The sequence below is a fragment of the Microplitis demolitor genome, chromosome 4, assembly GCF_026212275.2.
Source record: "Microplitis demolitor isolate Queensland-Clemson2020A chromosome 4, iyMicDemo2.1a, whole genome shotgun sequence".
NCBI classification, from domain to species: domain Eukaryota; kingdom Metazoa; phylum Arthropoda; class Insecta; order Hymenoptera; family Braconidae; genus Microplitis; species Microplitis demolitor.
The window spans coordinates 9,371,220-9,515,398 of NC_068548.1; the positions used below are offsets into that span (position 1 = coordinate 9,371,220).

Consider the following 144,179-nt stretch of genomic DNA (forward strand, 5'->3'; position numbering starts at 1 on the left):
GACTCGAAAAAATTTCAATATTTCTAGTAGTTACAAAAATCCAAAATAGAAACAAAGAATTTAAAAAACAAATCAATATTTAAGGCTCGGTTACAAGCAAACGGCTCGTTTTACGTCAATTGTCTAAGAGAGATTTTTTTTTAATTTTCAACAAAAATACCCTCTTTTTGATACACTGATTTGCTGATAAGTGGTAAAATTCCTAAGTTAAAAAAAAAATTTTCCCATGTTATTTAAACGGGAAATAGAAATTTGCTATGCTGAAGTTATGAATTTTGATATTAATAGCTCAAACTCTCACAGTATTTTTTTTTTCGTCATTTTCAACAATATTTTCAATATAATGAAGAAAAAAAATTAGTTGTATCTTTTTTCAAACAGTCATATATATATATAAATGGGCAGATCCATTACTTTTCGAAGAAAATGTGTGCGAGTGGATCACCGATTTGGACGCTGATTTTTTTCTTGAAAGTAGATCAGAAAAGAAGGTGAACCTAAAAATTTGAGCTCGGTACCCCTAAATCCGACCACTGGGGAATTTTTTGAAATTTAAAACAAGTTAATTTTTTAGTTATTTCTAAAAATTTGTATCTTAGCTTCTATATAACATACAGATTTTTCCGGTGGCGTTTTTTTTCTGTGTATACTCTACTTTCAAGAAAAAAATAGATATTTGCTCAACACTTTTATCCGGCTTATTTGGTAGCTTCTAACTGAACTACTGATTTAATAAAATTTCCCCCTTTTTTTAAATCCTCTCATATCTACAGTTATTCGAGTAGAGGGATAAATAAAAGCAAATATTTTTTGTGTAGGGGTCTCCGGTTGATATCTACCATAATTTGTTTCCTTAATCGCTTCGATTTCGTTTATATACGGCCATCCAATGCCGATCAACTTTTCGAAAATTGCAATTTTCAGATCGCTATTACTTTTTTCTCGGAACTTCGATTTGCTTAAAATTTTCAGAAAAGTTGCTTTGTTATATCCCTAAAAAGCTCTAAAAATTTCAACTTCGGTATCGAGCTTGTATCCGAGAATATAAATTTTCAAACATCATGAAAATTAGTTTGTTTAGATGAATTATTTATTTGTTTTTATGTTTGTTATCAATACCTGATTAATAGTATATTAACGCATTAAGTGGAAGGTGCTTTCGACAACGAATTTGATTTGTTCACGAGCCGTTAGGCGAGTGTTGTCAACACAAGAGTATCGAAAGCCCTTCTCACTAATGTATTTTTGCAACTCATGGTAAAAGAGCATGTCTCTGATTGGTTTAAAATGACATAACAAAGAAAAAATATCGCGAAAAATATCCACATTGTTCGTGAAAAAGTTGACACCTTATCTATACACCTTATCTATATATATTAAAATTACACCTTATCTATATATATATATTAGGATGCTTCATTTCGGAGCAACATTTTTTTTTTTAAGTGCATGTGGAAAAAATCATAGTTCAACACAAAAAAAAAAAATTTCGCGCAAGAAAAAAATTTCTGTCGATTACAGATCTAGCTCATTGAAAAATTCTATTTTCCCATTTAAATAACCCAGGAAAAAATTTTTTTTTAGCTTAAAGTATTGTTAACTCTTTAACAAAACAATATAGCAAATAGACTAATACATATTTTTCTAGGAAATTGAACGCTCTACAAAAAAGGTCTCTTATCATTTTTCGATAAATCTACTTGTTCAAAAGTTATTAGAGCTCGAAGTAAAGTTGGAGATCTTTTTACTTTTACGGCGAAACTATCAGACTTATCACAAAATGTTGTAAGATCTTTTTTGTTGACAATTTTATTTTCTACAAATTATTATGAGTAAAGTTTTTTCGAATTCCGCATTGTTTTCTATTTATTTTTATTTTAATTACAAGCTCTTAAAAAAGTGGTTTTGATCGATGTCAAGAGCTCGACATTAAAATGGTAATAACTAGAAAACAATGCGGAATTTGAAAAAACTTTACTGATATTAATTTGTAGAGAATAAAATTATCAACAAAAAAGATCCTACAACATTTTGTGATAAGTCTGATAGTTTCGCCGTAAAAGTAAAAAGATCTCCAACTTTACTTCGAGCTCTAATAACTTTTGAACAAGTGGATTTATCGAAAAATGATAAGAGACCTTTTTTGTAGAGCGTTCAATTTCCTAGAAAAATATGTATTAGTCTATTCGCTCTATTAATTTGTTAAAGAGTTAACAATACTTAAAGCTAAAAAAAAATTTTTTCCTGTGTTATTTAAATGGGAAAATGGAATTTTTCAATGAGCTAGGTCTGCAATCGACATAGAATTTTTTTTCTTGTGCGAAAATTGTTTTTTTGTTTCGGGTAATAAAGCCTAAATGACAGAAATGATATTTAAAATAACCGCCTCTGCTAAAGGCTACTCTAGAAAAAGGGTCTTACATATAGATATTACGACAAATTTATAAAATCCCGATACCACGTGCCCTGTCTTCTATATTTCATCATCCGTCATACGCTGTCGTAGCGCAGAAGAAATTATAAAAAATAATCTAGTCGTCTGACTCTTAAAAAGTATTGTTGCTAAATTTAAGTGATGATTCATCTCTGATACCAATTTTATTAAGTGTAATTAAACTATTCCAGTTTGTTAAACCCGTAGGCCTTATTACCCTACCATAGTAAAATAAGGCCTATTCGTATGGTTTTTGTAAAAGTATAATTTTTTGTTTGTTTATGGTAAAAATTACGATTACTCCATTATATTTCATAGCTAATGTATTGACATAAATATTAATGATAAATTTCGATAATTAAATGCAATATTTTCGATTCTATTCAAAATCTCCCTTAGTCAGGCCTTATTACTCGCCGGTACCTTATAGACATACTATTTATTAGTCATTGCCTTATTATGTTTGCCTTAGTTATGACTATTTTTTAAATTTTACAAATATTTTTATGGACTGCTTGATTTGTTTTCAATGATTAATTTAATACCGTGCTTATGTAATTGTGTTAGTTATACTTTATTTTTAAAATAATTACATTTCACAGGTTAACCAATAACAGAATAGACCAACAACGAACTGGATTCACGGATGAAAGTGGTAAGTATCTCTCTAAATTAATTACAAAAAATTATATATCAACAGAGGGTCCAAAAGTTGATTTATCGCATTTCATTAATGACGAAAAATCAACTATTCATTCACCGTTCTCATCTGTTAATGATGATAACAATGTCGCTGTAGTAGCTAAAGGGATCGAGACCATTGTATTCGATATTCATGACAATAATGCTGAAGCAACTAATTTTCAAACAATCTCTGATGAGGTATGTGAGGATAGCACTAATGACATTGATCTATTAGTTTCACTTGCAACAAATCTTTCTCAGCATAGAATAAACAACAATTCTACAGAAAATTCGAATTCAAATGAATTTCCTTCTCAGAAAGTTGAAGCAGAAAATTTTAAACACTGCCAGCTTTTAACAGAACCTGAACCATACGTATCAAATGTGGAAAAACCATTTAATATTATTCGAGGTAGTATAAACCAAGCAAATGACAAATTCGGAGAATCTGCTGGTAAACAGTGTACAGCGATGGCTGCTTCTGCCATAGCGTTGGCTACCTTCGTTCCTATTCAACATTGGAAGTCCCCAATTATTGACTCAGTTCTCGATATTGGAAATGGTCTTTATGAGACTAGCATGGCTCTTCGTCCAGATCCTCCTGTTGAAGGTGGAGCTAGTGATCAATATTACTTAGAAGTTTCTGAACTTCATGATGAAGTATGCATTGACCCGTCATTCAGTTGTCGTTTTAAGATTAAAGATATTTTTTACGGCAAATGTATTGATAGTATTAATACCGATTTTATGCAACTACAACAACGACTTGAGATATTTGTAGGAAATAATATTAGTGCAATATTAACGATGAATGGTATTTCTATATCTATTATTTCCCATGACGGTTTGTATTACTTATTTGATTCACATAGTAGAAATGAAGCAGGCTATGTAAGTAATGCAGAAGGTAAATCTTGTGTTTGCTGTTTCAATAATTTGCAACAATTATACCTCATGATAGTCAATAATATGTATATTGCTGATGGAAGTGCTGGTACGCAAAGAAACGTATTCCTTTTAGCTACAATTGAAGTGAATGTTGTTAAAATAAATGATCAAGCTTATCAAATGGAAGGATTACTTTTAGGAAGACCATTTGAAATTTTTGAGACATTTTTGAAAAACAAATATCCGGAAATAACAGAACAATCAGTCAGTAATAATTTATCAAGTTATGAATCAGGAAGTCCCGATGTTAATATCTTAGAAAACTCGGAACAAGGTGACTCTAACCTTAATAAATCTACAAATTCTGGACAAGACGACCCTAATCTTAAAAGACCATCATCTGCTGAAAAATCATCATCACAAAAAAAAAAAAAAAAAAAAAAGAGAACTCACCGCCCACGTAGTTCTTTTGTAAGTAATTCACATACTAAATTAATCATTGATGTTGGATACTTACAAAATCAGCTCAATACATCTTTTTATGAGCATCGCTTAAGCTCATATAATAATCAATGTCGTGATTTGAAATGTCAACTAAACTTCATTGGACCAATTATGAATGGCTTACAAAGTACATTATTATATGAATGTTCTGAGTGTAAATTTGAATTTATGATTCTTAGTGAGCCAGAAGCTGACGATATTGCACGAACTAATGATAGCATTGTATTAGGTTGTGTGTCTAGTGGAATTGGTTTTTATCAGCTGGAAGGGTTACTAACTGCTGCAGATTTGCCTTGTCACAACTATCAATCATATTGTGTAGCTGAGACAGTAGTAGGTTGTTATGTTGCTAAAACAGCATTGAAATCAATGTCTGAAGCTGCGGTAGAATCAGCGAACAGAGCTCGGGATGAAGGGCGTGTTACTGAAAATGATATTCCATATACAACAGTTATTACAGACGGCACTTATCAGAAAAGAAGTTATTCGTCAGGATTATTTAATTCTTCTTCTGGAGCCGCTGTTGTTATTGATAAATTCACTAACAAAGTTCTTGATGCTGGAGTAGCAAATAAAAGATGCTCACAGTGCCAATACGGACAACAAGCATATCATCTTTGTTGGCATAATTACTCAGCAAACCTGAGTTCTACACAAATGGAATCCTCTATTATTTTGGAACTATTCCAAAGTAGAGTTGAGAAGTATAATTTGATATACCAAACAATGTTAACTGATGGTGACAGCAGTATTCATCAAGCAATAGTTGATAATAATGTATATGGAGAATATAACATCACAGTTAATAGAATAAACTGTGTAAATCACTTGCTTCGAAGATTATCAAAAAATCTTTGTAACGCTGCAAAACTAAGTCAGCTGAGTAGACAAGTTAAGCTCAAAAAAGCTATTAATGAAGCTGGTATCCGAAGTTCTAAAGCTATACGAGCAGCAGCTCGTCATTGGAATTCTACGAAAGATTGCTATAAAACAAAAATAATAAAAATGCAAGAAGATTTAGAAAATATACCATTTCACGCTTTCGGACAACATCGCAATTGTTATCAACATTATTGCGATAAAAAACCTGATACTGATAACGTTCTGGCATTAATAAAACTTAATGTTTGGAATACAATATTAGGATATTATACTCGATGTATATCTGTCCCTGAAGACATATTGTTAAATTCAAGTAATAATCCGGCCGAGTGCGCAAATAATGTTATTACTTCGAAAATCGGTGGTAAACGAATTGATTTCTGTAAATTAGGTGGGTATACAATTCGTGTAGCATTTGCTGTGACTCAATTTAATAGTAAAACTGCTATGTGCGATACATTTTCTACCTGGGAAAAACATGTTCCTGAACGATTATCGATTTTAGAAAATAGAAGGCTTAAAAAAGTCGAAGATAATAATCGTCGTTATACTGAAAAGGGAAATCAAACTCGTTACACTAAAAATAACAATACTACAGAAGATTGTTATTATGGACCTAGTGCCGGTATTGCAATTACTCCTGATGAGTTTGAAAAACTACTCAGTCGTCATCGAAAAAAATTGATACAATTGCAAAATGAACGCGTTGAGATAGAACGTGAAACTGTTGACCAAGCTAAGTCTACAAAATGGCACACAACCCGACGTTTGCTTTTGACTGCATCAAAATTTAAAGATGTATGTAAATGTAGAACAGAAAATACAAGAAATAATGTTCTCAAATCAATCTTGTATCCAACGATTAACAATAATAGTCCTCCGTTGATTCACGGTAGGTGTAATGAAGCAAATGCACTCGACAGACTTGAAGAGCATTTGAATATTGTAGTTGAACCTTGTGGATTATTTATTGATGATACTATTCTTGGGTTTGGAGCTTCACCAGATGGCTTAGTTGGACAAAATGGAATAGTTGAAATTAAATGTCCTTACTCCATCAGAGAATCAGAACCCTCAGAAGCTATAAGAAAAGGTAGCAAATGGGGTAATGAACACTTTAAAGATAAGAATCCATCATTGTTAAGAACAAGCAGTTCTTATTACTATCAAATTCAAGGTCAACTACATATTACCAAAAGAAAATGGTGCATTTTATCAATATGGACACCAAGAGATTCACTGAATCTAAAAATCATTTATGATGGAAAATTTTGGACCGAACAAATGTTTCCTCTTCTAAATGATTTTTATTGGAAATATTTAGTGCCTGAATTGCTAAATCCAACTTTGCTCTACGATTCTACGAATTCTAAGAGAAAAGCTGAACAATCTCAGAAGATTCCGAAAGTTCATAAAGAATCAAATGAACCTTTACAGGAATTTTATTATGGTGAGAAGAAAATTCAGCAATGGTTTTCTTTAACTCCAATTGTTCGTAGTAGAGAAGCTCAAACAGGAAATCTTAACACGAACAACAATAATCAAAATAACGATAATGATTCTTGTAATATCAATGTTGATTGTAATATTGATGAAGAAATGACACAGTCAATGGAAAATTTACATGATTATTTTTCTAATGATGACTTCTTTGATTATATATGTCAAGAAGACGAATATTATTCGCTTAGTGACAATTAATACGTTGGCATTTAAAAGACGATGTATATTTTATAACAAAACTTAATAATTAGAAAACATCATGAACGTACCATTTGTAGTCTGCATTACTTTTGCGACTGATTACTTGCAAGTACCTTCTGCAGTCTGCATTACTTTTGCGACTGATTATATGCAAGTACTTTCTGCAGTCTGCATTACTTTTGCGACTGATTACTTGCAAGTACCTTCTGCAGTCTGCATTACTTTTGCGACTGATTACTTGCAAATACCTTCTGCAGTCTGCATTACTTTTGCGACTGATTACATGTAAATACCTTCTGGAGTCTGCATTGCTTTTGCGACTGATTACTTGCAAATACCTTCTGCAGTCTGCATTACTTTTGCGACTGATTACATGTAAATACCTTCTGGAGTCTGCATTGCTTTTGCGACTGATTACTTGCAAATACCTTCTGCAGTCTGCATTACTTTTGCGACTGATTACTTGCAAGTACCTTCTGCAGTCTGCATTGAATTTACGACTGGTAGTATCTGAATGCAATTGCAGTCTGCATTAATATTGCGACGGATAATAGAAGGTGTAACATAAAATTAATTCTGTTTCACCTATATCTCTCCATTAAAGTAAGTAAAAATTCGTTATAATAGTAAATAAATAATGTAAAATAATATAATAGAAGTAGATTTTGTATGAAATAATAAGTAAATAAACTTAAAGAACTAGTAAATTTATCATTAAATTTGTAATTTTGTTCAAGTAATATGGAAAGTCATGCAGATTTCATACAAAATCTGCTATAAGGATAAAAAAATTTTTGGGGCGTAAATTTTTTGGTAAAAATGAAATCTTTATTTCAATATTTATTGATTGGTATGTTTTATTATTTAATTGCAGTTTCTTTCATTTTTAAATAATACTTTCTTTTACAATAAAAAAAAAAAACATGCAAAATATTTGAATTTCTTTTTCTCAAAACCCGACATCCACCTCCTCGATTGGTACGCCCTGGAAACTGATACTTTGTATTGAACGTGAAAATCAAACACATGCGTATAAAATACAAACTGTCAGGCTAACGGATGCGGAAACAATGTATTATTTACTTAATATTCATTTATGCTTATGTCATTAATTTGTTTTCAAAAGATCGACTTGTTCCCTTATTAAAAGAATCGATTAAATACGATTGGAAAAAAAAAATTTTTAATACTTCTTAATGCTTTTCAATACTTTGAATACTTTTGAATCACCCTTCTTATGGGCATTTAACATTGCAAATCGTTTCGAATCATTTCTTTTAATCAGGGTTTCAAGATTTGATAATCAATACAGATATGAATGCAGCCCTATTATAGTAAATGTAAATTACCGTACAAATTACATGCTGTAGGATATTCTATAACAAAATTATTTTTGTTAAATATATTTATGTAAATTTTTTTAAAAAACTAATGTCTAAATTACGAGTACAACTATATGATGTTTATAGAGCTTCAGTTTACTGAATTTATAATTTAATTGTTGTGTTACTGAATAAAAAATTTAATCATAGTTGTTATAGTCTGTAACGTTTTGGAAAAATACCCCAAATTAATTGAAAATAAAAATAATTTTTAATTATTAAATTTAATCCAGGTTTAGCCTCGTTGGAGTGTCTATAGATCCCCGGTGGGCCCTGGTCGTCGATTATTTTATTAATTATTAATTTTATTTAATTCTCGCGATTTTAAAATATGTTTGCAACCCGGTCTTCATATTATTTAAGAGGATGCGAGATTTGGGGAATCCTGAACAGCTGGTGGCAGCGCCCAGGACTGGATAAATTATTGAGCAGCCAGTATCAGCGCTCAATATTTTATTGATGATTTTGGATTATTGGGCTGCCGGTAGCAGCGCTTAAAATAACCGTGAAGTCGTAGGGTATTGGGCTACATAATGGCAGCCCAAAATAAGGTTGAATTGATTTCAGAATTAATAGTGTTTATTAATTATAAGGAGAGCAGAGCAGAGGTTTGAGCTCTAGAAGCTCTCTCTGAAGACTGATTATTTAGTCATTATAAAAATATAATAAAGCAGCAAAGTTGGCAAAATGTTGACGCTGCATCTCAGGTTCCCTGTGAGAGAATCGTCGTGGCCCGGGTCTCATGCATCGTCATCTATTTTGAATACCCGCGAACCACGGCGACTCTCTTATCGTAACCGATTTCCGTTACATTGCGTAAAATTAATTTAATAAAAATAATTAATTTCATTTAAGCAATAAACTATTAGGGGAACGTAACAGTTCTAAATTTTATTGACATTTTGCTAGTTGTGACTTTGAAAAAATTAATTTTTTAATAAAATCCATACAAAATTTTGCTATGCATGTGGGTTTTTTTTTTTTTTTTTTTTACTATATCTTCAATGATGATTAACTCTTTTGGATACCCGGGAAAAAATGTTTTTATACAATGTTATGAAATTTTATTGAATTTAATAAGATTTTACACAATTATATAAATTTTTATACAATTTTATTAAATTGTATAGCGAAATTTTATAGAATTTCATATAATTTTATTAAGTTGTATATAAACTCAACAAATTAAGTAATTGTGTTTATTATGCCAAATTTTTAATTCCTATCATCTAAAATGATTGGAACGTTTTTCAATGGAAAAATAGTTAATGTTATAATTTTTTTTAATATAATTAATAATTATTGAATAATAACTTCTGCAATAAATTTCGTAACAATTACTATCAGGATGGTAACAATTTTAATTTCTGATGGTAACTGTTACCATCTGGATTATAAATATAACTATTTAGAATAATAATAATAAATAACTCTAGTTAACATATAGGGTTGTAGCAATTATCATAAATATAGTAATTATTACAATCTAGATGATTTATACAATCATCTAGATAATGTTTACTATTATCTGGTTATAGAAATTTTTACCATAACTAGATAGTAACTTCTATTATTTAATTTTCTGAGTGTAGTAAGATTTTAGTATTAAGGGACCTAATAATTAAATGAAATTTTATTTAATTGTATGAAATTTGATGAAATTTTATTAAGTTTTATACGATTTCATAAAATTATATTAAATTTCATACAATTTTATAAAGTTAGATCTTAGAAGGAAATTAAAAAGTAAATTTAATTTTATAAAATTGTATTCAATTTTATAACATTTCATAAAACTTTAGAGAATTTGATGTTATTATTGTATATAGTGTGAGGTAGCATTTACTAAAATTTCATGAAATTTCACATAATTTTGTAAAATTTTATCAAGTTCATCATTATAAAAATTGTTATATGACAACTATATACATACAGTTTTATCTGATTTTGCTACAAAATTTATTAAAATGTTATAGAAACATTGTCCCGGGAATCTTATTGAATTAGACCTGATCACGCTCAATTGATATGAAACCTATATATATATATATATATTAGGGTGCTTCGTTTCCGACGAAAGTATTTTTTTTGCTGCTCATGTAGCAAAACATTGTTTTTTATGCTAAAAAAAAAAAATTCCTGCCAAGTTTGAGCTCTTAATTCCAATCCTAAGTACTTTCCATTTGATTTCCAAGATTTCCCATTTAAAATACACGTAAATTAAATTACTTTTTTTGTAAGTTTCTAATACTCAGCTGCGTTTTATAATATCGACGCGGTTTTGATCGCAAATTGTAGGGTATTTGGTGTTCTTCAAAAGTGCCCGTAGTTACTTAGCTGTAATTCCAGCTGCTTCACTTGTGTCTGTTGCGGAAGTCATTTATCCTATGAAATTGACCTTTATTGGCTTGCAGAGCGTAAACCAGTGAAAGCACACTGAAAATGTTAATGGGAATTTTGTAGGAAATTTTATTCCTTTCAAAAAAAGTCCAATGAGTCAAGTCGCTAAAGTCTATAGTTTCCGAGTTATAGTGATTTTAATAATTTAAAAAATATAATATTAAAAAAAAAAAAAAAAAGACAATTAATATTTTTCAAAAAATTTTTCAGCCAAGAAATAAATTGCTTCAATGGAGCTAATAAATTTATCAAGCTAAAAAAATTTTATTTTCCTATTTTTTTATCTAATTAATTATTTTTCGGTTAAAATATTATTAGCACTGCCGTGAATCAGATGAATATTATTTATTTAGAAGCATTTAAATAAGGGATAAGAATGGTCGCCCGCATGAAAAAACTTTGTATGTGAAAAAATACATATTTTGAAATATATGGATATTGTAATGTGATATATTGTACAATATATAAAATAATATTTATATTTTTGCCGTATTAATATATGATAATATATTGAAAAAAAATACACTGCTACATTATATTAACTATGTATTTATTAATATAACTTTTGTTTATGTAAGTTTAACATTCATATCTTGGTATATCTTTTTTTCTATTGATATATTGTATTGAAAGTAGTATATTAATTGAGATATAGTATGATGTACATTTTTTATATATTTTTACCAGTATATTGCAAAATATACAATACTCTATATATTTTGCAATATACAACATCCAATATATTGAAAAATCTATAATACTATACATATTTTCTGTCATATAGTGAGCTTGAAGTCAAATTTATATAAAATTTCGAGATAATTTTACTTCTGGCGAAACTATCAGACTTCCCGGAAAAATGTTTTTGCCTAATAATATATAATTATATATAATCACATATATGATCAGATCCAAAAATTGGCCAGATCTGATTATATATAATCATGCATGAACGAATATAGTCATTTTTAAAAGATCATTGAAAATATCTTAAAATTATTAATTAAGTAATGTAATTAAGATTTATTGTCTTCATTAATATAAATTTCAGTTAAATTTAAATTGAAAAAAAAAAAAAAAAAAAAAAAAAATTACTTTCGCTTAACTATTATTGTTCTAAGGGGTCACCCATCCAATTAATGATCCACGTTGATGCTACTTAACTTTGGTAATCGCTGGATTGTAGTTGGGTCCTCTAGTCTGTTACACACTTATAATAATAGAATTTAATGGCATTACTTAACTCAAATAATCAAATTGATACATCTTACGTAAATAATGCACCTAATGATGAATTTGGTTTTGTACATAAATTACAATAGAATTCATTACATACATATAATCAAATCTATTTATCTATAAACTTATAAATATTCGCATATAAATCGATATCGATTTATACTTTTAAATTGCTGTCAAAACCTTTGAACATTTTTTTAAGTATCGGGGATTTAAGTTTGATTGATAGTTGACAAAATAAAAATTTAATAACATTGATATTAAATAAATATCATATTATGTAATATATATATATATATATATATATATATATATATATATATATATATATATGGGGCATTCCACGCCAAGTCGGACACCATTTAGCTTTTGCATCTCGGATTTTTTTGAAACTTTTTTATCTTTTAGTATAGGTTGAAAGAGGCCCTCATGATTTTTTTTTCAAATTTTTTCCTCCAACCGTTTTCGAAATATCAAATTTTGAAAAATATAGAAATTTTTTTTCAAATGCCTACAACTTCGCGAAAAGTGGTTTAAATAAAATTTCCATAGAGACAAAATATGTTTGTTTTTAGACATCTTTTCAGTAAAAAATAAAAAAAAATTTTTTAGAACCACGCTACTATTGAAATTAAAAATTTTAAGTATAAATTGTCGATTTACAAAAAACACGTACTGATCGATTTTTCTCATAAGTTTTTTTTAAAGAAAAATGTGTAAAAAAAAATATCATGCTCAGGATTTACTATTAATAATTATCTGACACACAATTATCATCAACATTTTCAAAATTTATTTCCACAGAAAAATTATTATTAATTCACATCTATTTCCTTACACGTTTAATAATTTTTCTGTGGAAATAAAATTTGAAAATTTTGATGATAATTGTGAGTCAGATAATTATTAATAGTAAATCCTAAGCATGATATTTTTTTTTACACATTTTCCTTTAAAAAAAACCGGAATGTGAAATTTAAAAAATCGAAAAAAAATCGATCCCATCGTTATCCCATTATGAGCATCGCTGAAAAAGTTGCAGAAAAGGTGAAAATTTGCTGTGAAAAATTATGAGGAAAATCGATCAGTACGTGTTTTTTGTAAATCGATAATTTATACTTAAAATTTTAAAGAGGCCCCTCTATCAACCTATACTAAAAGATAAAAAAGTTTCAAAAAAATCAGAGATGCAAAAGCTAATTGGTGTCCGATTTGGCGTGGAACGCCCCATATATATATATATATATATATATATATATATATATATATATATATATATATATGTATATTTATAGGTTTCATATCAATGAAGGCTGATCAGATCTAATTATATATAGGCCTATATCTAATTATAAATGAGTTTGAATCAGTCATGTCTGATCAGACCTAATTATGTATGTACCTATATCTGATTATATATAGGTCTATACATAATAAGATCTGATCAGACCTGAATTATATCTGCATATGCATGATTATATATATGCCTATATATGATCATACATAGGCAGATATAATTCAGGTCTGATCAGATCTAATTACATATAGCTTTATACATAGTTCGAGACATAATGTATTGGTCAGACATGATCAGATCAAATTATATATAATGTCATGCATAATTATATATGGAGGTAGATAAGATTATATATAATCATACATAAATTAATGTATAATTATATATAATCATGCATACTTATATATAATTAGGCAAAATCATTTTTTCCCGGGAATTATCATAAAATGGCATAGATTCTTTTTAGTAGACAATTTTGTTCCTTAAAAATGATCTCTGTTGAAGTATTTTGAAATTCCGCATTGTTTTCTAGTTTGTTGTTTTCTAGACTGTTTATACAATGAATATTCACTGATTTGCAACACTTTTTACTGGTTCATTTTAAGAGAGTGGTATTTTGATCAATTTCAAGAACTTGGTAACAATACCCAGTATTTAAAAATTAGAACACAATTACACGTTTATCAATTGATGTATTGGTAGCAGAGAAAGGGGAGGGGATACTTAAGGAAATACTATACTAAGAAAATTAAGTAATTATGTTTATTATGTTAAATTTTTAATTCCAGTCATCTAAAATGATTGGAACGTTTTTCAATGCAAAAACAGTTTTTTTTGTCTTTTTGGCTATCGTCCCAATTGGGCCACGTACCAGAATAGTTAGTGCTATAATTTTTTTTAATAGAATTAATATTTATTGGATGATAACTTCTGCAATAAATTTCGTAACACTTAATATCAGGATAGTAACAGTTACTATCAGGATGGTAATATTTACTATCAGGGTGATAATATTTACTTCTGCAATAAATTTCGTAACAGTTACTATCAAGATGGTAACAATTATAATTTCTAATGGTAACTGTTACCATCTGGATTATAAATATAACTATTTAAAATAATATAATAATTAACTCTAGTTAACATACAGGATTTCAAACAATTATCATAAATATATGGTGAATATTACAATCTACATGATTTATATACAATCATGTAGATAGTATTTATTACTATCTTATTGATGGTAGAAATTTTTACCATAGCTAGATAGTAACTCCTATTATTTATTTACTGAGTGTAAGTTTTCGAGGTCCCACCTACGCTAAATATTTTTTTTTAATAGATATCAAACTTTGGCCGATGATTGATTGCTACGATTAGCCAATGCTTGCGACTGCGATACTTGGCATACCGTTATCATCCGATATTTAACCGATCTTCGGCCGATTTTTGAAAATTGGCAGCTATTCACGACCCAATAATGGGCCGATTCTTTTTCTTTGTATGAGCAATTACTGTGCGACCATTAATTGCTGCAATATCAATAATCAAAGTCAAAAAGATCCTTTTTCATTCCAAGACCAAAATCTCAGCAACAAATAGTCATACAGAGACAACAAAAAAGCAAATTGTAGCTTAATAAATTTCATAACCGAACTGTGCATTAGTTTTTTAAAAAAAGATTTTTCCGGGCTCGTAGAGCCAAAAACCAAAACCAAAAAATTAATAGCATTTTTTTTTCGAGCTATTTTTTATCACGCAATAACCATGGCTCAAAAAATCGGTAAAAGATCTTCAAACTACAGAATTGAAGCTTCGAATTTCTTTTTTTTATTTTTCGATACGGCCAATTTTACAAAAATAAAGCATTCCAAAAATCACTAAAAAATTTATAAAATTTTATTATTCTTTTAATTTTTTCGATAAGAGTATTAAAGCTGTCTAATTTTATTTAATATATATTTAAAGGTATATAATATTATCAATGTCTCAAAACTAAGTATGCCAAAATTTTTTTTAAGTTGCGTCATGATAAGTGAAAAATTTATGTAAAAGGTTTTGATCATCAATAATTTCTTACCATCAGAACTTTTACAAATTAAAATATTTATTTATTTATTTTATTTTCAAATTTTCACATAAGGATTCGAACGAAATTTGATATTAAAATCAATTATGATTCATCAAATTAATAATCAATTATCAAACAACTACGGTACAAATCTTCTTTTAAAACTTTTTTAATGATACGAAATTCAATTAATTGATACCAATAAATAAAAAATCGCGTGACCTTGACAAGTCCGTTGTAAAGCACAACCTCTCCGCTTCGCGTTCGAGTCGTGCAAAATAAAATTTTATTATTACTATTTCTGAAAGAAATGAATTTTTAAAAAATTTAATTTTTCCCGCTACTATATTTGAGCGCCCTGCACGCGCCCACAAAATAGTACAGACCTGATGTTTACATCTGTCAAAATAAAAAGTTACTAAATGGCAAATATAATGCTGAAATTTATTAAAGAAACTACGCTCAACTGGGTATTTATAATTACTGTAAGTAATTTTTTTAATATTCTACGTGTCTTTAAAATTACTTGTACGTTGGCCTTTTTTGGATAAATATTATAATTATTTTTTAATTACTCATATAAAATAAATATGATATTGACAGTTCAAGGTCAATGAAAATATTATTTGCCAATCTCAGGTTTTAAATTTTTCTTAAACTAACTAATGATTTTAAAAAATAATCTTAATTTTTTTATTTATTATAAAATTTATATTTTTTGCATCTGCTTATTCTAAATAATTTTAATTTAATTATAAAGTTTTTCAGCTCTAGTACTTTTTTTAGTGTGGCTGCCGGCCACCAGGCGGCGCCACATTTTTTGGAAAAAAAGTGGGGGGCACCCTCGGAGAATGGCCTTAAGAACGGTTTTCAGATAATTTTGTCCCAGCTTTTCTCTGAAATAAAAGCTCTAAACGCAAAATAAAGACACAGACCCGATGCTTTACTCTATGAACTAGCGAAGTGCACTTGAATTTTTTGATAACTTCCATTTGTTTACGAGAAAAGCTTGGACAAAGTTCCTATTTAATGTACAAGTGCAACAGAGATAGTACCGTTTATCCAGTTGAGTGCGAATAGAGAAACAAATGAAAACGCGTCTTAACTGGCTGACTTAGTTACGATTTAAGTCGAAAAAGTTGAAGTCAAGTCGAAATAGACTTTTTCGCCTTATAATTTAAGTCGAATAAGTCTATAACTAAGTAAGTATAACGAGTTTGTCTTGTGAAAAACGGCTCCAAATTTCGACTTAATAAACCAAGTCTAAATCAAGTTTCAGGACCCTTTTTGTAGAGAATCAAATGTTCCTAAAAAACGTAATTTGCATCTTTACCGTAATTTCGTTACTTAGTCAATATTGACTCCAAACCCAAATTATTATTTACCAAATGCATTTCAGAACCAATACAGAAGAAACAATTAAAATCTGAGTAAAATTGTAAAATATACTTTTGAAGAGTATTTGACAAAAATTGAGATTTTTTCTATTGAACTGATGCCATTTGTTAATTTCCTATCGGAAACATGAAAAAGATTTTCCATACTTTCAAAATTAAATTTTCTATTTAATTTAAGAACACGGAAAGAAAAAAAATTTTAAATCGCAAAAAAAAATATTTTTTCTTCGGAATTTATACGGAAAATAAGTAAGATCTTAGAAATCTTTTAACAACACCTGACTGACTATACATAATTTATAGATTCACCGTGTAAAAGATATACACGCAATCAATTCTGAAAATTATCTTTAAAACCGTGTATACGTCGAGTAATTCAATTCACTATTGTTTCAAGCTTCATAACTTTTTTTCTGTTAGTTGTACGAAGAAAACACTTAGGAACTTTTTTTTTAGAGGATTTAATTTCCTATTAGATCAAATACTTAGAAAGAAGATTTTGCAATGATAATTAAATTTCTAAAGAACAAAAAAAAATTTTTTTTGCATATAATTCAAAAGAGAAAATGAATATTCACTGAACTTTGAGCAGAATTGAGTTTACGAGTTGTTCTTTTTGGAGGATTTTTTTTCACCAGAGACTAACTTTTAAAACCATAAGACTTGGAAAAAAACAAGGGATATTTATTATGGAACACCCTAATATTTATACCCATAAAATTAGTCAATATCACAAGCATTGATTTAAGAGTATAGACAGCGATTAATTTAATATTAATAAAAATATTAATTAATTAACAAAAATTTTAAAATATAATTCGAACGGTTTTACGTATAGCCATCAAGAGTCTGACTGTCCAGTAACACTAAAGGCTAGCTTGGATGAAAGAACAAGATCATTTGTTGTACGAAAATGGATCCATGATCATAATCACACATCAAACGAGGTAAAGTTAAAAAATTGATAAGATTATAATCCCGAGAAAAATTATTTTGCCAAATCATATATAATTGAATAAAATTATGTATGATTATCTATCTATATTATTAAGAGAATAAGGAAAATTTTGTTCCCGACATATCTATATAATAAAATAAGTTAATGCTATTAAATTTTGTATCATTAGAAAGGTCTTGACTTGAATTTGTGCCTTTTCATAGCTTAAACACTTTTTTATTGCTAAGTATCGAGATAAATCGATTCATCTACATCATTCAAAAAATATTTAAATTACGCGGGAAAAAATACGGATTTATTTCTTTTTAATAAATATTTAGATTATTGTGTCACTAAATATGTCTGAATATATGAAATTATTAAGTATATATAATTGAAAGAAAATAAAAAAAATTTGCTCTATGCCATGCCTTCTATGATTATGAAAATGAAACAGATTTAATTTGATTTGAGTGAAAAAGAAAATCATATTCAATTAATTTTGTAGTAATTCTTGGACAGTCATATAGTGACTGGAGGTTACTGGTATATAATAACTTATATATAAGTTGTGTATAATCGTGTAATATCATATATAATTATGCATGAACGGATGTAGTTATGCCTAAAATCTAATGTATATCTGTAAATTATTAATTAAGTAATTGAATTGGAACTTTTTGCCTTATTGTCTTAAAGTCAATATTAAATAAAATAAAATTACGTATAATTGAATATTTAATTATTTATATATACTCCATATATAACAATATATGATTGGACAAAAAAAATTTTCCCGGGGAATGAACACACTGTGAAAAATAAACACACACAAAGACATACAAACAGGCTTCGTGCGTGATTTTGAATTTACAATTTTCACAATAAATATGTGAAACCCCTGCTTAAAAAATTCGATAGATGCTTATAGCCGTATGTATAAGGCCCTATACTTAACTATAGCATTTCTCATAGAACTCATTCATTCTTATAAAATGTCTATGGGAATTTATGAGAATCTATTGGATTCTATAAGATTTTTTAAACAGGGAAGAAACCAATTTAAATTTTCAATTTTGAATAACCATTGACAGGAAAACACAAACGTATCAAGTTGGGTTGACAAATATGAAAAAAAAAGAAGAGAGAATCAGAAAAATTTAAAGAAGGAAAAAGCAGAAAAATGATTAAGAAAAACGTAAAAGACAATCCGGCTGGTATAAAAAAAATGCTTCTATTCGAAAATTTGACTAAAAAAATAAACAAAATAGATGAAGAAGATATTGAAGATGAAAAAAGTAGCGACGAAGAAGAAGACATGCATAGAGTGGAAGACAAAATAGGAAAAAATATTCAAATTACAGCCAGCATAGAGACGAGAGAGTTGTCAACAACTTCTCTTGATTCAAATATATATACTCCTCCAAGAGGATGTGTTGAAATTTTGGAGAGCTTGTATGTGAAAAAAGAATTGATAACGAAAATAAATACAAATGATTACAAATTTCACCACACTGACGTAGATTTAGAAAGACTTGTGACGGCAAAAACAGGCATAAAGCTTGAAGAATTATAGACCGTTAAACACTATTTTAAAGATGATGTACTGAAGAAAATAATTGATATTATATGTAAAAAAATTGTAACGTAATGAAGAAAAAAAAATAAAAGACTAGATTTATTCAAATATCTGTGCTCAAGTTTTTCGTCCGATAAAACATTGCTATTTACTCCAGAAACTTCTGTATATCCTCAGAAGATATGTCTGTTTATAATAAACAAACATTGCTGTTTAATTTGAACAGACACTCCTGTTTCGTCCAAACAAACACTCCTGTTTCGTCCAAACAGAAATCACTGTTTAGTCCAAACAGACATTTATGTATATCCCAAGCAGATATATCTGTTTATTAAAAACAGACAAGGCTGTTCAATCTAAACAGACACTTCTGGTTAGCCCAAACAGGCACTTCTGTTCAGTCCAAACAGACACTTCTGTGTAGTCCAAACAGACATGTATATCCTAAGCAAATATATCTGTTTATTAAAAACAGACAAGGCTGTTCAATCTAAACAGAAACTTCTGTTTAGTCCAAACAAACACTTCTGTTTAGTCGAAACAAACACTTCTGTTTAGTTTAAACAGACTGAATATTAGCGTCAACAGAGATATCAATTTAATCTCAGTGTCTCACTTAGGTTTTTTGTGCTTATTTACAAAGTAATTTTTTAAACGTCTGTTTATTTGCTTTTTATTTTTAAAATTTTGTTCTACATGTTTATTATAGCATTCGAATAATTTTTAGCTCTATTTAATATTTGAGTATTATTTAAACTATTCTCTAACCTTTTTTTTATACATGGCAATCATTTTGAATTCGTCAAACAATATTGCGCTTCTTTCAGCAATAAGGTATGTGAAGCCACCTATTGTCTAACTTGAGAACTTCTTTACCACATTTTCTGATGGTAAGAGTTTCATTCGGCATTTTGGCGATTCGGAATAATGCAACGCACCCACCCTGATAACACGAGTTGATCGTGAAAAAGTTGGTCATTCATTAGTTTCCGACCAACTTGACGACAAGTTATCGACAACTTCAGCTTTTGCAACTTTTGGCTACAAGTTACCGCCAACTTTCTCAGAAAGTTGGCGGCAGTATGGAGCCGCAACTGGAATGCAAGTTTCTGAGGAAATTGAAAGTAAACTTACCGTCAACTTATGATCACCAACTTTTGCAAGCAACTTTTGCCACCAACTTTCTCAGAAAGTGATCGTCAACTTTTTGGATATACAACTTTTGCCACCAACTTTCTCAGAAAATGTCCATCAACTATTGGAGGTACCAACTGTTGGCGATCAACTTGGTTCCAGTTGCGGCTGCAAGTTTCTCGTCAGTTTCTCGCCAACTTGGCTATCAGGGCAGCTTTGCTGTTTTTGGTGGGATAAAAATATTACCATTGGCTGCTTCTTATCTATCGCGCTTGGTTTTTACTTTCAATTACCTATAGATTACAGATCCAATCTCTGTAGAGTATTGAAAATTCATCCAAATGCTTCGGGAAAGCTGATTGGTAGACCAGCATTTATCCCTAGAAAGGGACCAGCGACAAAATTTAGCATAGAGATAATGGTTCACCCAACCTCCTTATTCTCGTCAAGGTTACTACTATTCTAGTAACCTTGCGACAGCCTAAGTTCGGACTCCTCTACTCTAGTCTCCATGGCTATGATCATAGTAAAATTTACAATGGTTACAGTAAGTTGTGATATAATAGTTGTCAATTTTACTATGGTCATAGTAATATTTGCGGGTAATTATGTCAGTTTCTGTAGGTGGCCAATATGGTCTGGTTTTACTATGACACCATAGTATTTCAATAAAGAATAATTTTTCCATGTAGTGTGCAACGATAGAAAATCTTACTACATAAATTATTCAGATAACAGCTAGTGAATAATTAACGTTGCTAAATCAAAGAATTATTTTATAGTATATTGTGTGACAAGGGATGAAACAAAACGAATTCCGACCAGGGTGAAGCTGCCCAACGCAAGCTAACAAGCGCAGTTTAAACTTGGTATTAAGAGGAGTCTGAACTTTTTTTTCTGTCACACTCAAGTCGACAAATGGTACTATCTTTGTTGCACCTGCGCAGTAAATGGAATAAAGACGGTTAAAATAATCAACAAATACACTGCTTGTAGATATACTGATGGTAGACCGTAATATTCCGAATAACTTCAAAATACCATTTTGTCAACACCGCGAGAGCTAGAAAAAATTTCTGGGCGCAAGAGATTTCTTCTCGCCTGAAGAAAGTTTTCGTTTTCAATCTAAGATGCAAAAAATTTCACAGGGCAAGTAAATGTTTCTTGAGGTCAGTAGTTTTTCTGTGTATGCTCGATATGAATTACGGCTAAATTTTAGCTTATTATCTTCCAACACATTTTTCGTAAAATTACAATAGATTTTTAACCGTATGAGTGAAAACCATCTGAAATATTAACAACGATGAACTTAAAATGTATATTATTTACGAGCAACAAATAAAATTATTTTACTTCTAATAAAAATATAATTGGACTGAATTTAATAGCTTCTTTTCACAAACAAAATTTATTTTGAGATCTACCATACATGACGTGATGAAAATTTTTCAGATACAAATTTTTAACGTATCTAAATTGAGGAATCAGACTAGTGGTAACCTTATAATTCACCCTTCTCAAAATTTAAATTTCTCAGACTTGTGATAATTAGATCTATCTAGATTTACTTCAATATACATAGACAATAAATTAAAAATTTTCTACTATTATCGACACTTGCATATTTTTGATATCTATACATTAGTTAAGTTTAAACAGTAATATATACTTTGATGTTTATTATATTCCAAATTAACTATCTATCGATATAGTTACAATACGAAAAAAAAAAAAAAAAGAATCAAACTTCATTACACAGAAAAACTTTCTCCACAGCCACAAGTCCCTTTAATATTTGGATTGTTAAATATAAACTCAGAACTTAATTTTCCTTCTATGTAGTCCATTTCTGTTCCTAATAACGAAAGTTGGGCTTTCCTATCAATAATAACTCTGACTCCATCTTGAACAACTTCTTCATCTAATTTACTCTTTTCAGTCGCATAATCTAAAACATAGCTAAGCCCGTTACAGCCTCTTTGACGAACGCTTATTTTCAAACCAATCTGAAAAGTCAAAAAATTAACTTTAATATCGAAACAAAATAATATAATTTTCAATAATAAAATAAGATACTGCCCTTATCAAAAATAGCGATTTGGAAAGGTTAAAAAAAATATTTTTACTATTTTTTAATTTTTTCATAAACTTTAAATCCTAATTTTCAATCATTAAATCCTTTTGAAAAGTTTCAAATGACCCGTTATTCAATAATTTGGGGAAATATCAAGTTATTTGATTTTCTGAATACTTCACAATAATTTTTAATCACTAAAAATAGTCGCATTGTCTAGTTATTAAAAGACTTGGGACGATTTGAAAGTATAACATTTTCTTAAATAGTTTTCAATCAGTTGATAATAATTGAATTGGAAAAGTTATTGAATACTTTTGAGTAACTTTTAATTACGATAAATGATGGTGAAATTTTGGTCCGTGGAACCATTTAGAGAATGATTCGAAAGTAAGGTAAGAGGCTCAATTATTGACACTGTCCCGGTTTCTGACACTTTTAACTTTATTTTAAATTAAGAAAAGAAAATAAAAAGCTGATTCGAATAGATACATAAATTTGTTTTTAATTTCAAAGAGCTGATCTTGTACCTAATTAATAGCAATAACAAAAATAAAATATCTTGATAAAAAAAAAATGGGTGCCACGATCTGTGCCTAACGAAGGTTACGTGTAAACACACATTTGCATTAAAAGTAATAGTGTGTAGCGACACGTATGAATAAACGAACGACAGATAAACGTTAGGTTTGAATAAATGTAGGAATGAATAACGTGATGGATGTATAATATCTGTTCTGATTAACGTAATTTCTGAATAAAAATCCCTTTAATAAACCGAAGGTTTAGTTAAAGTGAGATTTGTAAAAACAAAAGAACGGAAAATGAGCGATTTGTATAAACGGAGGAACGAATAACATGAGATGTACTCAACGTACGGAACGTTTAATGTGAGGTTTGTAGATACGGAGAAATGGATAATGAAACGTTTGTATAAACGCTGGTAATGGGAAACGAGACATTTGTATAAACGTAGGAACCCTCGCGGTTTTGATTCACCCTGGAAACACCCCGGAAACACGATGGAATCACGGTGGATCCACGGCGGTTACACGGTGGGTTTTTTGTTATTTTATCACCGTGATTCCACGGTGATGACACGGTGTATTCACCGTGATTCCACGATGATAACACGGTGTACCCACCGTGATTCCACGTACACCGCGTAATCACCGTGGATACACTGTGGAATCTCGGTGAATACACCGTGGAATCAGGGTGGGTACACCGTGGAATCAGGGTGGGTACACCGTGGTACCATCGTGGAAACACCATGTAACCACCGTGTATACACGGTGATAAAATGGCACAAACCCACCCTGTAACCACCCTGGATCCACCGTGATTCCACCGTGTTTCCACTCCCAGGGTGTTTCCAGGCTGATTCCAGGCTGATTTAAAACCGTCAGGGAACGGATAATGAGCCGTTTGAATAAACGCGGGTTACGGATAATGATAGGTTAGTATAAACGGAGGAAAGAATAACGTGAGATGTATACAACGTGCGGAACGGTTAACGTGAAGTTAGTTAAAAGTGACGTGTGTTTAAAAAATTATTTGGCAATACCGACCGTTAAATTGACTGAATTCAGTTGGTGTAGTAGATGCCCATTATAATAAAAAATTATGGAACTGGTTCTTAAGAGGATTTTAAAAATCTATCTAATCGTAATAAGGACATTTATTATATATTGGTTTAAATTAAAAATTTATAAATTTACTTATAATTCAAATGATGGTGATTTAATTTTTTGAATAGTTAAATGTTATTGTAATTTTATTGATAAAGCTTAAAGTTAAAAGAAATTATATTTAATATTAATTAAATAATAAAGTATTGACCGTATAAATTATTATGAAAAATTAGACTAAACATAAAAACTAATTAAAGTAATAGTAAAAATGTAAAAACAAAAAAAAAATTGTTTTCAATTTTTTCAACCTAAATATCCCCATGAAAAAAATTTATAAAAAAAAATATATTACAAATATATACAAAATTATAGAAAAAAAATATTTTAAATAACTAAATTTATTTTTTATATAATTTTTTAATATTTTTATAATTATATTTTTGACAGATTTAAAATATATTACTAATATATTTTTTTATATTACCATACCTATATTTTTTTTATATTTTAATACATGTTTTTTTTTATATATTCTAAGATATATTTCTTTAATATATTTAACATGCATAGAATATATACGAAAATCGGCCAAAAGTTAGTTATTTAAAATATATTTTTTTTATATAAAAAATGTTCTTTTTTTATAAATTTTTTTCATGGGGATATTTAGGTTGAAAAAATTGAAAACAATTTTTTTTTTGTTTTTGCATTTTTACTATTACATTAATTAGTTTTTATGTTTAGTCTAATTTTTCATAATAATTTATACGGTCAATACTTTATTATTTAATTAATATTAAATATAATTTCTTTTAACTTTAAGCTTTATCAATAAAATTACAATAAAATTTAACTATTTAAAAAATTAAATCACCATCATTTGAATTATAAGTAAATTTATAAATTTTTAATTTAAACCAATATATAATAAATGTCCTTATTACGATTAGATAGATTTTTAAAATCCTCTTAAGAACCAGTTCCATAATTTTTTATTATAATGGGCTTCTACTACACCAACTGAATTCAGTCAATTTAACGGTCGGTATTACCAAATAATTTTTTAAACACACGACACTTTTAACTAACTTCACGTTAACCGTTCCGCACGTTGTATACATCTCACGTTATTCGTTCCTCCGTTTATACTAATCTCTCAATATCCGTTACCCGCGCTTATACGACATGTATCATTGTCCGTTTCTCCGTTTATACAAATCGCTCATTTTCCGTTCTTTTGTTTTTACAAATCTCACTTTAACTAAACCTTCGGTTTATTAAAGGGATTTTTATTCAGAAATTACGTTAATCAGAACAGATATTATACATCCATCACGTTATTCATTCCTACATTTATTCAAACCTAACGTTTATCTGTCGTTCGTTTATTCATACGTGTCGCTACACACTATTACTTTTAATGCAAATGTGTGTTTACACGTAACCTTCGTTAGGCACAGGCCGTGGCACCCAAAAAAATTTTGAAGCCGAAAGTAGCTGTGGAAATCATTTTTGAGTTGTAATGTAAGCAGTTTAAAGAAGAGCATTCCAAAATTGAATAATAAAATAGGCTAAAAAAATCGACTATTTTTTTGTTCTTTTGATACTATGTCAATATTATTCCTGATGACCAAAAAAAATTATTGTGCAAGTTTGAGCCCTTAATATTGATATCTAAGAGGTGTATCGTTACGAATATTTGTTTTTTGACAGAAATTTCATTTTTTACCCAAAACTCGTAAATCATCTATTTGAAAAATATGAGCAATGTATATTTTTAAAGGAAATTGAATTCTCTACAAAAACCTCTCTTAGTAAATTAAGGGGTTTCGAGACCATTTATCTATTTAAAGGATCTGATAAAATTTGTATGTAAATCTTGCAAGCTTTCAACTTCTAAAAATTAAAAAATGAAGTGAAAAAATAAATATTTAGTTGTAATATGTTATCTCTAAGAGAAGATAAATTAATTGTGAATTACATAGTACAATATTTAAATAAAAAAAAAAAATTTTTTATAATTTTTTTGAAAATTAATGATGTGAATAAACTAATGAAATATGACAACGGTGCTTTATTTGGAGAAAAAATTTTTATTTTCTCAGATAATAACACTGACTATCACTAGGATTGATTATAGACAAGTCTTTACGTATATTATAGAGTGAAAATAGTTTTGTGTTTATTTACAAAATTAAAACTCAAGAGTTTCGTTTAAAAAAAGATGATAGATAGCTAATAGTTATTATAAAAATATTGTTGATTAATAGAAAAAATGCCCAAAGAAATGAAAAAATGGAAAGGCAAGTGAGTAACTGATGCAGTGTATAATTAACGATTACAGCAACGTAAAAACTTTTAAAAATAACCATCTGCTGTTTATACTGCTGTTAATTTCTTTATAAATATTAGTTACTGAGTAATTGATTTGTATTTATTTATTCATTAGGTGTCATAGATTGCAATGAGGATTTACAGATTTATATTTTTTTATCTTTGTGAACAATTAAAAATAATAAAATTATTGAATACTTCTAAATATCACTCTGTAAATTCTCATCCATGTTTTGCAAATAGTTGATAATAATTGTACACGTCTCCAAGTTTTATATTATTTAATATTAATAAATATGTCAAATGTAAGACATTAATAAATATGTCATATGTAAGACATTAACCTTAAAATTTTGAATTTCATTGTAAGTTCGCGCCATTCACTATGTGGGCGATGTTGTCAAGTTTACGAGTTTTAGCCTCCATTTGTTGTTTTCTTGCAGATTTTAAATTAAATAAAAAAAAAACCATACACAGAAAGTTCTTAATTTTAGTCTGATCATCAAGCTTAAGTGTTAAAGAATACGTATAAAAGTTTTTTAGACAAATCTTAACATTTCAAGATGCACTTATTGAATTAAAACCGACATCAATCATCGCTTCTCCATATACCAGCATGTAAAAACAAGTGACACTCATAATTAATTTCTCATTAACCGTACAGAGAATCGACTTGAAATTTTAAGACGACATACAACAACCTTATTGATTGATAAACGAAATTTCAAATTTTTCGTAATATCATGCGATATGTATCGAAACTCCTTAACGTAAAACGAGTCGTTTCCTTGCAACCGTGCCTTAAATATTGATTCGTTTTTTAAATTCTTTGTTTCTATTTTGGATTTTTGTAACTACTAGAAATATTAAAATTTTTCCTAGTCATGATTCGTACTTTTAGCGGAAATTTAATGCTCTACAAAAAAAAGGTCTCTCAACATTTTTTGCAAAATTCACTGCTTCGAAAGTTATTCAAGGTTGAAGTTGAGTCCAAATGACTTAAATAACCTGAATAACTTTTGAAGAAGTGAATTTAGCAAAAAATTTCAAGAGAACTTTGTTGTAGAGCATTAAATTTCCTTCACAAAAAATGGATCTTGACTAAAAAAAATTTTAATATTTCTAATAGTTACAAAAATCCAAAATAGAAACAAAGAATTTAAAAAACAAATCACTATTTAAGGCACGGTTACAAGTAAACGGCTCGTTTTATGTCAATTTACTAAGAGAGATTTTTTGTAGGGAATTCAATTTCCTTTAAGAATATGCATTGCTCAAATTTTTCATATAGATGATTTACGAGTTTTGGGTAAAAAAATGAAATTTCTGTCAAAAAATAAATAGTCGTAACGATTCACCTCTTAATAACAATATTAAGGGCTCAAAATTGCACAATAATTTTTTATGGTCATCAGGAATAATATTTTCACAGTATCAATAGAAAAAAAAAAATAGTCGATTTTTTTGGCCCGGTCTATTGAATATATTGTTACAATGTAACTATGAAAATATAAAAAATACATGAATAGGTAAATAATTAATTAACTATAATGTCACTTTTTAAAACATGAATTCAAATAATTATTTTACGCTAATGACCTTATCCAAAAATTCTCAACGTGCTTATTAAATAAAGTATTATTTATTTATATTGAATTTTATATTGGTCATTAAATAACCTCCGCTGTCTTAAAGTGTGAGAAACAGAGTTCTTCATGTTACTCAATTTGTTCGAATACTTCCAAATACTTTTCAATATCACTAATACTTTCAAATTTTTATAGACTTCAGAAAAATTAAAAAACATTCAAACTTTTTTTTATTTTTTTCTAATCACTTTTTTTAATCAGAACTGATATAAACACAAAAATTATTTGAAAATTAATATTTATATAACTATTGATAATCATAACTATCATTAAACGTGAAAGTATGTGAGGTTATTAATAAAAATACTTACACAATCTGTTTTATTATATAAAATTTTTTTAATTTTTTCAACAGCTTTTTGGGTCTAAACAAAAACAAAAATTTTTAATTGATTATTATAAAACTGTTTGAATAATTACGTTGTTATCATAAAAAACTGAACATTTTAACATCTCTATCATTATTGTATATTTATAATAAAAAAAAGTCTTACAAGCACCAGAGCTGCACGAGCTGGCAAACTTTTATTTTCTTTAACAGCTCGGACTGTAGCAGAAGCTGTGATGCGTGACGCCATTCTTAGAAACTTTGATTAAATAAAACTTTATAACAAAATCATTATGATCTCTATAAAAATAAAGCTAATGTTCAAAAGATCTTCTTCGGAATCGGAATTGTTACTAAAGTCCTCCCAGAGATAACAAGTCGCCACTAGAGATGTAGAATGACCGTCATTTTTATTTTCGGTCAAGAAACGGTCATAAGACCGTCTTGAGACCGTCACATAATTTTAAAAAAATTCTGTAACGCTGGACCGTTAAGCATTAAATATTAGTATTTTTATATTCCCTAGATAGCAGCATTGTCGCTTGCTTAATCCGCCATTTAACAAACGGTCATCGGACGGATCCGTGACGATTTGCACAAAACTAGATTTAATGTCCCTAGATCAAGGTTGCTATAGTAATGTTTCCAACCTACGAAATAGTAAAATAGTAAAAGAGACTACATTACAAGAAAAATAATACTGAGTGTTTTCATGAAGTGTCAAAAAGTTAGAAATCTGAAATAATTGTTATCATATGTTGAAATAAAATAGAGTTCTTATAACAATGTTACATTTTTTTTATAGATGGCGAGTAAATCTGTAAAATTGAATAAATAACAAAATACAAATATTTTCGTGGTTAAGTCTGATAATTAGGCAGTATGACAACTTTACTCAGGATTTCTTTACTCAGAGCCATCTGTACTCAAAAGCAGTTCTTGAACCACCAGTTTTGTTTTAAAACTGTACTCAATTCTCTCTTTATTCAAGGACGACTTTACTCAATGACAACTGTACTCAATGACTCAGCCAATAAGAGAGCAGGCGTCGGTAAGAAAGAAGTATGTAGGTCGGTCATTATCATGTGGCGCTGAGTGAAGATTCTAAAATTATCTCAGTATTTAATTAAGATAATGAGATATAATTCAAATATTATATAAAAAATAATTTATAAACAACGTTTATACAATAAAAATATGAAATGTACGGATGTTTTAATAGTTATATAATCATTATAATATTATAATTATGAATTTAAGTATATTTATGTTTTAATTGAAAAAATTTGTTTAAAAAACGTAAAATGTTTATACATTAAATTTTGAAATTTATAGGCAAGGTGTTTTAATAGCTAATTTAATAATTAAAAATAAAACTGCAAGAAATTAATGGATGTTTAAATTTATTATAAATAAAAATAAATATAAAATGAAATATTAAGGATCCTGCAAAATGAGGTTGAGATGTTCGATGTTGCCAAGATTTGGTAGTTCACCTGTTCACCTGCAAAAAAAAAAAGTAATAATTTCTATTAAAAATCTGGAAAGGTTCGAATATCTATAATTTTCAAACTGTCTATACGGAAAAAAAATTATGGGAATCATTCCTATAATAGTATGGGAACGATTCCCATAATGATATAGGAACCACTTCTATAATATTATGGGAATCGTTCTCATACTATTATGGAAACCATTCCTATAGTTAATGGGAATGGATCCTATAATTATCCTATAAGGAACTGCTCCCATAATTTATGGTCGTAATTCCTATGATGGTATAGGAAAAAAATTCAGAAAATAATGGGAACTGTTTCCATAATTTTCTTTCCGTGTACCAACTTTCATTTATATAATGTTAAGGTAGTTCACTCGCGACATTCGTAGTCAATAGTATAACATAATCGCAACTACAAAAAGTTAGAGATATTCAATGCCTGAATATTATTTTTTTTTGTGAGAGACTGTATCCAATTCATTTAAGTTTTAAATATACAGATGCACACTAATACAATCACACTGATGAGTATAATAAATGTGGCAATGCTGCAAACATTAATATTGAATAGTCTATAGATTAAACGAATAGGTATTAATCTTTATATCGTGTGAGTTTAATATAAATATAGTTTGTTATTATTGACAATTACAAAATTTGGATAGAATTAATTTTTGTGCATATTTCCATAATTTTTTTTTAAACTTACAAGAAAATTGCAGTTAAAAAGATAAAAATTATTCGATGTGTGCTACTACTTTCATTATCATAATTTTTAAAAATTCTAAAACTGTTAGAAAAGCTCGGCTGACCAATTTTAAAACACAGTAACTGACAAAAATATAATTTTTGAAATATATATAGAATTATGTTCACAAAACTTCATTGGAACTAAAAATACTAAAAAATCGATTTTGAAAAATTTGTCACTTACTGTGTTTTGGAATTGGACAGCCGAGTTATCATTAATATAAGTTAATAACAAAAAATAATTTTTTTGTTTGTTCCAAAAATTTTTTGACCTTCAATCTTTTCATGCTCAAAAATTAACTTAACTAAGTGACATTTGAATTTCCGCGGGTTAAGTATGACAACTGCAACGTTGCCGAGTTGTGATTGCTGTACCTCACCACACGTCAAGTATTTTAAAATTATTTATATTTTAAAAATCAATATTTTTTAAATAAATCGGTCAAGAAATTCAGACTTTTTTTCAAAAAATTTCTAATTTTTTCATTTAACAGTGGATAAGTTTTTAAAAAAAATGATAAGAACCGTTTCCAAGATATTCAGGAAACTACATGTTTTTCTTATACTTGGTAGATCTCCAGCATGTTAACTATGCACTTTTTGATTGTTAATTTCTCGTCTTACAATCATTGAAAAAATTTCGTTCTTTTTTTTTTTTTTCATTTACTATTAGACATTTTTATTAATTTCATGTTTTAATTTCATCGCATTCCGAAGAAAAGTCGTTTTACGAGTGGATTACCTTAATTAAATTAACAAAAACATAGTTTAAGACTCACGTTGATTATTATTTAAAATTAAAAATATAGAATCATGAAGATCCCGATTCACTGCAGCGTGTAGAAATTCTTGTAACGTATACCTGTATACAAAACATTTTTAGTTTAATTTCTAAGATACACAACTTAAAAAACTTAAATATGTTAAAGTAAATTATCATTTTTAGTTAATATTAATTTTATTTCATTAATTGGCTGAGTTGTTTTACCTTCCAGATCTCAAAGATGTTTGAAGATGCTGAATGCGGATATCATGATGACGCTGAATTGATCGACGTTGACGATTGATATCAATTCCGGCATCTAACCGTCCCCACTGGATTTCCATATCTCTAATAATATTTTGTAATTGTGCTATAAAAAAATAAAAACAAATTAATTATATATAATTCATGACCAAATTATAGTTTGAGGAGCTATAATTTAGAGGGGTACTTTTCTTCTTGTACTTATATCAATTTCCCGCTGAAAATATGGTAAATTTTCTAACATTCGGAAAGATATTCTTTTCTATTACAACTACATTGTTTTTTTTCTAAATTAATGCTTTAATTTTTTTTTTTTAACTCATAATAAAATTTTAATGCGATTATAATAGTTTGAAATCATTGGATAGATTTAAAAAAATGAAATTCCAGTAGTTTTTAATCACGATGGATGTTTTTTATTGCCGATATCTTTTGAACAAATCAATTGATTATAGTGTTTAAAGAGGCAGCTGGGGGAGTTTTCCAACCTCTTACACTACAAAAATTTTAGAATTAATCAGTGAAAAAAAAAAATTAAATAAAATAAAAAAACGATAATTTTTGCGAAGTTTCAGAACTCTTTTGTTTTTTTTTTTTTTTTTTCCTGTGCATGACAGTTTTTAATTAAGATGCGAACTTATAAAAAATAAAATAAATAAATTTTATGTTTATTTACAGACAGTACCAAGAACACCACGAGCAGCTCAATTGTTATTAATATTTATGAAAACTATGGATGTTGTAAGAGATTTATTCATTTTACGTTTATTGTAATTTATTATGATTATAATTAATTCGCTGTTTCGATTTTACAGGGAATCCCAGTTTTATTTGTTCTATGTAGCTCTCGAACTGCGGCTATGTATACTGCTGTTTGGGAATTTATTATTGAAAGTGCGGAAGGAATTCAAAATCACTTGCGCTGTGTTGTTACTGATTATAAAGCTGCCATTATTTCCTCTATAAGAAATTCTTTTCCCTTAGTGCAAATCAGAGGATGCTGGTTCCACTGCATAAGAGTAAATAGATTATTTAATTTATATGGTAAAAAAAAATTTAACACTAGAGGTTTTTATATAAGTTAATCTTTCCTCTTATTCAGGCTATGACACGCAAATGGAATTCTTTACGACTTCCTCGCGACAATGATCAAACACTCAAAGAGGCTTGGGCATTGCCTTTAATTCCACCTGAACTCTTTCAAACAGCTATTGAGCTTATCGCTGAGACAGCCGAGCAAATTGAAGGACAACATGAAAACGTTATAATGTTTATTTATTATTTAATTCGACAATGGTTACCTTAGGCAAACATTGTCTCAGTGTGGAATTCACCTTGGCGGACCAACAATTTCGCAGAAGCTTTTAATCGGCATCTTATATCGAGATTAAATGGAGAATATCCATCATTATTTACATTCTTAGGTAAGTAAAAAAAAATACTAATTTAAAATATGGTTTGGTTTTATTGATAAAACTTTTTCAATAATATACTTAAACTCAACACACCTATATATTATTGACAATAGAACAGCTAGTTAGCAAAATATATTTCAATTTCCCGCTAAGAAAATTGAAAATTTTTGAAAAAAGAAAGGTTTCAGTTCGATTTTCGAATTTTGAATAAGTCTTGACGTCCTAAAAAGCTATTCTAACTAATTTCACTAACAATGTCTGAGCATATGTTATCGTATGTAAATATTTTATTATTTTTTAATATGACATTAATTCCCACAATCTATTTTTAAAAACGCAGCTTGAACGGTACAGTACGTTTCGAACTATCTTGAAAATAAAATTTTTATAATATTTCTTCTTTTTTTTCGATAACTTTTAATTTATTCTATAAATTGATCCAAAAATCTAATCAGCTCTGAAACTCTATAAACCGCGTTAAATGTGGCCTCAACGATTGAAATCGGGTCCTTTTTTGCAAAAGAAACTATTGTCGGAAAAATTTTAATGAAGTGTGTGCGTGTGTTTTTTTTTTTAATACAATCAAAATCGTTTCACTGATTAATTCTAAAATTTTTGTAGTGTAAGAGGTTGGAAAACTCCCCCAGCTGCCTCTTTAAACACTATAATCAATTGATTTGTTCAAAAGATATCGGCAATAAAAAACATCCATCGTGATTAAAAACTACTGGAATTTCATTTTTTTAAATCTATCCAATGATTTCAAACTATTATAATCGCATTAAAATTTTATTATGAGTTAAAAAAAAAAATTAAAGCATTAATTTAGAAAAAAAACAATGTAGTTGTAATAGAAAAGAATATCTTTCCGAATGTTAGAAAATTTACCATATTTTCAGCGGGAAATTGATATAGGTACAAGAAGAAAAGTACCCCTCTAAATTATAGCTCCTCAAACTATAATTTGGTCATGAATTATATATAATTAATTTGTTTTTATTTTTTTATAGCACAATTACAAAATATTATTAGATATATGGAAATCCAGTGGGGACGGTTAGATGCCGGAATTGATATTAATCGTCAACGTCGATCAATTCAGCGTCATCATGATATCCGCATTCAGCATCTTCAAACATCTTTGAGATCTGGAAGGTAAAACAACTCAGCCAATTAATGAAATAAAATTAATATTAACTAAAAATGATAATTTACTTTAACATATTTAAGTTTTTTAAGTTGTGTATCTTAGAAATTAAACTAAAAATGTTTTGTATACAGGTATACGTTACAAGAATTTCTACACGCTGCAGTGAATCGGGATCTTCATGATTCTATATTTTTAATTTTAAATAATAATCAACGTGAGTCTTAAACTATGTTTTTGTTAATTTAATTAAGGTAATCCACTCGTAAAACGACTTTTCTTCGGAATGCGATGAAATTAAAACATGAAATTAATAAAAATGTCTAATAGTAAATGAAAAAAAAAAAAAAGAACGAAATTTTTTCAATGATTGTAAGACGAGAAATTAACAATCAAAAAGTGCATAGTTAACATGCTGGAGATCTACCAAGTATAAGAAAAACATGTAGTTTCCTGAATATCTTGGAAACGGTTCTTATCATTTTTTTTAAAAACTTATCCACTGTTAAATGAAAAAATTAGAAATTTTTTGAAAAAAAGTCTGAATTTCTTGACCGATTTATTTAAAAAATATTGATTTTTAAAATATAAATAATTTTAAAATACTTGACGTGTGGTGAGGTACAGCAATCACAACTCGGCAACGTTGCAGTTGTCATACTTAACCCGCGGAAATTCAAATGTCACTTAGTTAAGTTAATTTTTGAGCATGAAAAGATTGAAGGTCAAAAAATTTTTGGAACAAACAAAAAAATTATTTTTTGTTATTAACTTATATTAATGATAACTCGGCTGTCCAATTCCAAAACACAGTAAGTGACAAATTTTTCAAAATCGATTTTTTAGTATTTTTAGTTCCAATGAAGTTTTGTGAACATAATTCTATATATATTTCAAAAATTATATTTTTGTCAGTTACTGTGTTTTAAAATTGGTCAGCCGAGCTTTTCTAACAGTTTTAGAATTTTTAAAAATTATGATAATGAAAGTAGTAGCACACATCGAATAATTTTTATCTTTTTAACTGCAATTTTCTTGTAAGTTTAAAAAAAAATTATGGAAATATGCACAAAAATTAATTCTATCCAAATTTTGTAATTGTCAATAATAACAAACTATATTTATATTAAACTCACACGATATAAAGATTAATACCTATTCGTTTAATCTATAGACTATTCAATATTAATGTTTGCAGCATTGCCACATTTATTATACTCATCAGTGTGATTGTATTAGTGTGCATCTGTATATTTAAAACTTAAATGAATTGGATACAGTCTCTCACAAAAAAAAATAATATTCAGGCATTGAATATCTCTAACTTTTTGTAGTTGCGATTATGTTATACTATTGACTACGAATGTCGCGAGTGAACTACCTTAACATTATATAAATGAAAGTTGGTACACGGAAAGAAAATTATGGAAACAGTTCCCATTATTTTCTGAATTTTTTTCCTATACCATCATAGGAATTACGACCATAAATTATGGGAGCAGTTCCTTATAGGATAATTATAGGATCCATTCCCATTAACTATAGGAATGGTTTCCATAATAGTATGAGAACGATTCCCATAATATTATAGAAGTGGTTCCTATATCATTATGGGAATCGTTCCCATACTATTATAGGAATGATTCCCATAATTTTTTTTCCGTATAGACAGTTTGAAAATTATAGATATTCGAACCTTTCCAGATTTTTAATAGAAATTATTACTTTTTTTTTTTGCAGGTGAACAGGTGAACTACCAAATCTTGGCAACATCGAACATCTCAACCTCATTTTGCAGGATCCTTAATATTTCATTTTATATTTATTTTTATTTATAATAAATTTAAACATCCATTAATTTCTTGCAGTTTTATTTTTAATTATTAAATTAGCTATTAAAACACCTTGCCTATAAATTTCAAAATTTAATGTATAAACATTTTACGTTTTTTAAACAAATTTTTTCAATTAAAACATAAATATACTTAAATTCATAATTATAATATTATAATGATTATATAACTATTAAAACATCCGTACATTTCATATTTTTATTGTATAAACGTTGTTTATAAATTATTTTTTATATAATATTTGAATTATATCTCATTATCTTAATTAAATACTGAGATAATTTTAGAATCTTCACTCAGCGCCACATGATAATGACCGACCTACATACTTCTTTCTTACCGACGCCTGCTCTCTTATTGGCTGAGTCATTGAGTACAGTTGTCATTGAGTAAAGTCGTCCTTGAATAAAGAGAGAATTGAGTACAGTTTTAAAACAAAACTGGTGGTTCAAGAACTGCTTTTGAGTACAGATGGCTCTGAGTAAAGAAATCCTGAGTAAAGTTGTCATACTGCCAATTCAATTGCTATTCATTTATAATATAATTTAAGTGGGTAATTTCAATAATATTAAATAATGAAATAACATAATTATTTTGTAGTTGTTAAAGTGAAAAGTTTTTTATTAAAAAAATGACAAATAACTTCTAAACTAATACAATAAAAAATGTATTATAAATAAATAATGTCAAAGTCAGTTGATGAGAAATTTGTTACGAGTTAATTTTTTGTTGTAGTTGTATTGACGAGTAATTTTAATTGATACATACATTTTGTAGTTATCCTAATAAATAAAACATTATATATATAAATTGTTTATATGCCATAAAAGTGAACATAACTGTTTAAATAACTAATAATAGTATTATTATTATTTTTTTTTTCAAATTTATTCAAAAGAAGTATCAATTGATACTTAATGTAGTAGTATTTATAGTGGAAATTATAATCAAAGTAAATAACTTCAATGTTGGTAAAAAATAACATTATCGATAAATTATGTATTTTAACGTCTTTGGAATAAAAAATGAAATCTTTATTGACATATAAATTTCTTTAAATCGTAAAATATGTACATATATATATGTATATATAAATTATAACTAAATAATTGTATTATTTATACAGTCGTAAATATATTTTACTTTAATATATACATTAAGTTTGTGACTAATATTATGCATTTCTCAAAAATAAACAATTTGGTGATAGTTATAACGTGATATTTAATGCAACGAGCAAAATTATTGGAAATAATGTTTTAAGCAATATACATATATCAATTTATTAATTGTAGTTTTACCTCTTAGATTACTTTAATGGCTTTTGAAAATTTTGTAAACACCAATGGGGCAATTAAAATTTTCATATTTATTAAAAAATGTAAAAAATTATGAAATCCATAAAAAAACGATTGTTTATTAAAATAAAAAAAAATGATACATCATTTATTTTATCAACCATTTTTATTTTAAATTTTAAGTAAATATTTACAAATATTGTAATATTTTAATCGAATTTTCGTACATGTTTCACTCAAATGTTTTGTTAACTTCTTAAATTTGATTAAATTTCAAATTTTTATCTTACGGTAAATAATAATTTAAGCTAATAATATTTTTAATTCTTTTAATTTTAATTTTTGTTTCTTTAATTATTCAAAGATATTTTTTCTTTACTTCTTAAACGAGTTCAACACCAAGTGTACTGTTTAATTTAAAACGGGTATTGAATTTTTTTTTTTTTTTTTAATATGTATTCAAAAACATCTTTTCGAGCTCCAAAACCGTATGAAATTTTTAAGTTGGTTTGTACGGTTAACGGTTCATCGATTTTTTTCTTTTTTTTTTTTCAAGATGAATAAGTGTATTTTTATTCAGAAAATTTTGTTCTTTCAAATGTAAATTGAAAATAAACCTACAAAAAAATAGGTCATACAGTTGTGTAATTTTGGTCGGTTTTTGAGAGTTGTCCGAGATTGAAATTTTCTTTAAAATTTCAATTTTTAGTTTAAAATAAATATTGATATGAGTTTTTTTTCTAAGGTACGAAATTGATTTAAAAAAATAAGATTTAATCGTTGTTTTTTAACTTACCGCTATGAAAATTGATAATTAAAAAAAAAAGAAAATTATTGGTTTCGGTCCAATTTTCAAAAATAAAGTTTTCATCAGAGCCACGCGAGAAATGCATGTTTTTGACGGTCTAATAGTTTTTTGAGTTCAAAGAGCCGAAAAATTTTCAAGTAATTATGTTTTCGAGCTCAAGGAGCTCAAAAACAGTGGGAAGTTTTGGGGCTGGTCTGCAGGGTTTACCGGTACACAGATTTTTTTTTCTCTTTTCTTCACATTTACTGAGTAACCGACGTAAAAATATAAGAAAAGTCCAAAACAAATAATTTTTTTATTTTGATGATGATTACTTTTTTTAAGAAACAAAACTCGTTCCTTCAATTCTTTTGCAAAACTTTATTTAATCACCCCGAAAAAAACGGTTCGATACAACAATTGAAAAATTTACAGGGTTATTGGGGGTACATCAAGCTAAAAAAAGAAATTAGAAACATTAGTCTTTTCATTGATATTTACAAAATAACGTTTGATTTACGGAAAAACTCAAAAAAAGGTATTTTTTTTTTGTATTTACTTCTAATGAGTGTTAAAAATAAATAAAAAAATTTTTTTTTAAAAAATGATGAAAGGCTCTTGTAAGAAATTTATTCTAGTTTTTAACGCCGATCTTCAATTTACTGTGCGATCATTAGTACCTGAAATATTGACTGTCAAAACAAAAAGGATCATTTTTCGTTTGACGGCTGATGTCTTAGCGACAAGTTGTTGTACGAATCTCTAAAAAAATACAGATTGCAGCAAAATAAATTCGCTAACTGGCTCATGCATTGTTTTATCTGGAAATATTTTTCCACGGCCCATAGACTCTTTGGAAAATAAAATTTTAAAAACTTTTGTTTCGCGATATTTCTTATGTTTGCGCAATAGCTATAGCTCTAAAAAATTATTTATAAAAATGCACCAAAATAAGAGATTTTAAGCTACAAAATGTTATTTTTTTCAATTTTAATACGATCATTTTTCACGGAGTTACAGCTTTGCAAAAATGATTAAAAAATTTTAAGAATTTTTTGGTTTCTTCAATTTTTGGCAAGAGTATATTTAAAAGGGAAAATGTATTTTGGGTCCTGGTAAAATCAAGATATTTGTTTACATTTTTCAATATCAATGAATTTCTCGAATTAATTGAAGTATTCATTAGAGTATTGTTTTATTTTGTGGAAATATTTCAGGTCGTGTATGACGGTTACAGGATAAGTTTATCTTATTAAATTCTCATTTTTTTTTTTTTTTTTTTTTTTTTTTTCCTCCCAAATTATCAATCACTTAGTGATGATAGATTGTACTTGGCTGACACGGGCCAATTTAGTATAAGGAGAATCTATAATAGAAAAAAATTTATAAAATATTTTTATTTTGATATTGAATTTTTATTTTGTCAACTATCAATCAAACTTAAATCCCCATTATTTAAAAAATGTTCAAAAAATTTCATACATGCATATATATCTTGTGATATACATTAGTGTATAGTAATGATATAAAATTAGGCTCGTTTTCGAAGAGTGAGAGTAAAAAAAGAGAACGACTAATTTTTTATAGACAACTTCAGATAGTTGATTTGACTAAACATTATATAGGTAATGTACCAAACTAACTTTCACATAAGCAAAGTATAGAAAATTTAATTAGTATGAGATTATAATTGTAATTACTATTACGATGACAATATCAGATATAATTATCAGACGTACAGGTACGTACGAACCATTAAAAGTAATAAAATAAATACTTTTTAAATACATAATAGTTGTGAAATTTACAGGTTATTTTATGCACAATAAAATACAACTGACGAAACTAAATTATAATGGGACATGTATAAGTTATGTGAAATGAAAACCATATTTTCAACATTTTTTGATTTCATTAGAATTTTCAAGGCTATTAAATTATTGAAAGAAATGGTCAAAACATAAAGCTAAAGGTCATAAATTGAAGCATATCAAAACAAGCTTTAAGATAATTTTTACTGGAATCGTTTATCAGTTTTAGTTTTAATGTTATATGAACTTAAATAGTGAATAACAATTGATTTTTTCAAACAACCATAATTTCAAAACTAATCAATCGATTCAGCCCATCTTCGAATCTGATCAAGATAATCGCTTATAGAATAATTGTAGAAAATTTCATTAAGCTCCAATAAGAACTGTAAGTGCTATCGTAATGATAAGAACAGTGATAATCATCGGGATTAGAGGTACGTGACTGTTCATAACGATTGAGGTGTGCAAAAATTAGTTGAAAATAAAAAAACATTAACTATGGTGATAAAGTAACAGTTTATAATGCTCATGAAATATGATGATAAACATATCGCATAGCACCCAAGAAACCAGAGTATAAGCTCATAAATTATAATATTCTTTGCACTAATGCACAGAAAAAAATAATCGGTAGCAGCTACGCATTATTCCGGTAACAGTGACCGAAACAATCCGTAGCCGCTACCAATGCTTTCGATAGCAGTTACCAATTTTTTTAACGTCCCGCGATAGAGATCAATAAATATGAAATTTTTCGCTGGAATGAACAAAAAATCCTGATATTTTGGAAAATGTTCATGTTTGGAATAAATAGTATGCATTTATAGACGATTCCTACCACGGACAAACCGTGCAAATATAAAACTCCAACATATTTCGTTTTTGACCGCCAAATAAACTAGTAGATTACTGATGTCAATTTGGTAGTTTTTTTTCGGAATCTGTTCGGATTCTATTAAATTGTGAAATTTATGTCAATACGTGTGTTGTTCGTCAATTTGCTGTTGTTATTTTTCGACAGAGATCAATAAACATAAAATTTTTCGCTGGAATGAACAAGAAATCCTGATATTTTGAAAAATGTTCATGTTTGGAATAAAAAGTATGCATTTATAGACGATTCCTACCACGAACAAACTGTGCAAATTTAAAACTCCAATAAATTTCGTTTTTGACTGCCAAATAAACTGGTAGATTACTGAAGTCAATTTGGTAATTTTTTCTTGGAATCTGTTCGGATTCTATTAAATTGTGAAATTTACGTCAATACGTGTGTTGTTCGTCAATTTGCTGTTGTTATTTGTCGATAGAGATCAATAAACATGAAATTTTTCGCTGGAATGAACAAGAAATCCTGATATTTTGAAAAATGTTCATGTTTGGAATAAAAAGTATGCATTTATAGACGATTCCTACCACGAACAAACTGTGCAAATATAAAACTCCAACAAATTATATTTTTGACCGCCAAAAAAATTGTTAGACTACTGACGTCAATTTGATAGTTTTTTGTTAGAGTATCTGCGGGTTCCATCATTTGTAAATTTCAGTTCAATATATGTGTTGTTTATAAATTTTCCGTTGTTATTTTTCAATATACATTAATAACCACGGAATGGTCAACTTGAATGACTGAGAAATCCTATTATTTTGATACATATATAAATATAATAAATAAATTATATAGTTTTACAGGATTTGCATGACGGACAATCTCTGCAAAACTTTATTTCTGTCGTTGATCATTTTTGAATGCTAATTGGTGTACAAATTGTTTACAACTAATTTGAAAGTGTTAGAACGGACTTTGGTTTGTTTCAGCCTGAATGAGGATTTATAGTCTATTGATATTCTATTAACGCATTTACAGTTATTATTTTTCATTAATACATTTAATTTTCACTGCACAAAAACATTGTAGAATTTTTAAAAATATTGATATTTAATAAGATTATTATATACCTTGAAACTATTTTCATTACGAAGAAATCGTGCTAAGGAGTAAACTTTTAGCAGATAATTTTGAATCAATGGACTACATATGCGGTTTTGTTTTCTTATTTAACTTTAATCAGGATTTCTAGATATTTCACTAGCTTTTTTAGAATTCGCAGCTATTGCTAATCGATATATATCATTAATCATAAAATTCTCACTTCATAAAACCAAATTCACCGTATCATGGACATTGCATTCCAATACAGATATATACTTTCAAACGGTTTTCATTTCAAACAATTTGTGAAAATCTTTAATTTGCGCCGAGAACATTTCTATACCCCAACTCAGAAAATAACTTTTGCCAAGCAATTCTACAGTAACAGGGTAAACTTGTCTTTTCGTTTCGATTCGAATCAACTCAAGTTTTCCAGCCTACTTTTAGGCTGCTACTGAATTAACAATTTTTATGTTTCGATATAGATTATTATACAGTAAGTTTATTTGGTTAGAAGAAAAAAAATTTCAATAACTTTTACTCTATCATTTTATCCCAGACAAAATATAATGTATTTTTAAAGTATTCTCTACACCTACACACGATTTTAATTTCAAATGTGGCTAGATGAAAAATGAAATATACGTAATACAAAACAAAATCAAATTTACGACAAATTTCTCCTTTAAATATTCGCATCCAATTTACCATCTCATATTCCGAACATACATTCCAGTAAAATTGAATTTTTAACTTAACAATAATTAGCAGTCAAACTAACCATTAAAATGAGAACTATTTGAAATGAATTTTTCTATTAAAGTATTTTATGTATGGATAAGTGTAACTATTGCAGACTTCCAAAATCTTCTAAATTTCCAACAAATCAATTAATGAAAATAATGGAATTGGAAACAATGATTTTACAAGTCATACATTTATTTAAAGATGCATTTTTTAATATTACTATACTTACATTTTATTCATTCATCTCAAAATAAATAAATTCCGTATCATTAGCTACATCCACATTCACTTGTATTGTCATTTTTTAAATATAAATTTTTGCATAGAAATAGAGGATATATAATTTGCATAATTAATCGCATTAACCTTAAACATGTTTTTGTTAGTTTAAATTAGCCAAGAATGTCATTTCACTGTTTTTATTATAGCAGCTATATTTTAATTAACAAAATGATATTGTTCATCATCATGGCATCTGAAAAACTTTATTATTTTTCATTTGTCAAGATAACTACAAAATTTATTATTAATTGAAATTATATTCATTGATGTTTCTACCATCAAATACTTAAAAAAAATCATGCAATTCATTTAATTTATCTACTTACCTTCACATTATTTATCAATTTTAAAACTAAATTTTCCACATTAACGCCCACAAAATTGTTAAATTATAATTATCTTACTATTTAAGATTTATTAACTTGACTACTTATATTTAAAAAGGTAACCATTAAGTCATTATGTTAATTACTTAGAGAAAATTTGTTTTTTTATTAACACATCATTAACAATGTCTTCTCAACATATTTATTATTTATTTAATCAAATTTGACCATCAAATCGTTTTGTTGGCAGTATGACAACTTTACTCAGGATTTCTTTACTCGAGAGCCATCTGTACTCAAAAGCAGTTCTTGAACCACCACCCTGATAACAGAGTGAGCGAACTTCTACCTAAAAAAAAAATGCAAGTGAAATAAGGAATGATTGCGAACCACTGGGATCTCGGAAGAAAATATGTGGCGCCGTCACGACGAACTAATATCGATGTCGATAAAATAAAATAAGATTGGTACGAAATATAGTTCTGCAAAAACGAACATATGGCTGCAATTGCACATCCCAAATAAAATACAACAAAATTTTAATTATTTTATCACATGTAAAGCCTACAATAAATTCGAACATGTACATTTGATTCAATAAAAATCTCATGTCTAATTACCTAGTACTTTCTATTTAATAAGTAGTATACAATTAGTACGTACATGTTGATTGAACTTATATACAGCTCTTATATAATTACCGAGTAATTTTTATTATATAAATTGCTATCAATTAGTTCGTATAAATATACATATTTATATATATACATATATATGTACATATATATAAATATATATATATATAATTTATAGACAATTTAAGTCTAATTATACCTGGTAATTTTCTATCGGATAAATTGCTAAGAATTAGATCGTACATGCACATATATTCAATAGACAGCACTTGTCTAATCAACCGGTAATTACTATTGAATAAATTGCTATTATTCAGTTCGTACATGTACATTTATTTAATAGGCAGCTCCTGTCCAATCACCTGATGGTAATTTCTATTGTTCAATTCGTACATGCACATTCATTCAATAGATAACACTTGTCTAATCACCTGGTAATTGCTATTGAATAAATTGCTATTATTCAGTTCGTACATGTACATTTATTTAATAGACAGCTCTTGTCTAATTACCTGGTACTTTTTATTAAATACATTGCTATGAATTAGTTCAGATATTTAGATTTATCTGAAAGACAGCTCTCAACTAGTAACGAGGTCATATATTATTGAAATAATTAAAATCAAATAGTTCGTACATGTACATTTATTAAGCTCTTAACTAATAACTGGTAATTTTTCATTGCTTCAATTACTATTAATCAGTTCGTACATGGCCATTTTTTTTACAGATAGTACTAGTCTAATTGCCTCATACATGTACAACTATTCAACTAGTCAACTATAAGAGCTGCTTATCAAATAAATGCACATGTACGAACTAATTGATTGCAATTATTTTAATAACAAATTACCTAGTAATTAGTTAAGAGCTATTTGTTACAAGAGCTGTCTATCGAATAAATGTACATGTACGATTTGATAAATAGCTACTAATTTAAAAAAATCTACTACGTAATGAGACCAGAAACGCCAATTAAATAAGATATACAAGTAAGAACTTATTGATAGCTATTTGGTCAATTGAAAATGGTAGACTGGAGCCGTTTCTTAAGTCAAATGTACATGTACGAATTAATTGGGATCTATGTAGTAAAACAAAAATCGTAGATAAATAGATAAAAGCCGTCTATTAAGTCAAATGAATATGCATGAATTATTTGATAGCTAACTAGTCAATAGAAAATGGTGGACACTTAAACTAGAGCCGTCTATATAATTAAATGTACATGTACGAATTTCTTGATAGCTATTTAGTCAATGGAAAATGGTATTTAATTAGACTAGAGTCATTTATTAATTCAAATGTACATGTTCGAATTTATTAGCTGCTAATTAATTAATAGGAAATATCCGACAATTAGAGTTGGGCCGTCTCTTAAGCCGAATGTACATGCACGAATTGAATTCAAGCTTATTATGCAATAAAGATTCTCAGGTAATCAGACCCTAGTGCTGTTTAAATCAGATGTATATATGCGATTTAATTGCATGCTTTATATCTAACAACATTTATAAAATAATTACTAATTGTTTTAACTTCCCGCTAAGAAAATCGACGATTTTCGAAAATTTCGGGAAGTTATTGTTTTCATCCCGATTTTCGAAAATCGAGTTTTCATCAGATGTCGACGTTTTGAGGTCCTAGGAAGCTATTCTGACTATTTTCGGAATGATGTCCGAGTGTGTGTGTGTGTATGTATGTAAACTCTTTGTAACTTTTGAACTAATGAATCGATTTGGATGTTTAAGGCGGCAATTGAAAGAGTTTGTTGGCCATCAACTTTCCTGAAAATTCCAGGTCATATGATCAAATAGACTCAAAAATATTTGCGAATTACGAAAAAAAAAAAATTTTTTTTTAGTTTTTTATTAATTTCTCAGAAACGACTTATACGATCGACTTCAAAATTTAATCAGCTCTAGTACTCAATAAAACGCGTCGATTGCCACCTCAAACGTCGAAATCGATTTATTAGTTTGAAAGATATCGGCGTTGAAAAGTTAAAAAAATAACATTTTATGTTATTTTTCCCGGATAAATCATAATATAACCTACTGAAATGTGTCTGAAATCATACCAACTCATCCTTTATATGGTTACTTTCGATACATAATGTCATCGAACTTGGTTTTTAGTTTAAATTACACTACCAACAATAAAATCGATAAAACGTAGTTTTTAATATTTTTCTCGGATATTTCATATTTGATTGTTTCTCACATGAGTCAAAACTTATTTAAATCTTGATTTGAATCCCTGGCATTGATTTCTACCTCAATACACTTATTTTATTGAACATGAGCAGGGATTAAATTTTAAAAACCGCTTCATTAACGATTTTTGATTCTTAAATTTTCAAACTTCGGCATAACAGGTAACTTGTTAGAGCTTAAGAAGATCGTAAAAAAACAATCGCATGTGATAGCATTTTCGAGCTCGAAGAGCTCGAGAATATATCTACACTAATGTTTTCGAGCTCTTTGAGGTCGAAAACAGCGGGAAGTTTTGGGGCTGGCCTGCAGAGCCATCCAACGCCCAGATTTTTTTTTATTTATATGTAATTATTATTTTCTTTTTTTTTTTTATTATTTAAATTTACATGTTCGAATGAATATATAGCTAATTAATCAATAGAAAATGGTGGATACTTAAACTAGAGCCGTCTATATAATTAAATGTACATGTACGAATTGATAATTAGTAACTTAATCAATAAAAAATTACCAGTTAAAAGTCAAGAGCTTAATAAATGCACATGTACGAACTAATTGATTGTAATTAATTCAATAATATATGGCTTCGTTATTAGTTGAGAGCTGTTTTTCAGATGAATTTAAATCTTTGAACTAATTGATAGCAATGTATTCAATAAAAAGTACCAGGTAATTAGACAAGAACTGTCTATCGAATAGCTGTACATGTACGAGACAATTGATAGCAATTTATTCAATAAAAAAATACGAGCCAATGAGATCGGTGCTATCTGTAAAAAAAATGACCATGTACGAACTGATAAATAGTAACTTAATCAATAAAAAATTACCAGTTATTAGTTAAGAGCTTCATAAATGTACATGTACGAACTAATTGATTGTAATTAATTCAATAATATATGACCTCGTTATTAGTTGAGAGCTGTCTTTCAGATGAATCTAAATATCTGAGCTAATTGATAGCAATGTATTTAATAAAAAGTACCAGGTAATTAGGCAAGAGCTGTTTATAAATTCTATGTACATACTGGAACTAATTCAAGGCTACATTTCTAATAATAGTATCAGGTAATTAGACAAAAGCTGTTTATCGAATAGCTGTACACGACGAGCTGATTGATAGCAATTTATTCAATAAAAAATCACTAGGCAATTAGGCGAGGGCTGTCTATTGAATAAATGTACAAGTAAGAAGTAAATATAGAATACATATTCAAAAAAAAATCAACCGGTAATCAGACAAGAGCTTTTTATTAATTAAATGTACATGTACAAATCTATTGTAAACAATAAAATAATTAAATTTTTGGTGTTGTAATTTTTTTATAATATTTATATGTACAAATCGAGAGGTAGCTTATTGTTGCTTTTTAGGTCGTATATATATATGTATGTATGTATATATGTATATATTTATATATATAATTCATAGACAGCTCAAGTCTAATTACCTGGTAATTTTCTATCGAATAAATTGCTAAGAATTAGATCGAACATGTACATATTCAATAGACAGCACTTGTCTAATCACCTGGTAATTGCTATTGAAGAAATTGCTATTATTTAGTACGTACATGCACATTTATTTAATAGACAGCACTTGTCTGATTACCTGGTACTTTGTATTGGATTGAAGGCCACAATCGTGTAGTTTGCGCATACTTTTTACTATGGGACACTTGTAAATTTTGTACTATCTTTCTTATAGTCCGTTAATACTATACACCCATAGTAAAATTCATTGGGAATTTTTTACCGTGTAGGTATAGTCTAGAATCAGTCCGGATATGAACATTTCACTATTTTATTGCTCTTCTATTATTTCCTGGAATTTTTTTATCGTATAAATTGTAATGAATACCCTACTAACACGTGTTTGAGGAAGATTTTGAAGTAAGTATATTGAGGAAGACCCTCACCTGCTAGTGTCTTTTTCCTGTATTTGTCTTTCGCAAAATCGTGCGAGAACCGGTTCATAGGGCCCTATGTCACGATTTGTGTAGGTCTTACTTATGGTATCGGACGCAAGAATATTGAAGATATTTCGAACTCGGCGGACTGAAAAGTGTCTGACGCGTTTCTCACACCAGTAGCCCACAGTAGTTACTTACTCATAGCTTACTCATGATCTGCTCAAGGCACACGGTCAATTTTGAGACTTGAGCAAGTCTTGAGAATGCCATGTGCAACTATTTTCAACTATAGTCATCCTCCAGTATTGAGTTTTAATCTTGCACGAATTTCGTGTGAGAGGCTTGCAATTCGAATGTTATCTGGAGTGTCTGCAGCAATTCACTGTAAATCGAAGTGTTTTAATTTAAAACACCTAAGTGTTTAGTTGCCATTTAAATACATTGTAGGCAATTTCTAAACGCTTGCAAGTGTGTAGAAAGTGACTATAATGTATTTAAATAAAAACTAAGCACTTAAGTGATTAAAGATTAAACACTTCGATTTACAGTGGACACTTACGTAGAAAGAGACACTAACACTTATCGATGTGAAGGGCAGACTTGCTCAAAAATTTGAAAAACTTGGTATGTCGGATAAAATGAAAAAGATACACCCGATTCATCGAAGGTTATTGTAAATACCAGGCAGCTTAATAATGTGTACATGTATACTTCGAGGGCAAGAGATTTTTAGGCATAATTAAAAATTATCAGTTATGAGGCAGCTAAATGAAGTGTGTATGTACAATTCACCTCAAGAGCAAGATATTTTCAGTCAATATTAAAAATTATTATTAGTTGTCAGGCAGCCAATCGATGTGTACATGTACAATTCACGTCAAGAGCAAGATATTTTTAGTTTTAATTAAAAATTTTCAGTTATGAGGCAGCTAAATGAAGTGTACATGTACAATTCACCTCAAGAGCAAGATATTTTCAGTCATAATTAAAAATTATGATTACTTGTGAGGCAGAGAATTGAAGTGTACATGTACATTAACTCTAAGCGCGTATTATTTCGAGTTGCAATTAAAAATGATTATTAATTAAGACGCGGCTTATTAATATGTACGTGCACGTTTGGTTTAAGAGGGGGCTATTTTGAGTTACAGTTAACAATTATCATTAACAAAGAGACGCCTTTATTGATAAGTTATTTTAAATTGTCATGTTTACTTTAATTATGGTTTTAAAATACAAATACATAAATTACGTCGGTTACGGAGTAGTACTTTTTTATCATCGCCGCATTGTAGATGATACCATATATTATGGAGTTTGCATCCACGCATTTTCATTTTTTTATTTTGCTTACAGATTGCGCACGTCCAGTCGTCTTTTTTTTCAATTTTTGTTTTTTTGTTGTACTTTTTTTTTTTTGTAACTGTAGGTGCGTATCTTTTTTTCTTATTCCGTTATTGTTTTGTAGGACACTGAAAGAATCCCCGCTGCTTTGGACGTCAGAAACATGGCCTGCAATTTGTTCACTCATCGTTTCAGTAGAGACATTATCATTTTTTTCAGGAGTTATATAATCGCACCCTTTATTATTCAGCCCTTTATCATTTTTAATTGATTTATCTTCTTTTTCTAGGGCACTGAAAGAATCTCCGCTGCTTTGGACGTCAGAAACATGGCCTGCAATTTGTTCACTCATCGTTCCAGTAGAGACATTTTCATTTTTTTCAGGAGTTACATAATCGCACCCTTTATCATTCAGGTCTTCATCCTTTTTCGTTGATTTATCTTCTTTTTCTAGGTTACTGAAAGAATCACTGCTGCGTTGGACGTCAGAAACATGGCCTTCATTTTGTTTACCCATCGTTTCAGTAGAGACATTATCGTTTTTTTCAGGAGTTATATAATTGCACGCTTTATTATTCAGCCCTTTATCATTTTTAATTGATTTATCTTCTTTTTCTAGGACACTGAAAGAATCCCCGCTGCTTTGGACGTCAGAAACATGACCTGCAATTTGTTCACTCATCGTTTCAGTAGAGACATTATCATTTTTTTCAGGAGTTATATAATCGCACCCTTTATCATTCAGGTCTTCATCCTTTTTCGTTGATTTATCTTCTTTTTCTAGGTTACTGAAAGAATCACTGCTGCGTTGGACGTCAGAAACATGGCCTTCATTTTGTTCACCCATCGTTTCAGTAGAGACATTATCATTTTTTTCAGGAGTTATATAATTGCACGCTTTATTATTCAGCCCTTCATCATTTTTGATTGATTTATCTTCTTTTTCTAGGACTCTGAAAGAATCACCGCCGCTATCGACGTCATCAACATCGTCTTCAGTTTCATCATCCACAATCATTTTCAAGCGCTTTTCGGACTCTACCGTCATATAGCTCCTAAATTTTTTAAAGCCAAATTCATTTTTGTCTCTTAATTCTCTCTTTCTCTTTATCGATTTTTTTTTGTTTATTCTTTCTAGTAGAATTCTACAATCCTTCAGTTTTATCTTCTCTCTCACTGTAGTCAATTTTATGTCGTTTTCGTCGCTTATATTTTGGTCATTTTCTTTCATCATTTGCAAGTGTTTGATCAATCGATCGATTTCTTCTTGTTTCTTGTCGTTATCTTTGATATCACCGAAATATTTATCTATTATTGAATTCATTTTTCCGCTTTTATCATATCCCAGTGCATCCGCACAGATTATTCGAACAGGAATCTGAAAATTTTTTATTATTATTATTATTGATGAATTTTTAGTGTCAAGAATACTATTTTTAATTACTCACGTAATCCTTAGGGTGATTATGATTTATATCAAATGAAGCAAGCTGTAGGGTAGATTTATTTATTGCTTTTATTGAATAATGAGCCTCGCATCCAAGCTTGTCACTTCTGCAAGAGATAAAATACCATAATTAATAAATAATTTTTATTTAACAATTCTGTGATTATATAATTTATATTTATTGATATTTTTGAAAATGATAACGTTTATTGGTTATAAGCCTTGCAACGAATCTGTACATGTACCTTTTATTTTTAAAAATAGGCAATGCTAATTATTGGGATATTTTAGGACCTAGAAAGCAATTAAAATGATACTGAAATTAGCTGACGTCTAATAATTTTTGAATTTTTTTTAAACAATAAATTATAAAAAGAAAAATGTTTGGAAAAATTGCACCTGAAGGTTTTTAAATTTTCTTTATGTGCATATTTTTAGTTTTTGTTTTTTTGTAATTTATTTGTTGAAAAGAAAATCCGAAAATGACTAATTGTCTGCTACCTTCAAGATCATATTTACGTTTAATCCAAAACTAAGCGACAAAAAATAAATTATAATTTTTAGTAAATTCAAAAATTTTTGATGGTAATCCGAGCATGAATGAAAAATATTTAATGCGAACAACTCGTAATTCAGAGTTTACTTGATAATTTAAACGAGATAAAATACCTGTAGGTAATTTTTACATATTGCTGTACGTTGAAAATCAAATGATCCTGATATTAGCAGACAATTCAAAATGTTCGGATTTTTTTCTCCAAAATATCAATTACAGAAAAAAAAAAAAAAAAATAAAAATATGCACATGTAGAAAATTTAAAAAATTTCAGGTGCAATTTTTTAAAATATATATTTTTTTGTATAATTTATCGGTTTTAAAAAAATCCATTCACTATTGGACGTCTGTTAACTTCAGTATCATGAAAATCAACTACGCAGTTATAATTTATAAGCGTAATAAAAAATAAAAATTTATTCAAGTTCGTACATGTACACTTTACGGGGATAATCAGCCACTTAACACAATTTATGTAATACTTGTCATTAGATATAAAATAACCATTTGCACAATACTTACACATAATTACTTCCTTTTGTAACTCGTGGTTCACCCCCTCGTTCGCATTTGTACTCAACTGAATAGTATTTTAGTTTTTTATCAAAGCCATTAAATTTTTCCAGCGACACAGTCCTTTTTTTATTAAAAATATATCCAGATTCGAGCTCGAAAATTCTTTTTTTTTTTCGAAATCTTGGAAACTCTCGAATGTCGCACCATTTTTAAAATATGACGACATAATTAATAAAAATTGTAGATAACTACAGAGTTGAATTATTATTTTTTTTTTATTTATTATTTATTATTTTTATTTAATTTTTAGCTATTTTTTAACTTGTTAAATCACATTATTGAATTACAATAGAAGAAGAGACACACAAAGGAGATGCGCTATTGATAGTTACTTGTTAGCAAGTGAACACCGGCAACACGTGAAAGGACAATGGTTTTAGAAAACTCTGCACTGTGTTTACTCTCAACCCCACATATTTCGGTACTCATGAGTAAGCGCGCTAAAATAGTATTTAAATTCTATAGGATAAAACTGAAACTACTATTTACGCGCGAAACGGACAATAGATTTGAAAATATATTTTTTTTTTGACTGTATAAAACTTCATCGTGCAATTTAATGACTTAACATAAAATTTATGCAATGACTTCCAATTGTTATAACCGTATTAAAATTCAATTAATTGATGAAAAGAAAATTGAAACTTTAATTGAAAAAAGGGGGAACTGTCTGAGAATGGCCATAATAAAATATACGACACTGTTTTTTATTAAATTTAAAACAAATGAAAGTGAAATATTTCCGATTGTATTCATGACGGATCTAAATAGCTAGTGATTGTGAATGCTTGTTTCGTATTTATTTCTATATGATTGTACCAAAAATAATTTAATCTAGTGTCGTGAGAAATTTTTTAAATTATGGAACCAGAAACACCGCGGAAATTAAAAAGAACGCGTTCAGGTGAAGCATGGGATCGAAAATGGGTAGCAAATGGGTTTTCCTACTATCAAATAAATAGTCCTACATTTAATAAAAATGGTCAGCTTGTCGTGTAAGTTATTGCTCCCATTAATACAACAAAAATTAGGCAACTTGGTTTTTTTATCATTTAATTTATACTATATCCTCAAGTTCTTGAGTGAATATTAGTATAATTTTCGCTTAGTTGGAATACAGTAGGACCTCGTTATAAGATTATTAGTTTTTCTCTTAAACTATCGTAATACCTGGCTTATAAAAAAAAAACAGAATAACAGGCTTATAACGTGGTCTGACTGTATTTACTTAAGATGTTAAGTGCATGTACAAGTATTAATTAAACAAAGGCATTCACACATCCGTTCATGTACGGAATTATTGTAGATTTTCTATCTCATTGATATTATCAGATCTTTAGTGTTGTATATTTTTTTGACTAAAATCTCTTTTCCGATCTCACTGCAAAATCTGATTTATTCACATTTTCAGACAATCAGCATCACAAATTTTATAAACATAATGGACATTTACCAAGTGATTATCGATTTCGTATTCAAATAAAATTATGAAATAATAAAATAATTGCTGACTTGTACTTAATTATAAGAAAATCAAATGATGGCCAGAACACCGTATTGTAGGTCTCATATTTAATTAAAAAAAAATTAAATGATGGCCAGAACACCGGTCTTTTCAGAACTGTACATGTACGACATTAATTTGTACCGGGACGTGTTGCTGTCGGCTCGATATTTCAGTACATCTCTTTAAGAACCATCGAGCCGAGGGCAACACGAACCGGTACAATTGAATGTCGCAGAGTCTATATAACAGGGCTAGGCTGTTACTCTGGTCGTCCTTAAATTACCTTTTAAGGGCGCCACTGGAAGGATTAACGGTCTTCCAGAACCGGTTCTTAATACTCAGGGTCGGTGTAAAATTTAATTGTAAGAGTAGGAAGAGGTAGGATAATTTTATAAATAACTTAGATTTAATTATTACAATAGTATTTCCTTTTATTTAATTCACAACCTTTCAATTAAAACCTTATAATTTTATAACTTTTGACCTTATAACTTTAGACCTTATAACTTATACCTTATAACTATTAAACCTTTAGACCTTAAACCTTTAGACCTTATAACCTTTGACCATTTACCTTATAACAATAGACCTAATAAAATCCTACCAATTACCTTTGGCGACTTAATTTACTTAATCTACATAGCCACTACCTTGGCATCACACTCTCACACACTCGGTTAAAACATTGCCAACTACCTTTGGACTTATGATTAAAATCGGTTACCTCCCGAATTAATTATTAACTAATTTACACATTTTAAAACTTATTTCCTACACTCATACTGCACTCGAGTCTCCTGGACTTTTCTTCACACACACTCAATTAAAAATGGCTCTTCCCGCCACGCACTTAATAAATTAATTAATTAATTTGGAAGGAAGATTATTATTATTAATTAATTAATTTTAACTTAACTCCTTTACAACAACTACTATTAGTCTCTCATCTAATACTGAGTTAATTTCACGATAATTAACAATTCAAGTTAGTAATGAAATCTCATTTCTAATTCTGGCTCAACTTTCCCGACTTTTTTTTTCAGATTTCCTTATGCCGAGAATATTTCATAATAATTTTATTAACTAATTTTATTTATCTTAATTTACTTAATCGTTAATTCAGTCTGATTAATGATTTTAATTAATATTTTAATTGATTAAATTAATTATTTTAATTGGTAAATTAATTTGTGACGACGCGGACTAACTCTGGAAAATTCTGGCTCATCGGCCTAGAAATTTCTACGACGCAATAACTCCGGCGACGGCCTGGAATTTTAAGACAACGCCCTGGACCCGGCAATTGGGCCTGGACCCGGTTAGACAACCGTCTGGCTTAATTTTATTAATAAATTAACTTTACGACTAATTAATTAAATACAGGCCTAGACGCGGATACCTCGACGAACGACTAAGTATTTTTAAATTAAATTAATATTTCGGCTTTGGCCTAAAATAATTAATTTAATTAATACCTGATTATTTCGATGCGTTTCTCTTTGTTCCGTCTCTCTTTAGATCCTTTTCCTTCTCGTTCGTCGCGTTCTCCTGCTTGTCTCTCGTGTCTTTTCTCCAGTTAATTCTCGCCTCACTTTTAATTTAGTTGGTGTTGGCTCCTTCACCTGTGTGATGGAAGCGTCTTGATGGTTCGGCGTCTTGTCCGGTTGTGTTTTTGCCTGGGTTGTCTCTTCACTTATCACTGTACACCCACTCGACCGAATTCGGCTACTTCCGGAAAATTAGCTACCCCTACTTATCGCTAAGTGGGACTGACAGACAAGCCCCTACGATTTCCGCTCGGGACGACAGTCGCACTCTACCCCGGATAACCCTGGGGCAGTAATAGATTATATCGACCGCGCACATGATAGAAAATCACGGTAATTAAGCGCGGAAAATTCAAAGTTCCCTGTTACATCTAAATTGATTGTAGGTCTCATTCCTCATTCAAAATATGAAATAATTGTTAGTTCGTTGTTTCTCGCAGAACCATACATGTACGAGTCAATTGTAAGTCTTATATTTAATTAAAAAAAATTTTAACTATGGGTAAGTCGCGAATTTTTGCAGAACTGTACATGTATGAGTCAATTGTAGGTCTCATTTCAAATTAAACATATTAGATGATAGCTAAACTGCTGATTATTGTACAACCGTACATGCACGAACTACTGGCAGGCTTTATATGTAATTTCAATCATGAGATAATCTCAGCTGCAATATTTCGGATGGAATGCACATATACGAACTTCGTACGAATTCAGTATCTTATGAAAATCAGAAAACAATTGCTGGATCGCTGATTTTTTTGATCAGATGTATATGTACAATATAATTGATAGCTTTATATCTAATTTAAGTAATGGGCTAATTTTAAAATGATTTTCTCTAAAACTTAATGGAGATAAACAAATTATTTGCAGGCTTTATATCAAAATAAAATTATTAGGTAGTCGCAAAATTAACATCTTTTATACTATATGTACATGTACGAATTTAGCGCTACCTTTATATTCTATTAACATTTTTAAATAATTCCTGGTACCGATTGCCTGAAAGAAATACACATGTTTAAATTAATATTTTATTTTTACCCTGACAAAAAATTCCATATGGGAATCCAGCCTAGATTCTATGCAAGTTCCTACATGGCGTTTTCGGATGGATTCCCATGTGATTTTCTATAAGAATCCAACATAGATCCCGATGTAGATTCTCGCAAGGATCCCTATGGAAATTCACACCATGTCAAATCCATATAAAAATATAGTATGGATTCCCATGTGAATTTAAACGATGATTTCCCATGAGAACCTTCACCATGTCAAAATCTATATAGAAATCTTGTATGATACAAATACCATAAAAAGCGTATATGTTTTCCTAAACTTACTTGGAGTAGAATACCTTTGTACGATTCCTAATTTAGTGTTTTATCTAAATTATTTGTAATTTCTATACAGATGTAATACGTCGAGTTAATTAATAACTTAATTTATTACAAATACTGATATGAAGAGCATCAATTAATTAGTTTTTTATTAAAAAATATTCTGCCAATAGAATATACGAGTTCCAAAGTGGATATCCCATATAAGAATGCAGATACTCATCGTTTCCTACTTGGATTCTTAGTAAATACATACACTCCTATATTAAGTCTTATGGATTCTTACTTATGTAACAATAGATTCTTACTTATGGATTTATATCCATATTTTTCTATATGGATTCCTATGGGTTCCCATGCAATCCCACATGAATTTCCTGAAAGGGTATCCATTTATTGTTCTAGATATGTTCGATGCATAAAGTATGTTGTACCTAAAAATGGCGACCTTTCGTCTAAATGTACGGCATCGGGAAAATTCGTGGATGGTGAATTCATCCCAAGCATAAATAACAACAAACACAACCATGATTCAGATCCTTGTTTGGAAGATGATAGAGATTTTCGCAAAAATCTAAAAGATGCCAGCAAAAATTTCGGTCTATCCACAAAACGGATCTATATTACTTCGGAAATCCAGTAAATATCTTTAATTTTATTTTTCTATACTAAAATTATAATTCTCAATATCATCTTCTGTAAATATCATATTTTCTAGAATTGAACATATAAATTGAAGATGATTGTTTAATATTGCCATAATAATATTTCAGAGATCCAGATGCAGCATCTAGAAATCCATTTCAGAAGTGTAGAAGGTCTATCCAGAAATACAAAAAAAATGAGCAGCCTTTAGCGACTAATATTTCTTGTAATAAACCAAATGTCATCGAAGCTTTTGCACAGTCTTTAATGTTGAATATAAATAAAAGTGAATTAGCCTATGGGAGAGATAACCGGTGGAAAATTTCTGCCAGTTATGAAAAATTTACTTTTATTACTAACAATATTCACAAAGAAGCTCAAAATATTTATCTATTTGATGCAGATTTTCTAACTGACATAAGTGATTCCGTTGAAAATATTTTTATTGACGCAACATTTAAAGCTGTACCACATTTTCAGAGAAATAATTTACAATTATTGACGATAATGGCCAAAGTTGATGGACAATGCCAAAGTAAAAGTGCTGTGAGTATTATAACATTTTGTGTTACAGAAATATATATGAGATTATAAAAATCCTACATTTATGATCGTATTATCAGATGATCAAGCTACAGCTGTTGAATCAAATTTACATGAACAAATTAATTATAGGCTTCATTCCTAATTACAATTATCAGTAATTAATGCTACTTACATTCAATGAATTAATTATAGGTTATTTATTCAATAAATATTACCAGGTAATTAGACAAGAGCAGTCTATTGAATAAATGTACATGTACAAACTAATTGATAGCAATTGATTCAATAAAAAAAACCAGGTAATTAGACAGGAGCTGTCTATTAAATAAATGTACACGTACAGACTAATTAATAGTAATTTATTCAATAGAAATTACCTGGTGATTCGGGAAGACCTGCCTATTGAATAGATGTACATGTACGAACTAATTGATAGCCATTGATTCAATAGAAATTACCAGGCTATTAGAAAAGAGCAGTCGATTGAATAAATGTCCATGTACGTTCTAATCCTTAGCAATGTATTCGATAAAAAATAACCAGGTCATTAGACAGGACCTGTCTATTATATAAATGTACATGTACAAACTAATTGATAGCCATTGATTCAATAGAAATTACCAGGCTATTAGAAAAGAGCAGTCGATTGAATAAATGAACATGTACGTTCTAATCCTTAGCAACGTATTCGATAGAAAATAACCAGGTCATTAGACAGGACCTGTCTATTATATAAATGTACATGTACAAACTAATTGATAGCAATGTATTGGATAGAAAATAACCAGGTAGTTAGACAGGAGTTGTCTATTAAATAAATGTACATGTACAAACTAATTGATAGCAGTTTATTTCATAGAAATTTCCTGGTAATTCAGGAAGAGCTGACTATTGAATAAATGTACATGTACGAGCTGATTGATAACAATTTGTTCAATAAATGTTACCAGGTAATTAGACAAAAGCTGTCCATAAATTAAGTGGACATATACGAATGACTCTCGATATTTGATTTCATAAGAAATATATAACCATCAGTATAATTTTTTCAGGCTATACCGATCTTTTGGTCCATTATGACGAATAAGAGTGAGGAATGCTATTTGAGAGTTTTTAATTTTATTAAAGAGAAATTTCCATCTTTTAACCCTAAGACCTACATGTCCGATTTCGAGATTGGCATGCATAATGCTGTGGAAACTGCATTTCCAGATATTGATGCTAATCACTGCTATTTCCACTATGCTCAAGTAAATAATCAAAAATACTTTTAAAAAAATTTCGTATCTTTATAAAATAATTAGCTACAATTGTTGCTATTGCCAAAAAATATTAAAAGTAGTAATAGTGATAACTTGATGATTTATTTTATCGTAGCTATAAAGATTAACTTTTGTTCATTTCTGTTTCTAGGCAATCAACAAAAACGCAAGGGACTTAGGGTTAATAAATAAAACAACCATTAAAGTCACGACACACCCCGAAATCTATGTGACTATAAAGCAGCTAATCGCATTGGCTTTGTTACCACCCAAATTGATTATATCAACTTTTAATAACTTAAAAGAAGTGGTGACGCAGGATTTTGGACAGCGATTTGATCGTTTATTCGATTATTACGAGCGATTTTGGATAAAAACGATTAAACCTCGAGGATTTTCAGTATACAATTTGAGAGAGGACAAAACTGACAACTATGAAGAATCTTGCAATAGAAATTTAAATGATTTACTAAAAAAAACCCGCATCCCAATCAATTTATAGGTAACGACAACTTCTGGTTTGTTAAAAAGCATTCAAAAGACTTAACTTTAATAATAAAAAAAAAAAAAAAAAACGATCCAAAGCTAATTCCTGTTAAAAGAAAATCGGATTGAATCCAATATATTCTCATGAATTCTCAAAGAGGTTTTATGAGAATGAATGAGTGCTATGAGGTGCTATAATTAAGTATAGGCCCTATACATACAAGAATCTATCGAATTTTTTAAGCACACGGAAAAAAATTTACTGCTGTTGCAACAAGAGGCAGTCACGTTGCAGCCACAGGAAAAATCCTGTTGCAGCAACAGTAAATTTTTTTCTGTGCACGATACCTACTGCTTCCGATTGAAATAAATTATTTTGAATCGTTTTCACCAATCTGAAATATATATTCCCGAATTATAGCCTAATTTGAATAATTGCACTAACATATATTATAATTTTTATAATAGAAGTAATAAAGTACTTGGCATTAGATGCCAGAGTGATTAGGAATTCAATAAAACTGAATAAATATATCGCAAGAAGACCAATCACACAAAGGACGGAAAAAAAGTTAGAAATGGAAGATTTTTGGGACATGTTGGACGAAAAAATTGAAAATGTAGGTGGAGATAATATCAACGGGTTAGAGTTAATCAATGGACTGAGTTCTATCCAACATCTTCGACTTTTGGAACAGGAAATAATGTTAAAAGAGATGGACAAAATCCTAAAATAAATAAATAAACAATATAATATTGAGTAATATCAATACCCTACGTAAAAAATCCCATAGAATCTACTTTGAAAGGTCAAAAACCGCAAAGAAACCAATGCGTCTATTGGATTCTATGCGGTTTTTGACCCATTTCAGTGGATTCTATAGAAACGTTTGGATTAGGTAATCTTGTGCAACAGAAAAAAATAAAATTATTTTTGTTATTTACACTGTTAACCTATATTATTATTATTTTTATTATTATTATTATTATTATTATTATTATTATTATTATTATTATTATTATTATTATTATTATTATTATTATTATTATTATTATTATTATTATTATTATTATTATTATTATTATTATTATTATTATTATTATTATTATTATTATTATTATTATTATTATTATTATTATTATTATTATTATTATTATTATTATTATTATTATTATTATTATTATTATTATTATTATTATTATTATTATTATTATTATTATTATTATTATTATTATTATTATTATAATAATTATTATTATTATCGACAATACATAAAGATTTTTCTCATGACTTGCTAGTATGTATGTGTACTTTGGTATATGTACATTGTATAAGAGATATTCTCAACATTTTGTTTTATATAATAAAATTTAACAAAAGACTGAATACATGGAAGAAACACTCTAGGTAAACAGGAATATTTTTTAAATTTATAACAATGAAAACTAAAATAAATTTTTCGTAATGTAAAACGAATGATTAGGTATTTGTTTTATTTCAATACTATATGCATGAAATGATTTATAGCAGGTTTTATATCAAACAAGAATAATCAGAACATAAGTGACAATAATATTTGAGATTGAACGTTCCTAAATGAGTTAATTGCAAAAATTAAATCTACCAAAAATTATCAGTACTTTAAACGTAGCTTCGTCTACAATTGATCGTACAAGTACAAAACGACTGTAGGATATTTGTTCAATAAAAATTACCAGGTAATTATATAACAGCTGTATATAATTTCAAATAACATGTACGTGCTAATTGTAAGCTCCTTATTGAATAGAAAGTACTAGGTATCTACACGTGACATTATTATTAAATTAAATGTGCATGTTCGAATTTATTGTAGGCTTTACATGTGATAAAATAATTAAAATTTTGTTGTATTTTCTTTGGGATGTGCAATTGCAGCCTGAACAATAGCAATTACTAGGTAATTGGACGGGAGCTGCCTATTAAATAAATGTACATGTACGAACTGAATAATAGCAATTTATTCAATAGCAATTACCAGGTGATGAGACAAGTGCTATGTATTGAATTAATGTGCATGTACGAATTAAACAATCGCAATTACCAGGTAATTGGACAGGAGCTGCCTATTAAATAAATGTACATGTACGAACTAAATAATAGCAATTTATTCAATAGCAATTACTAGGTAATTAGACAAGTGCTATCTATTGAATGAGTGTGCATATACGAACTGAACAATAGGAACTGAGATTATTATTAAATTAAATGTGCATGTACGAACTGAACAATAGCAATTACCAGGTAATTGGACAAGAGCTGCCTATTAAATAAATGTACATGTACGAACTGAACAATAGCAATTACCAGGTGATTAGACAAGTGCTGTCTATTGAATATGTACATGTTCGATCTAATTCTTAGCAATTTATTCGATAGAAAATTACCAGGTAATTAGACTTGAGCTGTCTATGAATTATATATATAAATATATACATATATACATACATACATATATATATACGACCTAAAAAGCAACAATAAGCTACCTCTCGATTTGTACATATAAATATTATAAAAAAATTACAACACCAAAAATTTAATTATTTTATTGTTTACAATAGATTTGTACATGTACATTTAATTAATAAAAAGCTCTTGTCTGATTACCGGTTGATTTTTTTTTGAATATGTATTCTATATTTACTTCTTACTTGTACATTTATTCAATAGACAGCCCTCGCCTAATTGCCTAGTGATTTTTTATTGAATAAATTGCTATCAATCAGCTCGTCGTGTACAGCTATTCGATAAACAGCTTTTGTCTAATTACCTGATACTATTATTAGAAATGTAGCCTTGAATTAGTTCCAGTATGTACATAGAATTTATAAACAGCTCTTGCCTAATTACCTGGTACTTTTTATTAAATACATTGCTATCAATTAGCTCAGATATTTAGATTCATCTGAAAGACAGCTCTCAACTAATAACGAGGTCATATATTATTGAATTAATTACAATCAATTAGTTCGTACATGTACATTTATGAAGCTCTTAACTAATAACTGGTAATTTTTTATTGATTAAGTTACTATTTATCAGTTCGTACATGGTCATTTTTTTTACAGATAGCACCGATCTCATTGGCTCGTATTTTTTTATTGAATAAATTGCTATCAATTGTCTCGTACATGTACAGCTATTCGATAGACAGTTCTTGTCTAATTACCTGGTACTTTTTATTGAATACATTGCTATCAATTAGTTCAAAGATTTAAATTCATCTGAAAAACAGCTCTCAACTAATAACGAAGCCATATATTATTGAATTAATTACAATCAATTAGTTCGTACATGTGCATTTATTAAGCTCTTGACTTTTAACTGGTAATTTTTTATTGATTAAGTTACTAATTATCAATTCGTACATGTACATTTAATTATATAGACGGCTCTAGTTTAAGTATCCACCATTTTCTATTGATTAATTAGCTATATATTCATTCGAACATGTAAATTTAAATAATAAAAAAAAAAAAGAAAATAATAATTACATATAAATAAAAAAAAATCTGGGCGTTGGATGGCTCTGCAGGCCAGCCCCAAAACTTCCCGCTGTTTTCGACCTCAAAGAGCTCGAAAACATTAGTGTAGATATATTCTCGAGCTCTTCGAGCTCGAAAATGCTATCACATGCGATTGTTTTTTTACGATCTTCTTAAGCTCTAACAAGTTACCTGTTATGCCGAAGTTTGAAAATTTAAGAATCAAAAATCGTTAATGAAGCGGTTTTTAAAATTTAATCCCTGCTCATGTTCAATAAAATAAGTGTATTGAGGTAGAAATCAATGCCAGGGATTCAAATCAAGATTTAAATAAGTTTTGACTCATGTGAGAAACAATCAAATATGAAATATCCGAGAAAAATATTAAAAACTACGTTTTATCGATTTTATTGTTGGTAGTGTAATTTAAACTAAAAACCAAGTTCGATGACATTATGTATCGAAAGTAACCATATAAAGGATGAGTTGGTATGATTTCAGACACATTTCAGTAGGTTATATTATGATTTATCCGGGAAAAATAACATAAAATGTTATTTTTTTAACTTTTCAACGCCGATATCTTTCAAACTAATAAATCGATTTCGACGTTTGAGGTGGCAATCGACGCGTTTTATTGAGTACTAGAGCTGATTAAATTTTGAAGTCGATCGTATAAGTCGTTTCTGAGAAATTAATAAAAAACTAAAAAAAAATTTTTTTTTTTTCGTAATTCGCAAATATTTTTGAGTCTATTTGATCATATGACCTGGAATTTTCAGGAAAGTTGATGGCCAACAAACTCTTTCAATTGCCGCCTTAAACATCCAAATCGATTCATTAGTTCAAAAGTTACAAAGAGTTTACATACATACACACACACACACTCGGACATCATTCCGAAAATAGTCAGAATAGCTTCCTAGGACCTCAAAACGTCGACATCTGATGAAAACTCGATTTTCGAAAATCGGGATGAAAACAATAACTTCCCGAAATTTTCGAAAATCGTCGATTTTCTTAGCGGGAAGTTAAAACAATTAGTAATTATTTTATAAATGTTGTTAGATATAAAGCATGCAATTAAATCGCATATATACATCTGATTTAAACAGCACTAGGGTCTGATTACCTGAGAATCTTTATTGCATAATAAGCTTGAATTCAATTCGTGCATGTACATTCGGCTTAAGAGACGGCCCAACTCTAATTGTCGGATATTTCCTATTAATTAATTAGCAGCTAATAAATTCGAACATGTACATTTGAATTAATAAATGACTCTAGTCTAATTAAATACCATTTTCCATTGACTAAATAGCTATCAAGAAATTCGTACATGTACATTTAATTATATAGACGGCTCTAGTTTAAGTGTCCACCATTTTCTATTGACTAGTTAGCTATCAAATAATTCATGCATATTCATTTGACTTAATAGACGGCTTTTATCTATTTATCTACGATTTTTGTTTTACTACATAGATCCCAATTAATTCGTACATGTACATTTGACTTAAGAAACGGCTCCAGTCTACCATTTTCAATTGACCAAATAGCTATCAATAAGTTCTTACTTGTATATCTTATTTAATTGGCGTTTCTGGTCTCATTACGTAGTAGATTTTTTTAAATTAGTAGCTATTTATCAAATCGTACATGTACATTTATTCGATAGACAGCTCTTGTAACAAATAGCTCTTAACTAATTACTAGGTAATTTGTTATTAAAATAATTGCAATCAATTAGTTCGTACATGTGCATTTATTTGATAAGCAGCTCTTATAGTTGACTAGTTGAATAGTTGTACATGTATGAGGCAATTAGACTAGTACTATCTGTAAAAAAAATGGCCATGTACGAACTGATTAATAGTAATTGAAGCAATGAAAAATTACCAGTTATTAGTTAAGAGCTTAATAAATGTACATGTACGAACTATTTGATTTTAATTATTTCAATAATATATGACCTCGTTACTAGTTGAGAGCTGTCTTTCAGATAAATCTAAATATCTGAACTAATTCATAGCAATGTATTTAATAAAAAGTACCAGGTAATTAGACAAGAGCTGTCTATTAAATAAATGTACATGTACGAACTGAATAATAGCAATTTATTCAATAGCAATTACCAGGTGATTAGACAAGTGTTATCTATTGAATGAATGTGCATGTACGAATTGAACAATAGAAATTACCATCAGGTGATTGGACAGGAGCTGCCTATTAAATAAATGTACATGTACGAACTGAATAATAGCAATTTATTCAATAGTAATTACCGGTTGATTAGACAAGTGCTGTCTATTGAATATATGTGCATGTACGCCCAATTCTTAGCAATTTATCCGATAGAAAATTACCAGGTATAATTAGACTTAAATTGTCTATAAATTATAGATATAAATAAATATATATATATATATATTTATATATATGTACATATATATGTATATATATAAATATGTATATTTATACGAACTAATTGATTGCAATTTATATAATAAAAATTACTCGGTAATTATATAAGAGCTGTATATAAGTTCAATCAACATGTACGTACTAATTGTATACTACTTATTAAATAGAAAGTACTAGGTAATTAGACATGAGATTTTTATTGAATCAAATGTACATGTTCGAATTTATTGTAGGCTTTACATGTGATAAAATAATTAAAATTTTGTTGTATTTTATTTGGGATGTGCAATTGCAGCCATCTGTTCGTTTTTGCAGAACTATGTTTCGTACCAATCTTATTTTATTTTATCGACATCGATATTAGTTCATCGTGACGGCGCCACATATTTTCTTCCGAGATCCCAGTGGTTCGCAATCATTCCTTATTTCACTTGCATTTTTTTTTTAGGTAGAAGTTCGCTCACTCTGATAACACGAGTTGATCGAGAAAAAGTTGGTCATTCATTAGTTTCCGACCAACTTGACGACAAGTTATCGACAACTTCAGCTTTTGCAACTTTTGGCTACAAGTTACCGCCAACTTTCTCAGAAAGTTGGCGGCAGTATGGAGCCGCAACTGGAATGCAAGTTTCTGAGGAAATTGAAAGTAAACTTACCGTCAACTTATGATCACCAACTTTTGCAAGCAACTTTTGCCACCAACTTTCTCAGAAAGTGATCGTCAACTTTTTGGATTTACAACTTTTGCCACCAACTTTCTCAGAAAATGTCCATCAACTATTGGAGGTACCAACTGTTGGCGATCAACTTGGTTCCAGTTGCGGCTGCAAGTTTCTCGTCAGTTTCTCGCCAACTTGGCTATCAGGGCAGTTTTGTTTTAAAACTGTACTTAATTCTCTCTTTATTCAAGGACGACTTTATACTCAATGACAACTGCCCTGATAGCCAAGTTGGCGAGAAACTGACGAGAAACTTGCAGCCGCAACTGGAACCAAGTTGATCGCCAACAGTTGGTACCTCCAATAGTTGATGGACATTTTCTGAGAAAGTTGGTGGCAAAAGTTGTAAATCCAAAAAGTTGACGATCACTTTCTGAGAAAGTTGGTGGCAAAAGTTGCTTGCAAAAGTTGGTGATCATAAGTTGACGGTAAGTTTACTTTCAATTTCCTCAGAAACTTGCATTCCAGTTGCGGCTCCATACTGCCGCCAACTTTCTGAGAAAGTTGGCGGTAACTTGTAGCCAAAAGTTGCAAAAGCTGAAGTTGTCGATAACTTGTCGTCAAGTTGGTCGGAAACTAATGAATGACCAACTTTTTCTCGATCAACTCGTGTTATCAGGGTGTACTCAATTGCTCAGCCAATAAGAGAGCAAGCGTCGGTAAGAAAGAAGTATGTAGGTCGGTCATTATCATATGGCGCTGAGTGAAGATTCTAAAATTATCTCAGTATTTAATTAAGATAATGAGATATAATTCAAATATTATATAAAAAATAATTTATTAACAACTTTTATACAATAAAAATACTAAATGTACGGATGTTTTAATAGTTCTATAATTATTATAAGTTTATAATTATAAATTGAGGTATATTTATGTCTTTAATTGAAAAAATTTGTTGAGAGGGCGCTTAGCAAGCAAAGTGAACGTACACGTTTCAAAATAGCTCAGTGAAATTCACAATTCTAATAGTGACATACCCTTATAATAAGCAAAGTAAATCAAAAGTGCGTGCCCAGTGCAAAACCCATAGAATAGTGCAAAATACATGTGAAAATAACAACTTTCTACTGTAATTTAACGTAATCACAATCGTGGGACTAAATAGAGGTTAGGTCTACTACAGCAGAATAGGCGGGCAAACATGACCGGCGCAATGAGTGATCACAAAGACACAAGTCTAGACAGTTCAGATACACACACACAGATGGCAGATGCAAACAACAACAGCTTGAAATATAATGACAGTACTCCAAAGCCCAAAAGAGGAAGGAAGACAAATGCTGAAAGACTGACCCAAGACAACAACAACAACAGACCCCTAACCCCATACCTCATTAGACGCTCTGTCAGCCTTGACAATGGAAACAACAGCCAGAACAACAGTGACAGTACTGACAACAACCCAGGGTCACCCCCTGAGAAAACAAGCACACCAAAAAGAGACGAACATACTGGAACTCCCACCCCGCCACTCGATATCAGTCAAGAAAATCTGCTTGATGACTCCTCACACAGCTACACACCCCATAACGATACAATAATAAATGCACCAGACCTAGACCCACAACGGGTCTCTTGTAGCAACTGCTCCAAGATGCAAGAACTAGCAACAAGCATAAAAGAAGAAAACAGCAAAATGAAGCTCTGGATAATGAGGACAATCAATGAGTTCAGGAAGGAAATACAAGATAGCCTAACGGAAATTAGCGCCAACAAGTCACAGTATACTGAGACCCAGCAACCCTCAGCACACACCCAAAGTCAAGTAATCCCGTTACATCCAGATGCACAACGACTCCTACAGAGTCTAGAACACCTTAAAAACCCAATACACACTGAAAACCGTAATAAAACAACCGGACAAAATCTAAGCACAATAAGTGATGGAAGCTTCAACAGTTACACCTCACCAGCTCACACAGCTGGATTCTCAAACAACCGAGACACCGATGATAGACCCTTCAGGACACATACAACAAATCCAGGACGAACGCGGAATTTTATGACAAGACAGCAACCCAGTTGCACTCAATACCCAAGCAGCACGGCACCCAGAAGCCAGACCAAGAAAACGTATGGGACTGTCAATATAAATAAGCAAGTTGATAAGCCAAGCAGACTCAGAATTGACGAGCTAGAAGGAGAACGTAAGGTAAGGCAAGCTAGAAGAAACAACATCGTAGTAAGAGGTAAGCTGGACGATAACTGGAAAAATACCATGTCTATCGATACACAACTAGAGAAGATTTTTAACATTAAAGTTAAAACGAATGCAGTAAAAAGAATCAATAATAAGGTTGTTATAACTCTAGGTTCAATCGATTTAAAAAAAGTCATCATGGCCCAAAAATTTAAAATGAGGGGCTCAGATGTTTGGATAGATGATGACTTCACACCACGAGAAGCTGCCACACAACGATGGATAGAGCAAGAGGCGGAAAATGAACGGAAGGAAGGCAGAGAAGCCACCACGAGATATATGAAGATGTGGGCACAAAACACATGGTGGAGATGGGACGATTTGAAAGGAAATCTAGTGAAGAATTCCTTTCGTACCAACTCACAATAGAGCTAGCGAAATAAAAATTGTCCTCTGGAACATAGCAGGGATAAAAAATGTGAAGGACGCATGGGGAGATCTAGAAGATTCCGACATAATAATCTTACAGGAAACCTGGGTTACTAAAAAACAAGAAGATAAAGCTATCAGCAAACTGAGCAAAAAGTTTCAATGGTGGTCAAAACCTGCTATCAAGAATAAAGGATCCAGAGGAAGAGCTAGTGGAGGACAACTAGTTGGCATCAAACAGAACTTAAAAGAAGGTTGGCTAGTACAGCAATGGAAATTCGGACTAAGTATCAAGACAAATAACGTCTGTATCATAACACTGTATAATAACGTAGGAATGAAAAATGTGACTACAGCGTTAACTACTGAAATAGATGAATGTATAAACGAAGGCCTGACCGTTACAGTGATTGGAGATTGCAACGCCAGAATTGGAGAAAAACCAGGTTATAGCTATTGTGACTGGGAAGGAGTTCCCCAGAGCACCAGGACCTCTCAGGACAAAACCATCAATCCTGAAGGCTGCATACTGATCAATCTCTGTGAAGAACTCGGGATAAGTGTAGCAAATGGTGCGGTTAAGGGTGATGAGCAAGGAAATGTCACATTCGTTGGCGGCAGTGATGAGACATGCGCATCTGTCTTGGACCTAGTGCTATGCGTGGGCGCACAAAGCCTACAGGCGATAAGGAAACTAGTAGTTGGAGTCAGGCCTGAATCTGATCATCTTCCGATCACAGTTGTACTCGATAAAGGTAAGAGCCACCCACGCGAAGATCCAAGCTCAGCCCCGAACAATCCGACAGACTTCACCAAGAAGAAAGAAGCACTACTATGGAGACTAGATAAAGCTGAAATATACAATGAGACATTATCGGAAATGTGGAATGAATTTGACCTAGTAGCGGACCCAGTAACCTGGCCACAACTAAGAACAATGATGACGGATGCTGCGAAGACCTGCGAGTTGATCAGAAGAAACAAGAAAGGAAAGAACTCCAGCACAGACCCGTGGTACAACCACAAATGCCGTACTGCCAAGAAAGAAGTATGGAAAAGGTTAAAACAATATCTACAGAGCAAAAACATAAAAAACAAAAAGCTCCTGAATCTAAGCCGCAAAACGTTTCACTCTGTAAGAAAAGAAGAAGAGAGACAATGGAAAGAGAAGAAATGGAATCAACTCAACAAGTGTAAAGACATGGCTGCTTGGTGGAAAACCATAAACACCTTTAGAGGAAAACCCTTTAATACCGCAAGTGATGAAATAAGCGGACAACAATGGATTGAACACTTCTCCGCCTTACTGAACTGCAATCCAAGTAGCGAAAACAATGTAACAGCTGAGACTGCACAGAAAATACATGCAACTACGTTGAATGAGACACCATTGCCACAAAGAAAACCATCAGACCCATGTAACGACGAGACAACAAGACCAGCAGAGACATCAGACAACACTGACAACGATGTCAAGAACAGCGCCCTTGATGAAGATTTCACAATGTCAGATCTGGTAGATACCTTAAAGACACTCAAAAATAAAAAGGCCGCCGGAGAAGACGGAATACCAGCAGAATTCATCAAAAATATTCCGAAAGAACGACTCCCTGAACTCTTAAATACAATAAATAAAATCTGGAGAGAGGGCGAGCTACCTGAAGGATGGGACACAGCAATAATTGTTCCCATATTTAAAGCTGGGGACCCAAATAACCCAGTTAACTACAGAGGGATCTCTCTGTTAAACGCCGGATACAAAGTATTGACTAACTTAATGGCAAGGCGAATCAACACCTGGCTTGAAGAAAAGGAGTGTATAAGAGAAAGCCAAGCAGGATACAGGCGAAATAGAGGAACGAGGGACCACGTATTTGTTCTCAACTCACTCATCAACAACCGACTAAAACAAAAAGGTGGAAAACTGTACATATGCTTTGTTGATTACAAAAACGCCTTCGACAGGGTTAATAGAAATAAATTGCTAGAAAAAATATTAAAGCTCGGAATAGAAAAAGGAAGAATGTACCACATGCTTGAAAGAATCTACGGATGCACGCTGAACCAGATACAGGTAGGAGCAAAGTGCTCAAGAAAGTTCGAATCCTCAAGTGGAGTGCGCCAAGGATGCGCACTTAGTGCCACACTATATAATGTGTATACCGATGACGTCGATGATATCTGGAGCGAACCTAACATCGGAGGCACAACAATGGGTACAAAAAGGTATTACGTAATTAAATATGCAGACGACATGGCGCTAGTTTCAGACACAGCAAAAGGACTCCAAAAAATGCTACACGCGCTAGAAGGATACGCGCAAAAAAATGACTTGATTGTGAACGAAAAAAAGACAGTAGTCATGATAGTAAAGAAAGGACGTAGAGATAATGAAACAACAAAATGGATGTACGGTGGAAGCTCACTAGAAATAGTACGTGAATTTAAGTACCTCGGCTACTGGTTTACAGGTGGAGGGAGCTTTAAGAAACACACAAGATGGCTAGTAGGAAAAACACAACAGGCACTCAACTCTACATGGGGACTGATCAAAAGGTCGAGACGCTCAAAACTAAATGACCGATTGTATCTCTACAACTCACTCTCAAATGCTGGTGCATTGTACGGTGTAGAAATCTGGGGACGGGCTCCCAACGATATCTACAAAAGACTCTACGCAAAAGCACATAAACTAGCACTAGGCGTCTCTAAAAACACACCTGAGTACTTGTGGAGAGTGGAAGCGGATGTACCAAGCTACTTATATGTTACTAGAAAACGTGCAAGTAGCTATATCATAGATATCATGAAGATGGACACGGATAGGTGGCCAAGGATGTGCCTCAGAGAAGAGTGCAGATCAATACTAAACGGCAACCCGTCGAAATGGGGAGCAGATATGATGCAAGCATTCTCTGAAATAAACTGTCAAGATATCCCTACCCTGATCTGGAACAACGCGGAACATAATACTATTGCTGAATGTCTGGAAGCAGGCTTACAATCCTACAAAGATAAGGAAACCTGTGAAAATAACTACAAAATTATGATGTCATCTTTCAGTCCGATTTTCAAGTTTGTAAAAACTTGTACCTCGACCGAACCCTACTGGAATGACAAATCAATAGAAGGTTGGATGAAGGAAATCTGGTCTCGACTCAGGTGTGGAAACTACGGCAAAGTACTCAAAAAAGGATTCAGAAATGAAACCTGCAGGATCTGCGAGCGCGAGCCCGAATCACTTAACCATCTAATCACTTGCAGCGAAGTCCGAAAATTATGCTCAGAAAAAGTCAACACCGCGATCCAAAGTCTCATAGAGGGTAAATACGATGCTGACCTTGACGCACTCTGGCGACAGCTTCTTAGAGGCGCCCCAGAGAAAAACGTGTGCATCCTCTTCAAAGAAATTGGACGGAAACGAGAGGAAGGGCCTGAAGAAAGATAGTGCAATCAAAAGAAAAGCGGAATAGCAATTTATGAAATATGAGGATCTGAAATAATAAATATATAATTAATTTTATAACATAGAGCTATTAGTATATAAAATATAAGATTAAGTTCGCTATGTAATAGAGTTTGTTAATTCAAACTGTACATCTGGGATCAATAAATAAATAAATAAATAGAATAAATTGAAAAAATTTGTTTAAAAAACATAAAATTTCTATACATTAATTTTGAAATTTACAGGTAAGTTGTTTTAACAGCTAATTTAATAAATAAAAATAAAACTGCAAGGAATTAATGGTTGTTAAAATTTATTATTAAATAAAAATAAATATCAAATGGAATACAAAATAACACATAATAGAGAGATTCTTAATGATCCTGCAAAATGAGGTTCAAATGTTCAATATTGCCAATATTTGGTAGCTGTTCACCTGCAAAAAAAGAAAGAAAAAAAAGTAATAATTTCTATTAAAAATCTGGAAAGGTTCAAATATCTATAATTTTCAAACTGTCTACACGGAAGTTTTTGACTCACGTTGATTATCATTTAAAATTAAAAATATTGAATCATGAAGATCCCGATTCACTGCAGCGTGTAGGAATTCTTGTAACGTAGAATAGAGTATATTATCATTTTTAGTTAATATTAATTTTATTTCATTAATTGCTCATTAATTGGCTGAGTTGTTTTACCTTCCAGATCTTAAAGATGCTTGAAGATGCTGAATGCGGATGTCATGATGACGCTGAACTGATCGACGTTGACGATTGATATCAATTCCGGCATCTAACCGTCCCCACTGGATCTCCATATCTCTAATAATATTTTGTAATTGTGCTATAAAAAAATAAAAACAAATGATTTATATATATAATTCATGACTAAATTAAAGTTTGAGGAGCTATAATTTAGAGGGGTACTTTTCTTCTTGTACTTATATCAATTTCCCGCTGAAAATATGGTAAATTTTCTAACATTCGAAAAGCTATTCTTTTCTATTACAACTACATTGTTTTTTTTTTCTAAATTAATGTTTTAATTTTTTTTTTTACTCATAATAAAATTTTAATGCGATTATAATAGTTTGAAATCATTGGATAGATTTAAAAAAAATGAAATTCCAGTACACTGAAAGAAATCTCAGTAGTTGCCATAACTAAAAAGAGACAACTATTTTAATTTAGTTAGTGTAACGAATTCAAATAGTTATTGTAACTATTTATTATTCAGATGACTTTAAAAAAATAGTTGAAGTAACTAAAATTATTTTGTTATTTATTTTTAGTCATCGCTATAATTAAAATTTAGTAGTCACAACAAATACTAACTAGTTGAATCAAATATTATTTGGTACTCAATTTAACTAAAAAAAATCGTAGCAGTAATTATATACTTTTAACTATTTCAAAATAGTTGATTCAACGATTTTTTTTAAGTTGTATCCGTATATCACTATATTTTTGCTGTTGATGTAACAAGTTTCAGATAGTAGTGGTAAAACATTTTACATGGTTGTATCCAACTATTTTTATTTAGTTGTTGTAACTACTTTAAATAGTTATGATAATTATTTATTATTCAAATGACTTTAAAAAAATAGTTGAAGTAACTAAAATTATTTTGTTATTTATTTTTAGTTATCGCTACAATAAAAGTTTAGTAGTCATAACAAATACTAACTAGTTGAATCAAATATTTTTTGGTACTCAATCTAACTAAAAAGAATCGTAGCAGCAACTATATATTTTTAACTATTTCGAAATAGTTGATTCAATGAATTTTTTAAAGTTGTATCCGTATATCACTATATTTTTGCTGTTGATGTAACAATTTTAAATAGTAGTGGTAAAACATTTTACATAGTTCTATCCAAGTATTTTTATTTAGTTGGTGTAACTAATTTAAATAGTTATGATAATTATTTATTGTTCAGATGCCTTAAAAAAAATAGTTGAAGTAGCTAAAATTAGTTTGTTATCTATTTTTAGTTATCGCTACAATAAAAGTTTAGTGGTTACAACACATACTAACTAGTTAAATCAAATATTATTTAGTACTTAATCAAACTAAAATTGGGACTTAGAAAAAATTTCGGGGTTAAAATAATATATTATTTCGATATGATCTACTTATAAATCGTTAAATTTGCGTTCGACAAGTATTATTATTATTATTATTTTTTTTTTTTTTTTTGAGCACCGAAATCTTTTCAGTCCCGAAACTTAAAATTTTTCTAAGTCTGAAAAGTCTAAATTGTTCTAAGTTTCTGAGCCCAAAATTTATAAGACAAAAAAATTTGGCCAAAATTTGTGTATGTCAGTCGATTCGGAGTTTCGTGACATGAACTTCTGTTTTATAATCAAAATATATTTTTTTTAGCGTGATATGTGAATTTTTTTAAGTCCTGAAGGTTAATTTGTGAGCGAAAACAATGGTTGCCGTAACTAAATTAATTTTGTTGCTGTAACGAAGTGAGTACTTGTACGCTTAGCTTATAAGTTAAGTAACGTCTTTGGCTACTCATCGGCCGTGTGGCGTAGCGGTACATCGTCGGTCTTGCGTGCGTAGGGCGCTAGGTTCGAATCCTTCTTAGGGCGACTGCGAAATAATTATTTAAGAAGCATAGGAAGGTTGTTAAAAATATAAGTTTAAGCGCGTGTATCAGATAAATTTGACAAAAATTTACATAAGCCATCTCCCATCACAAAAAAAAAAAAAAAATCATATAAAATGAAATAAACTTAAAAACCTCGAAAAAAAAAAAATAATAAATAAATAAATTACCTAACAAACCATTAAAATTAACATTGTAAACAAAAAATAATTTTTTTTTTCCTTAAAATCCACTAAATTTCCATGGAGACAACAACTAAGTTTCTTTTGTTAGATGAAATATAATTTCATCACACTGGTAAATAAAAATTAGTTGTTCTCATAACTACATATATATGGTTAGCCGTACTATCCTACTTTCATTACTGTAGCTAAATATTATTTGTGTAAGTAATTATGAAATAATGTTAATATTCACTATTATTTTATAGTTTTAGCAACTTTAAAAATTTCGTTATGTTTAGTAAAAAATCTCAGTTGATTTAACGATTAGGGTTTAGTTCTTTGAATGACTGCTTTGAATTAAATATAACTATTTTTAGTCAGTTACATTAACAGTTAAAACGTTGAATTAACTACAAAATAGTAACTGCAACTAAATTTAATTGTTATATTAACTAAAATTGATTTGTTATCGTAACTAAGAAAATATATTTGTATCCGTATATCACTATTTTTTTGTAGTTGCAGTTACTGATTTTTTCTCTCAGTGTAGTTTTGAATCACGGTAGATGTTTTTTATTGCCAATATCTTTTGAACAAATCAATTGATTATAGTGTTTAAAGAGGCAGCTGGGGCAGTTTTCCAACCTCTTACACTAAAAAAATTTTAGAATTAATCAGTGAAACGATTTTGATTGCATTAAAAAAAAAAAAACACACGCACAGACTTCATTAAAATTTTTCCGACAAGTTTCTTTGGAAAAAACAACCCGATTTCAATCGCTGAGGCCACATTTGACGCGGTTTATAGAGTTTCAGAGCTTATTAGATTTTTGGATCAATTTATAGAATAAATTAAAAGTTATCGAAAAAAAGAAGAAATATTATCAAAATTTTATTTTCAAGATAGCTCGAAGCGTACTGTACCGTTCAAGCTGCGTTTTTAAAAATAGATTGTCGGAATTAATGTCATATTAAAAAATAATAAAATATTTACATACGATAACATATGCTCAGACATTATTAGTAAAATTAGTTAAAATAGCTTTTTAGGACATCGAGACTTATTCAAAACTCGAAAATCAAACTGAAACCTTTCTTTTTTCAAAAATTTTCAATTTTCTTAGCGGGAAGTTGAAAAATATTTTGCCAACTAGCTGTTCTATTGTCAATAATGTATAGGTGTGTTGAGTTTAAGTTTATTATAGAAAAACCATAAATTATGGGAGCAGTTCCTTACAGGATAATTATAGGATCCATTCCCATTAATTATAGCAATGGTTTCCATAATAGTATGAGAACGATTCCCATAATATTATAGAAGTGGCTCCTATATCATTATGGGAATCGTTCCCATACTATTATGGGAATGATTCCCATAATTTTCTTTCCGTGTAGACAGTTTGAAAATTATAGATATTTGAACCTTTCCAGATTTTTAATAGAAATTATTACTTTTTTTTTTCTTTTTTTGCAGGTGAACAGCTACCAAATATTGGCAATATTGAACATTTGAACCTCATTTTGCAGGATCATTAAGAATCTCTCTATTATGTGTTATTTTGTATTCCATTTGATATTTATTTTTATTTAATAATAAATTTTAACAACCATTAATTCCTTGCAGTTTTATTTTTATTTATTAAATTAGCTGTTAAAACAACTTACCTGTAAATTTCAAAATTAATGTATAGAAATTTTATGTTTTTTAAACAAATTTTTTCAATTAAAGACATAAATATACCTCAATTTATAATTATAAACTTATAATAATTATAGAACTATTAAAACATCCGTACATTTAGTATTTTTATTGTATAAAAGTTGTTAATAAATTATTTTTTATATAATATTTGAATTATATCTCATTATCTTAATTAAATACTGAGATAATTTTAGAATCTTCACTCAGCGCCATATGATAATGACCGACCTACATACTTCTTTCTTACCGACGCCTGCTCTCTTATTGGCTGAGCAATTGAGTACAGTTGTCATTGAGTATAAAGTCGTCCTTGAATAAAGAGAGAATTAAGTACAGTTTTAAAACAAAACTGGTGGTTCAAGAACTGCTTTTGAGTACAGATGGCTCTCGAGTAAAGAAATCCTGAGTAAAGTTGTCATACTGCCGTTTTGTTTTCAAATGAAAAACAGAAAAGAGTTACAATATACCTTAACACATCAAAATCTAAATGATTTTGTAAATTAGTCAATTTCAAGGATTAGTTGCCATCTCTCAGAAAAACGTGACATTAATATAAACCCTCTACTTTATCTTAACATTATTCGGTAACAAGAATTATAGTTAGTAATATTTTTAATCTATTACATGTAAACACTGGATGGCAGCACTTGTATTATTATATGACGTCTAGGTCTCCTTTCTTAGTCCCTACTTGTACTATATGCCTACGACTACCAGCTACCAACACTAGTCTAGTTTTGTGCAAATCGTCACGAATCCCATCGGACGGTCCTGTGCAAAAGTTGGCAATCATAAGTTGACGGAAAGTTGCCTTCAATTTTTTCAGAAATCTGCATTCGAATTGCGGCTCTTCCCTGGCGCCAACTTTCTCAAGGCCCCTGATAGCACGAATTGCTTGTCAAGAAGTTGGTATTCATTAGTTTGCGACTAACTTGACGACAAGTTGTCGACAACTCTTGCTTTTGCAACTTTCGGCTACAAGTTACCACCAACTTTCTCAAAAAGTTAGTGCCAGGAAGAACCGTAATTCAAATGCAGATTTCTATAAAAATCGAAGGCAACTTTCCGTCAACTTATGATTGCCAACTTTTGCAAGCAACTTTTGCCACCAACTTTCTCAGAAAATGTCTATTAACTATTGGAGATACCAACTGTTTGCGGCCAACTTGGTGTCCAGTTGCGGCTGCAAGTTTCTCGTCAGTTTCTCGCCAACTTTGTTATGTCCTCAACGGCCTCAGGTGCCTCCACCTGTTAATTAATTAGTAAACTTGAGATACATAAGAAGCGCGCATTTAAATTCCATTTGAAATTATATATTAATTTCTTACAACACTTATTGCGTCTTAACAATATTGAGTCAATAATTTAAATGATAAATCGTCGTGGCACATACTCATTAAATTATATATATTTATTATAAGAAAGTTTAAATAAATAGATAGATAAACCTTTATTTTGTATTCAGAGAAATATAAATACAGGTTGAGTGGTCTTGGAACGTTTCCTGTCACCCGATACTTAAAACCTAAACAAAACATACGCATAAAAATCATGAATAGGTCCTTGTTCTAAAGTTAACCGTCAATATGGTTATAAACAAATACATATTCTATCAACAAGTAAGAAAAGAAAATATATAATTAATAAATGTTACTTACTAATGAAAACCATGTCTCACCAGAATTTAACTATTACTGTTAATAGTAAATAAAGAGTGACGCGTATAATAAATAAATTAAAGAAAATATAGAAATATAGCATTATATTAATTATAATAATGTTTCACAATAAATAGTAATGTCAATCGTACTAAATAATTAAATATAGAATAATTATGGAGGAATACACCTCTGATAGCCTAGAATATTTAACTGGAAAATTGTATCTAAGTACATATAAATAGAATAAGTAATAAGAAGTTGTAGAATGGATAAAGTGAAGAACGTATATGTGTAAGCTTATATCCCAAATTTGAATTAGTAGAAAGTATAAATGTATAAGTATAATATTTAGTAAAGAACATAGATATATAAGAATATATACATATAAGCATGAGTGTGAACATGAGAGTAGTGGGGAGAAGTTGGAGAATGAAGGTCCGAGATCTCTCTGCCGTCTGATGTAACTTCACTTCTCTCCGAGAACTCTTTACGAATACAACTGTTATTACTGATCAAGTTTTATCCATACTTTATAATAAAATTCAGTCTTCAGATAAAAGTTATTTTATCAATTACATCTATCCTTAATCATAGTTTAATTATTTCATTAAATAACAATCATAATCATCATCATCTTAGTAAACAATAAATTTATCCACTGTTTTCAAATTCAAAATTTGGTCCCGCGTGACAACGAACTGCCCACTGTCCAGGAGGTGGCGTCAGCTCCGATCCTAGTAACCTCCCAGGACATAACAACTTGGCTATCAGGGACATTTTTACCTTCAAATTGTAGACAATTTTATGTATAAATTTCCTTACCTTCTGAAATGGTAAGAATGAACATTACCGACTGTTTTCGTTCGTTAAAGTTATACCTTTACCCTGGTAGCTAAGTTGGCCGCAACTTGACGACAACCTACTGCCGCAACCTGTCGCCGAGTTGGCCGCAAAAGTTGGCATATCTATAAGTTGACAGCGATTTCCCGAGAAACTTGTCAGCAACTTTAAGCTCGTGTAACTGTTGCCTACGAGTTTACAAATTGCTCAGAAACTTGGTGACAGGTTGTGGCAGTAGATTGTCGACAAGTTGCTGAGCAACTTGTCGTCAACAGTTTCACAGTATGAAGCTGCCGCCAAGTTCCTAACAAGTTGGTCGCAACTCATGTACACCATCTTTCTGATCAGAAAATCTAGCTATCAGGGTATAAATTGAAGAAAAATAAACCAAAAATTATCATTTTCAACTTTTGCTGTCAAATTGTCGGCAAATTCGGGCAGCAGATTTCAGGTAATTTCAACATCAAATACCGTCAATTTCAAGCTAAAGTGGCTATTAGCGAGATTAGGGAATTGTTGTAAAAAATGGAAGTCCGAACTTTTGCTAAAGCAAACTTTGCTAGTAGGGTAATTAGAAGATAAGTAATAATGAAAACAATAATAATTTAAATCGTACCCTAATAGCACAGTGTGCATTAGCAAAAGTTTACTTTACAAAAGTTTTCATGAATTTTTCGTCAAATGTTCGTCGACTTCGGACTTTTCCGTTTTTTACGACAATTTGTATGCAACTTGCGATTCATAGTTTGACGTAAATTTACTACCCAAATTAGAATGCAAATTACACTACAAAAATTGACTAAAAACAACTTTTCGGTAATTTTTAGGCAAATCTTTTACTTCAACTTATGGTTAATATGACTTAAAAAATTGTAAAATATTTTTTTACCGTGAAATTGTAGACATTTTTATTTATAAATCTGCTTACCTTCTGGAGAAAATGAACATTACTGACTTTTTTTTCTAGTGAAAAATTACCTTTAAATTGAAAAAAAATTAACCGCAAATTTTTGTTATAACTTTTGCTGTCAAATTGTCCTCAAATTCAGGCAGCGAATTTCAGATAATTTCATTGTCAAATTACAGTCAATTTCAAGCTAAACTAGCTATTAGAGTAGGCATAATAAACATTTTAATAATTAATTATAAAAACAACAGAACAAATGCTATTTTTAGTTAGATATTAAAAGACAAATCAAAATAAATGGAAAAAGAAACTTAACAAATATTAAATATAAGTATAGTCATCGCTAACTTCAAATAAATTATTAATAATTCATTTAAAAACAAAAATAAAAAACAAACAAATAATTTTTTATAGCAAACACCAAAAAACAAACGACGAACAAACGAATTGTTTATAGAATTTTTTTTTTTTTTTCAGTATATACAATACTGGCCATTAATTCTTGAGGGGTAGCGTAGAATCGGGAAAAAAAAAATGTCTCAAAATAAAAATGTATATGACTACTTTCATACAAATGTAAAAATATAAAAATATAAAGTTGTAAAAAAAAAATTCAATAATTAAAAATATATATACAAATAATAAAATGTAAAATTATAAATATGTATTGTAAAATAAGTAAATAAAAAAAAAACCCTATAAAAAATGTCTCTATATTTGAAAATCACTAATAAAAATATGGCCACTATTTAAAAATTACTAAATAATTTTAGTGCATATATAAAATTATGAATAATTAAAAAAAACTAAATTAAAAAGTCACTAAAAAAAATTACTATAAAAATAAAAAGTCCTACAAACCAACATGTTATGTCCTGGGAGGTTACTAGGATCGGAGCTGACGCCACCTCCTGGACAGTGGGCAGTTCGTTGTCACGCGGGACCAAATTTTGAATTTGAAAACAGTGGATAAATTTATTGTTTACTACGATGATGATGATTATGATTGTTATTTAATGAAATAATTAAACTATGATTAAGGATAGATGTAATTGATAAAATAACTTTTATCTGAAGACTGAATTTTATTATAAAGTATGAATAAAACTTGATCAGTAATAACAGTTGTATTCGTAAAGAGTTCTCGGAGAGAAGTCAAGTTACATCAGACGGCAGAGAGATCTCGGACCTCCACTCTCCAACTTCTCCCCACTACTCTCATGTTCACACTCATGCTTATATGTATAAATACTTATATATCTATGTTCTTTACTAAATATTATACTTATACATTTATACTTTCTACTAATACGAATTGGAGATATAAGCTTATACATTTACGTTCTTTACTTTATCCATTCTATATCTTCTTATTACTTATATTATTTATATTCTATTTTCCCGTACTTGGATACAATCATTCGGTTAAATATTCTAGACTATCAGAGGTGTGTTCTATAATTATTCTATATTTAGTTATTCGTTACAATTGACATTATCATTTATCGTGAAACATCATTATAATTATTCTAATGCTATATTTCAATATTTCTATTAATTCATTTATTATATGAATCACTCTTTATTTAATATAAAAATATATATATTAACAATAATAGTTAAGTTCCTGTGATATGGTTTTCATTTATAAATAAGATTTATTTATTATATATTTCCTTTTCTTGTTTGCTTATAGAGTATGTATTTGTTTATAACCATATTTACTGTTAACTTTAGAACAAGGGCCTATTCATGATTTTTATGCGTGTGTTTTGTTTAGGTTTTAAGTATCAGGTGACAGAAAACGTTCCAAGACCACTCAAACTGTATTTATGTTTCTCTAAATATAAAATAAAGTTTATCCATCTATTTATTTAACTTTCTTATAATAAAAATATATAATTTAATGAGTATGTGCCACGACGATTTGTGATTTAATTTATTTACTTCATATTGTTAAGACGCAATAAGTGTTGTAGGATATTAATATATTATTTCAAATGGAATTTAAATGCGCGTTTCTTATATATCTCAAGTTTACTAATTAATTAACAGGTGGAGGCACCTGAGGCTGTTGAGGACATAACAAACATTTGCATAACCAAACACGTATATAAAAAAATTATGTGAAAATAAACATCTCTAAAAATAATATGTCTATAAATAATCGACTGTTTTTGAATATCTCTAAAAAATATAATGTCTATAATAAAATATCTGAATAAAATTTAACCTACAAATTGAAGAATTTCACCATGTGCTCATAATAGTGACTAAGTTTATATTATAAAATATAAGTATTAATAATTATGATAAAACAACAATAATAATAATAAAAATTATAGTTATTATTATGGAAAAATATTAAGGAAAACAATAAATAAATAAATTATTTTAAACTTATAATAAGAGACCTGGAGTAAATGTGAAAAATCAAAATCTGATGTAGAGTTAAAATAGTAAATAAATTAAAAAATGCGAGTTTATAAAAGAACTTTGTTTATTTTTCAAGTTTTTATTATTTTTTTTTTTAAATGTTCAAAATTAATGTTAAAAAAGTAATCTATATTGTAAATATATAATATATACATAAGATATAATTTGTAAAAAACATAATGTTGTACAGTTAAGGAAAATAAATAATAATAATAAAGTATTCTATATTTACAAAAAAAAAAAAAAATTGATTTAATTGATTTAATGACACTATTGATTTAATGACACTATTGATTTAATAATAAACGCTGCTTAAATAAATTTTATAATAATAATAAATGCCGCTTAAATACTTATCATTAAAAGGCATTAAATGTTTATCATTTTATATTAGTACTTATTATATAATTTTTATATGCCGTTCGGCACAATGGGCAATTCTTCCTTCTGTGGACCCAGTAATCATCATGATAGCAAATGTAACAGCCAATAAAATGTTTACATTTTAAAACTGGGGCACTTGCCTCGGCTGACCGACAATGCATTCATAGCGGATCATACTCTGTTATTTAAACATAAAAAAAAAATTCTAAATTATTATTATTATTATTATTTATATTATTAAGATAATAAGGAAAATTTTGTTCCCGGCATATCTGTATGATAGAATTAGTTAATGTTATTAAATTTAGTATCGTTAGGAAGATTTTGACTTGAATTTGTGCCTTTTCATAGTTTTAACTCTTTTTTATTATCAATCATTGAGAAAAATTAAATTATCTGTCATTCGAATTACATTTAAATTACGCGAGGAAAAATATGATTGTAATTATTTTTTTTAAATAAATTAATATTCTAATTATTCTATCACTCAATATGACTGAATGTCACTGAATATATACTATATTATTTGTATGACGTTACTTATTCCAAAATGACAAAGTTTTATATTTTTATTTAGTTTTAGGAGGCTTCTCAAAGCCAAAATAGTAATTAAAGAAGTTTTTGATTGTTTATTATTATTATAAAATGTATTTAAGCTGCATTTATTTTTACTATTAAATATTTATCCATACAACTTTAAACAATTCAATCTTATAAGTTAGATTTATTATACATTAAATCAATAGTGTCATTAAATCAATTAAATCAATTTTTTTTTTTTTTTTTTTTTTTTTGTAAATATAGAATACTTTATTATTATTATTTATTTTCCTTAACTGTACAACATTATGTTTTTTACAAATTATATCTTATGTATATATTATATATTTACAATATAGATTACTTTTTTAACATTAATTTTGAACATTTAAAAAAAAAAATAATAAAAACTTGAAAAATAAACAAAGTTCTTTTATAAACTCGCATTTTTTAATTTATTTACTATTTTAACACTACATCAGATTTTGATTTTTCACATTTACTCCAGGTCTCTTATTATAAGTTTAAAATAATTCATTTATTTATTGTTTTCCTTAATATTTTTCCATAATAATAACTATAATTTTTATTATTATTATTGTTGTTTTATCATAATTATTAATACTTATATTTTATAATATAAACTTAGTCACTATTATGAGCACATGGTGAAATTCTTCAATTTGTAGGTTAAATTTTATTCAGATATTTTATTATAGACATTATATTTTTTAGAGATATTCAAAAACTGTCGATTATTTATAGACATATTATTTTTAGAGATGTTTATTAGTCTTGGGTAGTTCGCGAACGACCTAGGTCGGAAGAGCGCTCCTTTAGGTGAACTATGCGAACTAGTTCGTCGATGATCTCGCTCTTAGTTCTTTTTATATTTTTTTTAGCGTCGGTTTAACTAGACACTGGCGCTATGTGACCAACCGAGTTATTTACTTTTTCTGTGCGCGCCTTGATATTGCGAGAGACTATTTTTATATATTAGATCATTACTCAACGAGACTAGCTGTTGACTAATGATTAATATAAATTATTGAATTTTTTCATTTTTACTTAAGTAAAAGATTTGATGTGCTATAAAAAAATGTCAACTTTAATTGTAATAATTTGCATTTTTTAAGTATTGTAATATAATTACGCATTATACTAGAAACGAGACTAGCTGTTGACTAATTATTAATATAAATTCTTTTATTTTTTCATTCTTATTTAAATAAAAAATTTTATGTTCCATAAATAAACAGAACCAGCATTAATCATAAATATATTTTTTTTCCTATTTATTGTTTTTATTAAATTATTTAAACAAAAGAACTAATGAACTAAAAGAACGAACTAGTTCGCCATTGGATTATGAACTAAATTGAGCGCTCTCAGTGGTGACCGATTAGGCCCAAGACTAATGTTTATTTTCACATAATTTTTTTATATACGTGTTTGGTTATGCAAATGTTGGTTTGTAGGACTTTTTATTTTTATAGTAATTTTTTTTAGTGACTTTTTAATTTAGTTTTATTTGATTATTCATAATTTTATATATGCACTAAAATTATTTAGTAATTTTTAAATAGTGGCCATATTTTTATTAGTGATTTTCAAATATAGAGACATTTTTTATAGGGTTTTTTTTTTATTTACTTATTTTACAATACATATTTATAATTTTACATTTTATTATTTGTATATATATTTTTAATTATTGAATTTTTTTTTTACAACTTTTTATTTTTATATTTTTACATTTGTATGAAAGTAGTCATATACATTTTTATTTTGAGACATTTTTTTTTTCCCGATTCTACGCTACCCCTCAAGAATTATTGGCCAGTATTGTATATGTATATATTAAGGCCTTGGCATACCCAATCCAGCCAAACGAGTTAAATTCATATACGAATCAAATTTACGCCTCAACCAAATCAAATTCAATTTTTGAAACCAGATCGAATTCATGGATCGGTTTTTGAAAAATTAAATTTACAAAAATTTTAATTCCCCCTGCCATCTTACGGAAGCTTGAGAAATATCAGTACCATTCCTAACCTAACTCTAATGTAGTCGATTATGATAAAAATAATATTTTCGTTTTTTGCGAAATATACAATTTACTTTTTAAATATTTATAGCTTTGAAAATTATGCGAAATACGCAAAAAACGTCATTGAAAACAATTGATTATTATTAAAATTTTAGATCGGAATTATTTTAACGATATATTTATTGATGTTATTTTTTTACTATGGAAGAGTTATTAGAAATTAATAATAATGCAACCAATAAAATTTCTCCAGTTATATCAAAAACAGGTTTAGTTCTGATTTCCATCACAGGTAAAGCTTATCATATTATGCATGCAATCTGTGTAAATTATGTTCTTTACTCAAACCTCATAAATGCATGGCCAAATCACCGGTTATGACTACACCACATGTGAACATTTTATCCTTACCAAAATAATACATGTGGGATTGCATGGGAAGCTATGATTCTGAAGTTTGCCGACATCCGCCATTTTAAAAATAAAAAGTCTTATATCTTTAGAAAAAAAAATATTTTTCAAATTAAAAAAACATGCTTGTATAGATTTTTAAATTTTCTAGACGATTTTTTTTTCTAATGCGATTAAAAAATACATACTCGAGTTATAATTTGACATTAAATTCTAGGACTACTTATTTTTTATTTAAAAATTATTATAAACCTCATTACTTTTTGATTTTTACATACAATTTTTCAAAATCTAGTCAATTATTTTTTTAATTTTTCACTTTTCCAAGTATTAATTCGGAAAGTAACCGTCACCCGCCATTTTTGAATAAAATATCTTGTAATTAAAAAAAAAAACAAACAACAATTTTTCAATTTTGAAAAAAACTCGTGGATTTTTTAATATTCTAAACGAGTATTTTTTTTAAAAGATCAAAAATACTCAAATTGTTATTTTAAATAAAAATTCGTAAATTTATAATTAATTAAAAGCTAATTTGTTTTTAAAATTTTTAATCGGAGGCTCCCGTATTTATGATTACGGGTGGGGGCCAGAGTCCATTCTATATACCGGATCATTTTTTTCACCATCCTGACGATATTTTCACGGTAACTAAAGAAAAAAAAATTAGTTTTCTTTTGGCCCACCCTACTATTTATACTCTATGTTTCGATGATTGTTTTTATTTCCTTCAGTTCAAGGATTTACTATTCTGTAACTAATTATTTTCTATCAATGGTATTTTGATATGTAATACACTTAAGAATTTTTTTTCGACAATATTTCGTTTCGTAAATTTTCAGTGTTACAAACTTCAAGTTATATGTTTTTAGTTTATTCATTGATATTTTTTTTCGACGAAATTGTCTACTCGGAAACTTGTCGCATATCGAATATTTTGCATATATCGAACGAATATTTTTTGCACACTAGCTCTGGCCTCCACTCGTAGTCATAAATACAGGTGCCGCCAACTAAAAATTTTAAAAACAAATAAGCTTTTAATTAATTATAAATTTACCAATTTTTATTTAAAATAACAATTCGAGTATTTTTTATCTTTAAAAAAAAATACTCGTTTAGAAAGTTAAAAAATATATACGAATGTTTTTTTAAAATTGAAAAATTGTTGTTTGTTTTTTTTTAATTACAAGATATTTCATTCAAAAATGGCGGGTAACGGTGGCTTTCCGGATTAAAACTTGGAAAAAGGAAACACTAAAAAAGTACTCGTCTAGATTTTGAAAAACTGTATGTAAAAATCAAAAAGTAATGAGGTTTGCAATCATTTTTAGGTAAAAAACAAGTAATCTTAAAATTAAATTTGAAATTATAACTCGAGTATGTATTTTATTATTCTTTAAAAAAAAACTCCTCTAGAAAACTAAAAAATAAAAATTTTAAAATAGTACATTGAGGTAATTCACTCGTGGCATTCGTAGCCAAAAGTATAGCGTAATCGTAACTACAAAAAGTTAGAGATACTCAATGCCAGAATATTTTATTTTTGTGAGAGACTGTATCCAATACATTTTAGGTTTAAATATACAGACACACACTAATACGATCACTCTGATGAGTATGATAAATGTGGCAACGCTGCAAACATTTATATTGAATAGTCTATAGATTAAACGTATAGGTAGCAATCTTTATATAGCGTGAGTTTAATATACATGTAGTTTGTTATTGTTGACAATCACAAATTTTGGATAGAATATATTTTTGTGCATATTTTGATAATTTTTTTTTAAACTTACAAGAAAATCGCATTTAAAAAAAAATAAAATTTTCCGATGTGCACTACTTTCGAAATCATAATTTTTTAAAATTCTAAAGCTATTAGAAAAGCTATCATTAATATAAATTTATATTAAAAAATATTTTTTTTTGTTTAATATCATTGAATAACTGTTTAACATTCATAAAAATTTTTTCGAAAAATTTTTCAAAAATTGATTAACCTCCAATACTTTCATGTTCAAAAATATTAATCTAACTAAGTGACATTTGAATTTCCGCGGGTTAAGCATGACGACTGCAACGTTGCCGAGTTGTGGTTACTGTACCCCACCACACGTCAAGTATTTTAAAATTATTTATATTTTAAAATTCAATATTTTTTAAACAAATCGGTCAAAAAATTCAGAGTTTTTTTTTTAAAATTTCTAATTTTTTCATTTAACATGGGATAAGTTTTTAAGAAAAATGGTACGAACCGTTCCCAAGATATTCAGGAAACTAAATGTTTTTTTTATGCTTGGTAGATCTCCAGCATATTAATCATGCACTTCTTAATTGTTAATATCTCGTCTTACAATCGGTGAAAAAATTTCATTTTTTTTTTCATTAAATATTATACATTTTTGTCAATCTCATGTATTAGTTTCATCGCATTCCTAAGAAAAGTCGTTTTGCGAGTGAACTACCTTAAAACAAATTCAAAATTTTTAAATCGGTTTTATTCTGTTTAATTCGAAAACAATCCTCGAATTTCGGGTTCTGACTCCGAATTAAACCGAATTTAAAATTTCTAAATCGGTTTTATTCTATTTAATTCGAAAATAATCCTCGAATTTGTGGTTCTGACTTAGGATTCAATTTAATTGAAACAAACTTAAAATTTTTAAATCGGTTTTATTTTGTTTCATTACGAAATAATTTTTGTTTTTCTGAATATCGTTTTAAATTGAACAGTGTTAGCATTTTTTAAATTGATTTACTTGCGTTTTTTTTGGTAACAATCCGCGAATTTCTGATTCTGATTTGGAATGTTACTGAATTTAAGTGAAGAAAAAAAAATTTACTGAAAGAAATGAAATCCTTGGCAGAAGATATTATTTTGCTTAAAAATTCTTAATTTAAAACGACAAAATTTTTGAATTGAAACTTGAAATTCTTGAATCAAGAAACGTTTCTTAGGACAAGAAATTTTTATTTCAGCTGAAGAATACCTCAGTCTTAACTTAAGAAATACCTTACTTGACTGAAGATTGTTAGTTTTATTGGAATCAGAAAACCTTTCTTGAGATAAGAAATTTTAGGCCTTAAATATATTGAAAACAAATCAATTAGTCCGAGATGGGACTCAAGCCTGACCCTTCGAAAGGCAATCTCACGCTTTGTGCCTGTAGCCGCAGTGAATGATTGAAATAGGAAAAAATTTTTAAATACAAGTAGCTCAAATGGGGTTTTCCCCTCCTCTTCACCTTTAGCTTATGATCCCCGTGTTCCTACTGCACGTTAGAAGTTCAGCCTTTAGTGGTGGGGCATTCAGCCAAGAAAGCAAATTTTCGCCGTAAGAATTTATTATTCTTGATAATTTTAAATTGATAAACTCATTTGTTGCATTCAAAATTATTATTATTATTATTATTATTATTATTATTATTATTATTATTATTATTATTATTATTATTATTATTATTATCATCAGCGATACTATCATCGTCATCATTGACAGAGCAATTCGAACTATCACTGTGAAAATCGTCGTATTCTTCAGTACGACTACAATTTTGATTTCTTTTTATTGCCGCTGTAAAAGGATTCTGATGAAATTATTGTTTTTCTTTTCTTTAAATTAAGGATATTATTGTTCACTAATTAATTAATTATATTTCGAATTTATATATTATTTTATTTGGGATTTTTTTGTTTGTAAATTTCACCCCTAGGGAAACAGTTATAATTATTTTGAATTATATAAGGCTGAATAGCCAAATTATTAATACTTTATATTTATATTACACCAAGTATTGTCAGAAATTTAGATTATTTTATATAAATTAAATTTGTGGAAACCAACAGCTATTGGGAAAATTTAATGTTTATTTTCTTCGATCTTTTCCTACCAATTTAATTTTATTTTCTCATTTTCATTTACTATCTCTATTATTTATTGCTGTTATTTCTTGCATATTTAATATTTATAACTTCATTTGACGGCTTTATCCGCTTTGTCATCAAACTGCTCGCTCGGATTTCCCTCTCGCAAATTTCCCCCTGAATAAAATACTTCGTCCGTTTTCTACAAACGGTCTGGCGCCTTCGTGCACTAACCCAGCCTGAGGAGCTGGTCCAGGCACAACTATTATTTATTTATAATTTATTATTCTTATTATTGGACATTTAAATTAAGTTGATTATTATTCTGAGAGTTGTTTAAAACTTTATATACACGTAGGTGACCGCAAACGATTCTGGGTTTATTCGCGTCTCCGTCGCGAAATTCAAAACGGTTTACATTATAATACTTTCATAAAAATAGTACAAGACTACTACAAGATTGTCGTGTATACGTCATCTTGGGAAAGTCTATGTTCTATCAACCCAACCCTGATTAAAAGAAACGATTCAATTTTACTACTATATAGATATACATTCATCATTGAGTGAATCGTTTTGTTTAGTCAGGGAAGTAACACGTACTTAAGCAAGTGCTCTTGTATAAGAGCCTCGTATAAGGCCCATAGTTACTAGTGTCTCCTTCTACGTATGTGCCTTGCGCAAGAATATTGAAGATATTTCTAACATGGTGCAGCCAAAAGTTTCTGACGCATTTCTTGCCCAAGAAACTTGCCGTATAATATTCCTTCCCCCACCAGTTTTAACTTAAGCAGATCTTGAGCAAGCCATGTACAAGGTTGATTCAACATGCTTCTGGCGTCGATTTTCTCCTAGAATTAAATAATAACTTCACCAAAATTCTTATGCAAGGCTAGCGTAAGACTTGCAATTCAAATCTGCTCCAAAAATCTGGATCAAGATCCATAGGTGAATGGTGATGCTAGCAACTATCGAACTTGAATGCAGGCTTGCGCAAGCCTTCAAACAAACTACTAGATGGGTATCAAAAGATTCTTATAATCAGTGCCTTGTCCAGCAATTTGTGATGGAAATTGTTTCATGGGTATTGAATAAAAAATAATATTTTTACAAAAAAGGATGAAATCATATAAAGCTTTGAGTGAGGTTTCTCATAATTTAAAAAAAAAAATTAGTTGAACGTACTCGATGTACGTTAATGCAAAAAATTTATTATCCAGTCGTGTCACATTGAGTATAAAAATTGAATTTTGGAGCTTGAAAAGTCAACATGCATGTAAGCTATATCTTCGAGCTTGTTGAGCCCAAACACATCGGAAAATTTTCGAGCTATCTCGCAGGTTCAACTGACTAAATCATTTTTTTTAACGGTTGCTATTATTTTAGGTGGCATCGGTGTAGGACTAACTGTAATATGCATCCCATTTATTAGTCCTGCAATAAGAAAAATATGTTTGCCTTATGTTCCTGCAACTAATCAACAACTGCAAAATGTTTTGCAAGCTTTGCGAGGAAAATCAGGATCCATTGTTGATTTGGGAAGCGGTGATGGCCGTTTGGTATAACTTACATAAAATCAACCTCACAATATATAATTATACACCGTTTTTAATCATAAATATAATTTAAAAGGTTTTAGCAGCTGCGAAGAATAATTTTAGAGCTTATGGTGTAGAGCTGAATTTCTGGTTAGTGGCATATTCTAAACATGTAGCTCGTCTTCAAGGACTGTCTGCAAGAGCTGTATTTTATAGACAAGATCTTTGGAAATTTGATTTAAGTAAATACGACAATGTTGTATTATTTGGAGTAGAATCTATGGTATATATCTTTCATTTTTATATTTTTTACAATTAAAATATTATTAAAAAAGTACTCAAAGTTAATTACTAAATTTCGTACAGATGGAACAAATCGAAAATAAATTTATTAAGGAATTGAAAAATGATTGTACAATCATCGTTTGCCGATTTCCGTTACCAAACTTAGTACCTGTTAGAACTATTGGATATGGAATAGATCGTGTTTGGATTTATAAATTATCATAAATTAAAAATTATGTGAATTCGACAATTGTTTTACTATCCATATTTTATGATTAAAAATGATACATATTATTTTATTATAATTTTATTATTTATCACTTCATAACAAAATACGTTATTCTTTGCTTTTGAATTGTAAAGGAATTTTTAATGTGAAAATGTAAAGCATTAAATAAAGAATTAGAATGAACGAGTTCGTAAATCATCAGCAATATATTATTATAATAATATGCAACGAGACAAGGTCTTTTAAAATACAATTTTTTTCTTTCATTTATAAAAATTATTTGTTATTAGCTTATAATAAGTCTTCCATTTCTTGCATAAATTGCATATATGCATCATCTTTCGTTTTGGGTTGAGGTGGTTTAATGTACTGAGTTTCGAAGTTCTTTTCTGGTAATCTTATAATGCTATTTGGTTTTCTTCGATCATCGCGTTTAACTCGTAATGATGTAGGAAGAAATCTTGTCACGTCTGCTGCCAAATTTCTTATTTGTGGTTTTGCTTCAATGGTCGTTGTATTTTTGCCATCTTTATCTTGACGATTAATTAATTGTGGTGCTGCTGATAAAACATTTGGTGTTTTTTGTGGTACATTAATGTTATGAGATCCTTGTATTTGAGAATTAGATGAGTTCGGTAAACATGATAAATTTGATAGCTGCATTTGTGGTGGAGGTGGCATACGCGGTAAGTTTTGTAGTCCAGACCTTAACATTCGCGGCATGCCCGGAGGTGGCCCTAAAAAATTTAGTAAATAAATAAATAGAAAAAGTTATCAAAGTAGAGCTTCGAATTATTTTGAAAACTCAATAACCTTACAACAATCATAAAACATAAATTTAAAAAATGGATTCAAATATGTATTTTTTTTTTCACAGAATTTAATTAACTCATTTCATTATAAAAATATGAAATAAAGGTGCTTTCAAAATGATTTTTTTTTCTAAAATTAAAATATTCGTCATTTCGGAACTAATCTAAATATGTCCATATACGAACTGGATCTCTTGCGTTTTTCACAATACTGTTTAAATTACGTAATAATAAAGTATGAATGTAGTAGAAAGTACTCTGACTAAGAAAAATGATTTGCTCCATGTTAAGTGTATATATATATATTAGTCGATTCAAATTGTTTTAAATCATTTCAAATTGTTTTGAATTATTCCAAATTATTTTTTTAAATTAGGATAAGTAGATTTACCGTATTTCTACGGCGTATTCATGAATTCTATTCACGGTATTTACACTGTGATTTTATTGAGTTTCTACGCAGAAAAAACAGTTAACTTGAATCAAGAAAAATATTCTTGATTCAAGAAATTTTTTAACTTCTCGTTAAGAAAATTGGAAATTTTCGAAAATTCAGGAAGTTATAGGTTTCGGTCTGATTTTCAAAAAGTTTGGAAAATCCAAAAGTACGCGCCTCATAACGGTTATTCAAAAATACAAAATAATTTATTATTTAAATATTTTACGGAAGGAATTAGAATTAAATAAATAAATAAAAAAAATAAACGCTATTGATTTCATTACTTTTTTTTTATTATTGCTTTTAGTAACTAGAATTTTGGGTTCAATCTTTCGCGGTACATATTTATCATCAGCCTGGCTAACAGCGCTTCAACGCGACCAAAGACTAAACGTCGTATAACCATAGAAATATACCTATATTAACCTGTTTTTTTGTTATTAATTATAATTAAACGGCACCGAATTAAACCGTCATTTCAAATAACAAATAATCTGGTGTAATTCTGAAGCTAATAAAAAAAGAATGGTCCTAATACGTTAAGTTTTTCAGCATATCCAAAAGTACACACCCGAACATTCACGAACAATTTTTTAAAATTAGATTTTTTTTTATATTAAACAAAATATATATGTATATATATATATATATATATAAATTAATGCAACAGAGGCAATTATAGTCTGTAAAATTGCTTGACAATGACATGTTGAGAGTAATGCATTACTTCAAACGCTTCACGTAATAAGGCGTGCAAAATCGAATTTCTAACAGATCTTGACGTCTTAAGGTACTAGGAAGCTATTCTGACTATTTTCAAGATGACGTCCGAGTGTATGCATTAGGGTGGGTCAAAAAAATCAACTATTTTTTTTACATATGCCATCGAAAAATGTGTTGCTAGACACCTTAAAAAAATTCTCACCAAATATGAGCTCTTAATTTTAATAGGAACATCTTCCGCATCGCAGTTTTTTATTTTTTTCTCAGTCCGATAGAAAAAAATTCATACCTCATCATTAATTGATTGTAGAAGAAAATGTTCGAGAAGAATTTTGTAGGAAATTGAATGCTCTACAAAACAAGTATCTTATATTTTTTCCGTAAACCTCACCATTCCAATGATATTGACGATTTAAGTTTGATCGTTTTAAGACAAATGTCATTATTGTTTATGAATTTTATAACTCGACAATAAATGACTATTATAAATTGCGCAATACAATTTTTTGTAGGAAATTAACTGCTCTATAAAAATGGTGTTTTATGTTTTGGCGATTAAATTAAGCGTTCAAAAGATATTCATCATCAACCTTTCATGTGTAATGATTTTAAGTTTTTGATGAGATAATTGAAAAATTTCAATGTAATTTATAAGTTTTGAGAAAATTTACACGAATTTTAGTTTTTATCAGCTGAGAAACTTCAAAATATTTTTCAAGTTTTCTTTTATGTGTAAGTATTTTTGTTTACGTTTAAAAAAATAAATTGTACATTATTTATCGCTTAGTTAATTATTTGTTGATAAAAAAAGCAAAGTTTTCATTATAAATATATTATGATATGTTTCAGTTTTAGAGAAAAAAATGTCAAATTAGTTATAAAAAAGATTTTTATTTCAATTTTCAACTAAGTTATTAATTTTCAAACAATTTTTTATTGTAAGTAGGGTAATTCTTTCGATGCTCTTTAACAACTTGCAATAAGAAATAAAATACAAAACAAAAATTCTCTATAGAAGAAATTTTTCCTAGGACAATATCTAGCTATAGTGGAAAAATTTTGAAAGCCGTTTTGAAGACAATATTGAAAAAAAACAACATAAGCTAAGTGACCCCTCTATCGGCCAGGCCCCCTTTATCGGCCACTTAGCCGAAAAATCGATATATTTCCACAATAAGTACGTATTCATGCGTAAATAGATATTAAAAAAAAAGTAAAATTAATCTAGCTTAGATCAAACATATACTTTGATTATTGTAAAAATTCACTTTATAATAAAAAAAAAATAGTAGTGCGTCAGATGCGATTTCTGGTGATTTTTTATCAGGTAAGGTAAGTATTCTTATTTTTTTCAATAACCGATTACTAATGAAAAATAACAATAAAAGTCCGATTTTTTTTGTAATTTTATTAGCTCGTTTCACAGTAATTTTAGGAGTTAAAAATTTAATGATTTTTACCTAATTTATATTGAAAATAGGGTGGCCGAATATAGATACACGAAAATTACCTCTGTATGCATTATCGGCCACCTTAGTTTTATTTTTTTTTAGGTTATCAACATTTATATGCAAAATAGTCAATTAAGTTTTTTAATGCTAAAATAAATAAACAAATTGATTAAGTTATACTTCAAAAGGAATATAAATATTTAGAATAGATATAAAAAAATTATATGCATCCGATCAGCTAAAATTTTATCTAAAAGGTGGCCGATAGAGAGAACATCAGGAATTGAAGTTATTTTCATTTATTATTTAATTTCTAATAAATATTCTTGCATACATTTTTTTAAATTTGAAGTTAAATGTATAAGCTTTAAGGTTCTATCACTGTTTTATACATGAATTGGTTTTTTATACACTAATTCTTAGTTCAAAAAAAAAAAAAAATACGTTTAACTGGCCGATAGAAACATCACTTTCCTTAATCGTGATTTCTAATAATTCAAAATAAAATGTTCAGAATTATTAAAGAAAAATTTTCAAAAATTTTGAAAATAAAAGTCAAATAATACTTATATTAATGACAAATAAAAGAATTTGTATGAAATTCACAAATTGAATTGAAATTTTTCAATTATCTCATCAAAAACTTAAAATCAATACACATGAAAATTTGATGATGAATATTTTTTGAACGCTTAATTCAATCGCCAAAACATAAAACATCATTTTTATAGAGCAGTTGATTTCCTACAAAAATTTGTTTGTCGAGTTATAAAATATAAAATTTTTTTTGTACAATCAATTAATGATGAAGTATGAATTTTTTTCTATTGGACTGAGGAAAAACCCATTTTTATATGGCATGTGTAAAAAAAAAATCGGTCTGTCAGTTGACCTTGCGAGCCGGCCCCAAAACTTTCCGCTGCTTTTAAGCTCCTTGAGCTCCAAATCATTGTTGAGAATACATTATCGAGCTCTTCGAGCTCGAAAATACTTTTGTATGCCTTTGTTTTCGAAAAATAACGTTTGTTACCATTTTTTCTACAACGATATCTCTCCAACGAATAAACCGATTGAGACGTTTAAGGTGGCAATCGACGCATTTTATTGAGTTCTACAACTGACCAGATTTTGAAATTGATTTATTGAGTCGTTTTTGAGAAATTTCCAAAATACTAAAAAAAAATTTTTTTTTAATTCTTTCGTTAATGGTCTCTCTTGAACGAATGAACCGATTTTGATGGTTGAGGTGGCAATCGACGCATTTTATTGAGTTCTACAACTGACCAGATTTTGAAATTGATTTATTGAGTCGTTTTTGAGAAATTTCCAAAATACTAAAAAAAAATTTTCTTTTAATTCTTTCGTTAATGGTCTCTCTTGAACGAATGAACCGATTTTGATGGTTGAGGTAGCATTCGACACGGCTTACAAAGTTTTAGAGCTAATTAGGTTTTGGAATCAATCCATTGAACGAATTAAAAGTTATTAAAAAAAACATTTTTCAAAAAATTTTATATTTGAAATATCTTCGAACTTACCCTACCGATTAAGCTCAAATTTTCAGTGCTTATAGTAAATAACAAGCCGCGTTGAATGACACCTTGACGATCAAAATCGTACGTACATACAAACATACATACACTCGGACATCATCTTGAATTTAGTCAGAATAGCTTCCTAAAACCTCAAAACGTCGACATCTGTTGAAATTTTGATTTTTGCAAATCGGGGTGAAAACAATAACTTCCCGAAATTTTTGAAAATCATCGATTTTCTTAGCGGGAAGTTAAAAATAGTTGGTTTTTTTGACCCACCCTAGTATGTATGTATGTATTAAGGTGTCCGTTATTTACCAAACTAATTTTTTTTTTAGCGACGCCCCCTAAATTTTTTTTTTTATGGCCTAAAAAAAATTATCAGACCCATATAAGCCCTTAATATTCATATTAAACCGTGCCCCAAAGACAATACATTTCCCATTTAAATAACATGAGGTTTCGGCGCGCTTTACATTTAATTTTTTTCTCCTAAGGTAGTCAATCTACAGATATCAGAGATACATATTTTTGTAGGAAATTGAACTCTACAAAAAGGTCTCTTATGGTTTTTCGATAAATTTACTGCTTCAAAAGTTATTCAAAATTATCATTATTTCTGTAAAAGTAAATTGTTTATTGCAAAAAATTTTCAATTTGAACTGTGTTATTCAAAAAATTACTGTATGATTTGAACATCTGGATCAAAAATAAAACTCGATTCAGGCTCACTTCGCCTTATTTTTTTGTGAAGTTATCGATTTACCGACAAATTTTCGATAAGATCTCGACTTTCTCAACTTGAATTTAATTTTTTTCAACTTTTTGAACTTTTTTCATCTTAGATTCAACTTATTTGTATTTTCTGGTCTTAGTTTGAACTTATTTGTCTTAAATTCAAACACGATAATCACTCACCTTACTTTTGACTTGCTAAACCAAGTCGAAAAAATGTTATTTATTCGCCTTTCCATCACTTTAGTATATAAAAATTATTTTACCTTAGTTTTGACTTTTTCGCCTTATAATTTAAGTCGAATAAGTCTACATCAAGTCAGTCTCTACTTGATTTCAACTTTTTCGTCTTAAATCGTGACTAAGTAAGCCAGTTAAGTCTGAACCAAGGCGTAAACTCAATGTATTTTTAATCTTCGTAAAAAAAATTCGAGTTTGTCTTGTGAAAAACGGCTCCAAATTTCGATTTGGTAAACCAAGTCTAAATCAAATTTTATTTCTGACCCGGATAGCATATGGTTTTCGATCTTCGTTCTTAGCTGAAGTATTAATATATTCTTCAGTCAACTCGACAGCTCTTTCTGCAGTATGAATGACTATTTGTGGGTGTTTAACAATTTTCAAATAGAAATTCCCAAATTTTACCAATGAATATTTAATAACATAGAGTGTTGATCAATATGTAAAAAAATTTAGTTAATCTTTGATATTTTTCCGTTAAATTGAAAAATTTTGTAATTAACTCAACACGTCACTCACATTATTCTTCAGTTATCTGAATTTTTGACAGTCATTCTTTCAATAACCCAGTTAAAATTGAAAATTTTTCGCAATAAACAATTTACTTTTACAGAAATAATGATAATTTTGCGGTCAAAATAAAAAAATAAAAAATTAACTATAAGTTTATCTTTAACTTTGAATAACTTTTGAAGCAGTAAATTTATCGAAAAACCATGAGAGACCTTTTTGTAGAGTTCAATTTCCTACAAAAATATGTATCTCTGATATCTGTAGATTGACTACCTTAGGAGAAAAAAATTAAATGTAAAGCGCGCCGAAACCTCATGTTATTTAAATGGAAAATGTATTGTCTTTGGGGCACGGTTTGATATGAATATTAAGAGCTTATATGGGTCTGATAATTTTTTTTAGGCCATAAAAAAAAATTTAGGGGGCGTCCCTAAAAAAAAAATCTGGGCGTCGGTTGACCCTGCGGGCCAGCCCCAAAACTTCCCGCTGTTTTCGACCACAAAGAGCTCGAAAACATTAGTGTAGATATATTTTCGAGCTCTTCGAGCTCGAAAATGCTATCACATGCAATTGTTTTTTTACGATCTTTTCAAGCTCTAACAAGTTACCTGTTATGCTGAAGTTTGAAAATTTAAGAATCGAAAATCATCAATGAAGCGGTTTTTAAAATTTAGTTCCTGATTATGTTCAGTAAAATAAGTGTATTGAGGCAGAAATCAATGTCAGGGATCAAAATCAAGATTTAAATAAGTTCTGACTCATGTAAGAAACAATAAAATATGAAATATCCGATAAAAATATTAAAAACTACGTTTTATCGATTTTTTTGTTGATAATATGATTTAAACTAAAAACCAAGTTCGATGACATTATATGATCAACAGAAACCATAAAAAAGATGAGTTGGTATAATATCAGGCACATTTTAGTACGTTATATTATGATTTATCCGGAAAAAATAACATAAAATGTTATTTTTTTAACTTTTCAACGCCGATATCTTTTGAACTAATCAATCGATTTTGATAGTTGACGTGGCAATCGGCGCATTTTATTGAATTCTAGAGCTGATTAAAATTTAAAATTTATCGCGTCAGTCGTTTCGAAAATATTTAGAAAAAACCGTTTTTCACCATTTCTTTCTCCCGCGATAACTCTCGAACGAATTATCCGATTTTGATGTTTGAGGTGGAAATCGACGGGTTTTATTAAGTACTAGAGCTGATTAGATTTTAAAGTCGATCGTATAAGTCGTTTTTGAGAAATCAATAAAAAACTAAAAAAAAAAATTTTTTTTTTTCGTAATTCGCAAATATTTTCGAGTCTATTCGATCAAATAATCTGAAATTTTCAAGAAAGTTGATGGCCACCAAGCTCTTTCGATTGCCACCTCAACCATCTAAATCGATTCATTAGTTCAAAAGTTACAAAGAGTTACACGCACACACACACACACACACACACACACACACACACACACACACACACACACACACACACACACACACACACACACACACACACACACACACACACACACACACACTCGGGCATCATTCTGAAAATAGTCAGAATAGCTTCCTAGGACCTCAAAACGTCGACATCTGACGAAAACTCGATTTTCGAAAATCGGGGTGAAAAGAATAACTTCCCGAAATTTTTGAAAATCGTCGATTTTCTTAGCGGGAAGTTAAAAACCAGTTTGGTTAATAACGGACACCCTAGAATGTATGTATGTATGTACGTAAGTATGAATGCAAATATCTGTAACTTTTGGATGAATCGATTTTGATCAAGAAGGTGGCATTCGACGCGGCTTGTCAATATATAAAAGCTGTAAAGAATTGAAATGAATCGGTAGGGTGCGTTCGGAGATATTCAAAAAATTAAATTTTTTTAAAAATGTTTTTTTTTTTGATAACTTTTAACTTTTAATGTGTTCGATGGATCGATTTCAAAATCTTATCTGCTCTAAAACTTTGTAAACCGCATCGAATGTCACCTTAACTATCAAAACCGGTTTATTCGTTCAAAAAAAAACCGCTTTCGAAAGAATTAAAAAAAATTTTTTCTTGTTTTTTTGAAATTTCTCAAAAACAATTGGATAAATCAATTTCAAAATTTGATCAGCTCTAGAACTCAATAAAACGCGTCGATTGCCACCTCAACAGTCTCAATCAGTTAATTTGTTCGAGAGATATGGTTGGAGAAAAAATGGTAAATAAAAGTATTTTTTCCGAAAACAACGGCATACAAAAGTATTTTCAAGTTCAAGGAGCTCGAAAATAGCGGAAAGTTTTGGGCCTGGCCCACAGGGTCAACCGATAGACCGATTTTTTTGATCGATTCGGAAAATCTAAATTTATTTGCACCAAGTAAACAGTGATCTTCAAATTTTTATCTTGAATCAAAATTTTTGTTCAAAAACTCTTAAGTCTCCGAAAAATTTGTTAATTAACAATTAAATAACTTAAACAAAAATCAAGCTAAAAAATTTTATTTTGCGGGCCTATATTCCTTCAAGTGTCTAGATGGCACTATAATTTATTTAGATTTTTAAATTAATATTGAATGTTATAAAAAAACTATTTTGTGTTGCATACTTTGCTTGGCGGCGACGCGTAGGCACCGAAGCGGCCACGCGGAGCCCAACTTTCAACATTAAATTAAAATTGTAAATAATGGAGTTACAACTCGGGGAGTCGAGACTTATTCTACTAAAATTTTCTCCTCTTTTAGGATTTTTTTTTTAATTTCGACCTTTAATATTTTTGAAGTTATAGCTACAAAACGGAGACTCCCTTTTGGTCTCTTCGTTTTTTGTTTATAACAAATGAAATTTTTAATGGCGCATAGAATAAAAAATACCCATTTCTCAGAATTAAATTCTGAATTCAATGCACCAATCGCCATATTTTTAAGAAAATATCAACGATTTTTCGCAGAAAACTCACTTTTCGACTAGACTATTAATTGGTTTTTGATTCATGAAAATTTTCAAGTGAATTTTTTGAGAACGAAGGAGAATCAAAAGCGAATCATCGTCCATAATTTTCGTTTCCGAAAATTAAAAGCTTCGGATAGAGAACTCAGAACAGCTCAAAGAGAACTAAAAAATCTTCAAAATATGTTATGTAATTTATGAATGTTCCCTTATTGCTTGTTAGGACTCCGATATTGATAATAAAAACAAAATATATAATCATTCAAAATTAAAAAAAAAGCCCATCAAAGCAGGCGAGTACTGGCATACCTGGAGGTAATCTGAGACCAATTCGAGGTGGAGGAGGTGGTGGCATTCGGAGATGCATTGGCGGAGGCGGTGGTCTGTAGAGAAGAGGTGGAGGTGGTATTCCCATCGATGGTATACTGTGCTGTTGTTGTAAATGAACGGGAGGATGTTGTTGATTCGCAGTAGTTGGCATATCCATAGGTTCGGAAAATTCAACATTTTTAGCATCAGACTGCATGATTTTATTATTCAACTGAACATCAGATTGTGATTCAAGTAAACTTAATCTGGTGTTCAAATCTTGTGCTCGTTCTGTTTCTCTTTTTTTATGTACGACCTCCATTTCCCGCATAAACTGATCGATATCTTGCCCTGCGATAGCTAACATTTTCTGTTGAAGACTCGTAGGTTTTACTTTTTGGATTTCTTTATATTTTTCTTTATCATGATTTTTATCCTTATAATCTTTTTCCTGTTTATCAATCTCCTTATCATCTGCAAATCGTATTGTGCGGGATTTTTGTCCACTATCTTTGGACTAAAAATATATAAGTACATAAATTTGTGCGCTTTGCTACTCTGTAGAAGTATAGTATTGTATAATTTTATATTACCTTGTCACTCAAATCTTCATCTTCAATGGAAAGATCTGGTGATGGAAAAGGCGGAACCCCTGGTGGATCTTTGTTAGCAATTAGTGATGGAACATTTGAAATATTCGAATAAATGCTGCTTTTCTTCAGAATACTTGGAGGTATTGGTATGTTAACCAACGGATGAGGTTGAGGCAAATAATGAGGATGCAAAGAATAAATGTGAGTAGGAGGTTGAGGCATTTCTGGCAATGGAATTTGCGAGGTCAATGATCCTGAAATATTTATAGATTTAAAAAAGTCTTTATGAGCCGTATTAATTTGTTAATTATTCAACTACCTGGAAAATTTCGAGGAATGTCGCTGTTTGTTGAAGGCAGCGGAATTTCATCAATTTGTACTTGCTGTGCATGTCTTACAGCTTCAAAATAAGTAACTAAATCTACACGACGCCTTTCATATTGAATTAATTGTTCTTTTAGTTCTATCCACTTTTCTTGGTCATCTTTAGCCTGTAATGACCGAAATTTACTGGATAATTCTCATACCTGTCGATGTTTTATTTTAAACTAGATTCATCATTACGTAGAATATTACAAACATAATACTTACATACATTTTAAGTACGCGATCTAAAGTTTCTTTCAATTTTTTACGTTTATCTTTTAAAACTTTCTCATTTAACGGAGGTGGCTGCAGAACGTTGTATTCTATAATAAATATATAAAATAACAAATAATGTGGAATAATATATATATTGTTTTTTAAACATTTTAAAATCACTTTTGTAAATACAATTGAGCATTATTTTGAATTTTTTTTTTACTGCTTCCGAAAAATTTTGTTTTTGTTGATAAATAGTATGAAATCAATTTGTTTTTTTTTTCTTGTCAACTTATATTAAAAGAACTCCCAGTGTCTAATTATTTCAGATATATTTCAATAATCAACTTGAAAGTATTTACAATTTTTATAATTTTGAAATTCGATTAACTTTTAATAATTTTTTTTTAATTGCTTTTTAAGAAATATCTTCTTTGGAATTAAAACTAACTCAAATCTTTTACTTTGAAGTTTATAACAAATAGTGATTAACAAATCAAAAATTAACAATTTTAAGTCGGTAGTTACTTTAACTTTTTCAAAAATCGAAAGTGTCAGTCGAAAAATGTTAATGACTTTTGTTTTATGATAAAAACTACCAAAAAATTTTTTTCTTCTTTCGTATCCAACAATTATGTGAAATTTTGTTTTTTTATACGTACATTACTTAAAAGAAAATTTGATTTGATCAAACTTATTCAATTTCCAGAAATCTTTTTTTTTATTTTTTTTAGGAGGTACCCCATTCTGCTCGCAAAAAAGTAAAAATTTTTTTTATTAAGTTTGAATATCATAAGAAAAAAAGATTTAACGTATTTGAATCCCCACAAACTTAGTATTTTCTAAAGGACCCCGCTCCCATAATATAAAACGAATTATACTTTCATCATGATATACTACTATCTTAGGTTTTAAGTATTAATATTGTTCATTTTATATCTAGTCAACGGAAATTGAGCTCAACCAACTTCGAAGTGAATAAAATTTGGTAATTATCAAAAAATACCGAAAAAAAACTCGTTACAGGATCAATAACTTAAAATGATGAAAATATATTTGCGTTGAAAACTGAACGCTCTACAAAAACGGTCTTTTATCATTTCTTGATAAATCTAATTCTTTACAAGCTAGTCAATGTAAAATTTGAATACGTAGTAAATTTCAGTATTAATTGACTTTTCCGGCAAAACTATCAGACATCACGAAATGTCATAAATCTAGTTGGTAGATCATTTTATTTCTTTTGATCTATGAGAACAGTCAAATAAGGATTTCAGATACATGCTGAGGTAAAAAAATTTGAAGTTTTGAATATTTTGATTTGAAATTTAATACTCAGTTTCGACGATTTCTTCCTTTCAAAATAAAAACGAAGACGACCTAATCCGATAAATAGTTTTTATTTTAAAGCCGTTTGCTTACGTGGTCGTGTAGTCAAACGCGTTTTTTTTCATCAAAAATAGGTGTACATTAGGTTGGGCCAAAAAAAAAGAACTAATTTTTTTTTCTTTAGTTACCTTAAAAATATCGTTAACGATAATGAAAAAAAATTTCTGGTAAAGTTTGAGCTCTTAATATTAATATTAAGGGATGGCGCTTCATGATTTTTGATTTCTCATTAAAATAACATGGAAAAAAATAATTTTTCAGTTTGGAATTTTTCACCTCGGCAATGGCTCATTGTACGAATAAGCACAGCATACATTTTTGTAGCTCTGGCGATCCTGATTCATCGTGATATAGGGTGAAATTACGGTGAATCGCCGTAAATTACCGTGAATGTGTGCATGATATCACGGTGAGCTTTCACGGTGATTCGGGGTAAAATCACGGTGGTTCACGTCTATTCACGGTGATGTTCTATAATCGAACTATGTAGATTTACCGTGATTCAAGATGAATTTTTGTAAAATTCTGCTGCTCTTTCGACGTTTCATAATGCATTGCCCTTTTATCTATACAACAGTGATTTTTGCGGGATTGCCGTGATCTACGACATCACGGTGAACTCTCACGGTAAATCACCGTGATTCACCGTAATACACCATGATTCAGGACCGCCAGGGAGGGAATTTAGCGCTCTACAAAAAAACTCTCTCATCATTTTTCGATAAATCCAACTGTTCATAAGTTATTCGAGCTCGAAGACAAGTTAGAGTAAATGTCAAGATCTTTTTACTTTTCTGGCGAAACTATCGGGCTTATCATAAAATTTCATAGAATCTTTTTTGTAGACAATTTTATTTCCTAAAAATTATCTCCGATTAATTTTTTCGAAATTCCGTTTTTTTTTTTTTAGTTATTTCTATTTTAATGCCAAGCTCCTAAAAAAATAGAGTTCTGATCGATTTTAAGAGCTTGGCATTAAAATGGAAATAACTAGAAAACAATGCAGAATTTAAAAAAAATTTATTCATGATAATTTGGTCTACAAAAAAGATTCAATGACATTATTTGATAAGTCCGATAGTTTCGCCGGTAAAGTAAAAAGATCTCGAAATTAAACCTAACTTGACTTCGAGCTCGAATAACTTTTGAACCGATGGATTTATCGAAAAATAATAAGAGAGTTTTTTTGTAGACCGTTAAATGGGAAATCAAAAATCACGAAGCGCCACCTCTTAAAATTAATATTAAGAGCTCAAACTTTACCAGAATTTTTTTTTCATTATCTTTAACGATATTTTCACGGTAATTAATGAAAAAAAAATCAGTTTTTTTTTTTGGCCCACTCTAGTGCACATGGTTTTTTCCCGGTAACAATTTGTTTCTTTTCGTTATTTGTATTGTTTCGAAAAACTCCACAAAATTTTAAAACATTTCAATTTTTCTGATCTCCCGTTACTTTAAGGCTCTTGTACTATATCTGTTACACATACACACATAATTTAGACATCATGATAACTCTCAAAAAATTCAATTGTTGTTGAAATAAAAAATGTATGGAACAGTTAAAATATTGTAATGTTGTCGACTTCATTTTTTTTTCACCAATATTGAATTTGTTGGATCAAAAGTAAAAAAAAAATTGTTGGGTGTCTGCTACTTTTTATACTAACAAATTTTTTCTTTACCCATTTGGTCTATTTTTTCCATTTCATCAATAATTTGTATCGGATCTTTTCCTTTTAACACAGCAGCTCTGACCAACTGTCTTTGTTTTTTATTCTTCTTCAACTCTTTTTTTCGTGCTTCTTTACCTATTCAACAAATTTTATTTTATATTTTAAAAAATGATTAAACAATGTATTTGAAAAAAAAAAAAAACATTTATGGACTATATCAATTAAAGACTTACGAGCTTGATCAGTAGGATTCATATATTTTCCACTTTTTGTTGTATTTATAGATCGGCGGCCCATTTTTACAATTTATATAAACAATTCGATTTTTTCTGTCAAAGCTATATTTGCTCGTAAACAATTTGGAACTGCGATCTGTGACCATTAGGTTAACCTATGTATTTTTTTGTAAAGAGGTGAAATAATGTAATTTGTAGAAGCAATGCAATCTCTAGATGTCAGCACTTACATTAATAGCCACTTTGAATGTCACTGTCGGATCAAGGGTGCCTAAGTCTATGTTCCGATATACACACCCCTCTGAAGTTAGCGCCGACGAATCGATTTTTTAGAAATTTTTTTGCATAGATCGTTTGTTCGTCGTTAGTTCTCAATTGTTCGGCCAGAATCATTGTTAGTTCGATTAAACAATTTTTTTAAATAAATAATTAAAAAATCGCTTTGAAGTTAGCGCCCACTACACGAAATTGATCGTTTTTTTTTTTTTATTGATCTAAGCTTTTTATTGTTTGTTCGATTAAAATTCGTGTTAGTTCGCTCTTATTTTACCTATAAATTAATTAATAAGCTATTCATAATTAATATGACTTGTATAGTGTTCGCGCATGCGCGCTGAAGTTGATGGCAATATGGATCTGTCTCTTATTAAACAAAGACAGCGGCGCGCATGGGGTGCATAAGAAAGATCCGAACGAAAATGCAGCCAACGCTACAAATGCAAGAAAATTTAAAAGCAAAATTGATCAATATCAAAATATATACATTCCACAGCTTATATATTACACTAAATGAAGAACAAATCAAAATAAAAACTCTAAATTGATATGACACCCACACTTCAATCGTAAAATGTGATAATTGAACAAAAATCCAGTTACCAACATGAAAAAAACAAATAGTATGAATAACAAACTCTTAAAAAGTACCCTGATAACACAAGTTGATCGAGAAAAAGTTGGTCATTCATTAGTTTTCGACCAACTTGACGACAAGTTATCGACAACTTCAGCTTTTGCAACTTTTGGCTCCAAGTTACCGCCAACTTTCTCAGAAAGTTGGCGGCAGTATGGAGCCGCAACTGGAATGCAAGTTTCTGAGGAAATTGAAAGTAAACTTACCGTCAACTTATGATCACCAACTTTTGCAAGCAACTTTTGCCACCAACTTTCTCAGAAAGTGATCGTCAACTTTTTGGATTTACAACTTTTGCCACCAACTTTCTCAGAAAATGTCCATCAACTATTGGAGGTACCAACTGTTGGCGATCAACTTGGTTCCAGTTGCGGCTGCAAGTTTCTCGTCAGTTTCTCGCCAACTTGGCTATCAGGGTATCTAAGCTAAATTTTTTAAAAAAGAGACAATCCACATCACGTCGAACAAAAATTCAACCGTCGGTAAAGTAAATCTTGGTAGGTAACTGACAAACTAGGTAATCAAGTCTTAAGCTATATAATGGACGACAGATTGGACACTCAAAGCGTCGATTTTCAGCAATTAATACTGCTCGCCAATTTACTTTGTCCACTTTGTGCCGATGTTGAAATGATATTTTAAATTTTTCATGTCAATTTTTATTTTTGAGTGTATAATCACTAGTTAAGGATTCCGATTATAATCCGATCCCAATCGAATTTCAATCGCATTTAATCGGAAATTACCAATTGAATCCAATTACAATGAATCAGATTTCTCAAGCCAGGGTATATTTCCACAAAAGTATATAATTTGTTTTAAATAAAAAAAAATAGTTGCGGTCTTTGATGTTGCAGATAACTTGTCCCGAAATTTTTTTTAAAGTTTTTCTGACCAAACTAATACTTTTTCTCTCATTATTATTATTATTATTATTATTATTATTATTATTAATTATAAATCATAATAATATTTCCACGTTAAAAAGTTTTTGAATGTAATTTTAATTTTAATAATTTAAAATGTTTTAGAATTATTTTTGGAACTTAATTAAGACAAAAAATTTTTTACTTCCGCTCTTTATATAAAAATATAATTACATAATTAGTTATAAGATAATTTAAATGATTGTATGGTTTCTGAAATAAAAAAGAATTTAATAAAAAATGTAATTAAAAAAATTATGTATTTGCAAAATTTTTTACATGGTTTTCTTTAGACTAATTTATTATTAATTACTTTCTATCATTTAAGCATTTTACAATAATTTAAAAATATAAAAAAATTTTTTAAATTCCATTATAGCTTCCCTGATAACACGAGTTGATCGAGAAAAAGTTGGTCATTCATTAGTTTCCGACCAACTTGACGACAAGTTATCGACAACTTCAGCTTTTGCAACTTTTGGCTACAAGTTACCGCCAACTTTCTCAGAAAGTTGGCGGCAGTATGGAGCCGCAACTGGAATGCAAGTTTCTGAGGAAATTGAAAGTAAACTTACCGTCAACTTATGATCATCAACTTTTGCAAGCAACTTTTGCCACCAACTTTCTCAGAAAGTGATAGTCAACTTTTTGGATTTACAACTTTTGCCACCAACTTTCTCAGAAAATGTCCATCAACTATTGGAGGTACCAACTGTTGGCGATCAACTTGGTTCCAGTTGCGGCTGCAAGTTTCTCGTCAGTTTCTCGCCAACTTGGCTATCAGGGTTAAGACTTGATTACCTAGTTTGTCAGTTACCTACCAAGATTTACTTTACCGACGGTTGAATTTTTGTTCGACATAATGTGAATTGTCTCTTTTTTAAAAAATTTAGCTTAGATACTTTTTAAGAGTTTGTTATTCATACTATTTGTTTTTTTCATGTTGGTAACTGGATTTTTGTTCAATTATCACATTTTACGATTGAAGTGTGGGTGTCATATCAATTTAGAGTTTTTATTTTGATTTGTTCTTCATTTAGTGTAATATATAAGCTGTGGAATGTATATATTTTGATATTGATCAATTTTGCTTTTAAATTTTCTTGCATTTGTAGCGTTGGCTGCATTTTCGTTTGGATCTCTCTTATGCACCCCGCGCGTGACATCTAGGCGCGGGATTATTCGAAATTAATGTGTTTGCACACTAGCGTATGTATGGGTATGTAAAATGTTTATGTACGTATCCATATACATTCGATGTACACACCAAATTTTCACTCACACTGCATTTTTGAGATGCAACTGCTTAAAAACCACGACCTCTAAGTACACATATAGTCGAAATGTGGGAGCGAAAATAATATTTTGAATTACAAAGATTTTTGGGTACCACGACAATTTCTTGCTAGAGTTAGCGCCAGAGCATCCCAACTCAAGTGGCACAGAGACAATTTTAAGACGTTTAAAAGGACAAATAAATTTCTGCCTGGGTCAAGTTTTTTAAGCACATATTTTTTCGATGACATAAATTTCTCATTATCTGCTTAAGGCTGGGCCGCACCTAACAAAATCTCGAATTTCATAATTCTAATTATTTATTGAAGAATTATCATAGCAGCGATATTCTTAGCTTCCGACAAAAAGCAGAAGACGAACTTCTTTGGAAGATTTTCATCATTCGTATCCCATAAATATTCAAAACGTTATTAGAATTCTTAAATTCGAGATTTCGTTAGATACGGCCAAACCTTAATATTTTGATGCCTTATCAATTGGTCGCCTTATAGATGTCACAAAGTTGAGTATGCTACTTGAGAGATAGCCAGGGTTACTTAACACAATTCCACTTTCATTTTGTCGTCAAATACCAATCATAGATTTAGGTCAAATTAAATTCCCTGGCGGATCCGAATTATGGTTAATTATGGAACTACCGTAATTTTCCCCAATTTACGGCAACGTATTGCAATTTACGGTCAAGAAGGTACTTTACGGTGAACATGCGAAATCATACGGCAAACTCTCGGTATTATTACCACAGAATTTCAGTGAGCGCCCGGTAATTTACCGTGAAATTACCGCAAGCTAATGATATTTTATCGTAAAGTAAAGTATTGCACTGTAAAATAAAAAAAACATATGGTGCTTACAGTGACAATGCCGCAAATTACAGTAAATTGCCGTATCTTACCATGATTAATTGGAAAAAAACACCGCAAGTTAGATTACATTACTATAAGTTGCCGTAAATTCTCGCAAATGGCAGTAAAATTGCTGTAGAAATACCGTAGTTTCCGGTAGATTACGGCAAATGCGGTAAATAACCGTAATTTGTAAGTTGACTACAATTTACAATCAACGTGGTTTATAGATTTTCCGAACCTTGATAGCCACTTTGCCTGCAAATTTTCGTCTAATCGAAAATTCAATCGAAATCTACCGCTGAGATTTAATGACAAATCGCTAGCAAAAGTTAACGAGCAACTCTTGTAGTTAACATTCCGTCAATTGATCTCATATTGTACTGCAAAAGCTACACAGGAAGAGTAAACATCTATTTGCTGTCAAATTGAAGAGTTATCTGCTCAGCAAACTTTGAATTCAATTTTACAGAAATCGACTTCCGTGATTGAACGATAAAATCAAAGCACATTGCCCAGGAACTCTCGGTATTTGGGAATGCACCTTAATTTCTTTTGCACATACTCAAATCAGCGACCCCTTAAGCATTTTTTTTTTTTTTAGACTTGTAATATACAATATCGAATGTCATAGAAACTTTAAAAAAAGCTCCGTTTTCTCATTGAATAAAATTTATAATAATTCTTAATTGCATTGTTATAATAAGACTCTTTTATTCAAAATTTGTTGTTTCTAAGTTACAGCAGTTCAATTTTCATGCAAACGTTTCAAAACTCCGAAATTTTTGTTACTGTAAGTATCATTCATTTATCTCATTTAGGTATGACATGCATTGTATATATATAATTTTTACAGATTCCTAAACCTGAAATTGTTGATGAAATTGTTTTAATTGATTTGATTGGAGTTCTGGGTGTCCGAGGAGTCAATCAAAATCACAAACATGGAGCTTGTTACAAATTTTCAGCTCATGAATATGTATTCTCACTTCGTATATTTTATTTGTTCGTAAGTAAATATGGTTTTCATTTTTCTTTAAATAGTTTTATGTCTAATGATAAGTCACGTTAAACTTTAGTCACTAAATTTGTATTATTTTAAACTCTTCTTGCTCCGCGACAACTTTATCAAAAAACAAAAAAAAATAGTCTATTCTTAATTCGATTTCAGAAATTTACATTTAGTGCTAAGAATACTGAAAGGATTACTTTTTATTTATAATTAACTTAATATATTTCCACTTAGTTAACCTCGTATAATTAAATTTTTATTAAATGTGAGTTTTTGAGTTGATTGTTTGAAAAAAGTTATTTGGAGCAGTTTGTTGAACTAGTCATATTTATTGATCAATTTCTACGCCAATAGGCTGTATACAACTAAATAAGTGTTACTTGTATAAACATAAAGAAAACTGCGATTTATGATAGAGATAGTTTGGTAGGAGCGATTTGAGACAATATTTTTTTTTTCTTTATAATATAAGTTAGAAATTATTACTGTTTGTTTTTAATTAAATTTCATTTCTCATCAATTTATAAAAGATAAACTATTATATTATTCACCCTACAAAAACTAAAATATATTGTCATTACACTGGGAATTCTTTTTTGGCTATACCTATAACTTATTCAATTCTCAGAGAATTTAATGTTTTTGGTTAATGAATATTTAATATGTTACAGATTATTATTAATGTTTAAAAACATTATTGTATTTAAAACAATGGCGACGAAATTCGCTGAAGTACGAAGCATTCTTACTTTATTAATTTCAATGGTAAGTTTTCTGACTGCTCAATCTATAATAATACATCTACTAATATACCATTGGAAGATAAAGTAGTTTTTTAACTACTGCTATAATTAAAATAAAAAACTAATTATTTCATTTATAATTTATTCAATAATTTTTCTGGTTATAAAATTAAAATTAATTAAAACTTATTATTAAAGTTTGTGTTCATTAATTTTATTATAATTTTCATTTAAATATTTAAACAACGCTTTATTATAGACAAGTAACATATATATCATATGTTTCTATGAAAGTATTGTATATATCAATACATATATATATATATATTTAAAATAAATGAAAGTCACAATTATTTTTACTCGTGTTTTATTTCCATTGTAAGTACAGTAATTTCTAATTGTAGACAAATAAATATTTTTAAACGAAATATATCAGTATATACCTATCAATTTTATCAATTGCTAATTCATTGATTGAAAAACGATAAAAAAAAATTGAAGTTATTACATACGAAAAATTAATTGTTTCAGTAAGCTTGTAGTTATTAGTTATTAAAGTTTCGATATAAATTGTTCACTAGCTTTGATCTTCCTATTTTTATAGTTCCTAACTATTTTTACTGATTTTCCTAATTTTTTTTTTTTTTTTGGATATATCAATGAAAATCGACATGCCCCGTGAATCAGCTATTTCTGTTGAAGTAGCAGTAAATGTATTAAAAAAATATATTACATTTTTTATTCCTGATACATTGCCTCAATGGTCTTCACCTGTGTGGAAACAAATAGCAGATGATCTTGATTTGAAAGATAAATGGACTGTGGAATCTGTACGTACTAATGTGACAAAGGATAGGAGAAAAATTTTAACGCTAGCCAGAGAACAGTGTGGAATATTTTTACCAAAGAATAAACCTGAGAGCTCGTGTAATTTTAATTTAAACACAAGTAGTAACAATTATGATGATAACGACGATGATGATGATGGTGAGGATGATGACGATAATGATAATGATCCTGATTATGTTGTGAATTCAAATTTTGAAGAGCTGAGTGATTTGGAAGAATTTGATGTTGAGGTAACGAGACAATTGTGGAATGAAATGCTAAGGCAAAAACCTTCGATTATTAAAGGTCGTGAACGATTTGGTTTAGAACCGAGAGTATGGACTGATATCATTGCACATGCATTTTGGCAACAATATCGGTTGAAGTGTGCTTTCGTTTTTAAAAAAGGTGCAATTAGAGAAAATGGTATACACTATATGACTATGAGAGGTCGTTGTAAAGATTCGAAATGTAGCAATCCATTTTTTGGTTTCATTGAAAATCCACCTGGTGAAAACGGTTCCATTTATGTCAAAGTACATTGTCGCGATCTAGGAATTCAAGACATGCAGATATTCAGCGACCTCTACAAAGTGTCAAGCGAAAAAAAGTAGGTAAAGAGGCACTAGAAAAGGGTGTCTCTGGATTTATAAAGCAATCAGGGAAACAATTATTGCAACCTGGTGACACTGAATGCCCTTTTCTCTACAAGCCAACTGTTATCTATCAAACAAAAAAAGAATCACTCGATGATGACTTGGGCATGAAACCTGTGGATAGAAAAAATTTGATAAATGCAATACAAAGAATAAATGAAAATCCGGAATATTTAGATTCAATTATTATGATCGGTGTTGCACCATTCTTTGTCATGTATGCAACTGTACCTCAGGTTCATTGTTACAAAGAATACTCACGAACTCATAACCGACATTCTTCGATATGTGTAGATTCAACAGGAGGATTGGTCCATAAAGTCAAGGATTTAAATGGAAATCCAGGTGGCCATATCTTTCTTTATGAAATTGTAATAAATTTCGATGGGACTTCTCAGACCATTTATCAAATGTTGTCTGAAGTTCATGATACTGATTTTATTTCTTATTGGTTTAAGAAATGGTTGCGTTTGACAAAAAACAGGCCGCCGCGTGAAGCTGTATCGGACGGAGCTCGTGCTCTTTTAAATGCAATGTGTGATGCATTTAATAAATGCCCACTAGTACAGTATATTGAACTATGCTATCAAGATGCTAAAAAAATGACTCAATACCAACCTACTACTTACATTCGACAAGATACTGCACATTTTATACATGCAGCTACTCAGTGGGATTGCCTCAAAGCCGTTTTACACTTACCAGTAAAAAAATTTTTTATTTTTTGTATTGGTCTTTTAGTTGATTGTACAAGTATAGAAAATTTTGAACGAGTTTTCCAGTTGATTCTTGTTGTTTTCGAATCAATGTATGAAGACACAGTTAATTTTTAAATAATGCAGCAATAACTCCTGTAGATGCTAGGTCCGAGCTGGAGAGTTTAATATCAAACAGGAAAATTGAAGCTTTTATCGAAGATGTGTCGGATAAGTTTAAAAACACTGATGATTATGAAAAAAATAATATGTTGAATAATCCTGTACATGACTCAGGCGCAGATTCACCTAATATGTCATGAAGTGGGTTAATGGTTTGATAGATTGTACGCAAAATATTATTTTTTCAGGAGAAAAAAAATTGAACTGTTTTTATATACCAGATACTCGAATTGCACTTGTCAAAAAAGTTAAAGAATTTCCTCTTTGGACAAACGTATGTGTACCTGACCCTGAAGTACGTGCTACATCTAGCTATGTAGAATCTGATTTCGGTAATTTAAAAAATACTCTGAAACACAGAATTCAGTTACCTACAACAATACCAATATTTTTACGACTGCATCTAGATAACATCATAGGAGGCATAAATTTGTTTAACAAAAAATATGTCAAGTTTTTAGATGACATTCTTAATAAGTCACTAGAGAAAAGTTCTGATAATTTAAATACTAATGATTCTAATGTAGTCACAGATGATAGTTATCTTGAAAATTGGGGAGGACAAGGAAAAAATCCGAATGAAAAAAATTTTGATTGGATTAATAAAAAACTAAATGACAATGATCAAAATGATTATAAAATAGTGGAACCAGAAAATAGTTCGATAGATAACACTAGCAATTCAAAGAATGATGACGTTAATCATCTCCACACGAACGATAATTTCGATTATTTTCATCAAGAAAACCTCAATGGAACTTCATTACTTAATAATGAAAATGACCAAAGTAATATTGAATCAAATAATAGCTCTATGATTATGGAACATGACTATTGTAGCCAAAAAGTTAGTCAACCAATCCCAAAACAGGGTGAAAAAAATTGTCTAACATTAGCTATTGAAAAAAAAAAAGAGAAAGATAGTTGAGGAAGGGTATTATTTCAAAGATTGTCCGGAAATGAAATTAATTAATAATTTAGTAGATAATAAAAAAAATCAAGTTCATTTGCTGAAAAATGGAAATTCAAGTGGGATTGTTTCTTTTAATAAACAAGTTTGGATAGTTTATAATACTTGTCCTTTCGATACGATTGTACAATCACTTTTTAGCAGCACCTTAGAAAATCCTGGGTTTCGTGAATTTGTTAATAAGTCTAAAAATCCTACTCTTAAATTTTTAGTTGCTTTTTTGAATAAAGGACCAACGAACGAAATTAATAAAAAAAGACTGGCTGTTTTATATGATTTGTATAAAGATACAGAAGTAAGTCAAAATAAAAATGGAAATTCTGTAGCTTTATCTCGAACAATTTCATGTCAAGATAACGTCAATAGTCTTTGGAGTAAACTAGTCGCCGAAGAACCGAGTTTATTTGAATATACTGAATGTCCCAATCTTAATTGTAACGATCATAAAACTGCTGTACCTGTCCTATCGGTCAATTATAATACAATTATACGGAATGGATTTAATGATTTAGAAAAAGCATTAGACTTTCATAGTTTTGTATATAAAATTTATTGTCACAGTTGTCGTCAAAAAAGTCAAATACCTAAAAGGATTCCAAATATTTATTTATTTATAGAGCTTGACGTTAAATTAATAAATGAACAAAATGGAAGAAAATGTAAACTAACACAATTACCTGTATATTTAAATCTTATTGTTAGAGATGAGTGTGATGTTGAACAAAATCTACGTTATCGGTTCGTTATGTCTCCTAGCACATGAATTGTCCTGATGTATATCATTCTGTAACTATATTGTTTTTTTTTTGTTATGATTATTATATTTTCAGTTTATCTGGAGTAGCGGGATATAGAAATTTTCATTATGTCGCTTACTGTCGAAAATTATCTGGAGCATGGAAAATTTTCGATGACACCCGATCTTCACCAGATTCAGTTAACGATTCCACTGAAATTACACCACACGGTGTTCTTTATATTGCTGAGAAACAATAAATCTAAATTTTGGGTAATTCATCGTTGCTTTTATGAAAAAAAAAGACATTTTTATTTTATTTTTTACTGTAAGGTATTGATTAATCAGTTGTTTATTTCAGAAAAACTCAGATGTGTAAGATTTACACTGAAGACTAGTGAATTAACAAGACTGATGATATATTTAGTTATTACATTTAATAACAATAATTAGAGAACATTACCTCATTGTGATAAAAAAAAAGACAAAAAAAAAAACATTATTAAGACTGGATATAATGTGATTCAATAATTTTAATCATAGCTTTATTAATATTAGAGAAAAATGTATAGTAACTTACTAATTTAAATATCTAAGTATTCAAGCGAATTAATTTTCTTATTTATGGACGGTTTCGAGAAAAAAAAAAAAGTTTCATCGAATTACTGAAATTTGGAAACTAAAATACGCATGAAAATTTTATACAAATGTTTATAATTAAAAACATTTTTCATTAATGAAAGGATAGTTTGATTTATTTCCATTTTTAATTATTATAAAGTTACTTTTCATGCAATGATAGATAATTATAATACTTAATAAAAAACATTTTTATACCTTATACTTAGTGAATGACTTGAAAACTGAAAGCTACGTTGAAAAATTTATAATTTAATTTTCAAAATTTGAAAAAGGAATGTTTACTTTTGATCTATTCAACTTTAGATAAAACGAGTTTTGTTTCGCATTGTATTTTTTAGAAAAATAAATATTCCGATATAATAAAAATGACATGGTATATGTACTTTATTATCAGAGTTTTGTAATCTTTGGTATTTATCCTTTTAGTCAAAATTTAATCAAATAATAAAACCAGAAACACTAAACATATTCAAAATAATATTTTAATTTCAAAAATTACGTTCACTAATTTTAAAAATTCACAAGCAATTAATAATAAATATCTTGCATAAAAATCTAATGAGTAATTAACTTTGTAATTATTAAAATAATAATTATAAATGAATTTCGTATTTTAAGGCGATGCAATTTGAATTTATGGTAACGAACTTCACTAAAAAAGTGGTGATACAAATGTTGTTCTTAAAATTATTAACTTAGAATATTGAAGTTCATTATGAGTGTGAATGTAGTAAACATCAGACGAACTTAAAATTATTAATAGAGTAAATTATTAAAAAAGTAATATTTATAAAAAATGCACTTATTAATTTTTTAATTTTTTAAATGCGCTTTTTTTTTAATTTTATTTTATTAATTATTTACTCTATTTATTAATAATTTTGAATTTGTCTGATGTTTGCTAGATTCATACTCGTGATTCATTCCAAAAAATTTCCAATCAATGTAATTTACAAAATAATAATAATAATAAAAATAATATCAATAATGAGGTCGTTTGATATAAGTGATAATAATTCTAATTCAAACTAGTTGCCTTCTAAACATAATCAATTTAACTCAACTTCATATTTCATTTACAACCACGATTATTTGTTTAGCACTGCCAAAGCATAGAGAATCTGCTGTCCATTAAATTACTAAAATCTGAAGCTTCGTTCTTTGCTCTTTACCAGTTAACAAATAAAATAATTGATAATAAATATTAATGAAAATTTGACACTTTGACAAAAACAAAAATAATTCATCTGTAATTTAGTAGTTGATCCAACCTCAATAAAGGAATATGTAATATCAATTATTTATTATTTAATTAACAGTACACGAATAAATTTAATGTGATTGGACTTTCATTCTATATAAATGGACGACAAAATTATTAAAATAATTATATTTATTCGTAAGAATAAACAAATACAATTCAACAATAAGAACATTCCCGATGAAAAAAGTTTTTGTCTAATTATATATGATTATATATGTTCATATATATAATCATATGTGATTATACATAATCATATATGAAGTTATATATAATCATGCATGATTATATATGGGGTCAAATATAATTATATATAATTATATATGACCCCATACATATCTAGATCTGATCATACCTGGCTGTTATTAGCCCATATATAAGTCTATATATGATTAGATCTGATCAGATCTGATTATATATGAGTCTATATATAATTAGATCTGATCAGACATGACTGATATAAAGTTATAAGTAGTTATATATATATATATTACATAATATGACAATTTTTTAATATAAATGTTATTAAATTTTTATTTTGTCAACTATCAAATAAACTTAAATCCCCAATACTTAAAAAATGTTCAAAGGTTTCGGCAGCAATTTAAAAGTATTAATCGATATCGATTTATATACGAATATTTATAAGTTAATAGATAAATAGATTTGATTATATGTATCTAATTAATTCTATTGTAATTTATGTACAAAATCAAATTCATTATTAGGTGCATTATTAACGTATGATGTATCGACTTGTTTATTTGAGTTAAGTAATGCCATAAACTTTCCTTTATTGTAAGTTCATAACAGACTAGAGGATCAGAGTACAATCCAGCGATCACTAAGGTTAAGCAGCATCGGCGTAGGTCATTGATTGGATGGGTGACTTCGTAGTAAAGTGGTGGTCAACGAATAGTATTTTTTTTTTTTTTTAATCAAATTTAATCGATATTTATATTGATGAAAACAATAAATCCTAATTAAATTACCCTGCTTAAAAAATCCCTTAGATTCTTATAGCTGTACGTATAAGACCCTATACTTAACTATAGCATTTCTCATAGAACTCACTCACTCTTATAAAATCTCTATAGGAATGGATGAGAATTTATTGGATTCTATGAGATTTTCTAAACAGGGTACTTAATTAATAATTTAAAGGTATTCTAAATGAGATTTTAAAAATGACTATATTCATTCATGCATGATCATGTATAAATAGATCTGATTATATATAATTAGACCTGGCCAATTTTTGGATCCAATCATATATAGATAATTATGCATAATTATATATGATTAGACAAAAACTTTTTTCATCGGGTTGTTCCTCACTGGGCTTTATTGTAAATAATAATTTATACTGAGTGTTAATTTATTAAATTTCTTTATATAAAAATAAAACACAAATAATTAATTGCTATTAAATAGTACTCATTCATTGTTTTTAAATCAAATTTATTCACAGTTACACTAAAATACATGTTGCGGTTAAGGTTATGATGATCTATAAATCACAATGCTAGTTTTTTATTTTTTAATTTAATCCTATCAATTGTTATAATTTAAAATGCAATTACTAATCACATAAATAATTACAAACAATAGGGATACTTGACTTTTTTTACCAGGATCAAAAAATTATTCATCACTTTTTAGTAATTGATCCAACCTTAACTAAGTAATATGCAATTAATAATAACCAAATAAACTTGATGTGATTGCACTCTCAATCTATATATGAGTGAACGACAAAATTATTTATATAATTATATTTATTTGTAAAAATAAACATGTAGATGTCAACAATAAGAAAATGTTTTATAACAACAATTAGTAATATGTAATATACTTTATTCTTTATCTGATTAATAATAAACATAAAAACTTGATGTGACTGCACTCTCAATATATATATGAGTAAACGACAAAATAATTTTAATTATTATATTTATTTGTAAAAAAAAACGTATAGAATTCAACAATAAGAACATGTTTTTACACTGCGCTTTATAAATAATAATTCATACTGTGTGTCAATTCGCTAAGTCTTTTTATGTAAAAATAAAACACATAATTAATTGCTATTAAATAGTACTTATTCCTTGTTTTTAAATCGAATTTATTTACAGTTATATATGAAATACATGTTGCGGTTAAGGTTATGATTATTTATAAACTACGATGCTAATTTTGTATTTTTCAATTTATTCTTAGCAATTATTATAATTCGAATTGCAAAAACTCAAGACATAAATAATTACAAACAATAGGAGCATTGCACTTTTTTACCAGGAACAAAAAATTATCCATCACTATTTAGTAGTGATGCAACCTCATTTAAGTAATATGTAAGATCAATTATTTATCATTTAATCAATAATACACGAATAAATTTAATGTGATTGAGTTCTCAATCTATATAAGTTGATGACAAAATTACTCAAATAACTGTATTTATTCGTTGAAATAAGTAGATACTGCAATTCAACAATAATAATTTCATACCACACTGGGCATAAATATTGATTTATTTTCATACCGTAAGTGTTTCGGATATATTTATATTCTGTAAAACAAAACGTCGAACAATAAATTACTTTTAAATAGAACTCATAATTAAAATTTCTAAACAGAATTTTTTTACTATCATGTAAATACTTATAAGCGTACTTTGCAATTTATTGTCGATTGTAACTTCATAATAATAATTGATAATGATGATCGATTTTAGCAATCACTAAAAATATTAATTCTCATATAAGAAGCATACACACATTGATAGAGCAATTTGCGATCAGCAATATTTAAATCCAAAATGTTGTCTCAGCCCGAACTATATTGGGTAAACCCACATTTCACGGTCAATATAAAATTGTGGGTGTTTGTAAAGCTTCTAAAAATTTTTAGTGTGAGATACGCATATACATGAAATATATGTACATTAGTGTGGAAATTAGCACACCCACATATACGCTAGTGTGTGCAATCACATTAATTTCGAATAATCTCGCGCCTAAATTTCACGCGCGCCGCTGTCTTTGTTTAATAAGAGACAGAACCAGATTGCCAGTATTATGATTTCCTATCGGGAGATTGATTAATTAATTCACTATAAATTAAATTGTCCCTAATAGCACAGCTGTTATGTGCTCAACAGCCTCAGGTGCCTCCACCTGTTAATTAATTAGTAAACTCAAGATATATAAGAAACGCGCATTTAAATTCCATTTGAAATTATATATTAATTTCTTACAACACTTATTGCGTCTTAACAATATTGAGTCAATAATTTAAATGATAAATCGTCGTGGCACATACTCATTAAATTATATATTTTTATTATAAGAAAGTTTAAATAAATAGATAGATAAACCTTTATTTTGTATTCAGAGAAATATAAATACAGGTTGAGTGGTCTTGGAACGTTTCCTGTCATCCGATACTTAAAACCTAAACAAAACATACGCATAAAAATCATGAATAGGCCCTTGTTCTAAAGTTAACCGTCAATATGGTTATAAACAAATACATATTCTATCAACAAGTAAGAAAAGAAAATATATAATTAATAAATGTTACTTACTAATGAAAACCATGATGTCTCACCAGAATTTAACTATTACTGTTAATATTAAATAAAGAGTGACGCGTATAATAAATAAATTAAAGAAAATATAGAAATATAGCATTATATTAATTATAATAATGTTTCACAATAAATAGTAATGTCAATCGTACTAAATAATTAAATATAGAATAATTATGGAGGAATAAACCTCTGATAGCCTAGAATATTTAACTGGAAGATTGTATCTAAGTACATATAAATAGAATAAGTAATAAGAAGTTGTAGAATGGATAAAGTGAAGAACGTATATGTGTAAGCTTATATCCCAAATTTGAATTAGTAGAAAGTATAAATGTATAAGTATAATATTTAGTAAAGAACATAGATATATAAGAATATATACATATAAGCATGAGTGTGAACATGAGAGTAGTGGGGAGAAGTTGGAGAATGAAGGTCCGAGATCTCTCTGCCGTCTGATGTAACTTCACTTCTCTCCGAGAACTCTTTACGAATACAACTGTTATTACTGATCAAGTTTTATCCATACTTTATAATAAAATTCAGTCTTCAGATAAAAGTTATTTTATCAATTACATCTATCCTTAATCATAGTTTAATTATTTCATTAAATAACAATCATAATCATCATCATCGTAGTAAACAATAAATTTATCCACTGTTTTCAAATTCAAAATTTGGTCCCGCGTGACAACGAACTGCCCACTGTCCAGGAGGTGGCGTCAGCTCCGATCCTAGTAACCTCCCAGGACATAACAACTGGTGACAGCGGTGGGATTGTCACATCAATCGGGTTCAACGCAAATCTGGAGATTCAACAGCGTTCCGGAAAATCCTGATTGGTCCATCAGCGTTTTGAAATTCAAAAGCATCATCGAGTGTATTATTCTGCATCTGTTCCGGCGTTTCAATAAGTTTATCGGCGATCTTCCAATTCCAGAGGGTCAATTCAACTGCGAAGGGTCATCTAGGAGGAAACTTCATGCTGACAGAAGATATTAGTGAAGTGAAATTATGTAGTGCGATATTAATAAGGGCAATTTCGCGAGTGAAAAGTGAAAAGTGATTATTTTTTTTAAGGTATTTTATTTATATTAATTCTGCAACCTGTAAGTCATTCTATGAAGTATTATTTTATATCAAAACTAAAGGCATTTTGTTTTAAAGGAAATTCTATAACTATTCATGTATGAAATTTGACGATTATTTGATATTTAACACTTTTAAATTGCTATCAGAGATAAGTTTCAGTCGAAATAAGTACACATTATAATATTTTGTATTATTTACAATTCCATAATCTTAATAATTATAATTAAAAGTTCAACTGTAATTTGATATAGGATTTCCTTAATATATTAAATATAGTAATCAAATAGAATCTGGACTATAAATGCATTAACATAATTTGAGGCGAAAATGTCTAATTTAGTGACTACAGACGAACATATTTCGGACGCGAGCACTGAAGTGGTGATTAGTTCTATTGACATTCAGAACACTAATAATGACAATTTTTCCACCATCTCTCCTTCTATAACCCCTAGCATTCCGGCTACTCCAGTTCATAATTCGAATCGCGTACCAATTGAACCAGTACTCGCGGGCTACGGAAATAATGAGCACAATTATGCTACCAATAATCTAGTTCATACAAGTAATTCCCAATTTTTGAGTATTAAAGACGCTATAAACCTTATACCCACCCAGGACATAACACAGCTGTTATGTCCTGGGAGGTCACTAGGGTCGGAGCTGCCGCCACCTCCTGGACAGTGGGCAGTTCGTTGTCACGCGGGACCCATTTTGAATTTGAAAACAGTGGATAAATTTATTGTTGACTACGATGATGATGATTATGATTATTATTTAATGAAATAATTAAGTTATGGATAAGGATAGATGTAATTGATAAAATAACTTTTATCTGAAGACTGAGTTTTATTATAAAGTATGGATAAAATTAGATCAGTAATAACAGTTGTGTTCGTAAAAAGTTCTCGGAGAGAAGTGAAGTTACATCAGACGACAGAGAGATCTCTGACCTCCACTCTCCAACTTCTCCCCACTACTCTCATTTTCACACTCGTGCTCATACAATATACATATATATATTAGTTCTTTACCAAATAGACTTATACATTTATACCTTCTACTAATACAAATTTGAGATATAAACTTATACATTTACGTTCTTTACTTTATCCATTCTACGTCTTCTTATTACTTATATTATTTATATTATATTTTCCTGTACTTGGATACAATCTTCCAGTTAAATGTTCTAGACTATCAGAGGTGTTGACTGTCTTGCTCGAGCTTCTGACTTATTCTATCTTACAAAATGTATCTTCAAATTATTCCAACTTTTTAAGTTTGAAGGGGCATCATCCTTGGAGACCTTACGGGGTAGGTTTCCCTCATTGGCTGACTGTGGGGATCACTGATCTGAATAGTAACTATTCAGATTACTGGTGGGGACGTAGTTGGGGCCTCATGACGTCACAGTCACTACTTCTGCCCCTCGAGGTTGAATCTTGTGCTCCGCCACTAGATCGACTTTCTCAACAGCTGCTGCGTTACCCGATGATTGGACCGCCCGAGTTTTATTGCGGTCTCCGTCAGCTTACCCTCGATCCTTTTCATATTTTTTATTTAAAAAGGTCTTAAGGATTTTCTCGTTAAGAATTATGATAGGGTACTTGAATTTCTCAAAACTATTTGAATACGAAATACACAAATTATTTATAAATAACTCACAAACGTCTACACAAATTTCTCTTAATTCTAGCGAACAATATGTTTAAAAGGTTTCAGGCGTAAGTTCCTTTTATACTTTTTCCATTTATAATTTTACTCTAGACAAGCCTCGAGTGACCAGATGTTTTCTTATTTTGAGTCCCGAAAAACCCAAGATCTTCCCACGATTTATTTAAAACATATAGGTATAATTATATTTGAATAGCCCGCGAAAGGGTTTTTATCGTAATTCCGCGAGGGGTCATTTCAATCGGGCAGGTGAATCGCGATGGGACATCACACCAGCAACTTTAGCGCGAATGCGCGAACACTATACAAGTCATATTAATTATGAATAGCTTATTAATTAATTTATATGTTAAATAAGAGCGAACTAACACGAATTTTAATCGAACAAACAATAAAAAGCTCAGATCAATAAAAAAAAAAAAACGATCAATTTCGTGTAGTGGGCGCTAACTTCAAAGCGATTTTTTTAATATTTATTTAAAAAAATTGTTTAATCGAACTAACAATGATTTTGGCCGAACAATTAAGAACTAACGACAAACGATCTATGCAAAAAAATTTCTAAAAAATCGATTCGTTGGCGCTAACTTCAGAGGGGTACTTTTGGCTACAAGTTACCGCCAACTTTCTCAAAAAGTTGGCGCCAGTATGGAGCCGCAACTGGAATGCAAGTTTCTGAGGAAATTTAAAGGAAACTTACCGTCAACTTATGATTGCCAACTTTTGCCACCAACTTTCTCAGAAAGTGTCCATCAACTTTTTGGATTTCCAACTTTTGCCACCAACTTTCTCAGAAAATGTCTATTAACTATTGGAGGTACCAACTGTTGGCGGTCAACTTGGTGTACAGTTACGGCTGCGAGTTTCTCGTCAGTTTCTCGCCAACTTGGCTGTCAGGGGAACTGACACGGAAGCGTGGCCTAAATAACGTGGCGGACAATAGGTTACACTTTCAAATACGTAACCCATGTTATAATAGGACTTATAAATAAAATGTTACTAAATTTATCAGTTATCTTATCTTGGACGGGTAAAAACCCAAAACAAAAAATTACATATGACGCAGAACGAAATTTATCTGTTGGTTATTTGATAACGTGTGAAATAAACCGTGAAAAAAGCCATAAAAAAATGACCTTAGTAACCGCGCTTTTCATCCAAAGAAATCAGATAAAAAAAAAATCCTATGAAATCAGTGCTAAAATATCTAAAAGTGGATAAATAATTTCAATAACTTGTTTTTGTGATAAAAATTTTTTTTATTTAAAAGACTGTAAAGTTCAACCTAAAAGTTAAAAACTGAAAATATTATTTATTTTCAAGTAAATAAATATTAATTTTAATAATATAATCATTATTCTGTAATTTCTTAGATTTTTGCATCAATTTCATTGGGTTTTTTTTTTTCCACATGAGACGTTCGTATACAAAGCGCGGAAACTACGGTCACATTTTTATCACTTTTTTTGCAGTTTATTCCACATTTAATTACATAGCCGAAAGTATTTTATTTACTCTACTATCACATGGGTTACTCATTTGAAAGTGTAAGCTACTTTTCGACATGTTTTTTAAGCCACGCCTCCGTGTCAGTTACCAATATATATGTCGAATGACGAATATAATTAATCTCTAGTTGACGCTAACTTTGTGTAAAATTTAAAGCAACTGGGTTATCAGTTACTTTCTTGTAATTTTTTGGTAATAATTTCTATTCACTTATCTTTCAAAAGCGGCAATAGATTGTAACCATTTAAACCAAACGCTAGCGAAAGTTTGCTTTTCATTTGGTCTAAAATCTTGCTCTTCTACTTTAGCAGTCAATTTGCCGTTTAATACATTAGCCGCAGATTTTCGGCAATTCGAGGTCTTCAAGTTAATGACAATTCGCAGTTAAAGTAAATCGAACTTCCACCTACCACCTAAAGTGACCAAATTCAAAAAAACAAAATAACAAACTGACAGGTGTTTATTAAAAAATATTATAATTAAAAAATGAAATGAATTGATTATCAAAAGATGTTTTGGGTGCAATATTGTGCCATTAAGGAATGAATAGAAATTCTAAGGTACAGCTAATATGGCTGGGTTGTCAGGAATCACGTACAATTGCTAACAAAAAAGACTTGGTTGAAAGGTAGTTTAACTTTTATAAATTTATTCTATTTTATTAAATATGTACCACAAATATGTGTATATTAAGTTATATTTTTACTTTAAAAATCATGCGACCATGGACTAGTATCAACTTTAAAGATTGATCAATATTAGTAGATGATCTTGGAAACGGTACGAAAACATAACCATTGTAGCGTTATCGTGAACCTGTCATATGCGTAAATAACAACAGCTGTTCAGCCTTTCACAAGAATAATAAGGTAAATGTCCTAATACTGGAACGACGAAGGGTATACGACTAATTTTTATCATTTTAAAAATATTCAAATAAATTATAAACTAAAATAATTTATTACATCATAGAATAGACATTTACCTATTCAAAAATAATCAAATTAGTTCATTTTTCTCAGATTTAATATAAATAAAAAAATTTTTTTCTATGACACCCAAAAGACCCAATAGCGAAACGATAAAATAGCCTTGTCCTAATACGGGAATACGGTTGTCCTAATACCGGAACAGTAAATAAAACAAGTTATTTTTTGCATTTATTCATAGTGAAAATATGAACAATTATTAAATAATATTAATGTAAAACGAGTGTGAATGTAGCAGACATCAGACAACTTTAAAATTATAAATCAATAAGATAAATAATTAAAAAAATAATGTTTACAAAAAAAGCACTATTAATTTCAAAATTTTTTGAATTCGCATTTTTTTAAATTTTATATTTTTAATTATTTACTTGATTTATTAATAATTTTAAATTTGTCTGATGTCTGCTATATCACACCCATAATGTAAAATGTATTTAAAATTTTTAAATGATTAAATATTCAATTAAATTAATATTTTGAACTAAAGAATAGAAACAAAATAAATCATTTGAGGCTATACTATAAAAATAATTTAAAAAAAAAACTAAAGACAAAAATTGATTTTTTATGATTTAAATTAGAGTTTATGTATATTTAATCAATTTTTTACATCAATCATACATACTGCATTAAATATGAGGGCTCCAGTAATAATTAATATTGCACATGATTTAGCCATCCTGCTTAAAACATACGATAGATTCTTATAGCTGTATGTTTAAGGCCCTATACTTAACTATAGCACTTCTCATAGAACTCATTCATTCTTATTAAATCTCTATAGGAATGCATGAGAATTTATTGAATTCTATGAGATTTTCAAGACAGGGCAGTCAATAAAGCTCACCGTTAATGTCTATCGATAACATGAATAACATTAATATGATTGGCTGTTCCGATACTGAGCACGGGTTCATTTTGGCGTACCAATAGACGAACAGTAAAACTAATATAATAGTACTATTTTTTTCATATTTTTAATATGTTTTCTTGAATTTAATGTCATTCAAAATGCATATACAAAAAAAATTATTGAAAAGTAATTCTATACATTTTCTATAAGTTTAAGACCATTGACTGATTTCTTAGCAAAATCATTAAAAGACATGAAAAATTCATGAATCCGATACTGTTGCTCTAATTAACATTTTTTTTTTTCATATTTCGGATATATTCTAAAATCTATTTTATATCCTATTTCGTAACTAAAAGATTAAGGTTTTAAATAAAGAAAATTTTATTTAATTTCATCGCGTACGAGTTAAAATATAATATAATGATTATCAAATCGTTCCGGTATTGGGACATTTACCTTATATTATTCATAGAAATGTTTATTTTTTGTTAAGTCGATGCTCACAATTAATGACAGTTACCCTGGTTAAAAATACTGATTGAGAAGAATTGAAATTATTGAAAAGAATTCGAATGTCATCATTTTTAATTCTTCTCAATCAATATCAATGTCGACGTTTTAAGGTCCTAGGAAGCTATTCTGACTATTTTCAGAATTATGTCCGAAGGTGTGAGTGTGTGTGTATGTATGTAAACTCTTTACAACTTTTTAGTAGATTTTATGAAAATTTAACCGTTGTATTTGTCCTCATGACGCAACTTTACAAAAATTTTAACATCTATCTATTTGAGTTAAGTAGGTTCTAAAAATGCTATTGGTAAAAAAGTTTACATACATTCAAAAGAAAAGCGCGGTTCTTCCACGATAGTGTCCACAATTCTGTACCGTTCTTGATGAAATTTTTTTTTACATATTCTTTAGCTAAAGAGATCGGTTCAGTTGAAAGATGAGCATACATACATACACTCGGACATCATCTTGAAACTAGTCAGAATAGCTTCTTAGAACCTTAAAACGTCATAGAGTCAGATCCCAGAGCAATAAGACACAACTTATTTTCTAAACCATAGAACTTTCGTTTCTAAGTAGTCTCTCATGTACTTTTTAATACCTGTACGTTTGTGAAGTTGGCTCGGTGACACCTGCGCAGGTACCAGGTGAGAAAGGTAACTGAAAATCAGAGTTAGTTAACTTAAATTTTAATGACTGATTTTTATACATATTTTGTAGAATATTACTCTGAAGTAATATCAAAAAAGTCAGACGCTTTCCATGGGCCAGAACTTTTGTCAGACGCTTTAAAGCTCTACAAAAAATAAATGAACTTAATTCATTTTTAAATGTCTGATTTTTAGATATGTTATTGAGATAAATTTTACCAAGTTATATTTAATCAGTCAGACAAATTGTAATGACCAAACATCCCCTAAACACAAAAATTTCTCAACTATGAGTATGAGCGCGAGAGTACTATGTGCATGCGCTTCAGAGTAAACTATCTTAATATTTGAAAAATATTTACTGCCTTCAATTTCATATTTTTGCATATCTATTTGAATAAGATGAAATTATTAATTAAGATAATAATAATTTTAAAAGTAATTATATATATTACAGATATATAGGGAGAAATGAATTTTTTCAGAGCGATTGTCTTTCAAAAAGAATCATTTTTATATTATTTTAAAAAAGATATCAATTGTAATAATGTTAGTAAAAAAAATAATTAATTATTTTTAAATTAGATTTTTTTTAGTTGGCCATGATATAAATCTACTAAAAGACCAACTAAAAAAATCTAATTTGGTAAACAACGGACATCCTAATACACATTCATAAACAGTAGACTGAAGCAGATTGTGAGTTTAAGAAGGGGAACCGAGTTACCATGGATGTTTCACTCGCTCTGAAACGCATGTATAGTGCTCTCGCGCTCATACTCATAGTTGAGTAATTTTTGTGTTTAGGAAATGTTTGGTCATTACAATTTGTCTGACTGATTAAATATAACTTTGTAATATCTATCTGAATAACATATATAAAAATCAGACATTTAAAAATAAATTAAGTTCATTTATTTTTTGTAGAGCTTTAAAGCGTCTAACAAAAGTTCTGGCCCATGGAAAGCGTCTGACTTTTTTGATATTACTTCAGAGTAATATCCTACAAAATATATATAAAAATCAGACATTAAAATGTAAGTTAAGTAACTCTGATTTTTAGTTACCTTTCTCACCTGGTACCTGCGCAGGTGTCACTGAGCTAACTTCACAAACGTACAGGTATTAAAAAGTACATGAGAGACTACTTAGAACCGAAAGTTCTATGCTTTAGAAAATAAGTTGTGTCTTATTGCTCTGGGATCTTGGATTATCAAGATCTGATAGAAATTCGATTTTCGAAAATCGGACTGAAACCAATAACTTCCTGAATTTTTGAAAATTTTTAATTTTCTTAGCGGGAAATTAAAAAACTGTGAGTAGAGGCTGAGTAAAGTTGTGAGTGAGTAGAGTTATAGCTGCTTCCCTTGAGTAGAGATATAGGAGTTGAATTGTAACACTGCCAAAAATATTTTGTATTTTTTTCTGGAAAGTACATTCAAAGAAAAAAAATTTTGAAAAAAAAAAAAAAAAAAAAAAACGTCTTAATTAATCAATGTTTCAAGAAGTTGTAGCTATTCGAGAAAATAAAACCCTTTTTTTTTATACTCGTAACATTTTTTGGCTTGGATAAAAAAATTTGAGAATTTCCTGAAAAATGATTTTAATGGGGTAGAAAAGAAAAGAAAATTTTTAGCCAAATCGAAAGGGGTTGAAGTCAAAAGTGACCGTTTCGGCATGGAAAACCCCATATGTTTCTATATACCATGAACCTCCAGTTTTCCGATCGAATCAAAAATGTAATTTTGACAGGCCAATTATCTTTAAAAACATTCCCAAAAATCGTTTTTCTAGGCGGTCACCCTAGTGGTCCTCCTTAATGCTTAAAAATTAGAAGTATTTAACGTTTATGCAAGAATTAAAAAGTATTAAAAAAAAATTGTTTTTAATCTTTCTAAATCGCTTTTCTTAATTAGGGTAGGTCAAGGATCAAGCGTTTCAATTGACATGATTAAATTCTCATACTGCAATAATGGCGACTAATACCAATCATGAGAAGACGCCTTTGCGAATACTACTTTTCTGTTATTGCTCAGAAAGTCAATCGATGACTTGAAACAAAAATGCGTAACGTGAAAATACTATTTAAAAAAAAAAAACAAAACAATTTAGAGTTGAATATTTATCAAAATATTAGGAAATCATTATATTCTATACTGTTACACTTCTAATAATACTTTATAAAATGTATTTCTGTGATGTCAAAAAATATATCTTTACGTCATTTGCAATATTTTTATGTATGTTACAGCGTCTTGAAAATAAACGTTTTTTATAAAAAATAAATAATAAGAAAAAAAAATGGCACAAGTGCAATCATTGAAAGCTGATGAACTTCCGAGGAGCTTCGTAGATGCTATGCGAGTATTGTTTCAAATAATGGACCATGAAAATACTGGATTTATAAAATATTTAGATATTGAAAAACGATGGCAAGACGATGGTACGCAGGAACTACCAAAAAATGTTCTTGAAAATTTAAAAAAAGTTACTCCATCCAATGGATTATTAACATTCGAACGTTTATGTACTGGTTTAAAAATATGTTTAGAACAGAAGCAAAAAGATATGGAGTCTTCGAATAGCCAAAGTCAATTTGTTACCCCGTTTTCAGCATCAAATTTGACGATCAATAGTCCCATGAAAAATTTATTAACGTCTCCGAATACAGCCACAATACGGCCCAATAATGCCATATTACAACAACGTACATTTAGTATGCCTCAATTATCCGAATCTCGTAATGATTCGCGAAATATTTCTTTGGACATGTTTAAAGGAAAATCCATTACTGATGTAAAATCACTAAAAATGTTTGGTCCACCGAAACCTCCAAGAACCGGTGCTGCGACTGACGGTCGACTACTGAACGCAGATCGTAATTTTGACAAATCAGAAATAAGAACAACGTTACATAATTGGCAAGTCGGACTTATGTTGAACGAAGAAAAATGTCTTCAAAAAAAACAAATATCGAATGCAAACTATAACGTTGACTCTAGAAGTTTGTTAAAGTCTCAAAAAAATATAAAAGATGATAAATTAATAGATATACAATCTAATCATCTTGGAATTTCGCAAAAGAAAATAACATCAAGAAAAAAAGAGTCTAGACGGCACACTTTACAAAATGGAATTGATTTTAATATGGTAAAAGAATTATTGCTGTTAAGTTTTTAAATAATCAACTCTCGCGATTTTGACACAACGGTATTATTACGGTATAACATCAGTATATTTAAGAGCTGTAAAGAATGTATTTATGAATTATTTTAAACACGTTTATGATGTGGTAATACCAAGTTTAAAAACTACGTTTATATCATTGTCATTGTATTTATACTTCGTCTATACTGCATTTATACAAAGTTTATACTGTGTTTCTATTATGTGAGCATTATATTTATACCGTCTTTGTACAGTATAATTATAGTGACGATTAAGCACGTTCCCACCAAAATCACTTTTCTTACAATATTCCTGAAATTTTAAATACACATACTTTTAAGCATCCTTTATGTGTAGAAATTTTTCAAAATAGCCCTTGCGGTACTAAATTTGTAATTATTGACTATTTAAATTTGCATATTTAACATGTGAACCGTACCCCAATCGGTGTTATAGCACACATTTTCGTGAATAAAAATAGAAATTTTCTTACAATTGTTTTAAAAAACTGAAAATCACTAATTGAAGATATAACGAATGTTTCTTTTCAAATAAGGAAAACAAGCGGTGTTTATTTTGTTGTAAAAAATGCTAAAAGTTAGCTACTCTTAACAGTTTTCAAATTTTTTGTCGTTGCTTGAATCATGAGAGATAGCGAATCAGGAACGTTACACTGAGCGGGAAGTTTCAAATCTGGAATTTCGATTGAGCTGTTTTATGTATTTTTTCTTGATTTTTTTACTTTTAGCCTCAGACATACTTGCTAAGACTTTGATTAGTTTACCACCAATCTTTTTTTTAATAAATATTTATTTACAATCACCAATATAAAAGTAATCTCTAAAAAATTTTCAAAACATTTAAATTCTACTACACGCATCGTTGAAAGAAAAAACAATGAAAAGACAATCACGTTGCCAGATCGGAGAATCGACGCAATGAGAATATTTTTGGACTTCTGTGCATGTTAGAACAAGCGAAAAAGTGCATTGTATCTCAACTAGTTTTTATTATATTAATAGTACTTAACATAGGGATAATCGTCTTTAAAGTTGAGCACGACTGCTCAGTGGGAATGTCCTGAATCATGACATCACGGGTTGATAATTTCTTCAATTTTTTTTGGTTTCTTAATAAATATACTATCTATTTTTACGCGATAATATACGTGGGTCAGCGCAATGGATAATAGCTGAGACTTAGAATCGGAAGAACCCGGGTTCGAGTCCAGCAGTCACCGGGTTGTGTATCATCAATAAAAAATGTTGATCGATCCGTCCAAGTGATGCTCCTAATCCATTAGATCACATACAGAATCATTTTATTAAATTTAAAGAAACACTGTATACACTCAGTAGGATCGTTGTATAAACGTCGTAGAAACATCGTGGAAACTAGATAAAATCACAGTGTAAATAGCGTGAATAGAATTCATGAATACGCCGTATGAATATGGAAAGTCTAGGGGAAAGGTGCTGCAGTTGTAACAAAAAATTTTATTTTTTTTGATTCCATTGGTTTTTTTTAAGATAGTAAACTTAAAACTGTCAGAAAGTTAGCTGATAGTATCTTTTATGTAACTGACTCAGTTAATTAGTAAAAAGGCAATGTTAACTTATTAAAAAATCAATTTATTTAACTAAAGTCAGGAGCCAAGATGGCGGCGCGCGTGGGCTGCAGTTGTGACACAGTGCAGGGGCAGTTGTAACACGGAACGAAATAGATATTTTCCACCAAATTGCTTTTATTATTCAGTCTTAATACATACTATTATACTTACTTAACTCTTAAAGTCAAGTATTTAAACTTAAAGTAGCGCATATATTTGTATCTTTAATATAAATTATGAAACATTTATAAATATTAAAACTACACTATCCTTGAGTAGATTTGTGGCGCATCCAGTTTGCGCAAATCCCATACACGACTCTGAATGTTACAATTGCTAATCGTTCAAGTGTTACTATTGACTCTCACGCCGAATTGTTAATAAAAATCTAATTATAATAACAAAAATCAGTAAATTGATATAAAATTCGTTTATACAATACTCTCAATATGTTTCTTAAAGAATGAATCCAAGTCTCACATCATAACATTAGAAAACAAATTTTTTATTAATAAAATTGTAAAGCGTACAAAAAAAAATTTTCACGCGTATTTTCAACAATTCTCAATATTTTAATATCGGAACAAGAGTTATAACTGAAACTTTGATCTAATCAATAATTTACTATTTTAAACAAGTTAAAAAAAGAATAGTAATAATTTTTAGTTTTTATAATAGTTTTTCATTGAGTGTTATAACTGCCCCTTGTTACAATTGCAGCACCTCTCTCCTACTTACTTTCTACTTTATTTATACTTTATTATTACGGTATTTAAACAGTTTTGTAAAAACCACGAAGGAAAATCTTATTAAATAATTTAATAATATAATATATTTTCACTTGTAAATAACTACATGATATTGAATATAAGTTTAGCCGTACACTTCCCTCGCAGATTTGAATCACGGTGAAAACACCGTGAAAGTGTGAACACCGTGAATCCGCCGTGGTTACACGGTGAATTTGTTCCATTTTACCAGCGTGTATACACAGTGTATCCACTGTGACTACGCTGTGTCCACCGTGATTCCACGGTGGCTTTACCACCGTATATACATCGTGTTTCCACTGTGATTACGCAAAGTATCGAATGCCTAATCACAGTGGAAACACCGTGTACACACGATGATAAAGCCACCGTGGAATCACGGTGGATACACCGCGTAATCACAGTGGTAAAATGGAACAAACCCACGGTGTTTCCACCGTGATTCAAATCTGCGAGGGTTCCTATTGATGATAATTTTAATTATAGATGAAAAGAATAAAACAAATTGAAGAAGAAAAAAATATTTTACTCCAAGGATTTGGGGCGATCGAAAAAGCCCGAGATTGGTACTTGAAACAAATTTCCACAACTCAGGATAAAATAAAGCATCTCGGTGAAATGGCTTCTTATGTGGTAAATATTAAGAAGATATGTTACTCTTCAGCGCTCTCACTATGAGATTTTTTCTCACGTTCATAGGTTATCTAAATTTTCTCTAAAATGTCAAATGTAATGAATGCTTGATATTTTTTCTGTTAAAAATTTAATGCCCTATTAGATTACAACAGTATTATTTAATTATTCTGGTACAATATTATTTTAAAGAAGTTTTAATGTTGCTCTGTAAGATTTTTTCTCATCACTGTAGTAAGATAAGATGTAACAATTTAGGAATCGAGTGTGGTCGGCTCGATTCAAATGTTTTCGTGAATAGTTCATTTATGGACAAGGTGCATATAAACAGCTGTTATGTTAACTTTAAATTTTAATTTATTTCTATCAGCGTGTAAATATTTAAAATAAAGTGAATCCACACACGCGCACACTTGCGCAGTATAAGTGAGAATTTTTCTCATCACGAGAACAATGATAGACGTCGGTTTCACGAGAGTGCTGAAGGGTTAAGTTAGTAATAAGTTAATTAAACAAAAAAAAAAATGTTTTCTCGGTGTAGGAACAATGGACTGAATCTCAACAAGAACGATTAGAACTTCAACGTGCACGCATTCTCGAAGTAAATCGACACCTAGCAGCTCTTATAAATAGTTGGGAAAGAGGTGGTCTTCCTCTCCATATGAATTTAGCTTTTTTGAATAGATCTTCAACACAAATAAACCAGGACATTCTCACTCAATTAAAACATCAAAATTACACATTGACTGAGGTAATAATAAACTATTTAAATACAGTGATTTAAAAAAAAATTTTTTTTATATAATTTTATAATAGGAAGTAAACAAACAAAATTATAAAATTGCATTACTTGAGCAAGAGAAGGACAACCTTATGCGAGAGCTATACAACCAACAAAGAGGTATAATTCAATCTCGGCGATCGACGATGATTCATGAGCAACATGATCAAACATTCATGTAAGAAATAATGACCTATCTATACTGAGAGACAAAAATTTATATTTTCAAGAAAAAATTCTTGGTTAAGAATTTTAGTTACTTGCATAGTACCAAGTAATTATTTTCTTCAATCCATAAGTAAAATAATTACTTTATTCAAGTATTTTATTTACTTGCTTAATACTAGGGTTGTACATTTAAACCGACTTAATCAGATAAAAAAGTTAACCAGGTCAATTAGCTGGCTAGCTCATCAGCTTGGCTGATTGAACCGGTTAACTTGATTTGCTTAGTTAATTAGCCAAAAGTTTAACCGGTCAACTCAAATTAGCTTAGCCTATTAGCTAAGGGCTGAAACGGTTTAATAGTTTATAGAAGTAGTTCTCGAAAAAATTGATATCCCTGCTTAAAAAATCCGATAAATTCTTATAGCAGTATGTATAAATATAGGGATATTTAACTACAACACTTCTCATAGAACTCATTCATTCTTATAAAATCTCTATGGGAATTTATGAGAATCTACTGGAATCTATGAGATTTTCTGAACAGGGATGTTTCATATTTTTATCAATACCAATGAGAAATTTTATTTTGTTAGAAAAACAAATTTTTTTCTTAGTGCCAGAATTTTTCCCTATTTTTTAATTATATCTTTCTTCAATTCTTTTTTTTTATGTAAACAAATAATTGCTTTAGTGAAGTTTTTAATTGTAATAAATTTAAGAACGTATCAACTAAATTGAGAAAATATTTGCCTGCCTTACGTAATTGATGCTTCTAGAAATTTATTGCTCAAGTGATGCAAAATTTTTCTTAAAATAAGAACTATCAATTTAATTTTAGAAAAAAGTCACTTATTTTTATTATTTTTTTATAGAAACAAGAATATTTATAGAAACAAGAAAAATAATTACTTGAATTTAATTTTTTTTCTCTCAGTCTAATTGATGAAAAAAAAAAATTATGACGATAATATTTCTAATTTTTCATATTAATTTTCAGTATTTGATGTCTATAAGGGAGCAAGAATTTTTGTTACGAAAAACCACAGGATGTGAAAAATTTATATTCAATTGGTGATAAAAAATCCATGCCTTGTACAAAAGTCATTTCGTTTCGAATCAATGAATTTTAGTTTTCTATGATTTTTTGTGTTGCTGATTTTATTACCTTGTATATTTTGTGAAGTTTACTTTTATTTGTTGATCTACTCTGAAAAAAAGGACCAGACATGAGTCTTCAAGTCTGATCAGACATGAAAAATGACCGGGCATGATCAGACCTGATCAGGTCTAATCATGCCTATCTAGGTAAAAAAATTGTATATAAAAAATGGTCTTATATAATTATTTCCATAAAAATACAAAATTTGGGCGTGTGCAGGATTCGAACTGCAAATTTCGCATTTGAAAGTTTGATCTGCTACCTGTTGACTTAAGAGATTGACTTGAAAAGTAAGTTTCGTTGCATAAACTTCAAATAATAAAAATCTTATGCATGATAATTTCTTAGTCAACAAAATTTTATATCTAACTTATTAACTATTGATATATAGATATGTAAAGTGAGGGAATGCACAAAAAGGATTCTGGTGTAGAAGTGGTTTAATTTAATAACTAAAAATAATACAAATAAATAATAAATAATTTCGGCAGCTCCCGGACGCAGCGAAAGTACACAAAGTTTTTCAAATGATTAAGCTCGTGACTGTTCAAGTTATATAGAATGTGACGTCACATTACTGAGGAGATGGAGTTGAAGGTAGAGTCAGTGTGAGTCTGTGTGTTAGAGAGAGATGGAGTTAGTACGTGTGTCGAGTTGATTGTGGTAAATAGTGAGTTGAGAGTATGAAGTATATGTGTGCGGTGAGTTAAGTGTGTTGAGATTACGACTACGTGTACGGTATGCAGTATGTTTTGGAGTGTCTGTGTGGTTGAGCGTGGATTTAACGAGCGATGTCTAGCTGTGTCGCGGATAGTGGCCAAGATAACGTGCCTCTCGACTAGTGATGACGACTAGGCTTAGGTTTAGCCCTCGGGGTTGGCGTGGTGATCGCGGAAGAGCGACTAAGATCTCGCTGCCCCTTCACGTTGGTACCCGGAGTTAGCAGAGGTATGTTTACGTTTATTTGAGGATAACAGGCCTCGTTTGCGATACTCGAGGAAGCCAAGGTTTGCTAAGTTCGGATATCACGGGGAGCGACATTACGGAAAGGCCCGTGAGTCCACGGCTTGTATGTGGTGAGGGAAGAATTGATGGAGAAGCGAGAATGTGAGAGTGACTGAAAGTAGTAGAGCGTGCGAGTGAATGAAGTGGGAGACTGGAGAAGAGTATTTGAGGGAAGACCAGGGTGTAAGAGAGTTGAGATTCGGAGTCGCTCGAGTAAGAGTAGACCCGGTAATCGAGCTTGCAGCGAGTCGTGGTGAGTCAGAGAGCCCCGAAGGTAGGCTTCGATCACACCCTTAACTGATGTCGATTTGGAACTTATGGCTTTGAGTATTGGGTTCTTGGAGCCGTTTGTCGTGATATTTGTCGTCTTGATTTACTACATTATTGATTTTATTATTTTATCTGGAAGTGTGTGAAATTTTGTGATTCGTCCACGAGATGTTCACGATGTCTTACTCAGATATTTATTTGTCTGATGGACCGAAAGTACTCGACCGCGGACCTTCTGGGCTCTCCACGTCACTCTCACGACATCTTTATGGTATTTTATTTCGTTTTCTTTTCTTTATTTGGTTTTAATTTAATTTAATTAATCGGCTTCTTTCACGTCACAAAAACTGCGACCCTCTCTCCACAACCTAGCATAATGAGCGCACCAGGACATGCCGCTACCACCATTCATTGCTCTCATCTCCAAAGGATTTAAATAAAAGGTTTTAATTTACGTGTACGTTTAGACCGGTCGCCGATACAGGGGAAATAAAAGTCGCCTGGCGCCCGTCAGGATCTGGAGGAAATGGGAGAAGTGACCGGTGGGCGAAGTGTAACGTCGCCCGATTTGTGTAATTTGAGTTCGAGCAATAGAGTAATTTAATTGAGTCAAAATTTAGCTGTAATTTTGTTGAGTTTATAGAGTAATAAGAAAAATTTACGTTACAAGAATTATATATAATTATAAATTCGTTAGCTATATATAATTATAACTTAGTTGGTTAGTTATATGTAATTATATTTTTTAAATTCAATCCCATGTATTAGGCTGGATCAAACATGATCAGACCTGAACGTATTTAACGCTTCAGATATGACCATGCCTGTTCATGCTTAGTCAGACATGGCCATGCATGATCCGGCCTGAAATATTGAATACTGCAGACATGATGAGGCATGATCATATCTGACATCAGACATGAACATGCCTGAATGTATGTAACGCTTCAGACATGATCATCCATGAGCAGGCATGATCGTATGTGATATCAGGCATGACCAAACATCAACAGGCATGACCATGTCTAGTTTCAGGCTTGATCATACATGAACAGGCATGGTCATGGCTGAAAATTTCTTCCCGGGTAAGAATAATTGACCAAAAAAAAATCGGTCTATTAGTTGACCCTGCGGGCAAGCCCCAAAACTTCCTGCTGTTTTCGAGCTCAACGAGCTCGAAAAAATTAATGTCAATACATTTTCGAGCTCTTTGAGCTTGAAAATACTTTTTTATGCAGTTGTTTTCGAAAAAAAACAACGTTTTTTACGATTTATTTCTTCAACGATATCTCTTGAACGAATTAACCGATGACGGTTGAGATAGCAATCGACGCGTTTTATTTTCTAAAGCGGATCAGAGTTTGAAATTGATTTATCTAGTCGTTTTTGAGAAATTTCAAAAAAACCAAAAAAAAAAAAAAACATTTTTTTTAATTCTTTCATTAACGATTTCTCTTGAATAAATGAATCGATTTTGATGGTTGAGCTAGCATTCGACGCGGCTTATAAAGTTTTAGAGCTGAAAATTTGAAAATTTTCAATTTTATTAGTGGGAAGTTGAAAATGAAGAAGATTAATTGTTATTCCATATCTGTATTGTTGGTACCATTGAACTATAAGTTGGAGACATCAATGGCGTAGTAAAGATTTCCTGCCAGACAATTTGGGTTGCAGTAGTATGAGTCTCATAAATTTCAACACGGAGATAAAATGATTCTTCCATTAATATGACTATTAAGTTAGCAGAAGGAGAGGAGGCAAAGTTTCATCTCTACCACAGACAGGTCTATTTAAATAACATTTCTACCACAATATAACTTTACTAGATGATGTCACCACTACAATACGACTCTTTCAAATGAGTCTTCTGTTTCTACTATGAACCACTTGCGGATATTATTTGTGTACGGAAAAATCTGGAAACTATTTTACTTCGCGAGCCAGCCCTAAAACTTCTTGTTGTTTCCGAGCTTACAGAGCTTGAAAAATTACTCCGTACATTTTTGAGATCGAAACAAATTTCTTTTCATGTTTTTATGCGGACATTTTGCTCCAAAAATAAGAGCTCGCACTAGTACAGTTTAACTAGTCGCACGCACGTGAACTAGTACTAGTGATGTGTGTTTTTGACTGTAGTAGGGGGTATGAAAATTATATTTTTTAACTACAAGTAATGTTTTTAGGGGTCCTACTATACTCGTTCAGAGACTTCTTACTGATCATTTTTGATATTTTGATCTATTTGCAAAAACACTATTTGATAATAATAAAATTTTCTAATGTTTATAGGAAGATATTATTGGGAGGGCGCAGTGAACATGCTATGTATGGACTTGTCCATGTGTGTACTAAGCAGTTTTTGCTGCTCAGCATTTCTGATGACCCTCTTGGATTCCTTCTTAGGGAGGTCAATAAGAGGGTTTACTCTTCCGAGACCAAGGGATTTCGCCTCGTACATTGCTGCCTTATATAGGAACGCTCCCTTATGCCCATTCTCATGACGATGAACAATTTGCATAAAGAAGTTACCTTCGTCTGCAGTGAAATTGATAACTAAGTATGTTAAACCCAAAACTAAACGATCGTGCAGACACTCCAAGCTCTGTAGACCTCTTCCTCCGATGTGCCGGAAAAGGTATAATCTGGTGACTGAAGATTTAGGGTGCATGCTCCGATTAATATTCATAACTTAGCGCGTTTTAATATCGAGGTCTCTGATCTTTTTTCAGGCCTGTTTAAGGACACTGAAAGAGTAGAGTAGAACCGGGATAACAAGCATGTTTATTGTGGTCTTTGTTCTTTCCGGAAAGCTCTGATGACCAGATTTTCCGGATTCTCCGCACATACTCGCTGCAGAGAGTCGTTTTGATTTTCGAGACGTCCCTAGATATTTGTACGACTCTCCGGCGTCAAGATGATCAATGACGTTCCCATCTACTTACTCGATATCTTCACGCAAATCAGAGGACTGACCCTTTATCAGATTAACGACAGCCCATTTGTTTAACCCAAAAGACATGCTGACATCCCGTGTATACTGCCCTACGATGTTCAAGGGTGTCTGAAAGTGTTCCTCATCAGGAGCATACACCTCCAGAGCATCCATGTAGAGCAAGTGGGTGATCGAATACTTTCTGTCAGTTGGTGGACCTACTGAGTCCACGGGTTTGGCGAAGGGCAATAGATATCGGCAGCAGTGAGATGTAAAACAGCAAAGATTCCGGGAATTGATCTGAAAGACTCCTCGTTTGTACTATACAACTTCGGCCACACGTTTATCGTTTCCACATGAGATGTGAATCGTGTTCACCAAAGCTGCATCGTACGCTGAATGCATCCCACTGTATCACGATTGGCCCTGAGGAATATGAGCGAAAAAAGAATAAGTTCACGAGGTGTTGAGTCAAATGTCTTGCGTTAGTCAATCCAACCTATTGACAGGTTGCGCTGATAGATAATCGCGTCTTGAATAACACAGCGATTCACTAACAGATTCTCTTTGCAACCTGACTGGCCTCTCTTACTTCCACACTGTTCGTATATCTGCTGCTACACAGGATCTATCTCCTGCCGAATGCGATTATTTAAGATTTCGGTGAAAATCTTATAAACCGCATTCAGACAAGTAATAGGCCTGTAGTTTTTCGGGTCACACAAGTCACCTTTTTTTTGGATGAGCACGGTTCGCTCTTTTACAAGCCAGCACTGAATAGGTTCGTCATCTCTAATAAATGGTGTGAAAATTTGGGCTAGATGACCATGGATAGAATCAAATTTCTTCCACGAAAACAAGTTAATGCCATCTAGATCCGGAGCAGCCCAGTTCTTACTATTATTCAGACCTGCACGAACTTTTTTCATACTGACTGCAGGGCTCTCTTCATCAGCATTGTCGTTTCGATGTTCTCAACAAAAAGCTTCGAAGTCGTTTAGAGCTGGAGTGCCATGGCTCACGTTCCGTTGAACACCATACAACTTGGATCAGAAAGCTTCTACTCGCTCGATGAATGGGGGATCACCGGAAACAAATATCTTAGGTATCAGAAAGCGTGAAAGACTTAACAGAAACAGAGAGTTATCGGTGATTCGCTTCAACTTTTTCTCTAGTGACTTCTTAGCAGTCACTAGAGTCCGCAACCTACATAGAGACTCTTCTTTAATATTAAGAAGAATATCCTTACTCAGTGTGTGATGCTAGTATCGTAGTCCAGCCGCAATGTGGCGGACTTAAGGTGTAAACACTTTACGAGCATTAACAAATTCAATCACACAGTGGATGGGAGAGACATGTTTCCGGAGATCATCAATCTTTAGTGAAATCTGTCCAATGCGACCTCTCATCTTAGCCTCAGGAGAAAATGTTTTTTCCCTCGCTGAGGGTAAAAGTGAAGAGGCAGCATCATAGACAGCTTGATTGATGGTGAGTAGAGTAGAATCCTCCTGAATCCATGCAGACACTTCTTGGTTCTCCGTGTCAAGTTGGTGTTTCGGGCAGTGTGTCTTTTTAGAGATACATACTTGTCATCTTTCAAAATGATTGTCGGCGTCTTCGGAAAAACGGCGTCTCTCCTGATGCAGATATACTGGAAATGACAGACAGTGAGATAACCGTCTATTCGTTAACAGTGATCTTCGTGTTCACCGGAGATGAGAAGAATAATCACGATGTTGTTGTGAAAAATGGCTATGGTAAGGATGCATATCGCTCCAGAGAGCATGCAACCTAGCCATGTAGCCTCTCCGCTCTGGTTCACTGTTATGATAGCACATCAGGAGATCAGCTCGTAATTCCTCTATCCACGTAAATGCGGTCCGTTGTTCGCCAAGGTTGTCATCGCTCGGAATCTCGGTGCTTCACCCAGTTCGTGGGTAGCCCTTATCCGAAAAGGGCCGATTGTGGAAAGCACTTCCTGGTCCATTATGATCTTGAACTCAGTGTTTATTACATTAGGGAGTTAACCTAAAGTAACTGTTGTTCGTTTTGTAGGTCAGTAGATGGAAGGCTGACCTACATTGCAAACGGTGCGCCAGGGGCTTAGAAAAAACCCCTAATTATTTATTACAATTAAAAAATAATTATTTTATTTAATAGTGATAACTATGTTTGACGGTTTTTTTCAAATTATAAATTTCTTCTCGCAAAAGAGGAGTAAATATATTGTAGAAATTTCGTACTGCGCTGAAACGATATTTTCATATTTCCCCATTTTTGCGAAAATATTCGAGAAGAAGAGACTGGAGAACGAAGCTATTGGCTACCGTGAGCTTACGTGGTGATAAATAAAGAGCGTGCGCATATCGTTCGATCAATTCTGGTGACCCTTTTGGCATTAGTTTGCCACGTCGCTGTTTCTTCTTGCATATAATTGTGGACTAGAAGTTTCATAATTGGTTGGAATGATTTTGATTATTAAAGAATAAAATTCTGGAAAAACGTAGATCAATAATAGTAGAAAATGATGTGACTCCAAAAATTAAAAAATGGCCATAATAGAACTGTTTATTTTTCCTTGTAAGTTTGTATAAAATGCTGGTCCCTCTAAGTCATTTGTTACTAGGGTCTGAATTTAACAATTTTACTTATTCTTTGTGACAGTGCGTTCGACTTGAAAATCGAGCGCCAAAGTCTAGTTGACCTACGGCTATCTATCTGAATAATTTTACGCTAATTAACACTCATTAGTCACTCGGGGTCATGTCAGAGGGCCCCCTAGATCGAATTCTATTGAGACAATAGTGGGGTGGTTTACCACCCTCAGAATTTTCCTTTAAAAGGGCTAACAAGCAGTTACTCGAGGACTGAGGCCCTGGCTACCACCCAGAGTGAACCAGTAGGGTAATGGACTGATGATGCCTAGCGAGGTTCCTACAACTACAGGAATGGATCATGCAGTAAGGTACAGCGTAAGTGGGATTCCGTCTTCCCCAAATTAAAATCATACTTTTGGTCTCCTCCCACGTAAATTAAAATATCAAAACTTATATACTAAATTTTATCCTAATAAATTCTGTTGGGGAAATTTTCATATTGTAATTCGGTATTTGGTTAAATAAATATAATATTTTC

The 144,179-nt window shown here is 29.8% G+C and overlaps 8 protein-coding genes and 5 long non-coding RNA genes across 21 annotated transcripts; 9 read left to right on the forward strand and 4 right to left on the reverse strand.

Annotated features, from left to right (window-relative positions):
• Positions 1-14,878: 14,878 nt before the first annotated feature.
• On the forward strand, positions 14,879-19,465 carry LOC128667569 (uncharacterized). Its single transcript, XR_008403503.1, has 3 exons — positions 14,879-15,973; positions 17,724-17,832; positions 18,917-19,465. It is a non-coding gene; the product is annotated as an uncharacterized LOC128667569 (long non-coding RNA).
• A 2,459-nt stretch (positions 19,466-21,924) lies between these two features.
• LOC103578320 (iron-sulfur cluster assembly 1 homolog, mitochondrial) lies at positions 21,925-28,938 on the reverse strand. The gene is made up of 3 exons (XM_014442656.2): positions 28,721-28,938; positions 28,538-28,591; positions 21,925-22,541 (listed from the first exon to the last, which is right to left on the reverse strand). Exons 1-3 carry the CDS (start codon positions 28,802-28,804, stop codon positions 22,287-22,289), a joined length of 393 nt encoding a protein of 130 aa, XP_014298142.1. The 5' UTR covers positions 28,805-28,938; the 3' UTR covers positions 21,925-22,286.
• Positions 28,939-31,923: 2,985 nt separating this feature from the next.
• On the forward strand, positions 31,924-34,315 carry LOC128667596 (uncharacterized). Its single transcript, XM_053738400.1, has 5 exons — positions 31,924-32,057; positions 32,508-32,570; positions 32,645-32,848; positions 32,932-33,253; positions 34,255-34,315. Exons 1-4 carry the CDS (start codon positions 32,055-32,057, stop codon positions 33,133-33,135), a joined length of 474 nt encoding a protein of 157 aa, XP_053594375.1. The 5' UTR covers positions 31,924-32,054; the 3' UTR covers positions 33,136-33,253; positions 34,255-34,315.
• An 11-nt stretch (positions 34,316-34,326) lies between these two features.
• Positions 34,327-36,187, forward strand: LOC128667597 (uncharacterized). The gene is made up of 3 exons (XR_008403537.1): positions 34,327-34,399; positions 34,526-34,608; positions 36,132-36,187. It is a non-coding gene; the product is annotated as an uncharacterized LOC128667597 (long non-coding RNA).
• A 2,181-nt stretch (positions 36,188-38,368) lies between these two features.
• Positions 38,369-43,845, reverse strand: LOC103572216 (uncharacterized). 2 transcript variants are annotated; one of them, XR_008403550.1, is made up of 4 exons: positions 43,435-43,845; positions 43,056-43,309; positions 39,468-39,695; positions 38,369-38,785 (listed from the first exon to the last, which is right to left on the reverse strand). It is a non-coding gene; the product is annotated as an uncharacterized LOC103572216 (long non-coding RNA). The 2 variants fall into 2 exon arrangements; XR_008403549.1 differs by having other exon boundaries at positions 38,369-39,695; positions 43,435-43,833.
• A 13,019-nt stretch (positions 43,846-56,864) lies between these two features.
• LOC128667678 (uncharacterized) lies at positions 56,865-57,867 on the forward strand. The gene is made up of 3 exons (XM_053738800.1): positions 56,865-57,157; positions 57,292-57,709; positions 57,787-57,867. Exons 1-3 carry the CDS (start codon positions 56,865-56,867, stop codon positions 57,865-57,867), a joined length of 792 nt encoding a protein of 263 aa, XP_053594775.1.
• A 639-nt stretch (positions 57,868-58,506) lies between these two features.
• Positions 58,507-60,287, forward strand: LOC128667616 (uncharacterized). The gene is made up of 4 exons (XM_053738469.1): positions 58,507-58,659; positions 58,762-58,959; positions 59,123-59,473; positions 59,926-60,287. Exons 1-3 carry the CDS (start codon positions 58,609-58,611, stop codon positions 59,471-59,473), a joined length of 600 nt encoding a protein of 199 aa, XP_053594444.1. The 5' UTR covers positions 58,507-58,608; the 3' UTR covers positions 59,926-60,287.
• A 12,264-nt stretch (positions 60,288-72,551) lies between these two features.
• Positions 72,552-72,983, reverse strand: LOC128667634 (uncharacterized). Its single transcript, XR_008403578.1, has 3 exons — positions 72,847-72,983; positions 72,689-72,757; positions 72,552-72,584 (listed from the first exon to the last, which is right to left on the reverse strand). It is a non-coding gene; the product is annotated as an uncharacterized LOC128667634 (long non-coding RNA).
• A 12,211-nt stretch (positions 72,984-85,194) lies between these two features.
• On the forward strand, positions 85,195-91,855 carry LOC103578434 (ATP synthase subunit C lysine N-methyltransferase). The gene is made up of 4 exons (XM_008559536.3): positions 85,195-85,747; positions 91,120-91,292; positions 91,366-91,554; positions 91,638-91,855. Exons 1-4 carry the CDS (start codon positions 85,657-85,659, stop codon positions 91,779-91,781), a joined length of 597 nt encoding a protein of 198 aa, XP_008557758.1. The 5' UTR covers positions 85,195-85,656; the 3' UTR covers positions 91,782-91,855.
• A 121-nt stretch (positions 91,856-91,976) lies between these two features.
• LOC103576021 (WW domain-binding protein 11) lies at positions 91,977-106,175 on the reverse strand. The gene is made up of 7 exons (XM_053738879.1): positions 105,960-106,175; positions 105,736-105,861; positions 102,671-102,768; positions 102,399-102,570; positions 102,080-102,333; positions 101,487-102,003; positions 91,977-92,522 (listed from the first exon to the last, which is right to left on the reverse strand). The coding sequence occupies exons 1-7, from the start codon at positions 106,021-106,023 to the stop codon at positions 92,077-92,079; spliced, it is 1,677 nt and encodes a 558-aa protein (XP_053594854.1). The 5' UTR covers positions 106,024-106,175; the 3' UTR covers positions 91,977-92,076.
• A 4,367-nt stretch (positions 106,176-110,542) lies between these two features.
• LOC128667261 (uncharacterized) lies at positions 110,543-111,887 on the forward strand. The gene is made up of 3 exons (XR_008403637.1): positions 110,543-110,735; positions 110,799-110,951; positions 111,626-111,887. It is a non-coding gene; the product is annotated as an uncharacterized LOC128667261 (long non-coding RNA).
• Positions 111,888-112,368: 481 nt separating this feature from the next.
• LOC103576018 (120.7 kDa protein in NOF-FB transposable element) lies at positions 112,369-116,038 on the forward strand. Its single transcript, XM_014442603.2, has 2 exons — positions 112,369-115,767; positions 115,860-116,038. Exon 1 carries the CDS (start codon positions 112,369-112,371, stop codon positions 113,137-113,139), a length of 771 nt encoding a protein of 256 aa, XP_014298089.2. The 3' UTR covers positions 113,140-115,767; positions 115,860-116,038.
• A 5,255-nt stretch (positions 116,039-121,293) lies between these two features.
• LOC103576020 (suppressor APC domain-containing protein 2) lies at positions 121,294-136,818 on the forward strand. Of its 8 annotated transcripts, none has more exons than XM_053738407.1 (8): positions 125,650-126,169; positions 126,275-126,410; positions 130,466-130,616; positions 130,801-131,699; positions 134,583-134,729; positions 135,271-135,480; positions 135,546-135,688; positions 136,676-136,818. In XM_053738407.1, exons 4-8 carry the CDS (start codon positions 130,851-130,853, stop codon positions 136,680-136,682), a joined length of 1,356 nt encoding a protein of 451 aa, XP_053594382.1. In that variant the 5' UTR covers positions 125,650-126,169; positions 126,275-126,410; positions 130,466-130,616; positions 130,801-130,850; the 3' UTR covers positions 136,683-136,818. The 8 variants fall into 8 exon arrangements, with proteins under 8 accessions (XP_014298091.1, XP_053594382.1, XP_053594384.1 ...); XM_053738409.1 differs by having other exon boundaries at positions 130,471-130,616; XM_008556038.3 differs by lacking the exon at positions 130,466-130,616.
• Positions 136,819-144,179: the final 7,361 nt, after the last annotated feature.

Coding starts and splice junctions, on each gene's coding strand:
- LOC128667678 (XM_053738800.1), top strand. CDS start 56,865: ATGGGTTCCCATGCAATCCCACATGAATTTCCTGAAAGGGTATCCATT. Junction 57,158..57,291: donor TATATTACTTCGGAAATCCA/GTAAATATCTTT, acceptor ATAATATTTCAG/AGATCCAGATGCAGCATCTA. Junction 57,710..57,786: donor AATGCCAAAGTAAAAGTGCT/GTGAGTATTATA, acceptor TCGTATTATCAG/ATGATCAAGCTACAGCTGTT.
- LOC103578434 (XM_008559536.3), top strand. CDS start 85,657: ATGGAAGAGTTATTAGAAATTAATAATAATGCAACCAATAAAATTTCT. Junction 91,293..91,365: donor GAAGCGGTGATGGCCGTTTG/GTATAACTTACA, acceptor ATAATTTAAAAG/GTTTTAGCAGCTGCGAAGAA. Junction 91,555..91,637: donor TATTTGGAGTAGAATCTATG/GTATATATCTTT, acceptor AATTTCGTACAG/ATGGAACAAATCGAAAATAA.
- LOC103576018 (XM_014442603.2), top strand. CDS start 112,369: ATGCCCCGTGAATCAGCTATTTCTGTTGAAGTAGCAGTAAATGTATTA.
- LOC103578320 (XM_014442656.2), bottom strand. CDS start 28,804: ATGGCGTCACGCATCACAGCTTCTGCTACAGTCCGAGCTGTTAAAGAA. Junction 28,592..28,720: donor CTCGTGCAGCTCTGGTGCTT/GTAAGACTTTTT, acceptor GTTTTTGTTTAG/ACCCAAAAAGCTGTTGAAAA. Junction 22,542..28,537: donor TATATAATAAAACAGATTGT/GTAAGTATTTTT, acceptor TTGACTTTTCAG/ATTGGTTTGAAAATAAGCGT.
- LOC103576020 (XM_014442605.2), top strand. CDS start 130,851: ATGGCACAAGTGCAATCATTGAAAGCTGATGAACTTCCGAGGAGCTTC. Junction 131,700..134,582: donor ATGGAATTGATTTTAATATG/GTAAAAGAATTA, acceptor TTTTAATTATAG/ATGAAAAGAATAAAACAAAT. Junction 134,730..135,270: donor GTGAAATGGCTTCTTATGTG/GTAAATATTAAG, acceptor TTCTCGGTGTAG/GAACAATGGACTGAATCTCA.
- LOC128667616 (XM_053738469.1), top strand. CDS start 58,609: ATGTACATGTACGAGCTGATTGATAACAATTTGTTCAATAAATGTTAC. Junction 58,660..58,761: donor TGTTCAATAAATGTTACCAG/GTAATTAGACAA, acceptor TAATTTTTTCAG/GCTATACCGATCTTTTGGTC. Junction 58,960..59,122: donor GCTATTTCCACTATGCTCAA/GTAAATAATCAA, acceptor TTCTGTTTCTAG/GCAATCAACAAAAACGCAAG.
- LOC103576021 (XM_053738879.1), bottom strand. CDS start 106,023: ATGGGCCGCCGATCTATAAATACAACAAAAAGTGGAAAATATATGAAT. Junction 102,769..105,735: donor GGAAAAAATAGACCAAATGG/GTAAAGAAAAAA, acceptor TATTTATTATAG/AATACAACGTTCTGCAGCCA. Junction 102,334..102,398: donor CATTCCTCGAAATTTTCCAG/GTAGTTGAATAA, acceptor TAAATATTTCAG/GATCATTGACCTCGCAAATT.
- LOC128667596 (XM_053738400.1), top strand. Junction 32,571..32,644: donor TTATGAAAACTATGGATGTT/GTAAGAGATTTA, acceptor TCGATTTTACAG/GGAATCCCAGTTTTATTTGT. Junction 32,849..32,931: donor GCTGGTTCCACTGCATAAGA/GTAAATAGATTA, acceptor CCTCTTATTCAG/GCTATGACACGCAAATGGAA.